The sequence below is a fragment of the Tubulanus polymorphus genome, chromosome 10 (assembly GCF_964204645.1).
Source record: "Tubulanus polymorphus chromosome 10, tnTubPoly1.2, whole genome shotgun sequence".
Lineage (NCBI taxonomy): Eukaryota > Metazoa > Nemertea > Palaeonemertea > Tubulaniformes > Tubulanidae > Tubulanus > Tubulanus polymorphus.
This window is the reverse complement of record NC_134034.1, coordinates 9,373,368-9,504,336: the sequence shown is the minus strand read 5'-3', so window position 1 is coordinate 9,504,336 and position 130,969 is coordinate 9,373,368. Positions and strand designations below refer to the sequence as shown.

Sequence of the window (130,969 nt, the reverse complement as noted above, 5' to 3'; positions counted from 1 at the left end):
GTGGAATGCCACCTAGCGGCGAGCTCGTCACACAACCATCTACTTGTTGGTATTCTTTACTACTCAACACGTATAAATCCAAGTTTTTAACAACCTAAGTCAATAAAGAACAAACATTAATTCAATCGTTACAACGGATGGACAGTCTACCACCGTATTCTAAAGAAGGAATGTGGCAGATTCTTAGGTCAATTCCCTAAGAAGTAGACTGTGTCTACTAGGGCAGGGTTTGTACTGTGTCAGAGTCTCATGATGTCATCAGGTTCAAATCCCTGCGAGGGAGGATGTGTCTACTAGGGCAGGGGTTTGAACTGTGACAGAGTCTCATGATGTCATCAGATTCAAATACCTGTGAGGGAGGATGTGTTCTATGGCAGAGTTTTGTGTGGGTTCAAATTCCGTACGGAGAAACGTGGTCTTGTGGTATCAGGTTCTGGGAAATGTAAATTCGAATCATTGCTCAAATAACTCGGGTGGAACTGCCTATAACTAACGCGATTATACATTTTACCTCGGAATATTCTGGAGGATCGGCCGAAGCGATTTCCCGGAATCTTCTCTCTTCGTCGGTCTCCGTTGAGTCTTCAGAATTTCTCCTTTCAGCTCGTCTCCGTTTGTAGTAAACCCAGCACAATCCGAGAAACGTCAGCAGTATCACTAATAACACCACAGCCCTGGCGAATTTCAAAGTTAAAAGTGTAATCATGAATGAATTCGAAATTCTCGTAGAATTAAGAACATGGAAGTGATTAAAGCAGAATGAGCAAAATGAACAAATAAATTTCGATCGCTGAAGCTTCTCAGGGGCGGATCTAGAGGCAGACAATGACATGAGCACAGAATTAAAAAAGGGCAATTCATAAGAAAAGGCACTATCCATGACAGGCGAGCGCCGAAGGCCCGAAGCGTTCGGGGGGGTCTGGGTTCTGAATTTCAACCCATTTTAATGCAATTTCCAGGCACCTGAGTCACAAAAATGACATTCTGCAACAATTCTTTAAGAGATGGGGATTTATTAATATGGAAACAATGTGATAATGAACTTTATAGAATGAAAAATTTTTTTCGCACTTTTTTCAAAAAGGGCACTCAGAATTTGCGACAGGAGCACGTGCTCCGCGTGCTCCCGTCTAGATCCGCCCCTGCTTCTTCACGCAGTTTCACATGTGTAGGTTAGTTTCTCTCTATGCAATACGGTGGCTGATTTCGGCCGCGTAAAAAAATCAGACACATTGCACATAACGTTTTAGCCCGTAGATATCAAAATATAAATTCTATTTCTCCATTATATAAACACACGAAACAGTGGGCCCAGAGCGTAGAACTAGGTCCAGTGTAAACCCACACAACTGTGGAACTGGATCCTGAGTCAAATTGATCCTACACAACTTCGGAACTGGGATGTGAATTCAACAGCGTAGAACTAGGTCCAGTGTAAACCCACACAACTGTGGAACTGGGTCTAACGACAAATTAAATCAACACAACTGTGGAACTGAGTCCAGAGTCACATTAAACCAACACAACTGTGGAACTGAGTCCAGAGTCACATTAAACCCACACAACAGTGGAACTGAATTCAGAGTCAACTTGAACCTAGGTACACTACTGTGGAACTGAGTTCATAGATATATAAAATCCGAGACACAGTGAAACTGGATCAATAGACGAATTCAACCGACGCAACTTTGAAACTGAGTCAGGGCAAGAAACTTGGTGGTGGTGCATTGTAAATTAAAATGTATTTACACGGCTGTATACCAGAAATAGAGGGAATTCATTAGCTTTCACTCGCGGCGTTTAACATTCAAAACTGTATGAATTACCATTTTCCCATGGATCAATCTGAAAAATATCAACATCAGAAAAATCAAACCATTAAAAACTGCTCTGCATTGATGGATTGAGCCGTTCACTAAACCAGTTTTCCTTTCAGAAAATGTGATACCGGCACTCTACAGATGGTGCCAGAAACACTGGGTAATTCGTAGTGAAAATCAGTTCATTTTCAATGACCAGTCGGTGGACAAATATAATTTTTGAATTAGGTTCGTAAGCAAATACTACAAGATCTTTAGGTAATTGAATGATACATGACTGATTATATGACATTCGTTAAAGGGTGGCTCCAAACATGTTTAAACTGGGTGCAAAAAACTCTAGGGCTAGTGCTCTAACGTTTGTTCATATATTACTACTAAGTTAGCTTTAGCATTTTATGTTAACTACCTAAGGCCACGTTAAAAGGCGTATTTTGTTTCCCAATCGATTTTGATATCGTATATGTAAATATGATTTTTCCCCAGAAATGTATGAAGGCTATCTTCTCAAACTATGTTTTTGGTGTTTCTGAATGAGCCGGAGGAAAAACTTGTTTTCTCGAAAAAACTATAAGCATTTCTGCACGCTTACTTCATAATCATGCGTTCAGGACTTTAACTGAAAAATTTCGAATCAAATTTAAACTACAAACACCTTTCAAAAACTGATCGTCCACATTTCACATGTGTTCAGTGCTTCACTTGAGACATTTTCAATTGAAAATGAATTACAAACACCAGACATTAGACATTTTATCAGCTCACTTCATGAACTGATTTTCCACACTGATTATCCACTTCACATGTGTTCGGTACTTCACCTGAGACATTTTTAATTGAAAAGGTACTACTAACTGTAGACATTAAGACATTTCATTAGCTTACTTTCAAAAACTGATCGTCCACACTTCACATGTGTTCACAACCTCACCCAAGATATCATAGATTTAAAATGAACTATAAACACAAGACATTTGACATTTCATCAAGACTTTCTGAGACACTATCTATTGTGACATTTTGAAATACATGACATTCATTCAACTCGGATAAATCACTTTCAATTTGGACACATAAATTTTCGGCCCCAAAATATCGGATTTGAACGAAATCTACGTCAAACTGATATCCTAACAAGGCTTGTTTGGTCGACATTGAAAGCTTATTTTGTTTCTCTGCTTCTACATATTCTTGTTTGAGAAAAGATTGCGTATTATTTTTGTACGTTATTGTTTGCAATCAAGGAATAAACGTAACACGCCTTCGTCCGCGTGACTAAATGACGCTGCTGAAACTAAAGAGGACACGCCCAAACATAAAAACAAACGTTTTTTTCAGTATATGAAGGGAGACCCTAGACTCCAATCAATAAAAATTTACGTGATTTTATATAATTCTTAATATATATATATCATTACTATTCTATTATTCTCCTTTATTTATCGCAGTGACGTGTGCAACATGAATAAATACTACATTAGAAAACATCGTATTTTACTGGGGGTGATCAAAGATTCTGATATTTTACCATCTTGAAGCCGTAATAGCTGACTTGGGGAAGGGGGGCTTTAGGCGGCCTACCCGGAGAGAACCACCAAATCTAATTTACATATTCTGAGATTAGCATACGGAACAGTTTATGCATGTTGATAGGCAAATCGCTGGATTCGAAAAAGTACAATCTTCGTAAACAAACGAATGGGGCTGATTTTTCTCTAAAGCGGCCTCACTTCACGATTGCGTATAGTTATATTTGCAAGCGTTCGATTGAGTTGTATAGCGATATAAACGTGCGCCAATGTGCCGCAAGGGTTCTAAAGATTTTGCATCGATTGAGTTATAGGCGGTAAGTAATTTGACTTGAGGAGATTCCAGAGTTGAAGCATGAGATAGATTTAGCTTATAGATACAGGGACGGTGCAGAATGAGCAGGGGGGTCAAGCGCAATGTTTTCCCAGATATAATCTTTTCATATTTCAATGAAAAATACAATCATGAAAAATATGTGCATTACCTACGGTAATTTCTGGCAGACGCCGAAACAGCAATCGATCAAGATTGAACTTTTCGAACTCGCAGCGGGGGTCGAAACCCATCAACCCCCCGTGGGTCCCCCACTGAAATATAGGCTACATGCGTGTTGGTCTGTTACCTCTATTCTTGTATTAATAGTGTATTTTATCCTGAATGTCTTCTCACCATGTCTCATATGTTTTATGATTTGTCATCACTTTATTCATTTCTTTGTGTTGTTTAACTTTGTTGAAGTATTTCTAAAATGTTTTATTGTTAAATCTATCAAGGTCAATTTAGCGAACGGAAGTCTTTCTAGTGTTGTTTATTGCGCTGTAGTTTGAATCAAAATTGATATTTTTCTTTCAAACGAAATCATGCAATCGACGCATCATCTATGCATAGCACAGTACATTAGCCGATAATTCCGATTTTTCAGCTCGGAAATAGCTTTGAAATGCTGCAAAAATACAAACCACGCCTGCACTGACTCTTTGAACCCGGGTTTCGATGTACGTACGCGGGTTCCACGAAAACCCGCACGTAGCGTCTACTCTTAACTCGGCTTCGAAAGAGAAAATTTCAGAGTTTGACGCGAAAACCCGGGTTTTAGAAGCCTTTCTCGAAAAATAAAGGTACACTCGGCATTGACCCACGTTCGCCTCAAACTCTGCTTTCTCATAGTGTATACGGTTAGCCCTTAAGTCCGCTACCTCCGTTCCGGCTGGATCGGTTAATACAGCGTTCGGGTGCCTTGACCTTGAACTACAGATGTGGATTCGGGTATTAGCCCTCATCGAACAAAACCCGGGTTCAATGGGCTGGTGTATTGTAGACGTGGTAAAAAATACGTCGTACCTTATTTTGGAGTTCGTATAGTTCATATCATAAGTAAATAAATCATTCATTCATTCAGCTCTAATGAAACCCTGATATAACGCTCCTATGAGAGGAGCATTAACAATCGTATGAGACAATGTATGTATTCATTCTTACCTCTGCAAATTGAAATCGTTTATCAGAAATTTGAATGCGAGACATCAGATGATAAATCGACTGTTCCCATCGAGTGACACTGATATAGAATAGCTGCGGAAATTGCATCAACCGCACCCTTCCACGTCTGTTACATACTATTAGTATGGTTTCCACATATATATACAAATTACGAGTCTAAAATTGACGGTCTTTGAAATTAATCAATTTTACTTGTTTTGTTGTTGTGGTTATGTTTAGGGTTTTCTGCTTCTATTTTGCCAGTTCACCGAATACACGTTACTGGCGCCACTCATCACAACACGTTAAACAATGCGACACTCTAAGTTTCTATAACTCCCATCATTCATTTCGCGTGTTGTCACAGTTTTGTACGTAAAACCCGCAATCGCTGCTTTGCAGCTATATTGACTATAAGATTTGTGTTCTCAGTCTGTTACGAGAGGAATGTTTCCCGAAATGGTTTAGTCTGAAATCGTATGTAACAGTTTGTTTTGATGCCGTACAAACCGTTACAATGATATTTATATTATTATTCTTTATTAACGAATTAAATTACACTAGAAAATTACAACAAGATAATATAATAAAATAATGTAATTCAAGTCGATGGACACCAGGAGAAGTTACAAACTTATATCCATGAAACATGGCCCTGGCGCCCATAGAAATCAAACACACGCACGCACACACACACATGTACACAACCCTGCACCACAACACTCACGCATGCGCATACACACGCACGCACGCACGCACGCACGCACGCACGCACGCACGCACGCACGCACGCACACACATCCATAATGACAAGTTAAGTTCAGATCGACCTATAAACGCATATTAAACAAATGTTAAATTACTATTGACCCGTTAACAGATACTGCTTGAAATTCTTTTTAAATACATAAACATTCTTCGACTGCTTTAAAGTTGAATCGAGTGAAGTTTTGGACCAGAAACCTTTACCGAAAATTTATTTCTTCGAGTTTGAAATCGAGGGATTTCCATATTGTTTTGGTTACGAGTTTGATAATTGTGGATTTCATGTCGAAATTGAAAATAGTTATTAAAAGAATCAGGTAGCATGGATTTGTTATAATTAAACATGAAGCATCCTATGCAACATATACATTGATAACTACATGAACTATGCGTTATTTATGGGGTTCCGTGTGAGTAGATGCGTACTACGTCATCAATATTAGCGGTTCAAAATATCAACAATCATATACAATTGTGAATTCGGCATGCATTCCGTTGAATAAATTTGATAACTTTTTTTACTCCAATGAATTTTTCATGTCTTTTTGATCATGAATGTTTGAGTGTTTGTGTACTACGTCGTCACTATTGGCTAAGACAAGTTAGACTGGTTGCCGATCAGTTCACTTCATTGTCGATATATTCCAATTCAAAATATACTTTTTTGATCGTCAATATTAGATCATATTATTCATTGGCGATAACATTATGCAATATTTCTATTCTATTCTACTGGTTTGACCGGGTTACCGAACAGAGTGGTACATTTATCGTCGGGTGGTCCTCTAGCCTTTGCATCAAGCCGTAAATAATTTCACGGCCACGTCGCTCTCTTAATCCGCTGAGAACAGCCGATCCACTTACCATTCCCTGCATTATATCAGTTTGCTGGCCTTGAACTGAAAGTACCCACTAGTCAACGGCTATAGACAGTTCGAGATCCTTACTCAAACAGATAACTCAAACACACAACAACATGTAATCATGTAAAATGCAAGCTGAATCTATTTTTTTAATGATACAAAATATATAAATATCAAATTCATTCGCATTTAAACTTTTTAGAGACACAAATAATGCTTTTATTCAAGGCGGAATCTGATTCGGTACTGTAGAATTGACCGGTATATCATACCTGGAAGGTAGGACGGTATCACGGTATCACGTATGACGTGTATTTCTGTGACGTTTATTTGATCCAACTACGAACTACGTTACTGATTTCTAAAGATATGTTTGTTTATTTGTTTGTTTTGCTTCCAGTCGTTCAGATCTCTGTTTCCCGCGACTATTCGATTGTTCATTTGACCTTACGACGAAACCACGGCCTTTCAGGTGCCGTACATTGTTTACAGCAAGCAGGACTCGAAACCGTTTGTCACTCGGCGCTGTTAACCAATGTAACAGCATCACGTTTTATCTTACTGAGCTACTCGGGCCGCTTGTGGCGCCATCTGAAAGCTGGTGTGCCGATTCTCTAATAGGTGGAGTCGCTAAAGGTCCGTAGATTCTTCGAGTTCGAGTTTAACGGTTGATTTCGTTTCGTCGCTCGAGGAACTACGAGGTCGCGGACCGCGTAGTCCAGAGACGTTATCTAACGACGGCGCTGTTTGAGGAGGCACGTCGTCCTCGTGTCTTTGCGGCGGCTTAATTTCAGTCGCGCGTTTATAGAATTTCGCCGCCGTTTCGTAGTCGGTGCGCTCGTAGTGCAACACGGCCAGGTTGCGCAACGTTTCGGCGACGCGCGGGTGCGTCGCGCCCAGCGAGTCCTCGTACACACGCAGCGCCCGTTCGTACAGCGGCAACGCCTCCGTCTGCTGTTCCAACTGACAGCAGACGACGGCTAAATTCACCATCGCCGTCGCCACCGACGGATGATTCGGTCCGAAGACCTTCTCGCGGATTTCTATCGCCTCGCGATACAGCGGCTCCGCTCGCGATAGTTTGCCTTGCTTTTTGTATAACATCGACAGGTGTTTAACGATTGAGGCTATGCTCTGATGCGAAACCGGACTGTTCTTACGTCGTATCTCCAACGCCAATTCGTACAGTGGCGCCGCCTGATCGTACTGTTTCTGATCGTTGTACAACGCGGCCAGGTTATTCGCCGATTGCGCCACATCGGCGTGTTTATCGCCCAGCAACTTACGACGCATTTCGAACGAACGTTTGAAGAACGTTTCGGCCGTTTTCGCGTCGTTTTGCAGGTAGTAAAGAACTCCGAGCTCGTTGAGAGTTCTAGCGACGTCGATCGATTCCTCACCGACGAGAGTGAGCTCTTCTAGCTGTAACGCGCGTTGTTGCAGACTGCTCGATGGGGCGCGCGATGTCTTAGCCGCAACGGCCGCCGCGCGCGATTGGTTCAGTTTTTTGCGGATGGTCGCCGCCCGTCGCCGTAACGGTTCTACCAGTTCGTGTTTATCCTGACGCTGGTACAAAACCGATAGCGAATCGAGTTGCTTGGCGACGTTATAACTGTCGGGCCCGGTGGCGTTTTCGTAGATTTCCAGCGCTTGTTTGTAAAGCTGTTCGGCCGTGACGTATTTACCCCATTGGGCGTGTAGCCCGGCGAGTTGGTGCAGCGACTGAGCGACTTTCGGGTCGTCGGGATCGAGAGCCGATTCGCGCAGCTCTAACGCGTGCTGCAACGGTGCTGCCGCCTGGCTCAACAAACCGACATCGCATAGAAAGCGACCCAGAACCTCGCACAAATCAGCCACGCGAGGCAGAGTTACCGCTCCGTCGAATTCGTCCAGACGACCTTCGAGATGTTTGATACAACCGAAATATTCACGCGCCATCAGCGTTTTGTCGACGCCGATGAACTTCCAGTAGTCCAGCAACTCGCCGCAGCGCCCTCTGCAGTACAAACGCTGAAATATGCACAAAACGAGCAGACACTGGCGAAGTTCGTCTTTCGAGTCGAGCTGTTTGATATGCCAGGGCAGTTCGTCGACGACACGACAAGTAACGGCGCCCGGGCGCAGGAACCCGCGGTAATAATCGATCAGAGACCGGCGCACCGAGTCGATCAGCTTGGCGTCGGATCCACCCAGGTATAACTCGCGAATGGCTTGACGCGCCTGGCCGTGAGCGAGTACCAGCAAACCCGACCGATAGGCCAACACGTGCCGATCGGTCAGCGCGTCGACCAGCGGCGCCAGGAAATTCCACGTCACACACGGCAACAAACGCAACAATTCGTTTTCCGATAGTCCGTTACGCGCGACGTAAACGAAACGTAAAACGTCTGCGGCGACCGGGACGCCACCTGCCGGCGGCGTTTCGGTGTCGATCTCGAATTGCTGCGCGATCGTGGCGATCACTGTTTTGTACAACGAGACGCAATCGGTCGTCGAGAGCAGCAGTTTCAGACGTCGGTCAAGGTCGTAGTTATTACAGCGGCATATATCGCTGATCAGCACGGTTACGTAAAGCGGATTACAGGTGGCGCTAGTGCGACAATGAGTTAAAACGTAACTCTCCTGATCGGCGTTCAGACTCAAACCAAAACTGGATAATTCGATTCGCAGCAGCTCTTTGATGCTTCTGGTACCGAGGGGTTGAAGTCGTAGCGTCGGCCACGATCTCCATGACTGCGGACAGCTGTCATCGGCCGCAACGATAACCCGTGTGTCGACAGGCAGCGGATCGAGCAACCATTTCAGGTGTTTCTCTGGTTGGTCGCAACGATCGGCGCAGTCGAGAACTAGGAGAACGCCGCCGCGAGTTCGCGACGAGATTTTCTCCAGCCAGCGCGGGAACTCGTCGACGATGCGGTCGGGATCGGTCGACAAGGTCGGCGGGGGTGCTGTGATGCGGCGCGTTAACTGGACGGTCAGGCGGCGGATCATGGCGACGGCGTCTGCGCTCGTGCTGCACGTGTCGGCCACGAAATGATACAGCACGATCCCGCAGCTGGGTTTATAACGCTGAAATTGTATCCACTTGGCCAGTAACAGTGTGCGACCGGAGCCGGGCGCACCGCGGATCAACAGCGGCGGCAGTGGACCCGGCGATGACAGGTGGCCGTTCAGAGTCTCGTAATAACGCTCGAATTCCAATTCGCACGACGATATCAAAGCGCGCTGGAAGAATTCCAACTGTTCGCGATCGCAGTTCACGTCCCACACTTTACCACCGCACAACTGTTCGGGCATTTCCGCATCGTTATACTGCGTTCCGAATTCGTTATTTCGATTCGAATCGACGCACGAGAGTTCGATCTTTATCAGATTTTCGAGTTCTTTCGCGAACGATTCGACGTCGTCGCCTTCAACGATTTTACAATTGCCGCTATCGCGAACCTGGTCCTTCAGACTGTCCGATTCCTGGAGCCCACCGCTGCCGGTGTCATCCGCGATGAACCAGAATAAAACCTGCTTCGATCCGGGACTATCTAAATGCCCGACGCGGTATTCCATTTCGGTAAACCGGTCGACGTCGCTTCCCAAGATGCCGACGAAAATATTCGATTGCTGAATTTGACGAGTTTTCGACGCGGAATTTTGACGCAATAGCGAGTCGAAATCGCTTACGTCACGGGCAGACGACTCGTGATCGTCGGGCAAATAAACGACCAACAACTCGCGACCCTCTTCCGAACAGACCCGACCGAGACTATCGACGTAACTGTCGCAGACGATTTTGAAATATCGTTTCGCGGCGACTGGACACGCGATGTACACGCGAATGGTTTTACGCGTAGAAGTCGCCGGGGCGTCAGCAGACGGTAACCCGTCAGTCTGCGACGACAGATTGGCCGAAGCCGATAACCAATCCTCGCGCGTCACGTTCACGAACGGGCCGTCGATTTCTAGCTGACTGCAGGCGAACTCCGGACCGCGGAAAGCCGGGAAATGCAGCTGCGACGAGCTGCCCAGCGATTGGTCGCTGCTCAAAGTCGGCCACCAATCGCCGGCGTTCATGCTACCGACCGTACTATCGTCGGCGCCGCCGATTTTCGAACTGGTTTCTAGATCCTCGACGATCATCAGGCCGTTGTTTTTCTGCAGTATTTTGCCTTCAAGGTCGCGACGAGCGCGGAGGAAATTCTGAATTTCGCTCTCTTTCGTTTCGCGAAAGATCTTGAATTGGCGTTGGATTTTGTTCTTCTCGTTTTCGAAGGAAGCCGCGCGTATCAGCGCCTGTTGCTCGGCGTCTAAAGCCGCGTCCTTTTCGGCGCGTAGCTTGGCGCACGTTTTCTGCAGCGCTTGCAATTCAGATCGCATGCGTTTATTCTCCATGTGAAATTTGTGCTCTTGTTTTTCCAAATTCGCCATTTCGCTCTCCTTTTGCAAGCGGTACATTTCGAATTCGCGTTTGATTTTTTCGACCTCCGGACTTTCGAGATCGAGCGACAACGCCGAGCGTAGACTGCCGCCTTTTTGTTTTTTGCTGCCGAATGAACCGACCGATCGCAGACCGAGTTTCCCTCGGGGTTTGACCTCGATCGGAATACGTTTGATGACTCCATCTCCCAGGACGTCGTCTTCGTCGTTAGGGTGAACCAGTGAGCCGGTTGTACCCATTTCTTCCACTTGCTATAGCTTTAACTTTTGTGCCCGGTCGACAGTGCGGCCCCAGCTCGGGTTTCTTGAATTCTCAAGGCAGGCACAGCAATTGTTTTTCTAGGTCGTCTTATTTAGCTGGCTTCTTGGTAACTTGCAGTCATTATTGGTTGCTCGGCTTCCTTTGGTTGTACTGGCTTGGTAGCTTGGTGGCTGAGCTGCTAAATGTTAGTAGCCGGCGGGCTTTTTGTTTTTGAAACTTAGCCTCATACATACTCCTACTCGAGATGTCTGCGGACTTGTTGGAAGCTTGGTCGCCAACTTTGCGGCTTAGCCACCTATTTAGTATCGTAGCCTCCTTCTTGGTTGTTAACCAGCTCCGCCGCTTGGTCACCAGCCTGGTAGCTTAGCTGCCTACTTGGTAGCTTGTAGGGTTTCCTGGTTGCTTGAAGCAAGTGGCTTGCAGCCTAACCAAGTGGTAGTACAATGTAGGCTATACTGGCTTAGTAGCTTGGTCACCAGCTTGGTAGCTCAGCTGCCCAACTTGTTGCTAACTGGTTTTTGGTTTGGACACAAGGCGACCTACTTGTGGCTTAGCTTCCTAATTGCATGTTTGCCGGCTAAGTAGCTTGGTAACTAACTTGGTAGCTTAATTGCCTACTTGGTATTTTTCCTTTACCAAGCTTTTAGCTCAGTAACTCCTTCATCTGGGTAGATGTTTAAGTCTACACAGTGATGAACTGGGAAGCTGCACCATGGTAGCTTGGTCGCCTACCCAGCCACCCATTTGATAGTTCACCCATGGTACGTAAGCTTAGTCGTGTTGGTGAAAAATTGAAGAGGTTGACAGCTGGGTCGTCTACTCTTAAAAACTTGACAGCATCTGTCGGAAAAAGAGTCCTCACGACTGATTTTGACGTACTTTCTTCGGGTTAACTAAACAAAAAGTTAAACAAGTCAAAAGGCAAGCTCAGCTGGGCTTTTACTTAGTTCAGGATTCACTTCAGGTTGCACCGATAACTCTCTTCTTAAGTAGGGTATCAATAACATTTATAGATCGCCCTTTGGTTTGCGTTTAGATTATTATTTCCATGAATGATCTGTTTTTGTTCAATAAAATCAAAATAAAATAAATCTGAATAAATGCAATTCAATACAATATATTTTACACTCTTTTGCGTTTGTATTTAGCAACCGTATGAATTGAAAAATTAAGGATGTAGTTTAAAATCCAATTTTACTGTTTATCTCGATATCGAATTCATGGTCATAATTGTTGGATATTTTGGTTTTCCTTCGAAACATCTTAATCTAAGTCTGGCTCCGTGAGTTAGTGTTTACCTTCATGCAGCCGTCCTGTTTTGAGCTTTATCCCTGAAATTTAAATTCAAGTATTTTGTTCATTGTGTAAAGACTTCGTTCGTTCATAAATACCTAGATCTTACAGAATATTTTACATAGTTTAATCATTTTTATCCTTTTTAGAAAATGATCTGGATGCCATAATCTATAGATATCTTAAATTCTCGCGTGGCTTTAATATACCTATTATAAGTCCTAAACCTATGCCGGGAATTACGGATTACCTGTCAGCGGCTGTTCTATTTTGAGCGATGTCCCTGAAATTCTAATCACGCGCTGGATCATTTGTTGATATTATGAGTTTAATGTAGATATTCAGAAAGGATGAATCGTAATATTCAAGGAATAAGATTTGTAGATGATGAAGTTGAAGATAAGGATCAGATACCGAGCTGTCAACACGGTAAAACAATTAAATCATTAGGCCTTACTGGGACAGTCTGGGTTTAGTGTTAGGGTTTCGATCACAGGGGCTCGTATCAGAGTTGAAGGTAATGTAAAAACGATAATCTGTTAATCCAATGTATATAGTATATATAAAATAATATACTATATACATTGGATTAACACTAACAGATTATATTTTACATTACCTACAACTCTGATACGAGCCCCTGTGGTTTCGATAGGGTTAGGGTCTACTAATGTCTATTTCAACCAGCCCACATTCAACGCCTGTGATTTCAACCTGACTTGAGAGCATTCCGGGTGGCCTGGCTCGCTCATTTTTGGTAGTACATACCTGGTAAAGGTCTTAATGGGACCAGAAAGGACAAGCAGTCGACCTAAATCATCATTTTTTAATCCATTAGAAACTGTATTGAAGGATATCCAAAAAGTCTTCACTGAAAGGGGTTAAATGGAGAGATGTGACTCCATGATTTGAAAGTTTAACAATATTTTTCAATGCCTACGTAACGAACTTCAGTTGGTAGGCATGGTGACATATTCACTATCAGCCCATTGCTGAATTTGAGCTGAAATAGAGCTGAATTATGAGCGGAAAATGGACTGAAAATGAGCTGGAAATAAGCAGAAAATTGTGTGGCTGAAAACCAGCTGAAAAAAGGCAGAATTTATATATGTCTGAAAATTCAGCTAGATTTCAGCTCTATACGCCTGGCAACAAAAGGCTGAAAATCAGCAGTATTAATTGAAATATTTTCTGGCTGAAATTGAGCTGAAAAAGAGCTTAATTTGGTACCCCACAGCGTTCTATTTCAGCTGATTTTCCGCTCAATTTCAGTCTGAAATTCCTAATACTTTAGAGTTGCATTATCATTAACGAAAAAAACTTCATTGTTTAAAGTTATGTTTGATTGATCCTACTTCAAAGTTCATGGAAGAAAGGAGTCCAAGATTAATTAGGTATAGTGATACTCCAATATACTTTGTTGATTGCTGCAGGGGAGATCCAGGCTTGGAGAAAGGGGAATTGATTCTGCTCATGTGACAAGGGCACCTCATTATTCGTGGAGGGAGCTATAAAATACAGTCCCAATTGACAAGTTATTCGGCCATTTGCTCGGCCAAGCAAGGGCTTATGTTACGATTATGTTGATCCTGAAGTTATGCAGTCTGCTGTTACTAGTACAAGATTACAAATGTTGATTTTGAGAAGAAAGTTCTCCCTGTTAAGGTAAGAACCTTTTAAAGAAATTGCATTTTACATAGGCCTTTATATTCAATTGTCCTGGAAGATCATATTCATCAAATGTTACATTAATAGGAACTAGCTGTGAATGTGATATTTATTGCTGCACTTTTGTAGTGTAGATATTTTTCAGAGAAAATTTATCCTAATTCATGTTTGTCCAATATTGATTTTCAGGTCAAAGTTGGCTCTGCAACCAAAGTGGCAATAAAAGATGCTAAACTGAGTTTCTACAATGATTGTCAAGCTCTTCTATTGAGACTTTCTATGAAGATGAGTTAGTTAAATTCGCATCGAAAAAGAGACGCCTCGAAACGGACATTATTTCATTGAATTCAACTTCAGGGACACTCGCAGACCCTGCTGGGGAGAAAAGAGCGCTTTCCCTTCTTACACAATCGAAACATTACGAAGACGTGCAAAAGACAAAGCCAGTGAACTGTCTGTTGTGGAAGAAGAAATGACAACTCTGAACGAAATTTCACAGATTTGAGCATAGACATTCTAATCGTGAGGATTATCATTGTTACTTTTGTGAATATGAACACAGTGCAGAATAAATATGGGTTTTTGTTAATAGGCAGGAAGAGCACGCAAAAATTACGTCATAATAGGGATGCCGTGTCACCACAGACACTGTGGTGCGAAATCGAGCCAATAATGGCTTATGATGACAAGCAACGCGACGCCTACCGACACAACTGGGTTTATCGCCTACAAGAAGCCGCTAGTTGCTGCTCTATCGGTTCAACATAGACTGTAAGTTGGGCTGCGATCGCGGTTGCTCGGTAGGCTTCGTTGCTGTTGACATAAGCCAGCTTCTAAGGAAGCGGAATTCCAGAATAGTTCAGCCTCGATTTGAAAATGCTAATTAGTCCAAATCGAGGCTGAAAGAATTGTTGTTAATTTTCCGCTCAAAAACAGCTAAGGGAACTCAGCAGAAAATGAGCAGAAAATAAGCCGAAAGGGGGACACGTTCCGCTCAAATTCAGCTCATTTTCAGTACGCTACAAATGTTAAATTCCGCTCATTTTCAGTGAATTTCCGCTCAAATTCAGCTATTTTTCAGCACTGAATTTTCCGCTCATTTTCCGCACTCTCAATGGACTGATAGTGATTGTTAAACTTTCAAATCATGGAGTCTTTTTTCTCTCAGGAACCCCTCTCAATGCAGACTTTTTGGATAGTTTAAAGTGGATTAAAAAACAATATTTTAGGTCAGCTGCCAATGCATTCTGGTCCTAATAAGACTTTTATCAGGTATGTACTACCAAAACTGACTTGAGCTAGGCCACCCGGAATGCTCTCAAGTCAGGTTGAAATAGACATTAGAGGGTTGGGTGGGGTTTAGGGTCAGTTTTACCCCTTCTTGGGATAGGGTTAGGGTAAGGGGAGGCTATAGTAGGCCTAGTGAGAACTTACAGCTGGTTTCCAGTGAGCCCGGTGGTCTAGTAGGAAGATATTAGACTAGTGTAATCTGCTGGGCTGGGTTCGAATCCCGCTCTATGTTCCTATTTTCTCTAACTCTGTTCTCCACACTTTCCTTAAATAAGCGCATCTCAGTGCACATGCGCAGCGTCAATAAGCCAATCAGAACGTGCCATTGGGAAAATAGCATTAACACGAATAATACTGCATAGGCTAAAAATCACCTGCCTTTTAAAAAACGAATGCTGCTTTCGATCAGTAATTCTGAACCGATACTTATGCCTAAATGATTACGATTATTTCTGCCTAGAATTGATAATCCTATCCACAGGGGCGGGGCTGATATTGAAAATAACCGTGAGAACCATGTTATAATTGATAAACTTCGAAATGTTTCCCAGATTTTGGCGTGCATGTGGAACTCTCAACTTAGAGGCGCTCCTGTAAAAATATTTATCCATCCTGTTTTTAGGGCCTGGTTTATTGTTTGAAAGGTACGTACAGAGCGGCTCAGGGGAAACTCGGCGAAGAGTCGAAAGGTTTTACGCGTGCTCCGCTTGTCGAGACCGGTCGCGTTGCTCCCTCTACGTACCGTTTGGATCGAAGAAATTCACCAATAGAGGGCACTACACACTACCCTTTACTCATAAACAGTATTATCAAAGGTAGGCCTATGTGTATCATGCTTTGAATCATTTAAGTTCATTTTGGTTCTAACAACTTAAGACCAGAGTAAACTCATTTTGGTTCTATTACCAATCTAGCAACTGAAGACCAGTCTATGCTCATTTTAGTTCAATAACCAATTTAGCTTAAAACCAGTCTTAAACTCATTTTGGCCAATCTGACAACTTACGACCAATCTAAGCTCGTCATGGATCTTCAACTAATCTTAACTTAAAACCTATTGCAAGTGCTTGGTCCTGAAATTAACATTACATTGATTTCAGAATTATTTTGTATAATTGCAAAGATTTTACTGTTTTTAAACATCCAGATTTTCAGACAGTTTATGCAGAGCAGAATCTTATTACTGTCAAACTTGTGAAGAGTTGATTGCGTTAAAATCGAACTGTGATAAACATCATGAAGGTCATCGCATTATTAGTGGAGTCAGTGAGAATATGATGAGAAATCCAAGTGAAGCACTGTTAACGCCTTTAGATAATAATAAAACTAATGCTGTAAGTACTTTAAAACTGTACCATCCTCCCTCACAGGGATTTGAACCTAATGACATCGTGAGACTCTGTCACAGTACAAACCTCTGTCCTAGTAGACACATCCTCCCTCACAGGGATTTGAACCTGATGACATCATGAGACTCTGTCACAGTACAAATCCCTGTCCTAGTAGACACATCCTCCCTCACAGGGATTTGAATCTGATGACATCATGAGACTCAGTCACAATACAAACCCCTGTCCTAGTAGACACATCCTCCCTCACAGGGATTTGAACCTGATGACATCATGAGACTCTGTCACAGTACAAATCCCTGTCCTAGTAGACACATCGTCCCTCACAGGGATTACGCAAGTGACTACGCTTCGCATGCTACAAAACATCCACGTGAGACATAATGTATTTTAAATGTTATATGTTTTGTAGCAATATTTATTTACGTCAGAGACTGTGGGATTTCTCGTGCGAACGATTGTCGATAGATTGAAATATAAACGAGTATTATGTATTGGTTGCCCGAGGTGAGTACAGTACCAGTGTTCCTAGTCGTTCTCGGAAAAAGTTTAAAGCTCAATTCCATTTCTTGGGTGCATACGGTATTTTGTTAAGAAGTCTAATTTTGAATCACCTTGAATTTACTAAAAATGGGAGTTAGAATTCCATGTCGAACTGTCAGATCATCATCCAATTAATAGCAAATTAACTTTTTCAGGATTCATGAAGTTTTGCACCATCAATACAAATCCGTTTCTAGTTTGCTGTTAGATATGGATCACAGATTTGTAAGTAGCCGATTGGTTTGTTGATTAAGAATATCTCGCGTGAAGTCAGGTTTTTTCATGCGCCCTCCATCTTGAATTTATATAACTTTTTTGCAATTATCATAATTCAAAGATGGTACATATAGAAATGAGGTAAGGATGATAAAAGATTGTACGATTGCGATAAAATGTCTGAGAGGTGGGGGCTCCAGGTAGTACAGTCAAACTCGTTTAATCTGGATTGGCTTAACCCAGATTCGGGTCTATTCCGGACAATATTTGCAAGCCATTTTGTTCGACATCAGTAAAGAAGAAAATGACCTCCCATAAACCGGATGGATTTAGTTGGACTCTGTTTTCTATCTTTCAGCTGCAGTTTTTCCCACCTACTCAATTCTGTCGCTACAACGTTTTCAACGGGCATTTCTTCGACGGCGAGGACAGCGTCGCCACCTATCAACAGTTTTTGGCGGAAAAAGAATTGGTTGTGTTGATCGACCCGCCGTTCGGTGGTCGAATCGACGTGCTGTCGTCGACCGTACGCAAAATTGAAGCCGACTGGCGAAAACAAGGTACGTGAATTCCAAGCAAGTAGTCTTAATATTCGACATCAGTAATGTCTGGTATTTGTACATATTTTCTGGTTTATCTATTTGTCTCATTACGTATTTGTCTTTGAAGGCCTTTGATTATACTAGACTACAGCCGGCCCCTAGTATTTTGACCCCTGTACTTGTTTAGATTCAGGTTTAAGGTTCTTGGATACAAGTTTAGTTCATTAATTAGACTGCTAGAGTTAGAACATTGAAAATGAACTGATTCTAACTGTGGAGTTAACTCTAACTCACAACTGTGAAACTAGGTCCTGCTTATTTTCAAACCTTAATGTGCGGGCAATTTAAGCGTTTTGTGCGTATAGGGAGGAAAGTTGCTGACCATCCCCCGCGTGGTACGTGTGCACTTTAATCCAAGATCATGTTTGTTCGATTACAGCTCAATGCGATTCTGAGGTTCTGTCGTTGATGTTGTTTTGTCCGTATTTCATGGAGCCGAGAATTCTCGAATCGCTTCCCGCGATAAAAATGTTAGATTTTAAGGTATGTCGGTATTTTAACGAGAAACCGCTTGACTTCTACGGCATCCACATCCTGTTCATTCATAGATCGGTGAAACAGGGATGTTTTGGTTCGGAATATTTGGTGTGTTTTGAAGATGAAAATGATTTTTGCCCAGGAGTAGAAATGAATAAACAATGGAAGTCTGTTATAACGCCACCGTTCCGACCAAGAATAAATGGACGTCGTAAAGATGGTGGTTTCAGTTATGAAAATATGTATTTTCGTTGAATTTTAGTTGAATTTCACAAATTTGTTCGTGCAGAAAAGGTTTTAGCTTTAACATTGAAATTTGTGGCGTTGTAATAAATCTGGATGCGGTATCATCTCATTGAATTCGAGCTAAGAATTTAAATATTTTCAAAAAAAAATTCTTGCACGATTGAGGACTGGCATAATCAAAAATGCCTTATATAACGCATTGAAATGTAGTTTAGCAAAGTAGATACAATGTAATTCCCAATGCTGTGTCAACTCAAGGAATCAGGAGTTAAAAAAGCCAGCAGAGAAACCGGAGCCTTGTGTTTGCAATAAGAATCTCGCGTTTCAATATGAAAATGTTGTTTGTTTGTTTTCAGGTTGATTACACGAATCACGCCACGTTTCATCAGACCGGAAATAAAAACGGTTCCGTCGTTCGGGTATTCACAAATATTTCACCGAGGAAAATCGTCATCGACCTAGAAGGATATCGGTAACTACGCTCCTTTCGCGATCCACTTCTCATTAGATTTGACCAACTGGCAGTGCTTGAAACTCTTTTAATTCGAACAAAATGACCAAAACTCCTCTAAAAGCTTATAGCTTAATTGGATCATTAAAAAAAAAACTCACTACAGTAGAACTGGGTCCAGAACTGAGGAACTTGCTCAAAATTCATCTAAATTTTTTCAGACAAAGGTATTTATTTTCTGGTTCTTTAAATTTCAGATATTGCAAAAAATGCAAAAGATCAGTTTACGATGAAAACCAGCATTGTAACACCTGCAAAAGCTGCACTTCAAAGGTATACTACACAAACGCTCGGGTCAGACCATATGGATTGATGCGCTTATAATTTCTCAATATAATGAAATCTTGCGTACATCACTAAGTAAAACATTCTCATCACTTTTTAAAAGAGATTTTGATGCGAAACGGGTTTTAATCATGTTAGTTAAATAACCACACTGAAACGTGGTGAACAGATAATAAGATAAAATCCCACTACACAAATTTAAAGTATTTTAAAATGGAGAATTTATTTTATCAAAAAATTGAAAGAGTGAGGATATTTTGGAGATGAACCAACACAGTTTTTGATCTCGATTTCAGGACGGCGGTCGATACATACATTGTAAACGATGTAAACGCTGCGTTAAAGAGAAATTCATCCATTGTAACCAATGCGTGCAGTGTAAACCTATCGATCACAAGTGTGGCTCTAATACGACAAGTAAATGATATAGAACCACCGGACATTGGATATTTCACCTCGACACAAAGTGGTTTCACCCGCAGATATTTGTTTGTGAATTTTCAGGATGTTTCATTTGCGGAGAAAACGGCCATAAAGTGAAGGACTGCCCTTATCAAACGACTAGTAAATCAAATAATGAATCCATTAAGAGGCGAGTATTTAATTTTGACCCAGTTCCGCAGCAGTTGTGGGTTAAAGTTTCAATCATTCGTGGATAGACTAATTTCAGTCATTTTTGAATTCAACAAAGTTTGCAGAAGTAAATTTTAACCTTGAAAATGCTGATTTTAATCATGTACATGTATATCAGTTATGGTGAACAGATTTTCTGGTCCCCTTAAAGTTTGTTGTAACGAGGTTCTGTTGTACAAAACTGGGCCTTTTTATTTCCAAACGGAAAATGATGTTCTTTTGCTTTCTCTGCAGAGTGAAGAATTTCGATGAGCTGAAAAAACGAATGAAGGTCACCGCGTCAGCAGACGAACTAGAATCAATGGAATGCGGCCGAAAATTAAACAATTCCGCGAAAAGAAAAAAGAAACGATGAAATTGTGGATAAACTTGATTAAAATATTTTTCTTGAAATTTGATCTGACCTACATTTGTTTTGTGTCCAGGAAGGTGATATTAGGGTTTGATCGAGGAGCAGGTGAAATTCCGCAGTTGACTATGTTTAACCCTATCAGTTCATCTACTACACCGCAGTGCAGTGTATAAATCATTAATGGACTTAACTAGGACACTACATCGCGGTGCATTGATGGTATTCGTATTGCAAGACAGCAGAACCTGTCAGACAGTTGACTATTAGTAACTGATACACCGCACTGTGGTGTAGATGCACTAAAGCTGTATAATCGTTATACACCGCACTGGGTTGGAATTTTTAAGAATCATCTCCAGCACTTTAGGTTTTGATTAGTCATAACTGAAAGGTTTAAGTCTGATCTTTTTTGAACTTTAGAATTTTTTCTGATTTAAGATTGATATCCATCTTGAACAGACATCAGCGGTCGGAGTATGTTAAATGATTAGTTGGAACCTTGCTAGCACAAATTCTATGGCACCAGGAAATCTTTTTATAGGCCCATAGCCTGTTAAATCCAGTATGAAATTATTCAAATTTCTTGTCTCGGGGCAGGGGTGTGTCGGCGGTGGAAAAGAAAAAAATCTAACAAAAAACAATTAAACTCGAAGACTTTCCATTATAAATTTAACAATTTAATTCTGAAATTATTTTTAAACAATTCGTCGTTGTTGAGATTGAGACTAGACAAACCTTCAGGTGCGATTAGGAAAATAGAACCTCTGCAACGTACATTTAAACTTGAATAAGTCGCCTTTGAATAAGTTTTCACTATTCTTAAGTTCAATTTGTACTTTTAAGTTCAATTTGCGCTGGTAAGTCATCATTTGGATAAGTCCTAGACATAAGTTTCATCCGAGCTACACTTAAACAAGTTTAACTATATTTCATTCCCTCAGTTACATTGCGTTTATAAAACTGAAAATCTAAATTTTTCCCAGGCTAATATTTCGAATCCGTGTGTGGCGCTGATTTTGGTATCCGGGATAACAGTAAATTCCACGCTTTCTCGACTTGTTTTTGCGTTACGCCGCGTTCCCACAGCGTGCTCAGTATAACATTCGATTTTGAAACGCGCTCGTGGTTATCTAGTTGTGATTCTATTCGAGACAGAGCCGCCTGTTCCGATAGTGAATTACGTTCCACGATCCGTTTCACTGCCTAGAAATGTGAGAAAACGGAGATCAATTTCGGGAGGAACGTCGTGACAAAGGCAGGGTCAGATTCTGTGTGGGAGGAAAACCACAGTCTCATGATGTCATCAGGTTCAAATCCCTGTGAGGGAGGATGTGTCTACTAGGACAGGGGTTTGGACTGTGACAGAGTCTCATGATGTCGTCAGGTTCAAATCCCTGTGAGGGAGGATGTGTCTTCTAGGACAGGGGTTTGTACTGTGACAGAGTCTCATGATGTCGTCAGGTTCAAATCCCTGTGAGGGAGGATGTGCTACTAGGACAGGGGTTTGTACCGTGACAGAGTCTCATGATGTCGTCAGGTTCAAATCCCTGTGAGGGAGGATGTGTCTACTAGGACAAGGGTTTGTATTGTGACAGAGTCTCATGAAGTCATCAGGTTCAAATCCCTGCAAGGAAGGAACGCTACAGATAGAATCAGGTTTTGTGAGGGAGGAACCCCTTTAGTTGATAATACATCTCGGGTCTGGATACAAAACGTACCTCGTTTTTAGGAATGATTGTCGCCCAAACCTCGTGACACATAGAATCCCAACCGGCTTCCAGTAGAATAGCCGCGTCTAATATTACAACTATCTGACCTGAAAAAATCATTACACAATGGTTTAAGTTGGTTTTAAACTGATCTATTGACAGTACAAATTGCAAAAGAAACTTGTCACATTTTTGGCATACAACAGCAGTGGATAGATGACAACAAAATTGTTCATGGATAGGCCTGTGAGCTGGCGCACTAACACACTTGGCGGAGAACCGGCTGCAGTGGAGGCTGCTTGTGAAAGATGTTTGTGCTGCCCCCCAACAGTTGAAAGCTAGGGGATGATGACCAGTAATTCATAGTTAAATAGTTAATAGTTGTTTTGATAGTCCACTTGGGTAAAGTTGAATTGGGAAAAGAAATTCCAGTTCCTTAAAATTTGGAGTTTAGTTCAAAGAATTGAGGTCTTTTACGTGACAACATAGTTAGTTTGCCAGCCACCAGTGCTGACGAAAGACATAACAACATAATAGATGGATAAAACCCACAATAAAAAGAAACTAGGGGTCCAGGGACACCATGCCCACTTGGGAAATGGTTTCAAATGCTCAACAATCTAACAATTTCAATATTCAATGCCCCCTGGTGACCATTTACAAAAACCAATGACCTTGAAACTCACCAAAATCATAGAACATGTCAGCAGCTACGATTTTGTAATTGATTGTGATAACAAAATATGCCTCGTTACCAATTTAATATGGAAATACTAAGTCATTCTACTATTCAACGCCCCCTGGTGACCATATTCAAAACCCAATGACCTCGAAACTCACCACAATCATAGAACATGTCATGAACTACAACTTTGCAATTGATCATGGTAACAAAATATGCCTAGGTACCAATATAATAAGGAAATACTAAGTTATTCTACTATTCAACGCCCCCTGGTGACCATATAGAAAAACTAATGTCCTTAAAACTCGCAAAAATCATAGATGATGTCATGAGCTACAACTTTCCAATTGATTGTGGTTACAAAATATGCATAGGTACGAATATAATATAGAAATACTTGGATATTGTATTATTCAACGCCCCCTGGTGGCCATATACGAAATCCAATTACCTTGAAACTCACCACAATCATAGAACACGTTATGAGCTACAACTTTCTAATTCCCACTTACGAATGAGTACTGGTGAGACCAAGATGGCCGCCAATTGCGTCTTAATTGGCTGATGAAAAATACCTGTCTGAGGTATAAAACATCCCTTTCCAAAGAATACCCATCACAAATTGCAATGAGAAATGGTAAACCAGTAGGAAGCTACAGGACTCAGAATTCGGGCAAAAATTAACATTTTTGGGCACTAAAAAGGTCATAGGACGGCCATCTTGAGTCCGACCGACCCAATTTTTGTTTCGTTGATGGGCCCTGGGGGGATTCATATATATCCGAAAGATCAAGGTATTTGATCGAAGCGTCTTCAAAATTTCCCTCAAAAAGTTCAAAAATGTGTAAAAAGTGCTGATTTTGGCGAACAACAATGGCTGCCAGTCAGCCATCTTGATTCTGACAGGGCCAGTTTTTGGGCTGAAGATGTGTCTAGGGTAGATACACGTGTAACCCAAATATCAAGACGTTACCTTGAAGCGTCTTCAAAACTTCCCAAAATAACTGGATTCCATCTACGGACGGACGACGGACGAAAAGTGAACGCAATAGGCCGCTGGGACTAAAGTCCCAAGTGGGCTAAAAACTATCTTGTTAAGCTACAAGATAGTTTTTTCTTTTTATTGTGGGTTTTATCCATCTATTATGTTGTTACGTCTGTCGTCAGCACTGGTGGCTGGCAAACTAACTATGTTGTCACGTAAAAGACCTCAATTCTTTGAATTTTGTGTCGACTTGACGCGATGTATCGACATAAATATGGCGACTTGTCGAGTTGGAATGCGACAACTCGAGGCCCTTTATCGCTTCCGTTTGCGCGTGCGTGATGTCGTAGTTAGTTTGTCAACCAGCGCCGCAGACTTGCAATACATAACAACATAAGATTATCGTGGGATTTACAAAGTTCAAGGGTCTTGTCGTGAAAATCTCACACCGCGATGACCAGCAATATGGCGGAGTCACGCGATTCCTCTATAGTCCTTGGGTCTTTATGGCTGTAGGCTACGAACCTTACGAACCTTTTTGTTTATAATGAAGTAATTCAGTTTTGATTAGATCTTTGATCGCCGGCCAGACTATATCGTTCAACGCTTTCAATTGATCCTGAAAGTAGTAAAATCGATGACTTTAGGCGTACTGAATTCATCTTATCGAGCACATCGCTGTCCAACCCATCTCAGCTCAGAGGCGATAGGAAACTAAGGAATTACTCAGTTTGGAAATATTTGGGAATTTGATAAATCTTCCTCTGATCAGGGAAGCAACGGAGGATTTGGGAAATAAATTTCACATTGCTTAGAATTGGCGATGGCAATTTCTCTTGACAGTCACCTTTATCTGGGTGGCCAAATTTGCTGAGTTTGCTAGAGCACGCGTAGATATTCGAACAGTTACTTTTGTACCAACTGTGTTAAACGCTTGGATTCTTAGCAGATCAAATCAGGGAAAATAACTCGCATGTCAGCAAGTCAAATAAAAGTGGCGACCAGAGTTAACGTTAAAACGATGAAGTATCAGTGAGAACAATGGAAAATCATTTACTTTATTTGTGAACACGATCGACCCGAGGATTTTTCTATCAATTGTTTCATCGTCTGCAACGACCGACGAACCGAACTGTTCTATGATTTGTTGATAAGCTGCAGAGCCACGAGCGTAACTCTGGTGCCCTGGAAAAAAAGGAACTGGTGAAAAAGTTGCTGTTGTTGCATGAAGTTTGGACGATCAGTGCTAATAAAGAATCAAATTTCTGAGGGGTAAGGGTTGCAGACTGCCCATTGATATCCACATTTAACCCTTTCAGTGCATCTACACCGCAGTGCGGTGTATAAATCAGTGAGATTTTGCTAGTACACCGCAATGCGGTGTATTGATGTAATTAGTAATTATAACACATATAACACAGTGAAATATTAGCAACTAACAATACACCGCGCCGTGGTGTAGACGCATTATAGTGGTATTCCCGTTATTCAACATACTAGCGTGGAATTTTAAAAAATTTTCAAATTATCTTCAGCACTATAGGATATTAATTAGTCAGCACTGAAAGAAAGGGTTAAGGACTAATTACCGGAAAGTAAAATCGCGATAGGCCTCGGCTAAAGATCTAAAAATTTCAACTCACCGAGTTTATCGCAGTCGATAACGGCCGCTCCGAAACCGTGCAGTCGTTCAGCGATCGACGACTTACCGCTGGCGATACCGCCGGTAAGACCGATCACGTACGGCGACGAGCTAGGAATCTCGGACGATGTCGTCACGACCGGGTTAAACAACGTTCCGAGCAGACGTTTACGCAGCGAAGACGAACTGATTTTCGTCTCTTCTTCGACCGAGTGGTTTTCATCTTCGACTAAATCGATGCTGACCACTTCCAATATCTGCATTCCCTGCAAGAAAATGTTAAGCACGAAAATCAAATATTTTTTTATACATTTTCACGACTTTAACCCTTTCAGTGCTGACTAATCAATACCCTATAGTGCTGGAGATAATTTGAAAATTTTGAAAAATTCCGCCCTAGGGTGTTGAATAACGGGAGTATCACTATAGTGCGTATACACCGCGGCGCGGTGTATCGTTAGTTACCTATGTTTCACTATGTTTGACAGGTGCTGCCATCTTTCAATAGAGATAAAAACTAATTACTTATTACATCAATACACCGCAGTGCAGTGTACTAGCAAAGTCCATCACCGATTCATACACCGCACTGCGGTGTAGACGCACTGAAAGGGTTAACAAAACATTACGCAAAATCCCAAAAAAGTTTACCTTTTCACGTCTGGCCGTGTTGATCATAGCTGCGCCTTTTCTCGTTTCATCGCTGACGACGATGCAGGAGTATTCCGGACGAACGACGGTCGGTCCGAACGGATCGGTAATCGCGACGACGTCGTGCTCGATTCCCGGTTTTACGTCCTCCATGAACGATCGTAAAGCTTCGACACGCTCCGATATCGGTTGCATCAGCTCGTTTAACTTCTTCTCTGAAACGAAGTAACAATTTCAATAAACGCCACTCGAACTTTTTGTGGGTGGGAACTGATCTGGAGGCGGTGACCGTTCAGCTGACAAGTACGTCACACAACTTACTGGAGTTCATATCGCCGTCGGTAACGCCGACTGTTAGACTTTTTGAAGCGAGCATCAACCCGATCGATAACAGAATCTTGTGTCCGTTGTGTAAACGATCGAAGGTTCCTCCGCAAACGACGAACCGGTGAGACGTAAACAAACCTTCATCCGTCTGCTCGGAGGAATCCCCACCTGCCACAGCTGATCCGTTCATCTGCTCCGAGGAATCCCCGCCTGCCACAGCTGATGCGTCCGTCTGCCCCGAGGAATCCCCGCCTGCCACAACTGATGCGTCCGTCTGCCCTGGGGAGGAATTGATTATCTTGGCCGGAATTTTCGACAAATCTCCGACGCAAAGCGACGACAACGCACTACGAAAAACCGGTAAATCACGTTCGCGTTCCGCGAACAGAATCTCCGGTTTGAATTTCAAATTTTGAGCCGCGAACGATGTTTGGGGTGTATTGTCGATATTCGCGAGTAGAAATCTGATATCGAGGCTCGGATATCGGCCGCCGTGAGCGTAGGTCGTCGCGACCGCATCGCGAACCGATCGCGTGCATAAAACCGTCGACACGCATCGCTTTGGTCGCTCGTCCATAGGTGGCTCTAGACGGAAATAAAGGGTTCCGTGAACGTACATCGAGGCTGTTTTTATCACGCGCGATATGAACACAGGAGTGACCTCCGTCGCCGATGATAGGAACACGATACCCGTACGATAAAACATTGTTATTTGATCCGTTCAGCTGTAAAAAAGAAATAGAATAAAGAGTTCTGCAAAAAAAAAGATTTAAACCCTTTCAGTTCATTACACTTGAGTGTAGTCAGTAACCTGACTGTGGTTTAGTTTCACGATCGGATATTTTCACAAACCACAGTTGGTATAAGCCCATCCGATTATAAAAAGCTTACCACCAACGATTAGGTAACTAACTAACTTGAGTGCAGTGTGTAAATTGGAGGACTTTAGTGTCCTGAGTACACGGCATTGGCAGTGTATAGGCCTAGATAATTATGTTATCAGTAAATTAAAAGTCAAAGCTTACCACCAACGATTAGGTAACTAACTAAAGGGTAATCATTTTTAGAATCAAAGATATACCAATGCTAGATGGATGAAATGTCAAGCAATCGTGAACGATCGATCGTCATCGATATCGATCGAATTCCTGTGGACCTGATCGGATGACACATATATTTACCACGCGTAGCGTATCAACAACGTCAACAGCAGTTAATACTTCTAATGTCTATTTAACAGATTAGGTTAAAAAACAATACAAATATACCAGATAAAAACAAGAACATCTGTTAAACTGTGGTGCCAACTGTCAAATTCATTTCGGTAGATGTTAGATCCTATAACCGACTCGTCGCGCATGCGCATTGACTGCCTGGAATTCGAACACCAAAGAGAGCGTGAAAGCATAACATGTTCCAACAGCGGAACCACTGATTTTATGATTACTTGTAGCCTTACCCAAAGCTACATTATATTAATAAACCTAAAGCCTCGCCTAACGCTCGTCCTAAACTCTACCCTACCCCTAACCCTAAACCCTCGACTTGATACTACCCATCAGATAGTCAGACCTAGTATCATCGGTTGAAAAAGCCGCCATTAATCTAACATTTACCATGTCGGGTTGAAAGATGCTTGCGCCGGCTTTTGGGATTGGCTCGAACCGTAGCACCAGCCACTTTTCAAGTTAAAGTTAGCTACGTTGGCAGGCGCGGCCAATATTTGACGTCTTTTTGCTTTCGCTTTTAAATAAATAGAATCTGTTAATCGCTTCAGTTGTTCAAATTACTCTATTATCGGATCGATTGAATTCAAATTGATAGCCTAAATGGGCTGAAATGGTTCCTGCTTGGCGCGTATGTCCTTAATCTGTGAGCCACCCGCTTCTAGGAATATTTCTAGGAAAGTGTGTAGCCATTATACGAATCGAGGAGAGGTAAAGAGAAGTTAAAATTCTTCCATACTGCACGATGTCAGTTGTCGCAAATTGTCGGCTTTTGTAATAAATAAACTTCAAGTTATCGTGGTTTATATGAGGTTTTAAACTCGTGCAACTTCACTGCGAAATAAGCCCATTTTTATTATTTTTGGCCGCCGCGTGAGTTTGAAGAAGGTCCATCAATCATAAAATTCAATTCAATCTTTTTATTTCTTCATTGTTGGTGCCCAGCGTATTAGCCAATGAATGACATACCTTGCTCCCTTTTCAACTTGAACACCAGCTAATCTCCGCAAATTACCACCTCCAGGCACACACAGTGCCTCGTATCAGAGTTGTAGGTAGCCTGATGTAAAAACGATAACCTGTTAACAGTCCTATCCTATGTCTATAGCACTATAGACATAGGATTAACAGGTTATCGTTTTTACATCAGGCTACCTACAACTCTGATACGAGCCCCTGTGTATCAGACACTAATTAGGTTCTTGGTGAAGGTGGACCCAGGAGCAAGATCTGAGGGCACATTCCAAATTTCTGAGGCAAATTCATTAGAAAGTGAGGCTATTTGGCATTCCCTTCTGATAGAAAAACACTTTATACTGGTACACTTGTAGAATATTTTTTACCTAATTGTGCCTTTTTTCATATATAAAGTACCTTGAAATAAAAGGGGCAGGTCAGTGCTCTTCATTTTTGGAATTTTTAAGGTGCTGCATTCATTGTAGAAGTAGCATGGCATAAATTTTCTAAAACATAGGCCTACTGAATCATGAGCTTAGTCATATTTCTATCTCTTGAAGTGGCCGCAGGTATTTTACAAGGGTTGGCTGATTTTCAGAGGTTTAGATGTAAAAATGAAAGGGTTGCGCTTTCCCCCTTAAAACCTGTCGTGGAGATGGCTGCATTTGGAAGTTTAATAAGACCCCTTTGATCCGCTTGTCTCTAGTTAGTTACCTAATCGTTGGTGGTAAGCTTTTTATAGTCGGAAGGGCTTATATACTTATGTGGTTTGTGAAAATATCCGATCGTGAAACTAAACCACAGTCAGGTTACTGACTAGCTTGTCTCCAGATTGAAACTCTGACAGAATGCAATGTTTGACATCCCTGCAAGCCTTCCTGGTATTTTCATCCTGTCTTTCTATGAATCATCGATTGTGTTATTTTTTTTTGATTAGGAGGAAAATTGACCATGGAGTTGAAGATTATGCGAAGAGTCGCTCTGTTAGTGGGTCTGCCTACGCTGGCCTTCTGTCTTTACATGCTCTGGGCAAACAGAGAGGAAGGTATGTAGTCCGCTGGCCTACAACCCTCACATCGCTGCGCTTCCAGATTCGTAAACAAATTGAATTTTGAAGAAAAACCCACAATATGCAGAAAAAACTACAAAAGTCTTTAAAGTTTCGACTAAATTCAGGAATGGATCCAGGATTTTCAAAGTGGATGTGCTCTGCTGGTCGTCCCCCAGAAAATTGGTCTCATTTTTTTAGCCCACTTGGGACTTTAGTCCCAGCGGGCTATTGCGCTCACTTTTCATCCGTCGTTCGTTCGTCCGTCCGTCCGTCCGTAGACGGAATCCAGTTATTTTGGAAAGTTTTGAAGACGCTTCAAGGTAACGTGTTGATATTTGGGTTATACATGTATCTACCCTAGACACATCTTCAGCCCAAAAACTGGCCCTGTCAGAATCAAGATAGCCGACTAGCAGCCATTGTTGTTCGCCAAAATCAGCACTTTTTACACATTTTTGAACTTTTTGAGGGAAATTTTGAAGACGCTTTGATCAATTACCTTGATCTTTCGGATATATGTGAATCCCCCAGGGCCCATCAACATAACAAAAATTGGGTCGGTAGGACTCAAGATGGCCGTCCTATGACCTTTTTAGTGCCCAAAAATGTTAATTTTGGCCCGAATTCTGAGTCCTGTAGCTTCCTACTGGTTTGCCATTTCTTATTGCAATTTGTGATGGGTATTCTTTGGAAAGGGATGTTTTATACCTGAGACAGGTATTTTTCATCAGCCAATTATGACGCAATTGGCGGCCATCTTTGTGTCACCAGTACTCATTCATAAGTGGGAAAAAGTTTTTCCACATTATATTGATACCTTAGCGTATTTGGCTACCACAATCAATTAGAAAGTTGTAGCTCATAACGTGTTCTATGATTGTGGTGAGTTTCAAGGTAATTGGATTTCGTATATGGCCACCAGGGGGCGTTGAATAATACAATATCTAAGTATTTCTATATTATATTCGTACCTATGCATATTTTGTAACCACAATCAATTGGAAAGTTGTAGCTCATGACATCATCTATGATTTTTGCGAGTTTTAAGGACATTAGTTTTTCTATATGGTCACCAGGGGGCGTTGAATAGTAGAATAACTTAGTATTTCCTTATTATATTGGTACCTAGGCATATTTTGTTACCATGATCAATTGCAAAGTTGTAGTTCATGACATGTTCTATGATTGTGGTGAGTTTCGAGGTCATTGGGTTTTGAATATGGTCACCAGGGGGCGTTGAATAGTAGAATGACTTAGTATTTCCATATTAAATTGGTAACGAGGCATATTTTGTTATCACAATCAATCACAAAATCGTCACTGCTGACATGTTCTATGATTGTGGTGAGTTTCAAGGTCGTTGGTTTTTGTAAATGGTCACCAGGGGCGTTGAATATTGAAATTGTTAGATTGTTGAGCATTTGAAACCACTTCCCACGTGGGCATGGTGTCCCTGGACCCTTAGTCTTCTTAGTGTTTTTAGGAATTGTTTTATTAATCGTATCGTATAACTAAAGTGAACCTTGTACTTTGCAATTTAGCGTTGAAAAATGGAAAATGAATAGTGGGAGGGGGGATGTTCTTGTGTCCAAAGCCCCCTCTTGATCCGCGTCTGCAATTCGAATTCAGTTGTGAAAATAGAATCAAGTTAAACGTTCTCGTTGTTTTTTTCTTTACTTAACTTAAATTTACTTAAATCCCTTCGCTCTTCATAGAGCATAGGCCATCAACGGTCTTTTGCCATTTTCTCCTGTCACCTGCCATTCTCTCTAGCTGTTTCCACGAGTAGCCCATGCCCTTCTGGGGCCGGTTGCTCAAAAGTTGGTTAAAGATAACCAGCGGATAAATACCATAGTAACAATGAACTTTTAATTGTCACTATGTCAACTATCCACTCGTTAATTCTAACCAACTTTTGAGCAACTGACCCCTGGTCACTAACAAGATCTCCCCTCCAGCTATTTCTTGGTCAGGCATGGTTTTGCTTCCCTTGCGGATTCCATGTTAGCGCCTGCCTTTTTCTTTATATTGTGGGTTTTTCTTGAATTGAATGAGACAGGCTTCACTTGTCTATTGAAACAATACCAAATGAAACCGATTCGAAACCTTTGCTTTGTTTTGTATTTTCGCAGACAATGACGAATGTTTCGAAGAGCAGACGATCACTTCACGACAGACGTACATTAAAGTGGAGGTACCCTGTAAACTGGTCGGACAGATCATCGGACGCCAGGGCGAGAATCTTAAACGGGTATATTATAAAAATCCTCTCTCTGAAACCCTTCCCCACTCTGTCTTACCATTCCCTCCCTCCATACCATTCTTTCCTTCCATGCTCTGCCTCTGATCTCTCCATGTCTCCCTCGATTAAAAATCCCCATCTTCAAAGTAGGTAAAAATGGAGTGTAAGTAGATACAATCTTAAGGTCAATGAATTCGTATTATTGATGTATTCAATGTATTCATATTTTACTGTGGAACAACATAAGGATATCATGAGCGCACAAACTATAGTATATACTATTTGAATTAAAACGTATTAACAAATGAACAGTTCATTAATACTAAATTAGTATTTCAAGTTTATCACACAGCTTAATGAAAAGGTTCATTGCACATTTCAAATATATTACCCTAACTCGAATCTAGAATGTTTCAAATCAAAAGCTCATTATTTCTAACAAATGAAAAGATCATTTTTCTTATCAATTCTAACAATTTACTTAAGAATTATGTATTTCATTGCACAGATCAAATATATTTCAGTCTCATTGCAAATGAATAGAATTGGAAAATCATCTCTCTCGCTTTGAAATGTTCTTGAAAAATCATAAAGTGGGAATTTTTACCTACATTCGGTTCCCTCGGCCTCCGGATAGAAATATATTATACTCCGTTTCAGATCGAGAATGAATCGGGCGCGAAACTCGATTTCGATCGAGATACATCGTCGTCGAGTAACAGACGAGAAAACGCTGAAAAATTGATTCGAATCGCGACGATTCGAGGAAAACGAGAAAACGCTCAAAAAGCCGAAGAATTACTGCGCGAACTCATCGCCGAGCAACCGGACATTGTTGAAGAGCATATCCACGTACCGCAGTACACGATTGGTCGAATTATAGGTCAGTTTTAAATCTTGGATATTGAAGGCGATGCCACGAAATTAAGATATGTGAAATCTATCTATTCCTTTGCTCACTAGCAACACCTGGTGGATTCTCGATTGCCATGAGTGGAATTCTCTTTTGCCGCAGTATTTGATGTCCTACTGCTCACTAGCGACATCTGGTGGATCCTCACTTGCCGCTAGTGGAATCCTATATTACCGTAGTAGTTGATATCCTACTGCTCACTAGTTACACCTGGTGAATCCTCACTTGCCATAGTGCGGGAGTCCTCATAAGCAACAAAGTTCGAATAAAGGATTCTAAATTTTTCATTTGATTCACTTCGATTTGAACAGGTAGAAACGGCGAAACCGTGAACGGAATTCGACAAACGACAAAAACTCGATTGAACATAGAGAAACACAGCGACCGCAGGGATCGCAACAGACCGGTTAAAATCACCATCGTAGGATCTCGCGACAATATCGATTTAGCCAAGGTTCGTCGTTTTGTTTTTTTTCTCAGCGGAAATGGAATACTCTAAAGCTGGTGAAGTTGGGATCATTAGAATTTTCCATCTCCGTTGAGCAAGTAAACAGGGGGCGGATCTAGAGGCAGACAATGACAGGAGCACAGAATTAAAAAGAGGGCAATTCATAAGAAAAGGCACTAATCCATGACAGGCGAACGCCGAAGGCGTGAAGTGTTCGCGGGGGGGTCTTTTTGAATTTCAACCCATTTTAATGCTATTTCCAGGCACCTGAGACACAAAAATGACATTCTGCAACAATGATGGGAATTATTAATATGGAAACAATGTGGAAAATTAAATTGATATGGAAAAAATTCTTTTCGCACTTTTTTCAAAAAGGGTACTCAGAATTTGCGACAGGAGCGCGTGCTCCCGTCTAGATCCGCCCCTGGTAATGGAGCTCTAAATGGTTTTATAATGGGGATTGTTACCGCTTTGGTACCGGTATGATGGCTATTTAGGGGTGTTACATATCCATCGGTGATTTTGATTTTCAGGTCATGATCAATGATATAACTGCTGAAGAGAATGAGATGAACGCGCAAGTGAACGCCAGTTTAGCGAACAGGCAACAACGAGGTCGCTCTAAACATCTTAACCGATCAGGTGAGTGAACGTTCAAATAGGTATCATTCAGCAGCTGCAGTTTCTCAATTATTACTTAACCAGTGGATAGTTGACATACTGACTATCGGAATGGCCTTGTGACCGTAGTATTTGTCCATCAGTTAACTCTAACCATCTTTTGAGGTACTGGCTCATGGTTCCATACGCCTTAAACCTCGAGCTATCCGTTCTGAGCATCCTCCTTAAGACTGGAACCATCCCCTTTCAGCCTGGAACCATCTCAAAAGTGTGCTGATAAAACATCTAATGTCTCGTCTGTACGGTAGTTCATTTTCAATCAAAAATGTCTCAAGTGAATTTCTGAACAGAAGTAAAGTTTTGACGATCAGCTTTCTAAAGTGTGCTGATAAAATTTCTAATATCTGGTATTGGTAATTTGTAATCCTGATGCCAAGTTGAAGGCCAGATGGCCAAAATTCAAAAGTTTCTTGGGAGGGTGCTTGGTCTAAGACTGTCGCCATACCTGCATAGATATGTGCTTATTTCAGTTGAACTCAGAATTTCGTAAATTCTCAAATGATTTATTTTAGAAAAAGCGCCTGAATCGACCGACCAGTTGAAGCTAACGCCCCCTGGTAGTGACTATATACAACTGTGCGTGACAGCGATCGTCAGCCCAGATCGATTTTGGATACAAATGGTGTCGCTATCTTGCGAAAAACTCGACTGCCTCGTGCAGGAGATGACGACGTTGTACAGCGTGTCGAATACGTCCGAAGTGAGTACCCGATTATTTACTCCTCTAAACGAGGACGCCACGTGCAACCAGCTATCTCGCTGGACGGCTTTGTATCAATACAACACCTTGATCAAAATTTAGTTTGTTTTCAAATACACCGTGCCTACAGTTACAAAACCCTATACCTCCATCTAACCCTTTAGACCCTAACCCTCTGGACCCAATTCTCAGCCTCTAGACTCTAGAACCTAATTTTCTGTGGTTGAAAAAGCATCGAAAAAGCTGCCATTTGGTTTTACCATTTTGTTTTTTTGTCTGAGTATTGGTACTGTTGTAGACACTTTGCTTCGGATAACTTTCAAGATTCTTAGCCTCCCGCATAAAACATAAGGAAAACTTATGGCTTGATTTACTCGGGTTTATTCTTCCGGGTTTTAAGTGTATCGCACGATTTTTATTCATCATTTGTAGAATTTGAGAAAAAATTGTGGATGGATTTCAATTGAATCTGAGAAGGAATCTAGCATTGTCGCTCGCTACAAGCGGATTCTCGCTTGAATCTACGTAATCCAGAAATCATTGTTGATTAATGCGCACAAGCGATACCTAGTGTCTATTTATTTTCATCTGACAGCAATCTCTTTGGGATATTTCACTTAATTTTTTGAGTACATGCCTCTATTTCGTCTCATTACGACCAGTAAATCTGTGCAGTCCAGATATATCATTGTTTCACGATGTTTGATCTGGACTACACGAGAAATATCCCAAATAGATCAATGTCAGATGAAAATAAATAGACACTAGTGGAACCTCGCTTGCCAAAATCGGAATCCTCTGTATTGCCTCTACTTGGACGTAGGGTCCTGGAGTAAAAAATGGAAATTTTTCTCTAGCGTTGAGTAAAATGTCGGTTAATTCGCTGTTATTTCAGGCGTTATCGATTGAATCAATACAAGTCGGGGATATCGTCGCAGCACCGTTCCAGTACGATGACTCATGGTACCGCGCTGAAGTGAAATCCATCGACGATGACCTACTAGATTTATACTACGTAGATTACGGCGATTCGGGTGATATCAACTTCAAAAACGTCCGGCCTTTGAGGTGAATATCTTTAATGTGGTCCATAGGCAGAATATGTTCTTCAAATAAAGTGCTCTAACAGGGTAGCCACTGATTAAGAAAACTCGAGAATTTAACAAATCTTACCAAAACTGGGAATTCAGATATTGACCACATGTCTGCACTTCAAAAACTAGTTAACCAATGAAATACTATTTGTCTTGTATTTATTTTACACCAGATTAACACAGTTCCTCTGCAAATCATCTCATTATGTTAATTGTTTTGGTTATGATGAAGTTTAGTAATAAATTCTCAAATCGATATTTCCGTAATGTACCGGCACGTCCACTCTGAACCAGTCCAGTGCTGGCAATCTGTCTCTACATCGTGACCGTCTTAAAACGTTCACAGACGTTGCTTCCAATCTATTATCTCATCTTTGTTTAACTCTTAGGATTAATTGATTCGAAAAATCAATGATCTATGGGCTGTAAAAAATTACAGATTAATTATTATCATTAAATCATCTACTGTGAGTTTTGTTAGTTAACTTTGAAATACTGAAATTTTTATCTGTTTACTGGTCATGTATTGAAATTTGTTTTTATTTTTTCTTATCCGCAATTTTTACGCAGGAGCGATTTCTTCGCGCTTCCATTTCAAGCGATCGAATGTCGTCTGGCCGATGTTTCACCGGCAGACGGAGCCGCGGGGTGGACCGACGAAGCGATCTCGACATTCGAAGAACTGTCTCACTGCGCGAAATGGAAACCTCTCATGGGTCGTACTGTACACTACGCAGAAACCGAATCAGGAACATCAGTACCGTGTTTACAGCTAGTGGATACATCTACTACTGAGGTATTTATTACAAATCATTCTGCGGTCTGGAACCCTACCCCTTCAGACTATACCAGTCTGGATGATGACTGAAAGTCAGCTGATAAAATGTCTAATGTCTGGTGTTTGTTGTTCATTTTCAATTAAAGATGTCTCAGATGAAGTTCTGGATACATGTGAAATGTGGATGATCAATATTTGCAAGGCGATGAAAAAGTCTTGTTTTGTAATTTCAGGATGTTTATCTCGCCGAGGAACTCATAACTCGCGGACTCGCCGCACGAATTCCGGGAACTCCCAGTAAATCTCACACGCAAACGACGCCCCCTAGTGATCAAATGCGTGGTTACCACAATAGTGACCAAACACCGAAGGTACGACATGAACTATGACACCTGGGTCAACGTCGCTACCTCTATTTTTTCAAATGAAACTCAGGTCTCGGTGTCCAACAAAGATTTTAGATTCGAAGACAATTAGTGTAACGGTGATCGGACAGGTGGCGGTAACGCTTGTTTTAAACATTTTTAACAAGACTGCGATTGTATTTTCATTGCTTGCATGGGTGCCGGCACTGTTAAATTTGACACATATTTTTATTGGTTACCTATTTTCAAGGCTAGCATGTGTGCTACAACAACACTGCAGGTTCTAATTCCGCCGCGGTAGTGAGTTGAATTTGTCAAGTATTTTCACGTGTATTTTATTTTTGTAACTCGCTCTGACTGTAGGGCCACAGTTACCAGTTACATTTTATACGTACTATTTACAACGTATTTTCGTGAGTTAGTACCGGTAATTTCCGTGGCTTGCACTTGTTCTGTGACACTGTTGGGCCTGTTTCACCAGATGAGTTTTTGCATTAAATTAAATTCTATTCATTTAATTTTCAATTACAGTCAAATTCTATTACGTTGTCATCGGATAACTCGTGAGATTACTTAACTTAGCCGTCAACATAGTTGTGGTTATTCCAACTAAGATGACTCCAGCAAGTTTGACCAAACTCAAACGAAACAGTTTTTGACAAACTGTGAGGCTTCTCTTATTTTTTCGATGAAGTTTCAAGGTCTTCTTTAACACGTTTGCTGCCGCTGACGAGATAAATCGTCATGGTGGGTGCACCGCAGTTTGCCATGACGAGTTATATCGTCATCGATTCAATGTCATTTCATAGCGTTATGAATGACCTGGCAAAGGCGAGAAACCAGCTAACAATTGTCTGGCAGTATGGAGAGACTAAGATACAATCTATGTGGGTAACTCAAGTCTGGTGCACACTAGTCAAGGACCTAGCCGTCGTTCTACAAACAACGTTGTAGGGAAGGGTTAGGAGTAAGTTGTAAGTTGTAGGGAACCAGTAACAACGACAGGTATTCAGACTAGGTGCACACGTGAAGTTTTCAGAAAGCAAATAATTTGGCAATGGCGACCAGACCTTAACCACTAGGTGGCAGCGAGCGTGTTAATATCTTTGTACATAATTCTTTTTTTCCATGAAGCCAACTTCAACCTTGAACTTGAACTGAAACTCGATCTAGGACCCAGTTCCACAGACGTGAGATGAAATACTCATAACTGCCGAACTGGGTCCTGGTCCTGTAACTGATGTAACTGATAAAGGTCCATCCGTTAAAATCACTTGTGGATAGACACGAATTTTCACACTAAATATCTTTAGAATTGTAAATACTAGTATATATATAGTGACTTTTACCTCTGGTATCCGGTTGTTTGATACTTTAGATGTATAAGTCGCGATACGCGTCTGTCTTTTTAGGTGAATTACCACGATCGGTTATCGATTCATCAGATTCTTGATCTTGGAAAACTTGAACCATAAGATACTGCGATATTGAGGTGCGGTTGAAGTTTTAGATGAATTACACCTAGCAGCTGATGTAAATGGTTAAAGTTTTAGGCTGTTATACGAATTGCTTTAGTTTTTTTCAGGTGCAAAATAGATTTCAATATAATTTTTTATCTCTGCGTTTGTTTGAATTATCTTTGAAATCAGCGGTTTTAATCCTCTCTTTGAACTGATTTAGATGGAGCTGTCTGGTGAATATAGGATGAAAATCGGTGTCTCTGGTTCAAATCTATTATCAATGTAAATGTAAAAGTGAGCTGGATGCTGCATAATAGAGGATATATAAACAGGGTATATAGTCTGAATACCAGTCGACACTCGTCGGGTTGTTAAGGGAACGATGGCTAGGTATTAGACTGATAAACAGAGGCGTCAAGGTTCGAATTCTGCAAATCGACAACAGCAAGGGCCAAATTCGGTTTTCATATCTAGTCGACTAGTGGTCGGACTTAATAACCGAATGCGCTTGATTTTCGAACTATTTCCGGAATATAGTTCCGACTTTTGGACATATGGTTTCGTTTAGTTCGACTATAGTCGACTAAGAAAACCGAAGGTGGCCAAGGATTTGCGATAAACCGTAATTCACAAGCGCCATCTATCAAAAATATATAGAACTAATGGCTAATCTACGGCGTTCCTGAAGTGTAGGGAATAAGGGGTGTCCCAGATTCGAACCTGGACTACCCCGATTCTGTGGGGTCCACTCAACCAATCTGGACCATGTCTCCTTACCAAAAATCTTTACAATAGCTCCATTGTGATTTTAGGTCAGTGAAAATCAGACAAATGGCACAAAACATCGAAATAACCTTTTTGGATCAAGAGAAAGCTGCAACCTGTTCCCCAAATGATGGAAGATAGTTCTTAAAACGAAGTGGCTATTTATACTGCGTCGTAAATTTAACTTTAACGACTGTTTAGACTGAATTTAGGATTGCGGTCTAGAGGGTTAGGGTAAGGTGAAGGTGTACTCAAACATTCTCAGCGAGCGCGGTGGTCTAGTAGTATGATGCTGTGCTAGTAATTCTCTTACCCGGGTTCGAGTCTCGCTCTCTCCGAGACGAACACGTCTTCGTATTCTACGTCGCAACATGCTAGGGTTAGGGTAAGCCAATCAGGATGGGATGGGTTAGGGTCAGGTTAGCTAAAAGCAAAGCCAGCTGATGAAGCTGGATGTCTATCATCCGTCCACGACGTCTTAATAATATCCTGATAACATCATGGTGAAACAAAATGAATAAAATTTTATTATTTCTTTTACATCTGATACATTTAATTCCTTATATCATCACTTAACATAGAGGCTGTGAGTAAAAATAAACCACCCAGACACTTCACATGTGTTCAGTAATTCACCCATTAGACATTTCTGATTGAAAATGAACTACTAACACACTTTCAAAAATTGATCATCAAAACTACACAAGTGTTCAGAACTTCACCTTACAAACACCAGACATTAGACATTTTATCGACACACTGATCAAAAACTGATCGGCCATGCAATACAATACAAAAGTGAATGTCTCCAGGTTACAGATTGGTACCTGTATGATATTAACAAGTTTGTGACACCAGGTCAGGGACGGAATATCGCCAGAAACGATAATTTTCTTGTTCACAGGAACAATAAATAATCTCATTAAGTAAAAAATCTCATTAAGGCTATGTTTAAGTAAATTTCAAGGCATAAAATTGAAAAATATTCCTATATACAAATAAATAATACATCTATAGAAAATATATCATAGAAATCTATAACATTGAAATCATTTTACATAAATTTTTAGCCGCAGGTTTTGGCTTATCCAGACCAGCGCTAAATCCCAGTTTCTTAATCTCTATTTTCGACTAGCAAGTGCGTAAAGTTTTTCGCGCCGCGCGGAGACAGCGCTCAGTTCGAGATTATCCCATCAGGTGGCGCAGTTTAGCGTTCAGATCTCGCTCTTTTTGTATCAGTGAATTCGTGTGTTTCTTGTAAGCGTTGTACTCCTGTTAATCAGAAGGAAATGAGACATCTGATAAATTACGTCCAGTAAACCATTTTCAGAGACTGTTCCTGACAATCAGGGGACAGTAAACCATTTTCAGAGACTGTTCCTGACAATCAGGGGACAGTAAACCATTTTCAGAGACTGTTCCTGACAATCAGGAGACAGTAAACCATTTTCAGAGACTGTTCCTGACTATCAGGGGACAGTAAACCATTTTCAGAGACTGTCCCTGACAATCAGGGGACAGTAATTCATTTTCAGGGACTGCCTCTGACAATCAGGGGACGCAAAACCATTTTGCAGGGACTGCCTCTGACAATCGGGGGATGGTAAACCATTTTCAGAGACCTCCTCCGACAATCAGAGGAATTGTCCGAACTTTTTCTGCATTCTTGATTAGTCTTTGGAAAATAAAGCAGCCTGAGATGCATTTCTAAAGACCAAATACAAGATTATCTAAACTTCTCTCCAGAAACTTTTTCGTCCACTTTTTTCCCGGGGATTTTTCCACTAAAAATTTCCACCAAAAACTCACTTGCACGATGCTGTTGTACTTTTTCTCCGCCTCTTCAACATCTTGTCTCATCTTTCTTACCGCCACATTCGAATTCACAGCAGCCGCTTCACGCCTGAAACAACAATTTCTTTTTTCAGAATCAACAGGAAAAAAGTTTTGAGCAAAATTAAAAAAGAGACAAATTCCATGAGAAAAATTCATTCGAAATGGAATCTATTTTTTCTATATTCCATTTATTAATGGATGAGAGCTGTTTTTCAAGTACACTTTTCCCCATTGAAATTAGTCCCAAACTTCGTTGAACTTACTCGAATTTCAGCTCCATCTCTTTCACTAATTTTTCCATCTCTTCGATTTTGCTCAACAGTTTCTTATTCTCCGTTTGTTTATCCTGGAAAAAATGTGAGATTTTTGTTCTAAAAATCCCGGTTCTATGAACAGAGCAGTTCTATGAACCAGTCCACCCCGAAAAATCTGCCGACCTGAATTATTTTGCCGCGATTCATACATAAGTCTAATAATTCATCTTTTTCGCGCGTAATTTGTTGCAATTTTTTCGCCGAGTCGTCGTCCATCGATTGCTTGTTCGTTCGTTCCGCCTCGAGTCGGTTACGAGTTACTAGAAATTACAATTCAAACAAAAGTGAAAATGCTTTTAGAGAATGGCCTATCCACGGTGAACTTTAGTTGTCAGCGTACACAGGATTCAACTTGTGGCAAGTGAGGATCCACTAGGTGTCACTAGTGTGCAGTAGGACCTTCTGCCACAAGTGGGTCCACACTCCAGAGTCACCAGAATCCTAGATCTGTTCTCAGTAACTACCTTTCAGTTCTTGCTCTGCAGTTTTTAGTTGCTTTCGTAAATCAGAAACTGATTTTTCGTGATTTTTTTCCTGCTGTTTCCATTTCCCATCGAAAACTGCTTTCGTAGTGCTGTATTCCGCTTCTATTTTCCTGCCGAGAAAAGTAATATTTCAATTTAAAGCAATGGCAATAAGTGAGGGCAAATTGTCACCATTCTCCCAATTTTGTTCAGTGCTTCACCTGAGACATTATCAATGAAGTACAAATACCAGAGACATTAGATATTTTATCAGCGCACTTCATAAAACTGATTTTCCCCACTTAACATGTGTTCAGTGCTTCACCGGAGACATTTTCAATTCAATATAAACTACGATTACCATCATTGAGGCTCACATAAATCAAACTACTCACTTATATTGCGAGTCGAGATCAGCATATCGAGTTTTCAAACGGCTAAGCTCCGTCTGCAACGCGCCTATCTTCTCGTCCCTCTCGACGATCGCCTCACTGAACAAACCCTCATTGTCGCTTTTCAATTTCTCGTTCCGTCGACGCAGCTCTTCGTTCAGACGTTTATACTCGTCCTTGATTCGTATCATCTCTTCGTGATTCTCGGCGAGCACGCCGAAACGATCTTCTAACATCCGGAATTTCATCGTTTCCAATGCGAGCGCGTCGGTCGCTTCGCGCAGCTGCCGCTCTTGGTCGGCGTTCAGTTTTTCGAGGGCTTGCGAACGCACGATGTTCTCGTCCGATCGATTCTTTAATATCATGATCAGTTCGGATTGTTCGTCGATACGACCTCGCAGCATCGCGTTCTCCGTTTTATCATCCGACGCAAGGTTTCGCAGTTTTTCTAAATTTGCCTGCATTTCGTTAACGTCCTAGAAATATTCGAAATTGAGGAAAAAAGAGAATTCATCAGAATCAAGATGGTCGACCGCGGTGGCCATCGTTCTTATTTGCCAAAATCAGCACTTTTTAGTTAACAAAATTAAAAATTTAACGCATTTTTGAAGTTTTGAAAAACTTCAAAATTGAATTCCACGGAACTTTCGAAGCATCTTACCCATCTTTAAACATTTATCTTGATCTTTAAATTCACGATAAGCTTAAATCTTGCTAAATCTTAGTTTATTTGAATGACAAAGATAATATTTGTTGAAATTGTGGTCATTGAATTTCGTTTTTCACTCACGTTGTGACTGTTTTCAACCATTTGTCTCAGTTCTCTCGGGTTACGTTGACTCGACGCCATTTTCGGCTCTCTTCGATTTCATATTTGAATAAAAAACGACGGAAAGAAAACAGAGGCAATAAAATAAATTGAATTATTTATTTACATGAATTGAAGGTAAATTGCGGATTTTGGAATCGGACCTATGATACGGTCAAGCGCGCTAAAAATGCGGATGTCGGCAGTGGCTCCGTGCACGGACGTTTTGCAGTATTGCACTCACTGGCGACTGTTGGCGACTCTTGTCGAACATTATGAGAGATACTAATTACATTCTGTCATGCACTGATATCCCATGGGGGTGGGGTTCGCCGACCCAGAGGGTCCACAGTTAAGGGACGGTGGGCTGTCGTGCCGAAGGCGGCCCTGTTAGAGATTTATGTAAAGTCCACAGTGCCCGCAAATTCTGATCTGGACTAGTTATCAGTCGAGAGATTGGTCTCTGCGGGAAGGGATTCTGGAATTCTCTTCTTGCGTCTTCGTTTCGACCCCAGCCGGCACCCAGAATACGCGGGCCACGAAAGTCAGAATATGTAAACCCGACCGGGGAGTTATGCAGCAGCCAGTGTGTATCCGGTGTCATTCTGCGCAGACCGAAATTCCCTTCAGTCAATCGAAACTGGCGTAAACAATTTCATTCGAATGTTTCCAATCCAAGAACTTTAAAAGACTGATAATCTGTGCACTTCATGTTCCTCCGCCGTAGTTTGTTTGGGACACCGGCGATCTTACAGTCTAAGCCGTCTCAAAAGAACAAAAAGAAAATGAAATCAAAATGCATCGTATTCGATATTTATTACACGAAGAATATTTGAGATAATACAGAAATATTGACAAGAAGACAACCATGATATTTAGGTGTTTTTTCACAAATTTGAGAAAATTAGAAATTCTTATAAATGTCGCCTTAGTCATTCATTAGAATCGAAGAATACAACTCCAATTTATCTAACTGAGGAATTTAACTTTGAAAAATTACAAACATCAGTTTAGAAATGTGTCAGCTATTTTCACCAACGGAATATAGAAATATTCCATTCTCTATTTCCCGAACTTGTAAACTGCATTTGATAAAATGCATGGAAGTTTAAAGAAGTTTTCCTTCGATGAAATATTTAAGATTTAACACTATTACGATTCGAGGCTGTCTACGCTAAAAAACAATGTTCAACAACTAATGTGTACGTATCGATGAAGTAAAGACGCTCCGAGAAGGGGAGGAATCACAGAAAATAGATAGTAATACTACTTAATTAAGACCAGCCTGACCTAATTTTTAATCATACAATTCAAGTCTGGTCTAAAGATCTCTTTTGGACTTAAAGACAAGACAAACAACCAGCCCCTGAATTTGGCAGACACAGTCAATAAAAACGCGGCCTCAAATCGTATAAAAGCTCTGCGTTTCTCTAACGACCGCCTTTTTGCTCGATAGCACCGCTGACGCATTTCTCGTTGAAGACGTTATAACGGAACAAACCTCCGCAGCATTTGTGGCTGGAACTCTTCGGGTAAACTGCCATTCCGCAGCAGACGTGTGTCTTCGTGCTGTACGTGAACTTACCGCAACAACTTCGTATGTTAAAAAAGAGATGATATAAAAACTAAATACTCTTTATGTTTTGCAAGTTTGTTTTATTTGCTTTATGTTTTGCAATTTTTAAGTGTTGCATTCCCGACGTTTCTTGAAGTGGGATGCCCGTTTTCGTTTTCACTTTTGTATTTGGCAGGTTTCCGGCAGTGGCGACCCAAGACAAAAAATCAGACGGTCAAATATTATCAGCAATATGAAAAAAAGACAATGAGTTTATACTTACGCTCTAGAATGTCCATGAGGGAATCTCGGTTGAACGCGACCGTTACAACAAATATGAGTGTTGCCGTTATATACCTCAGACACGCAACACTTCCACCACGGAGGTCTAACACGTGGTTTACGTTTCACCTGGTTACAACAGCAGTAATGGGTCTTGGTGTTGTACGGCAGTAGCCCGTAATAGTTACCGCAACAAGCTAGAAATAAATCATCGACTTTTTTTATAACAAATGGATTCCATTGCCAATGGTACAAATGGGAATCGGTAGTAAGTAATTTTGGACAAAAACTCGAGTTTATATATTTAGGTAATTGTGACGTGTGTACGTACGCTCCATACATGGGTCGGTGGAATGTTGTGGCGTGTTTTCCGTCATCTGTGTAGTATGTGCGTATTAATGTATCGCGATTATTTGTCATAAATTGACAATAAAGTTGATTTAAACCGTAGCTATTTTACCGTAATGTTTGCTTTTTCGTCTATAGATATGACATCCGCAGCAGATGTGAGTTTTCCTGTTGTACGGCATTTGTTGACAACATCTCGTATTTTTACCGTAGCGTTTTCCGTGCAGTATATCCTGACAACAGATGAAACTACCCGGAGGACCCTGCGTGCGCTGATAGGTCGAACCGCAGCACACGTGACCGGTTTTCTTTATGTAAATCAGTCGGCCTCCGCAACAGACGTGCGTGTTGTGATTGTACCAACGTCGACCGCAACATGACCAGCTCTAATCACGCAGTGAAATTTAGAAAAAGAGGATAGCTAGATGTTTTTTGTGACTAAGAATTAAGATGAAAGTTGTCCTTTTGATAAGAAAGCCTTCTATCGTGGGTCCTCATTTCAGGGGCGGATCTAGGTTTTCAGTTAAAGCAACCATGTCACAGGCATGTCACAGGTACCCACTTTCGGTATAAGATACACTTATTAAAAGGGAAAAAGTTTAGCACTTCAGTCATGTTGCTGTAATAGATTAGGCCTTGATTATTTATTACTTGAAGACATTGACTCAACGAAATGATACATACCGGAACTTGGCTTCCAGTCAAGGTACCCATGTAATGGTGCACGACTCCCTTACAGCAAAGATATCTGACGGTTTTTGGATAAAGTCGTGCGGTTTTCTTGTCACGGTTGCGACAACAGCCTTTTTCGTTAGGATTGTAAAGTTTACCGCGACAACATCGTCTAGAGTCGGTTCGTTTGAAAAGTAGCTTTTTGCAACAGCGCGTTTTCGAACCGTAGATTCTTTCTTTCACGCGTTTTCCGCAACAAATCTGTTTCAAGTGATTATAGCTGAAACGCGCAATAAAGAATAGATTGGAAAGTTATGACATTCTAGTAAGGGTAGATAGTACTTAATTAGAAGATTTAATTAGAATAATTTTTACTAGAATGCTCTTGCAACTGGGGGCCTACTTTGGCTTCTATTTTCGCATAAATGAACGTAAGTCAGCCTAATTTGTAATTCGCGAAATTCATTGGTTTCGTGAAAATTCTACACGAAAAATGAGTCAGGTCATATCGCATTTTTTGAGAGACAATGAGAGAATCTCCAAAAGTCTCATTTTTCAGATGAAACGACTTTTCGTAGTTGATTCTTGTACCCCACAATTTGGGAAAAAAAACTATGAGAATAATAGACAGCCTTTTAGCTATCTAAAAGACAATAAAATAACTGACGTTGATGAATACGGCAATTTCTAATTATGTAATCGTTTGGGCTTCTATTGGTTGACTTACAATTTATGTCGACCACAGCAACGATCGAAAGTGCTCTTCTTCCTAAAGACGTTACCCTTACAGCACAAGTGAGTTTTACTGTCGTACAACCTCTGACGACGTTCGTTTTTGTGGCAACACTTCAGGAATGGGCTCGACCTCAGGTGAACGCGACCGCCGCAGCAGATATGCGTACAAGTGCGATACGGCTTCTTACCACAACAACTGTCGTACTTCTGTCGCAGATGCAGACGATCCTCGCAACAGATATATTTCCAAGGTTTTCTCGTGTGATAATGGCTCCCGCACCGTAACGCCGGCATGTACCACACGGGTCCCTGATTTTTCCAGTAGTAATCTTTGCCGATCGTAATTTTGGGGATCTTATACAACCTAAACATTATAAAATAATTATAATAACAACTATTGATGAAACATTCTGTCCACGCGTTGTAATGATATCATACCGCATTTAGCGGATTCTACTCTAGTTGAAACGTTGCAATAAACATCAAGGAAACTGGATATTTTTCTTTCTTGGAATGGGATTTTTTTATCATTTAAATCATCTTTATCTAATTGATTATGGGCTAGTGAGAATAAACAAAATCGACATAGTATTTTGAACAGGCTTGCCTTATCGCTGAGATTTACTCAAAACGATCTTTTGCAGCTATTTGCGAGGCAAGATACATACAACTTTTCGATAAAAACCCAGACAGCGAAGTCCATCATTTTGAATCTATATATTTTGCCTCCGACAAATCTTAATTAATTTTTGTCGTTAAAGAATTCAAAATAAACAAGCTTTGCGTAGGCCAGATATGGAGTATTTTTTCTAAATTATTTTCATTTCCAACTTTGAAACTAGGTCCAGAAAAATATGATTGTAAAACCTTTTCCGACACCTTTCACCTAATCAACAAAGTTCAACAAGGCTGGAGGAAACCTAAACTGTGTCTAATCAAAACAATATCATAAAAAAATATCATACGAATGAAATCTTCGAAAAACTGCTTCTGATAAGAGTCTGAATACAAGACAGTAAATTGGTACAGTTACGCGTAATTTGGGAAATTTCCCGAATTTCAACAACAAAGCTACGGAAATGCTTAATTTCCGCTAATGGACGAAACTTGGTAAACGCTTTCGAATCTATGTCCTTGAATTATTCAGATTGTAAATACGTTTTCTCCATTTGAATATGGATTTTGTTTGTATTTTCCTTTTTTCTCTCTTCTTTTTTGTACGGAATAAAGACCTACGATTCTACGTACCCCTTGTCGCCGGCATGTGTCGTCTGCATCGTCAGCCAGCAGCCGACAATCAACAACGACACCAAATTTACAAAACGAATCATCTCTCCTTGGACCTTCAAGACGCAAAAACCGCAATGAAAAACGCGCCCGTTACGATTCAACTTTTATAGATGTCGACATTTGATTAATTAGATGTTCGTTTGACGGGTAATCTATCAATTAGTTTCAATTACCAATGAAAAAATCGATCGGTCATATCGTACAGATGTAATATCTGGTGCCACGTGGACCGACATCGCTTTTTCTTGTCAAATTCGACAAAAGAAAATTGTATCGCGAAAAGACATCGATCAAGAGACATTATTATTTTTTCAACTTTCTGCACTTTTTGTATCGAAAATAGGGTAGAGTTTTCTTGCGCAATATTCAAGTAAGATATGCATGCTGATATAACTGATATCTTGAATAAATGCCTGTGGTCTCTAACACAATATTTTCTTAAAGAGTTTATCGTTGATTGTGAGATTGTCCCGAATACTGAATATGTTCTCCTCTCTCTAAATTACGTATCACTTCTTCTCTGCTCTCATAACACTCTTATTTCTGCTGTATCATTCACGGGGTTTTGTTGCGTTAGAATATTTCGTTAAACGAACCCAATCACGCTTCTAATATGTTCTTAAAACAACGAAATTATTTTGTCCTTTGTATAAAGATTGTCTCATAAGAATAGAAAATGACAATTTTTCCAAAAATCATCTTAAAGCTTTTTATACCGGTGACGTTGTGTGATGGAAAATATATGCATCGTTGCTAGATACGTGTGTATCGCTCAAAATACAAACCTGTATAAAATGTTTTGATTTTGAATTATCCTTTCTAGTTCACAAGCAATTTGTAAATTCTAATTTCTGTTCTGACAGTTTACCGATGTCCGAATTCAGATTTGCACCACAGAAACGTCTGACCAAGAAAATAGATTTTGAAAAAAAATGTGGCCGGTCGTATTTAGAAAGATGGCCGACTTTTTTATGACATAATTTCCATAAGTTGGGCCACGTCAGGCAGTTCTATTTATCGCAAAAACAGACATTAATTTTGCCACGGCTGAAATCATCACCTTTTGATGGCAATTAATCTTTTAACTGGCGCGTCAACGAAACCTGCTGATCTGCTCTCCCCGGGCCCTAGTTCATCTTCGCTTTCCGGAAATCGATATGGCAACAATGGCGGAACATATTGAACCGATTGGTTTGTTGTTAACTCCAGGCACCAGGCGCCTTGAAGGCCGAGGATTGTTTGGTGATGAATGATGAAATATGGCGTGCTCGTGTTTAGAGACACGCAGAATATGAACGGGTTAGGGTTAGTTTAGGCATTATAATAGGGTAGGTTAAGGTAAGGCTATAAGTAGATTAACAGAAGCGATTCCAGCAGTTCGGCTTCGTGGCTCAGTTTGTAGAGCGTTATGATGCCCGCACTCTCCGTTGTTTTTGAGGTCGAATCCCAATTGTAATCCTTCATTGGTTCAAATCGGTTTGGGAGGAATTTTCTAAGTTTGATATTCAGGTCATCCTGAGCCCTGCGAAATAGTCAGACCCGCATAATAGCTGGAATAGAACAGGCACTTGAACCGGAAATCTATAGTACCGATAGACTTGTCGGTGAAATTTAGTTTTTATTAAGTCAAAGCCAGTTTCGGTTTCATCTTCCATCCAACCAGAACGGGCCCAAAACTCAACAGAAGACTCGGCACAGTTCCGACCTTATCAATTTGCTATGATTCCCATCTCAGCGAAGTACAGCAATACAGTCAGTCTCAACACGCTACCGAGTTCCCTGATTCTCAACTCAACTGAAATATTTACAGCAGTCTCAACACGCTACCGAGTTCCCTGATTCTCAACTCGGTGAAATATGTGCAGCAGTCTGAACGCTACGAGTTCCCTGACTCTCAACTCAGTGAAATATTTACAGCAGTCACAACACACTAACCGAGTTCCCTGATTCTCAACTCGGTGAAATATTTACAGCAGTCTCAACTCTACCGAGTTCCCTGATTCTCAACTCGATGAAATATTTACAGCAGTCCCAACACGCTACCGAGTTCCCTGATTCTGACCTCGGTGAAATATGTTTAGTTCCAACGCTGCCGATTAAGGCGGGAACTGTGGCAGTTGTATCCAAAATCCGATTTTGTGAAACTCATCGAAAGAAATCCACTCGTTATAATCTGCAAGTCGTCCGATCCAGATCCGAAGTTCACACAAATGAAATCGAGAAACTACCACAACATATGGATGAAAACAACAATTTTCCGTTTTAAATATCTGTAAGAAATTTATCATTCTCATTTATTTATTCGTTTTATTTTAGAGATTTGTCACACACGAATTGAGCACGAATAGACTTGTTGCATATGTATACACGATGTACTAGGAAACGCGTCACGTTTTTCTATCAACCCCCCAAACACGGGTATCAATATTCATGTAAACTACATCGTATATATATCTTCTAGATTATTCGTTGAACGGCATGACACAGTTACAATGGCGGCCATATTGAATATATCACATCACGTGACGTCGGAGAGCAGCCGATTCAATTAAGAAAATTCTTTATTGTTCAACGTTGAGTACGGAATTCAGGCGCGGATCCAAGGTGTGCATTGGACACCCCCCCCATCGTTCGTAAAATTCCCTTCGTATTCAATCTAAAAATCAGTTTTTCATCAGTTTTTCAACGCTTACATTTGTAAGAACATGCTACGATTAGATACAAGATACAACATAATTTATTAGCAGTGCCAAAAAACGCCCAGAATGCGTGACAATTTGACCAATTCTAAAGATTTTCTGGGCGACGACCAACAGAACATCCCCGGATCCGACCCTGCCACCAATGACCGATCGATTTGCTGCTCAATAATTGGACTAAAAGTATTCGCAGTTTCAGCAATCAGTTAACCCAGCAAACTGCAGAATCAATTAGTTTAATCGAGGGGTTGTATGTACATGCATTAATTAGAACGAGCGAACTTGAAATGGCCACCAATTCTGAAACCTAAGATTTACAACCAGAATAAAACAATACTTAATTGATTAATCTTAATTTTTTTTCAAATCCCATTACTAATTTTTTCGCTTATAAATCTTTTAATCTTATCACAAAATCGTCATTGGAAAATAATGAACTTAAGTTTAAACGGTAGACCCTGTCTTACTGTGGGCATGCATGCGGGCTCGACCCTAACCTGTGCACTAACTCGAACATTTTCTTGGAATGATTTTTGAGTTCTCCGATTCTCAAACTCAACTCAGTGAGATATTTACACCAGTCCAAACGCTACCGAGTTCCCTGATTCTGAGCACAGTAGTATATATAATATTTACAGCAGTCTCATTGGTTCCAAGTATTTATGGTCCCAGCATTACCGGAGCAAAACGGAGTCTACCGCCACTCGGAATTTGACAGAAATACAAAATAAAAACGTGTCTATAACATTCATGTTTGTATTTTCCGAATGACGATTGGAATCGTTGAGGGAATGAATGAAACATACATCATATTAGTGTTGATTGGTCCACGAGAGGAATAATGTACCGGGTATAACAAGTGAGTGTGAGCAGGAACTGTTTACAAGACATTATATATAAACGTAGTAGCCTAGCGCTACTGTTGGATCCAGTTCGGCGTAACGTCGAAAATGAACCCAACGACTGCGAGAACTGGACCCTGAGCTCTAACCATTCAGTGAAAAAGTTGTCATGTTAAAATATTTGCACCAGATTCAGCACCGTTCTAATAAAAAAAACAACAACAAAAAACACCACCATTCAATACAAGCGCCGCCGGGACTCGGAATATTCTTCCAATTTATATCTATCTCGACATAATTCCTCAAATTAATGACCCAAAACCATAAGTTTTATAAGCAACCATAAGATTCATTCCGTTTCGACTAAACTTCATAATCTCTCAGTAGAAAAAAGAGAAATTAAAATCTCTGATGCTGAAGATAAGTGAAAACTTAGAAACTATTGGAATAAATGATTGGTTTTGCACATTAACTCTGAAATACTGATGAGGAGTTTTTTCGATGTTTCATATCATTTAGTTTTTATATCACGGGTTTGACAGTCTATATTTCGAGATGGAGTTGATGTCTGAATAAATACGAAAAATATTTTTTTTTTCATGTCTCTCGTTCCAGGGACGCTTCCATCGCTATTCTTTTTATAACACCGAGACACACGTTTTCATCTTGTATGATCGGTTTCTAGTTTACAGACCGACGACCAGTTCAACTGGCGAAATATTAAATACATTTCTTCTATCTTTTTACAATTCTGTTCAATTCGCACGAAACCACATCGGAAAACTAACTACATGTATAGAGTATCCCGTCCAGAATAGAAATGACTGCTTTCAATAACTCACAAATATAATTATCAAATAGTAAACCTCCACTGCTACTACTGTGGCAATCGAAGATTCCACCTGCGGAAAGTGAGGATCTACCAGGTGTCCAGCAGGATATCCACTAAGGTGGCAATAGAGGGTTCCACATATGACAAGAGAGGATCCACTAGTGTCAACTAATGTGGAAATGGAGGATGATTCCACCAAAGCAGTATTCCACAGACTAGGGTGGAATCGTAGGCATTTTTTTGGAAGCAGCTTTTCTTTACTGGACGTGTACGACAAGCCAAGCGAACCTAACCCTTACGCAATGCAGCTGTACACTACAGCAACAATCTAAAATTGGAGCTATAGTTCTTTTAACTAAATCTAAACAAATCTCGCGTTCTTCGTTTTTCGGCAAAAATAAATTATTATATCCATCGACGAAATCTGGAATCTTGATTTACAAAATCATGACTAAATTTCTATTTACAAATCATCTTTATCTCTGTATATATATATATATATATATATAATATGTATGTATAGATTTATAATACAATAAGAGAAGGGCCAGACTCAGTATAAACCGGGCCCAGGCTGGGTGGGTTGGTGCAGGGTCCGTTGACCAGGACTGGGTATACATATATATCGCGTAATACTTAACCCACAGTTTTGCCTTTAACACGTTCGCTGTCGGCTTGATAATACGGTGCTGCCCCCTATTGCCGCTACGAATATACTTGTAGGTTGGCACCAAATTTGTTACAGGCAACCTTCATTCGAAATTGACCAATGAGCATACAGTGTGTAAGAGTTTGTTCATATCGCCAGCCAATCATCAGGAACTGTGTCATTCCTGCGTGACGGATTGCTAATATCTAACTGTAAAGAATCTCTACGAATATATTTGTAGCCGACAGAGAACGTGTTTAATGTCCGTAAACAACACGAAAAACATAGCTCACAATGTAAAACATTCGTTCGGAACGTTTCGAGGAATTTTACGAAAACCGTTTCCTTGACAACGTAAATAAGTTCATACTAGTATACAACTATGTACATAAGGCATGTAACACGGGTTCACTGTCGTACAGTCAGTCACTCTAATCATCGAATCTCTAATCAATTCAGTTTTTCATTCCATGTTGTAATGAATAGATAAGTCTCAATTGCTACAACTACCGGATATCACATAACCACCAGCCATTGTTCAGAATTGACCAATGAGAGCAAATTTGTTTCGTCATCCAATCAGACACAATTGTGCCATTCAGATTACCCGAGTTCGAATATCAAACACTCAATGAGAATATTATAGAGGCTTGTGACTATCAGGGGAGATTTTCAGAAGATTTACAAACTTCGAAGGTCTGTCACGCGAATCATTTATCGGATTTGACCACAAAAATGGCAAAGTCAAGTGAAGATGAAGTTTAATAAAAACTTCATTTCCGAAGCACATGGTAGCGAGACCTACATATATCCCCTAGTGACAATAATGATAGCAGAAGCAGAATTACGAAATGTCTCGTACAAGTACGGTAGTAGCAATCGTAGCAGAACTGGATTTACGATAACAGGATGAAGTGTTTTTTTTTTTGGTGGTATTTCTAACTTTAGATTAAAATCGAAATTTTCTTATCGCAGAAAATTTCATTCTAAATATTCTTTTCGTACCTAACATGGAAAAGGTACGCGCATGCATATGGACTGTATAAATATCGATGGTTATTGCTCTAGAACTTTTTCACAGCCTTGGCAAAAACTTTATCATTCATTGAACAATAGATTAATAGGCAGCAGACCTCGTTATAACAAACGGCTTTAACTACTGACTGTTTATTAATGAGTGCTGTAATTTGACTGAAACCTACAGTTGATTTTCGAAGTTGAGACTTAACTCCACCAACCGAAATACATGTAACATAATAATGACTAGCCTCGAAAACATTATTACCGGTACTTATTTCCATCATTTTCCCCAGATTTTCAGCGCCAGTACGCACCATGTAACGGTTATAATTTTCTGGGGCCCTGAAGTTTGTCCTAACGAGGTCCAACCGTGTATGTACCGAACTATCGGTTGTAACGTACAGATTTTCTGGTCCCCGAAATCCGCCGTACGTAAAATTCTTATTTCTATCTTATTTCACATTATTGCAGCAGATTAGAAAAAAGATCGACGAGTATTTTAGATAAAGACACTGACATTCACACTCAGACGATGTAAACATCGTTTACAAATACATAATATTGCTACCTTTAAACTGTCGTCAGTAGTTATTCGATTATTTCTTATTTTGAAATATATTACTATGACATATTGCGGTCGACTTGGTTTATACTAAGAACCTCCGACCAGTTCCACAGTTTTTTGACTGCCCTGACTCATGACTCCCGTCCCACAGGTGGACTACAACATGGGTAAAAACCAAAATGTTTTCGAAATGTTTTTCGTGCTATGATTGATTTTGAACTGACAACTGAACCGATGATACTGCATAACCTTTCTGTTGACCCACAACTGATTTTAATCATCTACGATGAACTCGGTCTGAAGAATATTCACATTGATACAAACTGTGACTGAAGAGTGATGACTTTCAAACATAAATAGTATGGCCTCATACAATCAAAAAGATGGTCTTTATCTTTGAGGATCAATTTTGACTTGGACGTAAGGAACTAGGTTCAGAATCCTGGGTTCAGAGTCAAATTAAACCCACACAACTGTTTGAACTGGATCCAGAGACAAATTAAACCCTCACAACTGTGGAACTGGTTCAGAGTCAAATTAAACCCAAACAACTGTGGAACAGGGTTCAGAATCATGGATCCAGAGACAAATTAAACCCAAACAACTGTTTGAACTGGATCCAGAGACAACTGTGGAACTGGGATGAACTTCTCTGTGAACAGGTCACATAGAAATATTTGGTATTCAAGTTATTATTTACGCTGAAAAATTTTTGACGGTTATTTCGATAATTTTCGTAGTCGGATTACGAATGAACGCACGCAGACAGCAGACGGACACACACCACCGCGCGTCGGACAGAGACGGACAGCGCCGGCTACACGATGAATATATTCTCGTATTCGAGAAGTAGGAATTCAACGATAGTGTTTTGAAATACAGAGCGTATATGCATCGATTGATTGAATTCTTCGTCTTTCTGCCAGAGTAACGTTGGGCCGAACACAATTGCGATATTCTGCGGCTCCATTCGATTCTCCTTACTGAATGACGTTACCCTGAAAATACATAAATTCACATTATTGATCAATTGGTACATCTAGAAAAGATGTTTGCCTCATAAATCCCCCTACAACATCATATTGTTTATCTATTGGTACATCTAGAGATGTCTGTTCTATAAATGCCCCTATGACATCATCAGATTCACCAACAAACATGGTATGGTTACTGCTATTCCCCTATGAAGGGAAGTGATCTAATAAATATGTTTATCCCGATAAAACCCCTTATGGCCTCATCAAATCCATCAAGGAAGATTAATCTTCCCCCCTCCCCCCGAGACATGTGAATTGATCTATAAAAGATAGCTACCATCATAGAATTACCCTATGATACCATCCAACAACAAAGTGAATTGAGCCTACGTTACTCCTTTATAATCCCCTAGCAGTCCAATAGACCCTTCTAGAGCGACCCCAGAAAAAGTAATTTTCGGGCGACTTACTTCCTTAGATGAGTGAACAGAACGTTTAAAGTGTCGTAATTATTTTTCGGCAAAACTCGCACTAAATCTTTCACGATCTGAAGCTTCTTGTGCCTTTCCATCACAGCTAAAAAATCACAAACACAATACAATGAATGAAACAAGTTAATAATCCCTGAATTATAAATATATTGTACTCAACGGAATATCTTTTGATGAATAATACATTTTTAGGGGACAGATTAATGAACTCAGGAATTTTCACTTCTCTCTCAAAACTTTCAGGGCGCCTACAAATCGGTCATTCCTCCAGGATTTTTTAAGGAGTTTTAAAAGTCGAAAATTTCAAAGTTCCTGCATCACTTTCATATCCCAATTACAGTAGACTTCTCCTTAAATCGGTACTGTTTATCTCGGTGAACCGTTAATTTGGTTGTTTTGTAAGCTAATTCTTATCCTCTACATTACCTAAACTCAGTTTCCTACTCAGACACTGCCTAATTGGGTAAAAACAACCCTGGTCCCGACTGTACCATTTTAGGCATAATTTTCTGCACAACTACAAATATTCTTAATTGCCATTTCTCAAAATTGAAGGAATTTTTGGTGTTTTTGCCCAAATTAAAGGAGTTTCAAGTACCTTTCAAAGCATTTTCTGTTTAGAACCAATCAAAGCATTTTTTCCCTTTAGATCTAAGGAATAAAGAAGTCGTAGGGACCCTTGACCCCGCGATCAAAAATTATTCGGATTTCGTCAAGATTTTCTTCAAAATCGAAAATTTCTTTTTTTTTCCACTGGGGGGATGAATACGTACTCATAGCAACTCGGAATTTGTCGTAGAAATCGTACGGAATTATCGGCTCTTTCAACTCGCGAAAAAATAACTTCAACGCCCCGGTTAAAACGTGCACGTCCCACTGAGCCTCGCATAAATCATAATCATTTTCTGAAATGTAGAATTCAAGATAAAGAAAAATGAATACAAATGTCGATTATCGGACATTTTTGTACACGTGTGATCGGTCGGTAAAAAACATAGCAGCAGACTTTACCGGAATGGACTAAGAAAACTAAAGAACTTTACCTGAATTGACTAGAATGTGAACTTAACAGGATTGACTAAGAAGTGAACTTTATCCCGAATCGACTAGAATGTGAACTTTACCTGAACCGACAAGAATGTGAACTTTACCTGAACCGACTAGAAGATGAACTTTACCTGAACCGACTAGAATGTGAACTTTACAGGATTGACTAGGAAGTGAACTTTATCCCAAATCGACTAGAATGTGAACTTTACCTGAATCGACTAGGAAGCGAACTTTCTGAACTTGAGCTAAATTTCCGCTAAGTCGATAAATACCATCTACTGAAAGACCTACAAAATAAAGATATCAATATCTTCAATTTGGCAGTTCACAGCTATAGCCAATCAGCTTATCGATTTATGCAAGAACAGATTTCTTTCTTATCTTACGAAAAAGCTACCAAGTAATTGACTAAATGATAGCGAGCTTGCTTATATTGATGAAAGTTCGAGTAACCTAGACGAACTGTGTAACTTAAGTTATTGCGAGTAAAAATCACACAACCAATGAATCCATCTAAAATGTTATTTTCAAAAAATTAGAAATATTTCAGGTGGCCACGCTTCTTCAGCCTAAAAGGCCTTGGTAACTACCACCGAAATATTTCTAATTTTCTAAATAAACTTTTGACATAAATTCATTTATCGCGGGAGTTTTACTCATCACTTTATAGCGGATATCATGACCCTCGACTAATTCTTAAGTTATCGCCTTTCCTGGCTAAGGTCTTTAACCCATTAACAACCGAACCAGAACGTACCTTTGGTTTCTATAGCGGTGATACAGGCGTGTATAAAACGTGGAACGGTCGTCGACTCGTGGTTGCACACCTCGTTGATGTGCGAGCCAAACACGGCTGATTTCAGAATACCTTGCGCCCGTAGCACCTCGGCCGTCGGGCGTCGCGTGAAAAAATTCAACAGACGCTCGCGAATTTTAGTCTTGTTTACCGGTGATTCATCGGTCGAGCCTTTAGCACCTGATCGGAAAAATAAACATACAATTCGTATCAGGCCGTAATATTCCACATCTAATCAGACTTAATTTGTTATTCAACAAATTGATTTGTTAATAATTTTGAATCAATTTGTTGATAATTTTGGATAAATTTGTTAATTTATTTCTTATAAATTTGATGCTAAATTAGAATCAATTTGTCGCTATTTTGGAACAAATCTGTCGCTAAATATGGATACCAGGTAAATATTTTGTTCATGCGGCCAAAATTTGTCATTAAAACCAGACTAAGTTTGTTGCAATGAAACCAATTTGTTGTAAATTTGTGCTTAAATTTAATTTATTGCGAAAAATGGACTCAGTATTTTGTAAATCTTTTGATAATAATTTGTTCAGATTTTAATGAATTTGTTGTAAAACTTGTTAAATTAAAAGCATTTATAAAATTCAAATTCTCGAACATCAACGTAATACTTACCTTTTTTACTAGAACTACGCTTTATTTTGCTACTACTAGTACTGCCACTAGAGGGCGTATCGTCGGCTGGGGGTGATAATAGATTCTCAGCCGATTTACTCGCACCCTGCGCCGATAACTCCACCTATAATCGAAAAACAAAACCACACTGTCATCGCGCTAGTTACGAAATTAACAAACACGCCTTAATTTGCGGATGATTTTAAAATAAGTGAAATTAATTGGATGAATGAGTAATCCATATCTCAACATTAGTCGCATTCACACAAGTATTTCTGACCGGACCTAATTGTCGTCTGCACGCGATTGTGCGGCTATCATTCTACCTAAAGATGGATCCAAAAATATAATCCAGCATCTTGATTAACCAGGCTAAAAGACTTCTCGAAAAAAAAACTAGAATCTTCATAGAATTCTCAGAAAAAAAGCCATATTTTAATTTTCACCGTAATATGGAAGTTGAAATTTGGTTGAATTATTCTCGGCCCAATCAAACACACAACCAGATATCATACGTCAAAAGCCAAGCAGAGAAATCTATAATTCATGCACATGTAGGAATATACGTTATCAATGACATGTACATGTTATAACAATTGAATGTACATGTTATCAATGACATGTACATGTTATATAAACTAAATGTACATGTTATATAGATCAAATGTACACGTTATAAAGATTAAATGAACATGTTACCAATTAACAGGGTGGCCACTTTTCCCCTGACTATTCTCAGACATGTTAGTTGTTTTCCCTGACTTGACTTGCTAAGAATCCAATCTGTTACAGATTATGTGAGATCCAATCTAAAAATTTAAACTAATTTCCCAGACTTTCCCTGATTTTAACCCTATCAGTGCGTCTACACCGCAGTGCGGGGTAAAAATCAGTGATGGATTTTGCTAGTACACCGCACTGTGGTGCATTGATGTAATTAGTAATTAGTTTTTATCTCTATTGAAAGATGGCAGCACCTGTCAAACATAGTGAAATGTAAGTAACTAAAGATATACCGCGCCGCGGTGTAGACGCACTATAGTGGTATTCCAGTTATTCAACGCACTAGGGTGGAATTTTTTAAAATTTTCAAAATCATCTCCAGCACTATAGGGTATCAATTAGTTAGCACGGAAAGGGTTAAACTTCTTTTTTTTAAACAAAATTCCCGGACATTTTTCCTTAAGAAAAGAAAATTCCCAGACTTTTCCCTGATTTCCAGGTTAGTGGCCACTCTGATTAAATGTACATGTTGTACAATATACTATGTACTACGATGTACTATCAGTCACATGTACATGTTATCAATTACATGTGCATGTTTCCGATTTACGCAGGAGAGCTTTAACACGGCTGAAAAAGTCAGGATTTGTCAATGATAAAATATTTTGTGAAGAAAAAGCATAAATATCATTAGAATATAACGATATATCGATATATGATAGAAAAAACAAAATCATCAATTCATACTATGAAAGGTATTTGAACCTGATGACATCATGAGACTCTGTCACAGTACAAACCCCTGTCCTAGTAGACACATCCTCCCTCACAGGGATTTGAACCTGATGACATCATGAGACTCTGTCACAGTACAAACCCCTGCCCTAGTAGACACATCCTCCCTCACAGGGATTTGAACCTGATGACATTGTGAGACTCTGTCACAGTACAAACCCCTGCCCTAGTAGACACATCCTCCCTCACAGGGATTTGAACCTGATGACATCATGAGACTCTGTCATAGGACAAACCCCTGTCATAGTAGACACATCCTCCCTCACAGGGATTTGAACCTGATGACATCGTGAGACTCAGTCACAGTACAAACCCCTGTCATAGTAGACACATCCTCCTTCACAGGGATTTGAACCTGATGACATCGTGAGACTCTGTCATAGTACAAACCCCTGTCATAGTAGACACATCCTCCCGCACAGGGATTTGAACCTGATGACATCGTGAGACTCAGTCACAGTACAAACCCCTGTCCTAGTAGACACATCCTCCCTCACAGGGATTTGAACCTGATGACATCATGAGACTCTGTCACAGTACAAACCCCTGCCCTAGTAGACACATCCTCCCTCAAAGGGATTTGAACCTGATGACATCATGAGACTCTGTCATAGGACAAACCCCTGTCATAGTAGACACATCCTCCCTCACAGGGATTTGGACCTGATGACATCGTGAGACTCAGTCACAGTACAAACCCCTGTCATAGTAGACACATCCTCCTTCACAGGGATTTGAACCTGATGACATCATGAGACTCTGTCATAGGACAAACCCCTGTCATAGTAGACACATCCTCCCTCACAGGGATTTGAACCTGATGACATCATGAGACTCTGTCATAGGACAAACCCCTGTCATAGTAGACACATCCTCCCTCACAGGGATTTGAACCTGATGACATCATGAGACTCTGTCATAGGACAAACCCCTGTCATAGTAGACACATCCTCCCTCACAGGGATTTGAACCTGATGACATCGTGAGACTCTTCAACATTCATTTCTTAGCAGGTAATCATGGCTCATGGCTACCAGGTTTAAATCCTGTGAATCAAATGTGGTTTGTTATTGCGATTGAAAAATGTATCTCAACTATTTCAAATTGTCTTAAATAAATAGTTACTGAAGCATCTGATCAGAATAGGGTGGTCCTTCCTGCGCTAAATCATAATCTGACCACTAGGAGAGCTACGATTATAACGACGCGCACGACTTACGCTGCGATTTGAACATTTCCATGCGAACTGCGTTGAAAAAAAAACAAATTCGCACAAAAAATATTAATTTCGAAAACATCCTTTATAGAAATAGTGAAGACATGATATGTTTTTATGATATACATGCTCGTAAAACTGAGTAGAGCGAAAAATCACATGCTTAAATAGAATAGAAATTATTTGGTAAAAAAATACACGCCTGGAACCCAGTTACACAGTTTTGGTTAACTAATTATCAACCCTATCAGTTCTGAGAAAAGTACACCAAACACAGAGAGTAGAACATTTTCAGGAGTTTAAAGATCCAGACTTCGAATTTTAAAAATGTTCACTACGTACATAAAACCGACTGTTATCGCCATTTAGTGGCATAGTTGGTAATTTCAGTGTGGAACTGGGCACCAAGATCGGTGGCTCACTGTAGAAGGAATAATTCGTCATCCGTCCACCTTTGATGTCGGAACAAACACTCCACTGAAAGGGGGTAGGGAGGGGGGTTAAAGAGGGGGGTACAAAAATGCATTCACAAATTCTCGCATAAAACCAATTCCGTTTCATTCTCAAGGCACCAGTATTTGACGCGGTCAGTGATGATGACACAGACAGAACCTTGTCTTACGAAACAAACCAACATTCAGTGGAAATCAGTCGGTTTTGACTGGAGAGTTAACCCATTAGTCCTCGAGCAGCCTGAATCCATCCTGCCTATTACTCCTCGAGCCGCCAATTGCCAGGTAAGTGGCTGCCCTGTCAACTCTAACTTCAACTCTTAGTATCTTACTAGAAATTGAAATGCATTCCGCACCAACTAATGCCCTGTAAAATTTCACCGTCAAAGTATAAAGAATTCAGCGTGATCGTAAACAGAAATCGTGTTGTTTGTTTTAAAACGAGGTTTCATCGCGTCGTCAAATCGATATAAAACATGCCGTTATATATATAATGATCGTACCACTTGAGGAATGTCTAATACTCGCGGAGCCGCATCTCCCAGTTTACGCTGCAAAAATATACAACGCAGTATTTCATCGAAACAGATTTCGGCGCCGACTCATAAACAGGCGAGACGTTTTCACAGTTCTGAGATTGAGTTAACTCTAACTAAAAAGTGTTACACTCTGTCGCGGGAGTTAACTTACAAACCATCCTCCCCGGCAGGGATTCGAACATGATGGCATCGAGACTCGCCACGGTACAAAACCTTGCCACACTAGACTGAGTGCGCAGCTACACGTGCAGCTTTGATGATGTCATTAATAGCCAATCAGATATCCTGTTTTATTTAACCCCCGGTTTTCCCATTTATAGTTTATCCGTGAAATTTGTCTCAGGCAATCTGATTGGTGCACTGCACAGTCTAGTGTGGCAGGGCTTTGTGCCTTGGCTGAGTGTAGAAGGATCAGGATCAGCTATGACTCATAGTGGCAGAACCTGATGTATCAGGACTGCAGGACTTTTATTGATTGACCCAGTTCCTGAGTTCTCGAAAGCCAATGACTCTGCAGTTAAAATTACAGTCAAACTCACTTAGGTCTACGTTGATGACTTATCCAAATGATGACTTACACTTAGTAAATTGAATTGGAAATACACTAATTAGAACTAAAAAGTAGTGGGACTAAATAGCAATGACTTTAGGAATGAGATGACTTACAAATGACGACTTTGGAAATTGAAATGGAAATACAAATTAAGTCTGAAAAATGGAGATGACTTCAGTAATTTTCTAAACGACTACTTACACATAGTAAATTGAACTGTTAATGCATAAATTGGGACTGGACAATGGAGCTGGATCTTTAGTTAATGGCATAACTACATAGATGTTAGTAACCAGGGTCCAGTTCCACAGTTCTGAGTTAAGATTTGACCCTGGGTTAAAACATCGAAAATAAACTAACTTTAACTCAGAGTTAACTCTAACTCACAACTGTGGAACTGGGTCCCGAGATTTAATCAATTGAAATTAGTTTTTAAGGCCGAGCTATGAAATAGTTTTCTGAAAAAGCACCCGCATCCAGGTCATACCTGAATATAAATAAAACATGTTGAACCAGTTCCACCACGGGAGTGAGTTCACAGCCTTCTGGATCCAGGTTCACAGATGAGTTAACTCTCGAGTTGACATTAGTTCATTTTCGATGAGTTAACTCTCGAGTTGACATTAGTTCATTTTCGATGAGTTAAATCTCGAGTTGACATTAGTTCATTTTCGATGAGTTAACTCTTGAGTTGAAATTAGTTCATTTTCGATGAGTTAACTCTCGAGTTGAAATTAGTTCATTTTCGATGAGTTAACTCTAGAGTTGAAATTAGTTCATTTTCGATGAGTTAATTCTCAAGTTGAAATTAGTTGATTTTTGATGAGTTAACTCTCTAGTTCAATCCAAACTCACAACTGTAGAACTGGATCCCAATTCAAACTCCTTTCAACCCGAGACAGTGGAGCTGGGTCGGTCGGTCGTCGTACGGGTGTTTTTTCTGGGGCGTACTTACTGCAAGTTCCTGAGCGTATTTCAACGCCGTGTACCATTCATGCATCATTAATCCATCGTCGAATTGTAATAAATATACAGCACCATTATACGATATCTGAAATTCAGATCATTTCATAAAATTAATCGCCCATAGGCACAAAGTCTGGTTTACCTTCAAAACTGGAGTTTGTTCGGAGTAAAGGCATCTTTTTCTTGACTTCAAAGTTCTATGTCATAATGTATTTCATCTTTTTCAAAGAATTAATTCGTAGTCAAATAAGGTCAAAAATATACATTTTTTTTGTGGTCCACGCTTAAACCAGGCCTTATCTGATGTAAAGAGTTTACTCTGACTCAAAACTGTGGAACCCGAGTTGTAAACACCTCTCCGAGTTGAGCTGTTTGAATTATTGAATACATTTCGAGCAAAAGCTAACAATATCGTCGACTTACTTGTAAAACATTTTTCTTACTCGTGACGTCTTTATTTCCCCAACTCAATTCAACGGAGCCAAGGTCGATCACAGTTTCCGGTTTACCAATTGGAGAACTAGCTTTCTGTCAACGGAAAATAAAAATAAATACAATTGAAGTTTGATATCGAGGCAGCGGAGAGAAAATTCAGACGTATGCACCAAGGTTTATGGGAAATCTGGTCTGAAATTTATTTTCCTGTATATTAATGATCAAATCGATTGAAAATATTGTCCGCATTGAGCGGGTTTGACTGTATTTTGATAGACATTAATCATTAATTTTTCAGACATTTTCACGATTTTTTCTCAGTATTCTTTTCAGCAGATTTCTCATTTCAATCTGTCTGGTATTTGAACGAGGGTTGATTGAGGGTGGCGAGGAACTACCAGTTGCTCGCTGACAGTTGTTGTACTCACTGCTTGAGCCGATTTTTGGTCTTTATACAACACTAGCTGCGACCCGGTTAAAACTACGTAACTCACGGACCAGTTTTTCCTAAAAGAAAATAATCAAGGAAAATAAGATGCATAAATCTTGAAAAAGTTTTTAGAAACTAACTAATGACAGGAAAGAATTCAAGAGCAGTCAGTGTTCTGTATGATTAGGTGTCAAACAATTGGCAAAAAGACTTACTTGACTTTTTTGCCGCCATCTTGGATTTTTGTTTTATTCAATAAAGCTCTTTTGTCAGATGGCTGAAAATAAAAATTTCAAATTTCTTGCTAGTCGATAAAAATCATATATTTCACAACTAAAAACATAATTCAAAAGATTTATTCGGTGAAATTGATCGGAAATTCGCTTTGGTTTTCATAAAAAAACCCACAAAAAACTAAAGATTCCCTTAATTTACTCTGAATGCTTAAATGCTCTATTGTAAATCTTTTCATTCTCAAAATTGAACTAAAAATAAACATTTCGGAATTTCACCTTAATAATATACGCAACGCCATCACTGCCAGGAATTTGCATCACATCACGTAGATCTTTAGACATTGACTGTAAATGAAAATGACTTGATCTAGACTTTTGACAGACAGTCACTTTGGAAACATAAAATCTTTTTGTTTTTCAAAAATATTGAGAAAAGGGTTTGTGTATACCATAAAACGGTCTTCATCTATAGGAGAAATAGGGGAAGTAGGTCCAACACCGGTATTAACAACACTTCCCGCAGTGGAACCACAACCAACTACTGATGAAGAGTCCTGAAATTCCATACAGAAAAAACATGAAAATGAACAAGACTAATAATAATAATAATAATAATAATGATAAGATATAAATCAAGGTAATTAGCATGTTCACTGTCACTGTGGTAATACAGTGTAGCACCCAGTTGCTAGTAACTATGAGTTATCTTATAGCCATTAAATAGTCTGCCATCGTTCAAAATTCATTGATGAGCAATTAAAACTTGAAGCCGAGTAAGTTCACATTGCCAGCTAATCATTGAACTGTGTCTGAAGAATAAAAATATCTAACAGTCAATAAAAACAATCAGCAATGAAATAACTCATAGTGGCAATGATGGCAGAACTGGACCTATGAGATAACTCATAGTGGCAATGATGGCAGAACTGGACCTATGAGATAACTCATAGTGGCAACATGATAGTGACACATAGTGAGCAGAGAATCTATCAAGATTCAATCTAGGTTATTAATTGGATGCAACATTGCTCCAGTTCCGCAGTTGAATGAGTATTAAAATTCCGTAATGGGAAAACAATTTTTCACCTATTCGTCCAGTTTCATCGAATAACTTTCACCTTTTTTATTCAACTGCGAGACCAGGGCCGTATAATCACCCCTTTACCCTTTCAGTGCGTCTACACCGCAGTGCGGTGTACGAATCAGTGATGGATTTTGCTAGTACACCACACTGTGGTGTATTGATTTAATTAGTAATTACTAATCATCTCTCTTGAAAAATGGCAGCACCTGTCAAACATAGTGAAATATTAGTAACTAATGATATACCGCCCCAGGGTGTAGACACACTACAGTGCTATTCCCGTTATTCAACACACTAGGGTGAAATTTTTCAGAATTTTCAAATTATCTTCAGCACTATAGGGATTAATTAGCCAGCACTGAAAGGGCTAACCGTTTTAAACAAGCTATTTCATGAGTCCATCTTTCATTGTTATTTCATTGTTGCAGTGCAGCCTCACTGGGGCAGACATCAGGAAAATTAGCACATTCCGATTATGAACAGTTAAGAGGTTGAAACCTATTGAACTGGCTCTTGGTGCTTCGTTGTACTCATGCGATGGATAGAGTTTTCTACCTAATCTAGCAAAGTTGTTGCGAAAAGTAAACACTTTTAAGGGCCTTATTTAACTGTTTTCAAAAGTAAGGACTTTAAAGCAATGAGGAGACTTGCTATGAGCCCTGTTATTATTACCAGTGTGGAGAATTAGTCCTGAAAGTAAGGGAGGAATTTAGAAGGGATGATTAAGGCAGGATTGTCCTGTTTTGGGTAGGGGTGTTTGATGTGTACAAAATGCAACAAGAAACGCCACGGTGTTTCTATCAAGTGTACATATTGTGGTTTTCGGTAGATCCCAGTCTAATTCCAAGTGATAAAATTACAATTCAGCGCTCTTACCATAAACTGAGCTATCAAGGTCAACTGCCGGAACATGAAATAAACCTTACCCTAACCTCCTAGAACCTTAACAGGGTGGCCACATTCATTCAACTCATTTACAAGTCCCCTGAGATTTCCCTGATATATCCATGTGCCTCGACAAAATTCACTGAATGAATCAGAGAAATTTCTATATTCAAAATGTTACAATTCATTCATTTTTTATTGAATGACGTATTGATAAAGAACGCGTGGTCAAGTATACCACAAGTTTTCCAGGTTTTTGGTAAAATTTGTCAAACTCCTGAGAATTTGTTCAGGTTATTCGGGTGAGTGGCCACCTCGTTGAACCCTACCCTCTAGACTCTAATCCTTATTTTCTACAGTTGAAAAAGCCGCCATTTTCAGCGATATCTCGACGGAGATCTACCAAAAACCGTGCGTATCATTAACAATCGGCGGCACCAATCACCTACGTGTTCGATAGGTCCTCGTAAATCACGGGGTAAGCTGCATGCTTTACTGGCCACGGACCGCGGCACGTTCGGTTTAAATGATGCCATGAGAGATTGCGCGCGCGCGGCCCGATCTAGATTACGTAATGACGTGGTTACCCGACGTGCAGACGACACCGACGACGAGTCCATCTCGTTCATCGCGCTGTCCATCGAATTGTGACGCGAAACCTTGAAAGCGAGAGAAGAAAAACATGTTTTTTTACGATCTTTACTGTTTTCATGGTTTATCGGACTTCGCTCAGTAATCATGGAACAGTAGACATTGCAACAGTTCAAGCGTTCTAAAAACATCGCTATCAACAACTTTAACTAGGGGAAAACAACTACATTTAGTATCATTCATCAGCCCAGCAACGGCAAACATCAGTTTTCGTAGTACTAATAACCGAAGGCACTATAATTCGGTCATAACGTATTTCAGTGTCGGCCATCTTGGAAATGGGTTGGCACTACAGGGACCCCGCTCAACCATTTCTAGACCATAGTTCCGACTAATTGACATTCGGTTTCGTTTAGTCGACTATAGTTGACTGCGACACAATGGTCAGCGACATTGTTCAACTAGTCTCGTATTGACTGTTGCTACTCTAGCGAGTGAAAGGATTATTACTATTTCATTGATAAAACGTACGTACGTACCTCTGGTAATTGCCAAACCGATTCGCCGCCATTTTCTTTGTAATAATACGTTCTACCGGTCGGATCAACGGAACTCAACCACTACAAAAAAACACCAACAAAGATCATTTCGTAATAAGTAAACAGATACCGTCATACTACAGGGACGTAAACATTTTAACGGTGACCGGTGGTTGACATAGCTGAAAATAGCTGAAGGAAGTTGCCTTCAAGTAAATTGATTTGCCAAAACAAAATGTGTTTCCCAAATATTTCCCCGATTAGAAGGAAATTGTATCATTTTGAAAATCAAAATTATTCCTGGTATGGTGGGAACCATGAATAACTGTGGTTCACAATTTGAAGGATGTTCAACTATGATGAACCAGTCAGGAATGCCGGGCCTGACCCGATAATGAAGTTCGATCGAAAATCAGAACTGAGGGACGCTTAAAGGTGCAACTGACCTTTTCGAATGTAATACTATTCGTGTAAACGGAATCGCCGCAATCGTTCGTTTCGATTTTATATCCTTTCGGTAAGTTTGGAGTGTTCGGCGCGACGTGGTCGTCGTCGGATACCGATATCGTATCGATCGATACCGGTACTTTATCGGCAGACGGTGTATCGGGCGACAGGAAGACGTCACCGCTGCTGCGTGATTTCGCGTCGGAATTATCGTCCAGTGAATCGGTGCTGCTAGCCAACTGAAAATAATAAATAAATGAAGTAGACAAGCAAGAACGATTCTCGGTCTCGAACTCTGAAATTACCACGCGTTAGTTCCCAACGCATTTCGGATATGTCGTTTCTAGGGCCAGTAAATAAATTTTGTCGAGAAACTTTTCGAATTTCTACCCCGTTCCTAAGTTATGAGGTCATCTTCGCAGGAATTTGAACCTGGTGGCATCGAGATTTAGATCTTTGGCCAGTGAGGATGGAGAGTAAATACATAAAAAAGTTTTCACCAATCTATCAAGGATTACGTAGTCAAGAGGTAAAGGGTTAAAGCCACTACAGCAGAATTAGCTTTAAAAGGCCATCATTAACTACCCGAGTTACGATAGCAGACAGCCTGACAACGGCCGGGCAGACGGACGGATCAATATTTTCAATTATATACCGATATAACTACTCTAGTCGACGACAGACAGACAGTTGTGTTGTGTGTATCAATCAGGCAACCGTCAACTACGATCTGGTTAATGGTAAACCATGCATGGAAACAGCAGAGCGAATAGAAATAGAGCAATTCAGTTCAAGATAAAATTAACTCAGCCATGTTTCTCATGTTTCGTCATCGACAAAGAAATGAACCCACAAATCACTCAGTTCATGATAGATGGAAACTGATCCAGCTTTTTACAAAGTTCCCCGACTATTTCTCGACTTTTTTAAAAGAAAAGAAAATTCTGTGACTCTCCCTGATTTCCAGGTAAGATGAAACCAGACAATAGACTCTTTTCGGGTCAGGGTCAGACTTACCCCGTCGCTGGACCCCGTGTCCGATATAAAGGCCGATTTCGTCGCGATCGTTTCCAGTTTCGCGTCCGCGATCACAACCGGTTTCGCCAGTTTAACCGGTTTCGCCGGTCGCGGCGGTTTCCACGACGATTCGTCCGTTCGACTGTTGTAATAGTACGGCCGACCCGATATGATGTCGATGTACATCCCCCACGCGTCGGGCAACGCTCTCACGGGCGGCGTCGTCGCTGTGTCCGGTTTCGGCGGGTCTTTCTTCGATTGTCGGATCATCGTCGCGTTGTAGAATTCGAAATCTTCCTCAGACTGAAATTCGCGCGAAAAAAAATTAATTTCGATTATTTTGGGAATTTTACAAAAATTCATAAATTCTATCTAAAAAGAACAGTTCACAAGAATGATATCTTCAACTTCGAATGCTTAGATACGGTTTAACAAACCTGGAGCTACCCACTTGTGTAAGGGATGGCTCCCAATGCTGTGATTTGCACATTCTTGGAGATTCTCCCAAAAAAGCACAGGTATCCGCAATGGACATTTTTAGCCGATGCCAAAACCAAGTCGAACAAAACCTAATTCACCCATATCGTTTAAAATCTCTGATTGATCTGGATATTATCGGAGCCACTCCTATTGGATACATGACACGTGAAAACTGATACATTTCTTTGCGCTATTATTGACAATTGAACCGTTGATACCGCATTACTTTCTCGTGTTTAAACACGACTGATTCTACGATAAACTCGGTCTGAAGAATATTCACATTGATACAAACCGCGACCGAAGATTGACGACTTTCATCTCGCTCTATGATTGATTTTGAACCGACATATTGGTCCGTTGATATTGCGTAATTATCTTGTTTCTCACAATCACTAATAAAACATGGCACTGAATCATAACGACAGATACCTGTGACGATCTGATAACCTTTCGAAATTCCGGATCATTTAGATAAGATGGAATTCACAGGGGCTCGTGTAGGTACTATAACAATCATAATGGGATCAATCATTTATTACTTACACGCGTACAATTTTAATTCTTTAACCCCCTCCCCCCATGTACGCAAAATCGGCCAATTTTTCATGTACATTAAGCATTACAGTAGGCAATTGCACTGACCCCTCCCCCTCCCCTAATGAGTACGTAATAAATGAATAAAATAACTAAGACACAGGATTATCAGATTATAATTTCTACAGTTCCTAAAACTCTGTGACCACGCTCAAACATAGTTTACTGTCCGAATATTCAAAGTCGTACGTCATGCTATTGAAAAACGATCGATGAAGGCAAAGTGAATATAATTAGAATCGACTAATCGCGAGAGTAATTAATTACCGATTAAACCCGGGACGCATCCACCCGAACCTAATTAATCCGTACATCATTAGTAAATCACTAACAGAGTTCGGCTGATTACAGAAATCCGAATACTTCGCTGTGAGATTTAATCTGACCACGCGCGCTTCGTTGACTCAGGCACCAGACTCATGCGAGTTGAACGGAAATGACAGTAGGACGTAGGAAGCAAAGGGTTAATCGGTAACCTTTGATCCTGATCACTGAGTTTAGTCCGATTGTTTTTTTAATAATAATCAATTAATTATAATAATAATGATAATCAAAATAATAATAATTTATTCAACCTAAAATCAAAAATACATAGACGATGTATTTTTGCTAAAATCCATAGAAAATGTGCTACTTGCTTTTAAATCATAAATAAAAAGAGAATATAGAAACTTAAAAATGAAATTCATTATACTCTTATCCGAGAAGTGAAGTGAACTTTATATCGCTCTAACTACAACAGTAGCACTACATAGAGGAATACGGATATAAACACAATCATAAAAATATGAATTAGAAAAAAAAACCAAGTATTAGTCGCGCCCTAAAGTGGCATAACTGGTATATAATACCTGGTGCCCACGAGTATGACGCATAATTGGTACTGGTCATAAATTTCTACTACAAAACGTAAAACACATTTCCCAACGATAACGACCCAAATTATATTGACCCCATTTGAGCGATGAAAACCAGTTGAAATATAGATTAATTAACTGTAATGGACATTAACTGTATGACAGCCAGTGTAGCTAGGTATTTTAGTATCTAGGTTCATGTGTTGTATCAATGAGATTAATACAAGCATGCAGCAACCTCCACCTTCATTATCATTCTCCAGTTCCACGGTTCCACGCCGATCAGATCAATCTGATTAGAGAGATTCGATCAGAAATATATATTCAAAAAACCTTTACAGGTCGGGGACTAGCCAACCAATTTCTAGGGTTTTATCCTTGGTCATAATAGGTTTCATCCCTGATATCGATTGGGCAACCCATTTTCAGGGTTTCAAGCAAACCATTTTTAGGGACTGTAAAATTATTGATAGTAAACCATTTTCAGGGTTTCATCCTTAGTAGTGGAATTGAGGGATAACGAATGGTTTTCAGGGTATTGTAGAAAAACCTCTCCGAGGACTGGCAGCCGACCACAATCGAGGATAACAAACCATCTTAAAGGAGGGACAGATGACAGATAAGCCTAATCATTCTAAATCAACTGTTAATTCAAACCCACTGTGGAACCGTGGAACTGGAACGGAAAATTCCACCTTTCACCGCTTATGCATTAAAAAACGCTAAACTCAAACCACAGCGAAATGATATCAAGGCTTAATATGCAGTTACATGAGACGAAATGTTGGGGCTTTTTACAAGAGTTGATGTTAATTATGAACATTCATGCCAATAGAGAAATTAGTTTTTTATGAAGTTTATCGTTAGTGTTTTGAAATTTCAGATTCAAGAAAAATGAAACATCAAGATTTTGTTTCGACGTTTGCGTTCAATTTGAGGGATGATTTAAAGCTGAGGGAGATTGCGCTAGGTGGAAGGTAAGTGGACTATAGAGGGGGTTAGTGTCCGGTAGGGTTTAAAGGGGTCATCGGGTATTCCGAATTTAGATAGAGCGTCACCTTGTTATTACAAACTCGGGGATACTACAAACTATCGGTTATAACAAACAGATTTTTTGATGCCCTGAAGTTTGTTGTAACTAGGTTCCGCTGTATATAGAACTATCAGTTGTAACGAACAGATTTTCTGGTGGCCCGAATGAGGAGTTAATGGAAAGTGAAGGAAAATGAACATAGTATATTAAAATATTGATGAGTTAGTTCACAAAACTTACAATAGGTGGGGGGCCTTTCAGTTGTCTCTGAAACACAATCAGTTCATTACAAAAAAAAAACGAAACCAAAATAATCATAAAGATACAGTAACGACTTAATGATATAAACACTGAACAGCAGTAAATGAAAGTTACTTAATAGTAAAAACATGAAAAGCACATCGAACTTTTACTTTATAAAGAAAAATCAATTTTGGGCCCAGTCGTGCAGTCAAACGGTTACTCTCGATATAAGCCTTATAACTCCATATAATTAATCTAACGCCAACCGTCTAATGATAGGATAACTGCACAACTGGGTCCCCGTTTAATCTGATAGGATAACTGCACAACTGGGTCCCCGTTTAATCTGATAGGATGACTGTACAACTAGGTCCCCGTTTAATCTGATAGGATGACTGTACAACTGGGTCCCCGTTTAATCTGATAGGATGACTGTACAACTGGGTCCCCGTTTAATCTGATAGGATGACTGCACAACTAGGTCCCCGTTTAATCTGATAGGATGACTGCACAACTGGGTCCCCGTTTAATCTGATAGGATGACTGTACAACTGGGTCCCCGTTTAATCTGATAGGATGACTGTACAACTGGGTCTCCATTTAATCTGGTATGTCAAAAAAAAACGACGAATTGAAATTCAAATATTCACCTTCTCTTTATTCTTAATGGCTGCCGCGATGCGTATAACCTCGAGATTGGCGTATGTGGGCGCCTCGTTGTAATCGCTGTTGCTACGACGATATGTCGGCCGAGTCGGAGTCATCACCACGGCGACCGGTGATACCTCGCCGCCCGACGATGACGATGGCGACGCAGGCGGCGCGTCGACGACAACCACCGGTTTCGTCGGTTGTTTAACCGCTGCGGTCGACGTCGAGCTGCTCTTTTGCGGCGCCAGCTGCGCGGACGACGAGGTCTTCGTGACGGAGATCGCGCCGTGAGTCGAGGCTGGCCGCGTTTTATCTACACCCGCTGCGACCGCCTCCGAGGGATTCGCGAACGTAGCCGAAGTCGGGATCGTTACCGGCTGCGGTTTTTTACGCGTTTTCGGGGGCAACGCCGGCGGTTCGGGCGGTTTACACTGGGGCGCTTCATCCTCGTGTAACACCTCCTCATTCGCCTCTAATGTCTTATCATCGCCGTTATGATATTCCGCTATATCATCTCTTATTTCATCATCATCGTAGACCGGTGAAATATATTCCACGTAGTTTTTCGGAACGTAAAACGGCCGTCGACTCTTCAGTTCGGCTTCAGTGGCGCCTTTTATCAACTGGACTTGCCACCAGTCTTCGTTCGCCTTATTCAACAGGAAATATTCGTCATTTTCGCGAATCTCGACCGTCACGCCGTAATCGTCTTTATACGTGTAGTCGAACAGCGCGCGTAACCGCGGTAATGAATCATCAGCGGCCATTTTGTCGCGGCGTGTAGCGCGTGGAAAAGTTCCCTTATCAATGCAACTCTCTGCGTTGCCAATTCACGAATTCAAACGACATTGTTTCAATCGCTGAAAAAAAGAAAAAGACAAAATTAAATTTCTAGCTTTGACGAAGTCGATGAACACGAATCGGTGCCAGTACCACTCGCTAGATGGCGCACGTATTCACGACAATCAAATGAAAATTTTCATTCAACGAGGAGGCCAACATTGCCGATTAACAAAACCAGAGTTTTCCATGTGACTAGGCTACAAAAAATCTATCGGTTTAGACCGTTACGATTCATTCATTTTTCTTCCCGCACCGATTTAAAGAAAATCACACGCGCAATAAAATCATAAGGTCAGGGTAGGGAGTTAATTTATTGAAATCAGATGAGTAATTACCGAGTACTGAATGGTTTCAATGCTGAATGTTGCCCAGATCAATGCGGTTGGTTCACAATCGCTCTTAGACTTAGTACATGCAGTAGGCCTATACGGAGCTCCGCGAACTGGGTGAATACGCAATGTAGTACGAGTTGAGTTGGATGGGAAGGAGTTGACCTGGGTACAAGTTAGCATGGGACGGGTACCAGTTGACCGAAATTCTTATTTTAGGCCTACCGGGCTAGGCCTATCTATCTGATAGCGCCGTAAAAAGGAAGGTTCACATATTTTTGCTCCGGTCAAACAGAAACAGGAATCATTTCCTTGATTCAAATGGCCAAAATAAGTTTGCGAAATAGGGGAGGTAAATAGCGTGTGAAATACACTGAGGGATCACGATTGAATAGGATAACCCGAGTTGAGTTGACCTGCTGCTGCAATATACATTTCCCACAACACAGCAGAAAGAAACAAAAAAAGACAAAAACTGATCTATTCTATCTTAACAACGGTTTAACATTCAGGCAATATTCACGATTCGATCGCCGATAAAAGTTAAACAAGACAAACCTGTCATTTAAACCTGTGTTCGCCGGAAATTCGAGCATTTTAACGCGATTTTATTCCACTTTTTGACAACTTCCTGGTTCAGGATCAACAACACACCCCGATCAACCTGAACGTCGTATGTGTCGACGCGCGCGATTGGTGGATTCAGCGGGGATTCCCGAATTCTACAAACACACGCCAGATGGCAGCTGCAGCGCGATTCAATTTAATTCACACTTTATTGTCCAAGGGCTAAAAATGATACATTCTCCGCTATGGCGGGCCGGCGGATCATTTAAATCACTCGGTGATAATGAGGTAGAATCAAATAAGCTAAAGAATTTTAGAAACGAGCCTGTGGTTCAGATTTTATGATACAAAAAATCATCGGTTTCATAACGGGTGCCAAAGTATGGTGGGTCACGACGACGGACTAGCCGGGCATGCGCCCAAAACGACAAAACGTGAACAAACTAATTCGTTAATAGACTGCCGAAATTTATCAAGTAATTTATTTTGGCGAGCCTGAGGTCGAGGGCCGTTTATTATTGTCACATACGGCGCTGTGCGAGTGGGGAAGTCAGTGTGGCTTTCGTGTCAGGTTCTACGTTGGCCTAGTGTGCGTACGTATGTGACGAGTTTCCAGGGCCGTTGGAACAGGGGCGGCCAAAGCCAGTACAAAGAATTTTTCAGTGGAATTTTTTTTGGTCAAACGTCGTGAGTTTTACTCTGTAGTGGAACAACGGCGTAGGCTTGTGAGATATGTATTTGTGGCCTGACGTTCTGGGTATCGTCGTTGAGTGAGCAGCAAACCGAGGCTCTGGCCTGGCGTTTTGGTCAAACGCCGTGAGTTTGCCTGACTAGCAAACTGGAGCCTAGAATCTGGCGTTTTGGTCAAACGTCGATAAGAAGGCAAATTACAGTTCGATACGAAAGCGCAGGGGAACATGTTCTTTCTGAATTTTAGGCAGCCCGTAGATATATGGTAGAGAGGGAAGACGAGATTGGAATTTCAAAAGAATGTGTTTATGAATGGTGCTTGCATACGATAAAGAGGATTGAATTTCAATTGTGGGTTGTAAACATTAGAATCACCAAGTTTATCCCCGCCTTATAAACACTCTGGTTTCGGACTAAATGACTAGGTGACTGGATGACTGGGTTACATTATCATTATCCCTGGCCTCTCCACCACCACCAGCATCACCCGCTAACACTTTCACCACCAACACCTTCCCCAGCATCACCATTCCTTCTCAAGTGTATCTCCACCACCACCACCACCACCACCGCCTCCGCCTCCGCCACCGCCACCACCACCACCACCATCACCATCAACACCACCACCACCACCACCACCACCAGAGAAAAGAGACACCATTTTCTTAACCCTTTATCAAGTTTAACAATATGTTTTTTCACATTCTTTTGAATCAGTAAAAATGATGGTTCGCAAGCATGAATACACCTTGTAGTTAGAAGGCATTACATGTATTATACACACCCGTTGGGAGTCCCCCCGAGAAGATTTTGAAAATTAGGAGCGATTCAAAGCGTTTTCACGCCACCTTGAGTGATTACGTTGTGGAAAACACACGAGAACCGCGAAGAGAAACAAATTACAACAATTGCATGTTTGTTTTATTGGAGCCTTATTCGTATTCGTATATCGCGATCATCATCCGTTTTACTGCCGTGCTTTGAACCGTGTTTAAACGACACTTAGAGTTCCAGCGTGATAGAATAAAATCGAATTCGCATCCGCAAAAATGTATAAACCTGACACAGGATCGAATTGGTCAAATGAACAATGTCTTGCTATACTTCGAATCTGGAAGCAAGACTTCATCCAGGCGCATTTAGCAGATGGCGACATCTTGTGGGCCCGGTGACTTTATCACCGCGTGTCAAAACGCCGTGTGAACGCTCTTAAGTGTCGTTTAAACACGGTTCAAAGCACGGCAGTAAAACGGATGATGATCACGATATACGAATACGAATTACGCTCCAAACATTTCCATAGTATAGGGAGGAAAAACAGTTCTTAAGAATAATTACATAAACGGTAATAAAAGCATTAAGAACTTAATAAACTGGACTCACACTCTGCCGCAGAGGTCGCGACATCTATACCGCAGAGATTCAGAATTACGATTTAGACCGGACCTGGTACCAGTTTATGTCCACACACACATATTTAGACCGGTCCAAAATTTTGTCCGGACCTGGTTCGCTTTTTTAGACCGTGCCAAATCAGACCGGTTTAAACTAGACCGGTCTAATTTGGAACGGTATTTTTGCATTTTTGCCCGTGTGAACGCTTGGTCCGGTCTAAATTGGACCGGACCAAATTTAGACCGGTCTAAATTTCGTCGTGTAACGCGCCTATAGTAAATAACTACAAGACAGTAAACCCATCTTTCTTGCAGCAAGGTCAATAAAATGTGTCTAGAAAATGTAAAAACCGAAACGAGAATGAATAGGCAGATATAGCTGAACCGGAAATCACATTACGCTATTGAGATTATAGCCGCGTTCAAACGACAACTAGTTAGATCGGTCTAAATGGGTCCGTACGTGGTCCGGTTCAAATTCACGACGAAATTTAGACCGGTCTAAATTTGCAGGTCCGGTCTAAATTTCGTCGTGTGAACGCGTCTTGTAACTATGGCTTATACAAGATCGCGTATAGCGTCGAGGACAAAATGAGTTGAGAGCTATTTATAGTACAAAATACGTCATCGGGCCAATTCATTGTCATATGCTGTGACCCGTCACGTATTTAAGCATGTGGAAAATCCTGTTTGTTTTTCAGTATTAATTCAACATTGCACGTATATACGTATAGGAAATCTACACGAGGAAAACGCTATTTATTTGACTGTTATATATTTTGTTGCGCGTAGTTTAAATACTCTCTCTGATGGCTTTTATTAACATCAGTAACACTTTGATATTCGTTGCGGTTGCTGTTTTGTATAACTGCGATATTGCGACAGGAAAAACGAGTGAGTAGATCATATGATTATATATGTCAGGAATATGACGTCAATGTGGTGCGTCATGTTCAGGATTGATTTTCTTGAGAAGTAAGATTGCAATCAAAGTCCATTTAGAATGCGGCTATCGTTTAAGACAAAAATTTTGGCCTTCAGTATTCAGAAAAAAGACTCGTTCGTAACATTTAAATATTTTGCTGAAGAAATTGCATAAAACCTTAATCAATCTAGATTAGAAAGATACCGTTATTTTTTCGATTTAGTTCTTGTTGCTGATTGTGAAGAGTCCTGGCCGCTTTGCAGTGGTTGGTCACTGCTTCCGAAATCGTCCTGGGAACAAGAATACGTGAGTAAATAGAGAAACATTCATAAACCAATCACGTTGAGATTTTGTTTGATCAGACATATACAGATAAACCGAGTTGAGGATCAGGCAACCTGATCACGATCGCACTGTAAATATCTCTCCGAGTTGAGAATCGGGGAACTCTTGCTAGCGTTGGGCTGATTATTGTACCGACTTAAGAAACAGGAAACTTTCTAGATTCTCCTATTATTTAGAATCAAGGAACTTGGGTATCGTTGAGACTGCTGTAAATATTTCACCGTTAAGAATCAGAGATCTCGGTAGCGTTGGGACTGCTGTAAATATTTCACTGATTTGAGAATCAGAGAACTCAGTTGAAACGATATGAGTGTGGTCGTCAATTTCGCTACGATAACTCTGATTTAGACTATCGTGCCTAGCTCTAGAATCCGGGATATAAAAGTATACTTAACTCAGTAGTTTGCCTTTATCTTGTATAATATGAGTGTATGTTTATTCCATCATCCGATATATAATGTCTTCTATAATGTGTAGTTACAATCCAGCGTAAATCCTATAGTCAACCCGTCTGATCCAGATCCAATCCCTCGGCTATTCTCCCGTAGGTTCCCGATCTGATATCTCGGTACTCCTGACTAGCTTTTCTCTGGACTTGACTTAGCTCTCACTCCCGTCTAGTTCTCTAGTTCCCGTTCTCTAGTTCTCGTTCTCTCGTTCCCGTTCTCTAGTTCTCCCGAATCTACTGAACTAACCCTTTTTATCCTCAGAATCTCATCCCAAGTCTCAATCCCTTTCCATTGGTTAATTACTAAATAAACTCCCCAACATTCTATACAATAATATAACTAAAATACTCTACAAGTAGCGAGATCGCCACTCAAGACCATGGTTTAACCAATGTTTATATAATAATAAGCCTACTGGATACTAACTAATAATTGGAACAATGAAGCCTAAAGATGCCAGTGGAAGGGTCTTGAATGTCGATCTACGCGCGCTCAATGTTATAAAAACCGCAGATGTTCTGCCCAAAAATTACATAAAAATACTTTACAAACAGCATTACTATTAAGCCAAAATAGCTAAATCGTAACACTGTAGCGTTGGAGTGCTCTAAATACTTCACCGAGTTAAGAATCAGGGAACTCGGTAGCGTGTTGGGATTCAACTTAATTTCGAATCAAGGGAACTCGTTGGGACTACTGTAGATATTTGAGAATTATAAAGATTGAAAGTTTCTGAGGTGATCAACGGTGCGTGGATTCGGCTTAAACCCGAGTCGCTGCTGATTGGGCCTATATCATGGCAGGGTCTGAAACTCGGCCCCGGCCGCGGCCGCGGCCACACGTCTGAAACACGGTCCCGGCCCCGGTCCCGGCCGCGGCCGCTCTTTTTTTTTCGCTTAAATGGTCAAATGAAAGAAAAAAGAGATTTTCTACTATCTATCTCTCTCTATATAGACTATTTCACTTTTGGACGGTTAAGCTTCAATCGACTCTGTCATTTTGGCCCAAACCAGATGCCTATCTATCTACCCTTTTGCTTTGCGAGGAGCTATAATCAAATTTTGATGAAATAATACATTTAGTTAGTATGAGTTTTTTTTATGTAGTGGCTATAACATCAGTGGGAAGGCAGGAATCTGGGCCCCAAGACCACCCCCTAAACCTGCCACTGGAAAAAAGGTTTCATGGAGAATCAGATGACACTATAGACAAGAGGCTATATATTGACATAACATGCTAAACCTAAGATCCATAAACTTAAGATCCCCAAATATGGCCTATAGTTATTTTATCATACTTGAATGAATCCTTAATATTACGTTTGCCAGACTGGCGGAGATGTTTTGCAGTCTTTTGGGGTTGTTTGCGTGAAAGTAAGATTTTAGCAAAATCACCCTAAAAGGTATGAAATGTTTCATAGTTTACAAATTAGCAAGTCGCCTTAAAATCAAGATTGTTGATTTCCTCTAAAGTTAGTTTTAATCGAATAAAAGAGACAACAGTCTCTTTTATTCGATTTTATTCAACTAAGAAACCCCTGAGATAACGCTCCGCGTTATAGCATTACAAGTTCCACACGTAATTTACAGGCTCCTTTCATCAATTTTTCAAATTTCTTATGCATACATGCAGTATTTATGTTAATCTGACCATGGTAGTTGACAGACCGCACGAAGAAGCGGCTCAATATTTCAGGGTCCTTAGGCTTTTTTTGGTTCTTAGGTTAAGTAAAGACCTGCATTGAGAGTGCATTACTTTGTGCCAACAAATCAACTTTTCTACCTTAAATGTATCACCCACACAATACCCGAAAAGCTCGTATGGATAATTTACTTTGGGGAAACTGAGTTATTTACCTCCTTCGACTGGTGATTCTAATTTGGGTGAGATTATGTTTTGTTGCCTGTTTTTTGTTGATGTTGAATATTATGTATTGATCACTAGTTGATCATTGTGGGATAAAATGAACACTATTGTTTGTTTGTCCATTTTCTGAAAATCATAGCAGATAGGCATCTTGTTTGGGGCAAAATGACAGAGTCGATTGAAGCTTAAACCGTTCAAAGTTGAAATAGTCTATATTTGGACTTTTGATAGATAGTAGAAAATCTCTTTTTTCTTTCATTTGACCATCTAAATGAAAACAAAGAGCGGCCGCGGCCGTGTTTAAGACGTGTGCGGCCGCGGCCGGGACCGGGGCCGGGACCGTGTTTCAGACGTGTGGCCCCTATATCATCACTATCGCGTTCATACAATGAATATATTTCTGGCAATTATTTTCTTTTTCAGGATAAAAACTTAGGACGATACGTGATTTTTAATGGGAACTCGAGCGGAAAGATCGAATCGACCAGCACGAGACTCATCCGAAAAATAGAATGTTTGTCTGTAACGTACGCTGTAAACGGAACGCAGGCCTACAGATTGTCGTTCACCTTCGATTTTTTCAAATTTGGAACAATTGAAAGTATGTACTATAGGACGATTTACAAATACGAAGCCTTCTCGACGAAGATGCAGGATAGCTGGTCGGTAGTGGAAAGCGTTATATTTCCCAGTAGTATTTCTTATCATTTCGACGGCACGTCTGCTGAGGTGAGTGTCCCGGATGTAGGCACGTAACGTAGCGTGGCAGGCCTGTGAAATCTGCAAGTCCATTCGCTAGATCGATGAAGTCTTGACTACTATCAGTTTTCGAAATTATGCTGATAAAATGTCTAATATCTGGTGTTTGTAGTTCATTTCCACTCAACTATGTTCTGAACACATGTGAAGTGTGTTTGATCACTTTCTGAAAGTGTGTTGATAAAATGTTTAATATCTGGTGTTTGTAGTTCATTTATGATTAAAAGTCCCTATCTCAAGTGAAGTCCTGAACACATGTGAAATGTGGACGATGATCAGTTTATAAGTGTGCTGATCAAGTGCAGGCCGGTACCCAGTGGTGCGTAGCGAGCGAACCCCGCGCAATCCCCAAATTCTTCAAAGAAAGTTTTTAGATCCCATTTTCCATCACAAATTGACCCGTGCAGACCGGCGTTTGATTTCCGCTATCTCGCTAAGGAGTATCTTTTTTAAGTATGCCTAAAACGCTTCAAATTTTCAGGATGAAATTGCAGGGGAGCACTGCAAAACCTCAAGCAGAACGCTTCATATACGCTTTATATCATTTGCATCCCCCAAAACGAGAGGGCTCCCTGAAATTTCTAATATCTGGTGTTGGTCGTACTTCACATCTTCATGTGGAAATTGGGATTTTATCTTGGTATCGAATGCCGCATTATACATTCCCGCATCATTCAGTATAAATGTATCGAATAATAGAATTTTCACGTTATTTTTCAGTATTTAAGATTGACAATAAGATGGCTGAAACGATCTGCCGATTCACGACTCCTGATCGCGAAAATTGTAGCATCAGATGATGAGAAATGTGGTAAGTAGGATTACATAAAATATCCAGATACTCCTCTCAGTTGATAAACTCTCGGACAAACACCAGTTGTCAGACTTGAGCGGAGTCTACTGTATCATCCAACTCAGATATCACTCTCAAGTCAAAAGATCCGACTTGAGCGGAGTCTACTGTACCATCCAACTCAGATATCACTCTCAAATCAAAAGATCAGACTTGAGCGGAGTCTACTGTACCATCCAACTCAGATATCACTCTCAAGTCAAGATCCGACTTGAGCGGAGTTTACTATCCAACCAAACCGGACGTTCTCAAGTTGGACAATATTTCTGTACACATAAAATAAATTCGTTTGGAAGGATGTCTCGGTCCACGAACTTTAATGTCTATCTGTAACGGTTGCTTTTCATAAAAAGATTCCGAGGGCGCGTCGAACTTGAAATATTTGGGATTCATTGGTAAGTACTTAAGCGAAATTAGAACCCCATCAATAAATTAAAAGAAAGGTTTCAGATTGGACTGAATGAAGGGCACTTTATGGCACCCGAATGGGCTTTCGCGCCCCGACTTTCAAGAAAGTATGTCTATTCTGGATGCCCATACGCACAGGCCCTATAACAGCATGTATCATCTCTCGGGCCACGTTAAAAACAAAATGTTACATGCAATGATATTTACAGTTTTAGCAATGATTAATCAGCCGACTGAAAATGAAACCACTACCGATATCAGGATGATTCGAAATATTTTACTATCTCTTTTAATATCTCTTTTTTTCAGCATGTCTTGTCGTTTTCTTCCTTTGTTGCTGCATGTGCGGAACACGTAAGAAATCATTGCAGCCGACCACGACGAACCTGTCGGCGACGCGCTGTACTACGACAGCAACCGCCGCCAGCGGCACTATTCAACAACCACCACCACCGGCAGCAGTTCCACCGGCGCCTTTTACATATCAACTCCGTTCTTTGGCCCCGCTCGAACCTCTAGCTCCACCCCAGCCCCAGTTATACCCACCCCCTCCTCAATATTCCGAGTTCGCTCAACCACCACCACCGGCAGCAGTTCCACCGGCGCCTTCTACATATCAACCCCGGCCTTTAGCCCCGCTCGAACCCCTAGCTCCACCCCAGCCCCAGTTATACCCACCCCCTCCTCAATATTCCGAGTTCGCTCAACCACCACCGACTTACTCGGAGGCTATCAACATGCCTGCCGTTGCAAAACCTAGTTAGAACAACCATATCGTAATTTATAGACAATAATTCAATTTTATGGGTTCATTTTCTTCCGAATTCCACACATATTTGCAAAAAGGGGTTTGTTTCATTCGAGTTGTTCGTAAAAGATTTTCCAAGATAAAATGGAGCAGGCCTCCAGAGAATCCCTCGTGTTGGACCCAAAGCACTATATTTAGCCAATCATTAACAGCCTTTCAATTATGAAACTAACTATCGACCAATCGCTGATCCGGCGCCCCCAAGCGGTTACAAAGAAACTGCAACCATCCTCTCAATTATTATAACGATTACGATTACGACGTCTGACCACAGCACAGCGCGCCCGAGTGGGTGAAAATGAAACCTTTCAAGATACTGTATCGTATATAACGTAACATTTATTTATTATAACATTTATTTAATTGTGTTTGATTATCAAATATCAGTGATATCAAACAAATACAACATATGATTCCTATCGATTAATCAATGTCATAATTTAGGATTCCCAAAACCGAAATAATCTAGACCCAGATCCGGGGATTATATTACAGTGCTATAGTAAAATAGTGAACACATGAAGAGTACAATATTTGAGTTATCAATTGAAGCCGAACGTCGCACACAATGCAGGGAAACACAGAATGAAACATGTTTGATCTTCTAGGAAACATTGTCTGCCAAAAGCATGTTTCTTGTTTCTCTGAGTCGTTACTCTGAGGCTTGACGAACTGAGTTCTGGGTGGGTAATATCATTGAGATGCAAAATGACTAGATTAAACTCCACCAAATATATACAAACAAATTAGCTCCAGTTCCGCATTTATTCGGAAAAGATTCGACCAAAAAATGTACAACAGGGCCATTAACGGTTAACGCCGAGTGCCCAAAGGTGGTCGTACCGTCATACCTGAGATTGTTCGCATGTGCAAAAAAGTGAGAAATTTTTTCGAAAGATTGTGAATACAGTTACACAGTTTTGAATTAGAGTCAGATTTTCGATTACTTTAACTCTCAAATTAGTTCTTTTTTCGATTACTCGAACTCTCGAAGAATCAAAATTAGTATAGATCATTTTTACTTTTTAAAACTCTAGAAATGAGTTCATTTCTATCCGTTCAAACTTGTCGAAATCGTCTAATTTTCAATAACTCGAACTCTTAGAGACAAGAAAGTTCATTTTTAATATCTTAACCCTTTTAGTGCGGTGTATGGTAATTAGTTTTTATCTCTAATGAAAGATGGCAGCACCTGCCAAACAGTTTAGTAACTAACTTTTTGAAATTTGTCAAATCATCTCCGGCAAGCACTGAAAGGGTTTAACTCTTTACCATACTTTCTACAAAGTATCATCTAATCACCACCACCCACTGTGGAAATGGGTCCAGAATGAAGTTCTTTCGGAAATCAATGGATGAAATAATCAGATTCTATTACATTCTAACGGTCATGATCGGATCGTTGTTTTTTTTACAGTATATCGGTAATCTTTAAAAAAATAGATTTATAACATTTATCATAATCAGTTTAACATGCATTCATAGCAGAACAGTTAAATATTTACTTGGCACTAATTGTTCAGTTTAAAACACTTTGAGTGAGTGAGATTCAGTGAATGCAATGTATTTTATAAGTTTGTTTTATCATTCATGTTTGGTTTTAGTACATGTAGCCTCATACAACAAACTCTCTGATGGCACCGATGTTGACCCAAGTGTAAAGATGTGATTTAAATCCTATACTGGATATGCATGATGTTGACCCAGATGTAAAGATGTGATTAATCCTATATTGGATACAGATTTTCTGGTAATGAGGTTCCACTGTATATAGAACTATCGGTTATAACGAACCGATTTTCTGGTCTCCTGAAGTTCCTTGTTACGAGGTTCCACTGTATATAGAACTATCGGTTAAAGCAAACAGATCTTTTTTTGTGCGTTGAAGTTTTTTCAACATGAGGTCCCACTGTTTAGCCAAATTCACTTAATTCGTTATTGGATAAGTCCTCACAGTACAGTATTGAGAGTCCTTACTTGTATTTCTAATACAATTCACTTAGTGTACACTTGGATAAGTCATAATGATGGCCCTCCAACTATGACGACTTTAAGCGAGTTTGACGAGTTTCAACGATCATATATTTTCTATTTTCCGGTGCCCTGAAATTCGGAGGGTTAATCGTGTTTTTGCGTCGTCGTTCGAACCGGTTTAAATTCGATTCTCCATCGCGATTAACAGGTTATCGACGTGTTGTATAACTGTGTCAATGAACGGTCGTTGCTCCAGATCGACGACCAACATACATCTGATTAAATTAATCAATTCCTCCGAATAGCTGGAAAAAATCAACAAGAAAATATGTTTGTTACATACGTTTTTACCATTTGTTATTAAAGCAGGTATCAAATTGCAGCCTGGAACCTGAACCTCTCACACAATCAATACTTTATCACTATTTCCTCCAATTTGGTTATGTTGTACACTTGTTCAGGATTTCATCAGACCGTTTTAATTGAAAATGAGCTACAAACACCAGACATCAGACATTTTATCAGCACTTTCAAGAACTGAACAATCCGCACTTCACATTATACTTAATTAAAGTGAACTGATTATCTGGAGGGAATGATCCAGGCTACTGAATGATTGATACCTGTAAATCCCAGTATTGACCAAGAGATAATTGTTCTTAAATTTGATTAGGGTTAACATGGGAGGGGGTTTGGTTATGTCTTTTTCTTTGTTATACTAATGTCATACCGAGTATCAAAAGATATATTTTTTCAAATAAATGTTCCTGAAAGTATTATTCTGAAAAAATATGGTTTTTCAAGACTTTTAAGGTTTTTTTGCGGAGGCAGGCTTGAATTCCGGGAACAGATGAACCTGCATCACAATCAGGTTAGAATCTAGAAGCGAAGAAGAACGTAATTCAGTTACTGTCTGTCACACATGCTTTTCGTGCGACGTTTTGGTCCGTAATTTCGTTACTAATCGGTTGATCTGTAAATATTATGCTTCAATTTGTTCAGTAAGGAATTTGCATTCAGAAATAAATCATGAACTGGCAGAAATTTGTTTGTGTTTTCTTCTATCAGCGATAGTTTACCTAGCATACGCTCGCGTAATGCTGAAAAACGGCTTTTATGGCCCGTCACGTGGCGCCACCTACTGTATTTTGATATGCTAATGAGCAGGTGATGACGTCACTGTAACGTTTCCGAGCGTCCGCGGAGCGGATTTTTCAGCATTACGCGAGCGTATGCTGAGTAAACTATCGCGCATAAATGAAAACAAAAACAACTTAAGTGAAAATTGTTGTTTATTTCTGAATGCAAATTCCTCACTGAACAAATTGATGCATAATAAAGGTAGATAAACCGATTATTAACGAAATTACGGACCAAAACGTCGCACGGAGAGCATGTGTGACAGACAGTAGGCTTTTTTCATAACTGGACGGACGAAAAGTGAACGCAATAGCTGCTAGAACTCAAGTCCAAAGTGGGCTGGAAAAAGAAAAGTCTTTTTCTATTACCGGCATTTCTGCTTGACAATCTGATAATCAACACCCTCCGGAATATAACTACCGTTAATCGACTCATCACTGTCATAGAGCAGCAACTTTGCAATCTATAGAGGTTACAAAAAATGCATAAGTACCAGTACCCTGGTATATATGGAAATACAAAATTCCCTTGAAAACTTCAAAAACAAGTAAAAGAGCGGATTTCAGCAAACAACCAGACAGCCATTTTGATTTTATCACACAAGCAGATACACATGTATAAACCAAATATCAAGACCCTCCAATGCAGCATTTTCAAAACTTTCCAAAAAAATTCGATTCTATCGACGGATCGACAGAAAAATGAACAGTAAACAGATTTTTACCCACTGGGACTTAAGTTCCACGAGGGTTAAAAGACTTCATGAAATACATACATGTGAGAGTTAGGGTACTTAATATTTCCTCCGATCGCAGCCAGCGCCAGGCTGTCACCTCTTTGATAAACTTGCTCGAACGGTGATTCTAGAAATGCTAAACTGTAAAGCGTACAACCCAATGACTGAAAAAAATAATGAAATTCAGTTTCAGATTTGATTAAAGTTCGTCTAGGGGTGATAGAATAAAATCGAATTCGCATCCGCAAAAATGTATAAACCTGACACAGGATCGAATTGGTCAAATGAATAATGTCTTGCTATACTTCGAATCTGGAAGCAAGACTTCATCCAGGCGCATTTAGCAGATGGCGACATCTTGTGGGCCCGGTGACTTTATCACCGCGTGTCAAAACGCCGTGTGAACGCTCTTAAGTGTCGTTTAAACACGGTTCAAAGCACGGCAGTAAAACGGATGATGATCACGATATACGAATACGAATTACGCTCCAAACATTTCCATAGTATAGGGAGGAAAAACAGTTCTTAAGAATAATTACATAAACGGTAATAAAAGCATTAAGAACTTAATAAACTGGACTCACACTCTGCCGCAGAGGTCGCGACATCTATACCGCAGAGATTCAGAATTACGATTTAGACCGGACCTGGTACCAGTTTATGTCCACACACACATATTTAGACCGGTCCAAAATTTTGTCCGGACCTGGTTCGCTTTTTTAGACCGTGCCAAATCAGACCGGTTTAAACTAGACCGGTCTAATTTGGAACGGTATTTTTGCCCGTGTGAACGCTTGGTCCGGTCTAAATTGGACCGGACCAAATTTAGACCGGTCTAAATTTCGTCGTGTAACGCGCCTATAGTAATTAACTACAAGACAGTAAACCCATCTTTCTTGCAGAAAGGTCAATAAAATGTGTCTAGAAAATGTAAAAACCGAAACGAGAATGAATAGGCAGATATAGCTGAACCGGAAATCACATTACGCTATTGAGATTATAGCCGCGTTCAAACGACAACTAGTTAGATCGGTCTAAATGGGTCCGTACGTGGTCCGGTTCAAATTTAGACCGGACCTGCAAATTTAGGCCGGTCTAAATTTCGTCGTGTGAACGCGTCTTGTAACTATGGCTTATACAAGATCGCGTATAGCGTCGAGGACAAAATGAGTTGAGAGCTATTTATAGTACAAAATACGTCATCGGGCCAATTCATTGTCATATGCTGTGACCCGTCGCGTATTTAAGCATGTGGAAAATCCTATTTGTTTTTCAGTATTAATTCAACATTGCACGTATATACGTATAGGAAATCTACACGAGGAAAACGCTATTTATTTGACTGTTATATATTTTGTTGCGCGTAGTTTAAATACTCTCTCTGATGGCTTTTATTAACATCAGTAACACTTTGATATTCGTTGCGGTTGCTGTTTTGTATAACTGCGATATTGCGACAGGAAAAACGAGTGAGTAGATTATATGATTATATGATTATATATGTCAGGAATATGACGTCAATGTGGTGCGTCATGTTCAGGATTGATTTTCTCGAGAAGTAAGATTGCAATCAAAGTCCATTTAGAATGCGGCTATCGTTTAAGACAAAAATTTTGGCCTTCAGTATTCAGAAAAAAGACTCGTTCGTAACATTTAAATTTTTTGCTGAAGAAATTGCATCAAACCTTAATCAATCTAGATTAGAAAGATACCGTTATTTTTTCGATTTAGTTCTTGTTGCTGATTGTGAAGAGTCCTGGCCGCTTTGCAGTGGTTGGTCACTGCTTCCGAAATCGTCCTGGGAACAAGAATACGTGAGTAAATAGAGAAACATTCATAAACCAATCACGTTGAGATTTTGTTTGATCAGACATATACAGATAAACCGAGTTGAGGATCAGGCAACCTGATCACGATCGCACTGTAAATATCTCTCCGAGTTGAGAATCGGGGAACGCTTGCTAGCGTTGGGCTGATTATTGTACCGACTTAAGAAACAGGAAACTTTCTAGATTCTCCTATTATTTAGAATCAAGGAACTTGGGTATCGTTGAGACTGCTGTAAATATTTCACCGTTAAGAATCAGAGATCTCGGTAGCGTTGGGACTGCTGTAAATATTTCACTGATTTGAGAATCAGAGAACTCAGTTGAAACGATATGAGTGTGGTCGTCGATTTCGCTACGATAACTCTGATTTAGACTATCGTGCCTAGCTCTAGAATCCGGGATATAAAAGTATACTTAACTCAGTAGTTTGCCTTTATCTTGTATAATATGAGTGTATGTTTATTCCATCATCCGATACATAATGTCTTCTATAATGTGTAGTTACAATCCAGCGTAAATCCTATAGTCAACCCGTCTGATCCAGATCCAATCCCTCGGCTATTCTCCCGTAGGTTCCCGATCTGATATCTCGGTACTCCTGACTAGCTTTTCTCTGGACTTGACTTAGCTCTCACTCCCGTCTAGTTCTCTAGTTCCCGTTCTCTAGTTCTCCCGAATCTACTGAACTAACCCTTTTTATCCTCAGAATCTCATCCCAAGTCTCAATCCCTTTCCATTGGTTAATTACTAAATAAACTCCCCAACATTCTATAGAATAATATAACTAAAATACTCTACAAGTAGCGAGATCGCCACTCAAGACCATGGTTTAACCAATGTTTATATAATAATAAGCCTACTGGATACTAACTAATAATTGGAACAATGAAGCCTAAAGATGCCAGTGGAAGGGTCTTGAATGTCGATCTACGCGCGCTCAATGTTATAAAAACCGCAGATGTTCTGCTAAAAAATTACATAAAAATACTTTACAAACAGCATTACTATTAAGCCAAAATAGCTAAATCGTAACACTGTAGCGTTGGAGTGCTGTAAATACTTCACCGAGTTAAGAATCAGGGAACTCGGTAGCGTGTTGGGATTCAACTTAATTTCGAATCAAGGGAACTCGTTGGGACTACTGTAGATATTTGAGAATCATAAAGATTGAAAGTTTCTGAGGTGACCAACGGTGCGTGGATTCGGCCAAACCGGAGTCGCTGCTGATTGGGCCTATATCATCACTATCGCCATCATACAATGAATATATTTCTGGCAATTTTTTTCTTTTTCAGGATAAAAACTTAGGACGATACGTGATTTTTAATGGGAACTCGAGCGGAAAGATCGAATCGACCAGCACGAGATCCATCCGAAAAATAAAATGTTTGTCTGTAACGTACGCTGTAAACGGAACGCAGGCCTACAGATTGTCGTTCACCGTCGATTTTTTCAAATTTGGAACAATTGAAAGGATGTACTATAGGACGATTTACAAAAACGAAGCCTTCTCGACGAAGATGCAGGATAGCTGGTCGGTAATGGAAAGCGTTATAAATCCCAGTAGTATTTCTGATCATTTCGACGGCACGTCTGCTGAGGTGAGTGTCCCGGATGTAGGCACGTAACGTAGCGTGGCAGGCCTGTGAAATCTGCAAGTCCATTCGCTAGATCGATGAAGTCTTGACTACTATCAGTTTTCGAAATTATTCTGATAAAATGTCTAACATCTGGTGTTTGTAGTTCATTTCCACTCAACTATGTTCTGAACACATGTGAAGTGTGTTTGATCACTTTCTGAAAGTGTGTTGATAAAATGTTTAATATCTGGTGTTTGTAGTTCATTTATGATTAAAAGTCCCTATCTCAAGTGAAGTCCTGAACACATGTGAAATGTGGACGATGATCAGTTTATAAGTGTGCTGATCAAGTGCAGGCCGGTACCCAGTGGTGCGTAGCGAGCGAACCCCGCGCAATCCCCAAATTCTTCAAAGAAAGTTTTCAGATTCCATTTTTCCATCACAAATTGACCCGTGCAGACCGGCGTTTGATTTCCGCTATCTCGCTTAGGAGTATCTTTTTTAAGTATGCCTAAAACGCTTCAAATTTTCAGGATGAAATTGCAGGGGAGCACTGCAAAACCTCAAGCAGAACGCTTCATATACGCTTTATATCATTTGCATCCCCCAAAACGAGAGGGCTCCCTGAAATTTCTAATATCTGGTGTTGGTCGTACTTCACATCTTCATGTGGAAATTGGGATTTTATCTTGGTATCGAATGCCGCATTATACATTCCCGCATCATTCAGTATAAATGTATCGAATAATAGAATTTTCACGTTATTTTTCAGTATTTAAGATTGACAATAAGATGGCTGAAACGATCTGCCGATTCACGACTCCTGATCGCGAAAATTGTAGCATCAGATGATGAGAAATGTGGTAAGTAGGATTACATAAAATATCCAGATACTCCTCTCAGTTGATAAACTCTCGGACAAACACCAGTTGTCAGACTTGAGCGGAGTCTACTGTATCATCCAACTCAGATATCACTCTCAAAAGATCAGACTTGAGTGGAGTCTACTGTACCACCCAACTCAGATATCACTCTCAAATCAAAAGATCCGACTTGAGCGGAGTCTACTGTATCATCCAACTCAGATATCACTCTCAAGTCAAAAGATCCGACTTGAGCGGAGTCTACTGTATCATCCAACTCAGATATCACTCTCAAATCAAAAGATCCGACTTGAGCGGAGTCTACTGTACCATCCAACTCAGATATCACTCTCAAGTCAAGATCCGACTTGAGCGGAGTTTACTATCCAAACCGGACGTTCTCAAGTTGGACAATATTTCTGTACACATAAAATAAATTCGTTTGGAAGGATGTCTCGGTCCACGAACTTTAACGTCTATCTGTAACGGTTGCTTTTCAGAAAAAGATTCCGAGGGCGCGTCGAACTTGAAATATTTGGGATTCATTGGTAAGTACTTAAGCGAAATTAGAACCCCATCAATAAATTAAAAGAAAGTTTCAGATTGGACTGAATGAAGGGCACTTTATGGCACCCGAATGGGCTTTCGCGCCCCGACTTTCAAGAAAGTATGTCTATTCTGGATGCCCATACGCACAGGCCCTATAACAGCATGTATCATCTCTCGGGCCACGTTAAAAACAAAATGTTACATGCAATGATATTTACAGTTTTAGCAATGATTAATCAGCCGACTGAAAATGAAACCACTACCGATATCAGGATGATTCGAAATATTTTACTATCTATTTTAATATCTCTTTATTTCAGCATTTCCTGTCGTTTTCTTCCTTTATTGCTGCATGTGCCGCGGAAAACGTGCGAAATCATTGCAGCCGACCACGACGAACCTGTCGGCGACGCGCTGTACTACGACAGCAACCGCCGCCAGCGGCACTATTCAACAACCACCACCACCGGCAGCAGTTCCACCGGCGCCTTCTACATATCAACCCCGGCCTTTGGCCCCGCTCGAACCTCTAGCTCCACCCCAGCCCCAGTTATACCCACCCCCTCCTCAATATTCCGAGTTCGCTCAACCACCACCGACTTACTCGGAGGCTATCAACATGCCTGCCGTTGCAAAACCTAGTTAGAACAACCATATCGTAATTTATAGACAATAATTCAATTTTATGGGTTCATTTTCTTCCGAATTCCACACATATTTGCAAAAAGGGGTTTGTTTCATTCGAGTTGTTCGTAAAAGATTTTCCGAGATAAAATGGAGCAGGCCTCCAGAGAATCCCTCGTGTTGGACCCAAAGCACTATATATAGCCAATCATTAACAGCCTTTCAATTATGAAACTAACTATCGACCAATCGCTGATCCGGCGCCCCCAAGCGGTTACAAAGAAACTGCAACCATCCTCTCAATTATTATAACGATTACAATTACGACGTCTGACCACAGCACAGCGCGCCCGAGTGGGTGAAAATGAAACCTTTCAAGATACTGTTATCGTATATAATGTAACATTTATTTATTATAACATTTATTTAATTGTGTTTGATTATCAAATATCAGTGATATCAAACAAATACAACATATGATTCCTATCGATTAATCAATGTCATAATTTAGGATTCCCAAAACCGAAATAATCTAGACCCAGATCCGGGGATTATATTACAGTGCTATAGTAAAATAGTGAACACATGAAGAGTACAATATTTGAGTCATCAATTGAAGCCGAACGTCGCACACAATGCAGGGAAACACAGAATGAAACATGTTTGATCTTCTAGGAAACATTGTCTGCCAAAAGCATGTTTCTTGTTTCTCTGAGTCGTTACTCTGAGGCTTGACGAACTGAGTTCTGGGTGGGTAATATCATTGAGGTGCAAAATGACTAGATTTAACTCCACCAAATATATACAAACAAATTAGCTCCAGTTCCGCATTTATTCGGAAAAGATTCGACCAAAAAATGTACAACAGGGCCATTAACGGTTAACGCAGAGTGCCAAGCGTTCTACCCAAAGGTGGTCGTACCGTCATACCTGAGATCGTTCGCATGTGCAAAAAAGTGAGAAATTTTTTCGAAAGATTGTGAATACAGTTACACAGTTTTGAATTAGAGTCAGATTTTCGATTACTTTAACTCTCAAATTAGTTCATTTTTCGATTATTCGAACTCTCGAAGAATCAAAATTAGTATAGATCATTTTTACTTTTTAAAACTCTAGAAATGAGTTCATTTCTATCATTTCTATCCGTTCAAACTTGTCGAAATCGTCTGATTTTCAATAACTCGAACTCTTAGAGACAAGAAAGTTCATTTTTAATATCTTAACCCTTTTAGTGCGGTGTATGGTAATTAGTTTTTATCTCTAATGTAAGATGGCAGCACCTGCCAAACAGTTTAGTAACTAACTTTTTGAAATTTGTCAAATCATCTCCGGCAAGCACTGAAAGGGTTTAACTCTTTACCATACTTTCTACAAAGTATCATCTAACCACCACCACCCACTGTGGAAATGGGTCCAGAATGAAGTTCTTTCGGGAATCAATGGATGAAATAATCAGATTCTATTACATTCTAACGGTCATGATCGGATCGTTGTATTTTTTACAGTATATCGGTAATCTTTAAAAAAATAGATTTATAACATTTATCATAATCAGTTTAACATGCATTCATAGCAGAACAGTAAAATATTGACTTGGCACTAATTGTTCAGTTTAAAACACTTTGAGTGAGTGAGATTCAGTGAATGCAATGTATTTTATAAGTTTGTTTTATCATTCATGTTTGGTTTTAGTACATGTAGCCTCATACAACAAACTCTCTGATGGCACCGATGTTGACCCAAGTGTAAAGATGTGATTTAAATCCTATACTGGATATGCATGATGTTGACCCAGATGTAAAGATGTGATTAATCCTATATTGGATACAGATTTTCTGGTAATGAGGTTCCACTGTATATAGAACTATCGGTTATAACGAACAGATTTTCTGGTCTCCTGAAGTTCGCTGTAATGAGCTGTATATAGAACTATCGGTTATAACGAACAGATTTTCTGGTCTCCTGAAGTTCCTTGTTACGAGGTTCCACTGTATATAGAACTATCGGTTAAAGCAAACAGATCTTTTTTTGTGCGTTGAAGTTTTTTCAACATGAGGTCCCACTGTTTAGCCAAATTCACTTAATTCGTTATTGGATAAGTCCTCACAGTACATTATTGAGAGTCCTTACTTGTATTTCTAATACAATTCACTTAGTGTACACTTGGATAAGTCATAATGATGGCCCTCCAACTATGACGACTTTAAGCGAGTTTGACGAGTTTCAACGATCATATATTTTCTATTTTCCGGTGCCCTGAAATTCGGAGGGTTAATCGTGTTTTTGCGTCGTCGTTCGAACCGGTTTAAATTCGATTCTCCATCGCGATTAACAGGTTATCGACGTGTTGTATAACTGTGTCAATGAACGGTCGTTGCTCCAGATCGACGACCAACATACATCTGATTAAATTAATCAATTCCTCCGAATAGCTGGAAAAAATCAACAAGAAAATATGTTTGTTACATACGTTTTTACCATTTGTTATTAAAGCAGGTATCAAATTGCAGCCTGGAACCTGAACCTCTCACACAATCAATACCTTATCACTATTTCCTCCAATTTGTTAATGTTGTACACTTGTTCAGGATTTCATCAGACCGTTTTAATTGAAAATGAGCTACAAACACCAGACATCAGACATTTTATCAGCACTTTCAAGAACTGAACAATCCGCACTTCACATTATACTTAATTTAAGGGAACTGATTATTTGGAGGGAATGATCCAGGCTACTGAATTATTGATACCTGTAAATCCCAGTATTGACCTAGAGATAATTGTTCTTAAATTTGATTAGGGTTAACATGGGAGGGGGTTTGGTTATGTCTTTTTCTTTGTTATACTAATGTTATACCGAGTATCAAAAGATATATTTTTTCAAATAAATGTTCCTGAAAGTATTATTCTGAAAAAATATGGTTTTTCAAGACTTTTAAGGTTTTTTTGCGGAGGCAGGCTTGAATTCCGGGAACAGATGAACCTGCATCACAATCAGGTTAGAATCTAGAAGCGAAGAAGAACGTAATTCAGTTAGGCTTTTTTCATAACTGGACGGGCGAAAAGTAAACGCAATAGCTGCTAGAACTCAAGTCCAAAGTGGGCTGGAAAAAGAAAAGTCTTTTTCTATTACCGGCATTTCTGCTTGACAATCTGATAATCAACACCCTCCGGAATATAACTACAATTAATCGACTCATCACTGTCATAGAGCAGCAACTTTGCAATCTATAGAGGTTACAAAATATGCATAAGTACCAGTACCCTGGTATATATGGAAATACAAAATTCCCTTGAAAACTTCAAAAACAAGTAAAAGAGCGGATTTCAGCAAACAACCAGACAGCCATTTTGATTTTATCACACAAGCAGATACACATGTATAAACCAAATATCAAGACCCTCCAATGCAGCATTTTCAAAACTTTCCAAAAAAATTCGATTCTATCGACGGATCGACAGAAAAATGAACAGTAAACAGATTTTTACCCACTGGGACTTAAGTTCCACGAGGGTTAAAAGACTTCATGAAATACATACATGTGAGAGTTAGGGTACTTAATATTTCCTCCGATCGCAGCCAGCGCCAGACTATCACCTCTTTGATAAACTTGCTCGAACGGCGATTCTAGAAATGCTAAACTGTAAAGCGTACAACCCAATGACTGAAAAAAATAATGAAATTCCGTTTCAGATTTGATTACAGTTCGTCTCAGGGTTAAAACTGGATAACGTCATCGAACTGTATAAATCCACACCCCGTTAGACATTCACTGGTGTCAAGTGAAGTGATCAGATTTTGACAGTTAGTAGTTAATTTTCCAATTAAAAATGTCTCAGGTGAAGTTGTGAACACAAGTTGCGAAGTGGAGACGATCAGCTTTTGAAAGTGTGTTGATTCAATAATTGGGAAGTACAGTCCACCCCCGATAAACCGCACCAACATCGGTGCAGAATGATTTTGGCGGTATAGAGAGTACGGCGGTATATCGGGGTGTTTCACTGTGTATTTGTAGAGAGATGTACATTGAGTAAACCTGGTGTTTGAGGTAAATGGGAGGGCAGTATATCTGGGCTGACTGTATGTCTGTCCTATCGAGTTTCTGAAGGGGTTTACCGAATCTAGACGCCGGGTGAATACCTGCATAAGGCCAGCAACCATTTCAAGAATTTTTTTTCGAACCCTTACCCAGATGTCGACCCTTTCATCGATTTTCGTGAATGATTGAACTTGGAATAATTCGGGCGGTCGAAACGGCATCGTACATTTCTCGGCCGCGATATCCTGAATAAACAGATGTGAGAAAGTCAGAAAATTTCTTATTGAATATCAGTCATCAAATTGAATTACAGTCAACCCCCGATATATCACGGGCCCACATCGGTGCAGAACGTTTTTGGCGGTATAGAGAGTATGGCGGTATATCGTACTATGTATTTATATAGCGATGTACATTGAGTAAACCTAGAGGTAGGCGGGGGTGGCGGTATGTGGGAGAGCGGTATATATCTGAGGTTGACTGTAGTTCTGAGCTCCACACACAAACTGGGATCAATATATTTTGACAGAGCATTTTCTTGAATTATTCACAAATTCTCACAATTTGACACAAATTTTTCATATTTTTTCATAAAGACAACCATTTTTCACGTCAATCGAACCCCAGAATCTATCTGTACGCAGCCACTTCAACAACAGCACCATCTATATCATCTAGAAGCTAACCTGCAGTTTTCGTGCGTCCGCGGAGGTTTTGATTTCGACTCTTGCTTTCGCAGCGGAACCGAAATCCATCAGAACCGGCTGATCGGTGTCGTCTAGTAGAACATTCGCCGGTTTCATATCACTGCAGTTCAAATAATAATATTGTTTCTTAAACTTCTCAGTGTGTTTACACCGCAGTGCGGTGTATAAATTGGTGATGGACCTTGCTAGTACATCGCATCACAAGTGTACTGGTGTTATTAGTAATTAGTTCATATTTCTATTGAAAGATGGCAGCATCAGTCGAACGCAGTGAAATGTTAGTGACTACTGATACACCGCACCGCGGTGTAGATGCAATATAGCAGTATGTCCATTATTCAAAACACTAGGGTGGAATTTTCAAACATTTTCAAATTATCTCCAGCACTTTAGGGTATTGATTAGTTAACCATGAAGGGGTCAATAAGAGTTCGAACTTTTTCATGAACTGGGAGCGTGAAGTTATTTGTGGTTGTTACCGATGAGCATAAGGTGGGTCGAAATGATGCATCTCTCGTAAACCTTCGCAGATTCCTCGTAACAAACGTAGAATTCGATCTTCTCGAATGTGTTCGTATTTCTTGCACATCAGATCGATTTCATCTTGTAACGTTCCTTTCTGAAACACATATATATCTTAGAAAACTTGGCCCGAAAAAAGAGTGGGAATCAAAAGCGGGGATTATTTTGCCGCACATTTGCTCCCAGTGGAATCCCAATCGAGCAAGCTTACCCTATAAAACGGCATGACGATGAGGACTTCGCTGATAATCGATTTAGCGTAATCGTTTACGGCGACGAGAGACGATACTTCGCACGCGCACAGATTCGGATGATCGAATGTTCTCATGATTTCCACCTCTTGCATCGAGACGCGTTCGTCCTCTTTAGAATGACACGCCACACGTTTCAACGCGTACAATTTATGGCTGTGTTTGTCTTCGACGAGGTCTACAAAACTGAAACCTCTGAAATGGAAAATCATCAAAATTCATGAATTTACAAAACGATATGTTTCCATGCCTACTAACTGAAGTTTGATACCTATGTAGGCATGCAAACGTTTGAGTCAGTTTTCTCTTTTCAACCCTTTTCAATGAAAACTTTTGGATATCCTTCAATACAGTTGAAAATGGATTAAAAATCAATGTTTTTGGTCAACTGCCAGGTTAGTCAGTAACCTGACTGTGGTTTAGTTTCACGATCTGATATTTTCACAAACCACATAAGTATATAAGCCCTTCCGACTATAAAAAGCTTACCACCAACGATTAGGTAACTAACTACTGCCAGGTACCATCAAAACTGACTGAGCTAGCCTCTAGGGCAAGGACACCCGGTATGCTCTCAAATCAGGTTGAAATAGAAATTAGTCGAGATTTACAACGAAAACCGAAGTTCATCTTGTGACTGATACAGACTTATGACATGACAGTTCGTTGTATTTAGTAAATCAATTTGATTTTTAGGAATTTAGTTGACAGATTGTTTACCCTTCTCCGAGTCTTGATCTGACGTAGAATTTACGGTTACCGACCGTAATCGACTCCTTAGCGCACACGCAACCCATCCTCAACAACAGGCTGACACTAAACGAGTTCATTTACGGAGAATTTAACGCCGAAACATTGCAATTTGGGTCTAATGTTTTAGAGCATCCACGAAACGGAAGTACCGAAATGGTATACATTATATTTGCTACATCGTATGGTAAATAATTTTGCTTTTTTAGCCCGACTAAGCGCGACGACCTTCGGAACTTTGTGAAAAACAAAATTATTTAGCATACGATGTAGTGAGTTTAATATTTGGGTAAAACAATAAGAAGAGTAAATAATGGCATGGTATTTATTGCTTGTTTAGTTTAGAACGAAAATACCAATTAAAAACTGATTTTCTTTTTACGGAGTTGTTCATTCACCGCGGATCTGATGTGTTTGGTAGCAACAACAAGATGGCGGCTGAAGTGTCGAAGCGATCGTTTCGCAAAGAAGAAAAAGTCATCCAGAAATACATCAACGCTATCGACGATGGATTCAGTAGCGACGATAATCCCTGGAAGTAAGTAATATTTGGTTTAACTTTACCTCCACCGCGCAGCGATGCGTTCAAATAGCTCTAAAACGGTGTAGAATCGATACGTCGTTTCTGTAGGCCTATTTTCTCGCTAGATGGCGAATGAGTCGACTGAGAACTGTCAAACCAATGTCAAAATTTAACTCTCAGCAGTGTTTACAGGTTTAGTTTATTGAGCCACGAGGGCAGCGTCGAAGTTGTTCTCGCCTTTCAGTAATGAATAACAGGTCGAACAAACCCGTCCCTTGCTCTAGTAATATAGACCAATTCAATCTATGATTCTGATTCGAACACAGATTTGGGACTTTTTTATTTGGTCCATGGTCACATGCTTGCACTCTGTACAGATCAGTGCATGTACCATGCAAATCAAGTACATTTACCCTAAAATTATGTTCTCAAAATCTCGTTGGAACAATTTTCAAAGAATTTAAAAAAAAATGATTGTATCAAAACATTTTTTTTACGCAGACCGTCACTGGCTGAACAGGTTAAGATCGGTTTCTTCAGTCAGGACCGTTTGACTCAGACGGACGACACAGAAATTCTACTGATCAAAGACCTAACAGAGAACGTACAGAATTTACTACAAGACGTCGACAAACTGAAAAAAGACATCGACTTCACGAGAAACGCTTTAACGTCCGATTACGACAGCAAAGTTCAACAGAAAGGAATCGAATTGTAATTTTTATCGTACAACTTGAATAATTTAGTTTTAAAATAGGCATCCATGAAATACCAACCATGCAAAATATCACCTATTTTAATCAGGTCCTACCTACTGTAGGTAAATAGTCAGTCGGTATCCCGTCTGTGGTTTAGTTTTTCGATCGGTTTTTTCACAAACCACATAAAATCATCCTCCCCGGCAGGGATTCAAACCTGATGGCATCGAGATTGCCACGGCACGAAACCCTGCCATAATCGACCGTGTGCGCAGATACATGCGCAGTTCAGATGATGTGATTTTTAGCCAATCAGAAATCCCGTTTTATTTTAGCCCGGGTTTTCCCATTTATAGTTCTTCCTTGAAATTTGCCTCAACGATTATACAACGAGCAATCTGATTGGTGCCGCCAGTTTTCGTTTGGAAAGCTGCGCATGTAGCTGCGCACCCGGTCTACTGATGCAGGGGTTCGTGCCGTGGCTGAGTGTAGCGATGCCATCAGGTTCGAGTCCCTGCAGAGGGAGGATGCATAAAATTGGCATAAGCCCATGCGATGATAAAAGCTTACAGCTTTTAGTTTCATGATCATATAATTTAGACTTTTGGTCTATTATTTTCTGAGTTGAGGTTCCAGTTTATTTTTTGATGATACATGTATCTATTTGTAGGTATTGTCGTATTAATGGAAAAATTTCGAATCTTGAAAAAATCCACGAAGATGTAAGTGTGTTCAAGTTACTCATAATTTCAAATATTGTGTTTGTATTAGAAAACTATGATGGCTGATTCTTAAAATGATAATTTGTTTTCTTGCCCGACTGGATATTTCTTTTCTCGTGGTAACATTTCGTTTGTTTTCACACGTCGAAATTTGTTTTCTCATCTTTCGTAAATCTGCACACAGAAAAATGACGAATCGGCGAAAATAACAGGGGAAGGAAGAGCGAACTCGTATTGAAAGATTTTAAACGTCTTTCTCTACGATATTTCTTCTATTTACAGAGAATGAACGTTGTTCGGAGAGCGTTTCAAACTCAGTTAACAGACGCACTGGCGAAAGCCGGACAAGAATACATGGTAGGTCGAAACATTTCTCCTCCTGCAAATCGAAATAGTTATGAAAATAAATCTATTTCGAAGGAGAAACATATTTTATATGATCTCTTCAGAAATTAAAAGAACTTCAACTCACTAAGGTATATTTTGAGTCGTCCTCGAAAATTATGGTTTTTCCGTTTTCGTAGTTCCATTCAAGTACTGTTCTTTTTTTACGTTGATCTTTGATGTTTATTTGAAGCTCTTAAAAATTAAAAGCAGTCAAAATCGTAAAGTCCGACATTTTATGTTCAAAGTTGTATGCGATTTTGAAGGCCATTCGCTCCTAAAGTTGGTTAGTTAACCAGTGGGTACAGGGTCCCGTAAAACTCCTTTTGAACGGAAAATGCTTTTAAAGTTGCTTGAAACTCCCTTAATTTGAGCAGTGTCTGAAATTCCTGTTTTTGAAAGATATACTATTCCCATTTGTTTTTCGTATAAATAAGTCACCTAGTTAGTTAAATAGTTGACGAAAAATTGCTGGAAAGATTCGAGAATCTTTGTCTTCTGAGTTAAATTCAGCCAAAATAAATTTCCATAGGATCAACTCAAAAAACGACAAAGGATCTCAAGAAGTAAGTTCATAAACCGTGGGGTTGGCTCAACGGTTCTATCCCCGACACCAGGGGGCAACGTTCGTTGGTCATCAGGGGGCGACACTGCGTCCGGCGCTGGGTCGACAACGGTTCTGTCTCGACTATCAACAAACATGAATGTTGGTGTGTTACTGACGGTTTCACCACCAGGGGGAAGTGCTGTGTCACCACTAAGTGGCGATACTGAAATTGGTTCACCTATAGGTGGCAATGCAGAAGTCGGTTCACCAATAGAGGGCGACACTGAATCGTCAGAGGAAGAGGTGAAATAGATCTTGTACTATATTCGGAAGTTGGTGCTTTTTGGTGTATGGATTTTGCTTTGATAATCGAGGACTTTACTGTAGGCCTATATGTAAAACCTTTTATTCATTGGGTTATAACGGTTTATTCAGCCTCTTCAGGGGCGGATCCAAGGAGTGATGTTTCAGTACTTTGAATGAATACCATTTCTTATAGCCCCCCTTTTTGGATCCATCCCTGCACAATTTTCTCCATCTATATTTTTATAAATACTCATGTATTTAAAATGCTTCTGGTTTAGGTAAATGCTTTTGTAGAGAATAGTACCAGTAAATAATATTGATAATGAAAACAGTCACCAACTACTATGGTGTACATAACCCCCTTTTCTAGAAGGATCATGGATGGTACTGGAGTATTAAAGGTTTGATCTGAATTAATCGGGTTTGACAATGTACAACCAGAACCCAGTTCCACAGTTTAAAATACTGGAAATGAACTGATTTTAGGTTTACCTCTCAGAAATGTTGAACTGGGTCTAGATGAGAACAATGTATAGATGAAATTTGTGAAAAGAACTAGTATAGAAGTCTAATAAATCAGTATGAATTCCTAAATAAAGCTGCAAAGCAGCAATAATGGATTTTTAGCTGCATCAAAAGGGAGATATAGAAATTATTGATGTCAGTTACAATCTATGATCCATGTTTCTATCATTCAATTCTGATTCAGGATTCGTACTATCGTCAGTTGCGCTCGGCGAAAAAGAAAGATGACCAACAGAAAGGAGGAATGGCCACCAGGTGTCGCCAGTTAGAGTTACAGATCTCTCAACAAGAGGCTCTCATACAGAATTTACAAACTCAACTACAAGAATACTCACAACTAGTAAGTGATGTCTTCTGCTATCTTTACACTACACACACCTATCTTTGACTGGCATTTATTGTGTCCAATAACAATATGAGAAAGCATCCTGGAACTTACCCTCTACCTTGAACAGACCCCTTTGGACAGACATTCAACTTTAGTACTGTGAAGTGTGGATGATCACTTTTCGAAGGTGTGTTGATAAAATGTTGAATTGTCGGTGTTTATAGTTCATTTTCAAATAAGAATGTCTCAGTTTTCGAAAGTGCACTGATAAAAATGTCTAATTTCTAATGTTTGTTGTTAATTTTCAATTAAAAATGTCTTAGGTCAAATTCCGAACACATTTGAAGTGTGAATGATCAAAAAGTGTGCCGATAAAATGTAAAGCTGTGAAGGCTTCAGGCAGCAGATTGATACCCCCTTCAATCAGTGATAAATAAGTGAATTATGTATTTCTCATTGATAGTCGGAGAAACTCGCTGCTGATAACACGGCTGTAGCGACTGCTGAAGCCAAACTCGAGGAAGCGAACGACTTAAATCAGAAATTGAAGAAACGAATTGGACGTTTAGAAGATGCATTTGAAACAAAAGAGGAACAAGTTCAGGCTCTAAGTATGTCTTTCACTTGTAGGGGTGAGGGAAAGTGGAGCCTTTCTTTTTATCTATCTATTTTGCTTTGCTAAGTCTCCTTGAAACTACTCAGCCTCTCCTCATGTTTATGGAACAGAGAGAGTTTTAAAGATTTTCTTTGAAAGTGGCCAGTTTTGTAGTAGAACACATCTGGAGGTTAACAAATTAACCGCTGGATTAAAGGATTAAAGTTTGGTTCGTAAAATGATTTGGTGTTTTGTGTTCCAGTAAATATTAGAATATAAGATATATGTTGAAAAATTTTTTTTTTGGGGGTGGGACTTTTTGTACGATATACAATCAGACCAGGACATGAAGAGATGAGAGATTTTGGAAAGCGGTTTTTATCCTAAAAATCTTCTTTCAAAATATTTTCTCTGTAGATACTGAGATCGGTGTTCTGAGGGAACAAGTGAACAAACGTAATTTGACGATCGACGATTTGAAACATGAAAACAAACTGATGAAGGAATCGATCGAAAAGGATAAAATGTCATCGAAAAATGCCGTATGTAGAAAACATATCATTACATATTAAACAGTGTTTAAAGTGACGTGTGTGACACACCGAATTCTATTTGAGAGTAGTTTCGACTTTTAACTTTCAAAATCAGACCATTGACCCTTTCAGTGCTGACAAAGTACCAGAAAATGCTGATATTTTGAAGATTTTTGCTAAATTCCACCCCATTGTGTTCAATAAAGGGCATTCAGCTTTAATGTGTGAAAACTTGCGATGTCATGTAGCCTGAACTGGTGACATCACATGTTACACCTCAACATGCATTTCATCTGAAAGTCATTGTAAAGATTATTACCCCCCAATCATGAAAGCGATTACGTTTCACAGGAACCTGTGAATGTGTATATGTTAGATTTGCTGTATGATGTTAATGTGGTCAATGTTTTCAAATGAAAAATTCTTTATCTTTTAAATTGCTGTCAATAAATCTACATGAATTAAGTATCTGGAAAAAATGTAAGATACAAATGTTCACATTCAAATTCACGTATAACACACCAACTACATTAAGCTAGGGACACACAAGCGTATTTTTTCACCCGATCGCGACGATTCGCCAGCGATTTCGCCGACGAATTTATACGCCCGATACGAGCGGGCACACATAGCGATCAAACCGAAATTCGGTCAGCGACTGGCACTTAGTGGGAGAGAGTTAACGAATCACATGATATCAACAATGCATCCTATTGGTTGATAAAAGTGGATCGCTCTGCGAAATTCGCTGAGTGCGGGCAGACGAGCGAATTTGCGGGCGATCCGATCGCCAGCGTAAATAATCGGCCGAAAATATCAAACATGTTTGATACGGGCGATTCGCCGGGCGATCGAGTCGGCCGACGAAATCTTCGTCGCCGTAAGTGGCCACACGAGGGAATTTTTCGGGCGATTTATAAATTTGCCGCGATCGGGCGAAAAAATACGCTCGTGTGCCCCTATCTTTAGGGGAGGGGTTGCAGCGCAGCCTGTGCCATACACATATGTACACATTGAACACAGAAATGTCATGTCATCTTTTACGAATGATTTAAGCCACTTTTTAAAAATTAACTGCAGAATATATTTTCAATTAGATTAAAGATTTATTTTCACAGAATCGAAATGAACACAACTCTTTTCTTGATTTTCTGCCGTGTTTCACAGATTCACACAATCACTTTCTTCCATAAAAAGTTGTAAGGGCAAAATAATATACACGCGAATTTTGATAAAAATATTTCAGCTTGAACAAGAACGACAGAAACACGAAGGGGAGCTACAGGCTAGATTAGACAGTATGAAAGCAGAGGTAAGTCCGTGTCACTAGCAGCCAAAACTTGGGAGATGTACTGTAGACTACCCCTGGTACTTCTTAATCAACTCAGTGAAATATTGACAGCTATTCCAATGCCGCAAAGTTCTCAGATGCATTATCAACCCTATGCAATATTTACAGTAAAAAAGCTACCAAGTTCTTGGCCTGAGGGCTATCGGGTCTCCAAATTCCCAACTGGGTAATTGGTGAAAATATTTGAATGTGATAGATTGATGATGTGCCTCTATTTCTCTCCCGTTCAGATGTTGGAACAAGCTAAACTGGAGGCGCAAGCGTTGATGAACGCGGAGAGCGCGAAATATGACCGAATACTCGAACAGAAGAATAAACTGGAGGAACAGTTAGCTAAGGAGAAACTAAAGAATATGAAGAACGCCATCGAACAGGCAGACGCGGACAAAATACGTAAAAATGAAATGAGATTACAAGCAGAAGTAAATCGGTAAGAAAAAAGATCTTCCCTTGAAAAGATTTTAAATTTTGCCCTTGAAGGCTCTGATTTTTGCAGATCTGTGGCCCAGAAGCCAACAACCTCACACAGTCCATGAAATAGATATCTGGTGTTTGTAGTTCATTTTCAATTAAAAATGTTTCAGGTGAATTCCAGTAAAGTGTGGACGATCAGTTTTGAAAGTGCGGATATGATTGTCTAACGTATTGATGTTTATTTTATTATTACTTAAAAATCTTTTTTTTCCAAAGGTTGAATAAAGAGTTGGAAAAAATCAACAAAATTTGGGAGAAAAAGTTCGCAATTCTTCAACAAAGGTTTGGATCATAAAACAAGATGCAGAAAAAGTTTTCTTCTGAACAAGATAGATGAGAGACTTTTGAAATGATTGATTATTCTTTCAGTTTGCACGCTCTGAAAGATGAGGCATTCTTACGTCAAACGTTGCAGAGACAAGCTGCACAGCTTCACCAAGCTTCTATCAGTTATGCTGTAAGTATTTGCAAAAAATTCCAGCATACTTGTCTGTCTGGTCAGGGTTTGGTTTATCCTAAATCTTCCAAAAGTGAGCACTTTTCAGACTCTGCCAGACTTGCTACAAATCCTGCAGGTGAACTTGAATTTAATCCTGATCTGATGTTGGATAAAGTTGGTTTGTCCAGTTTGTAAACATATCATTATCTTATTTTCAGACTGATACGCCGATGGGAATCATGCCGATGGTTAAATTAAAATCTCCACCGCCATCGCAACCTCTTGTAAGTCAGTCAAAATGTAAACTTTCAATACTCGTGATCCTATTCATGGAGGCCCTATTTTCATTAAGAATCGAAGAAACTTCAGTTACAGCTTCGTTAAAACAATTCCATTGTTTAAAGTTCAAATGATTTCATTGTAGCCCGATATACCCCCGAAGAATAGATCGAGCCCAGTTCGCCACGCCACTCCGACTGCCGTGCCTCGAGATGAGAATAATAAACAGGATAAAGATTACATGTCCTACACAGTATCAGCTCCCAGTGGACGCGGCACTGGTTTATTTTCATTAGACGGTATGTACCTTTCACAACTGTAGAATTTTCTATCATGGAAGAGTGAAGAAGGAACATGACAGACAAGGTCTTTTTATCTCTGCAATGGGAATTTGTCTACTAGGACAGGGGTTTGTACTGTGACAGAGTCTCACGATGTCATCAGGTTCAAATCCCTGTGAGGGAGGATGTGTCTACTAGGACAGGGGTTTGTACTGTGACAGAGTCTCATGATGATATCAGGTTCAAATACCTGCGAGGGAGGATGTGTCTACTAGGGCAGGGGTTTGTACTGTGACAGAGTCTCATGATGACATCAGGTTCAAATACCTGCGAGGGAGGATGTGTCTACTAGGGCAGGGGTTTGTACTGTGACAGAGTCTCATGATGACATCAGGTTCAAATACCTGCGAGGGAGGATGTGTCTACTAGGACAGGGGTTCGTACTGTGACAGAGTCTCATGATGACATCAGGTTCAAATCCCTGTGAGGGAGGATGTGTCTACTAGGACAGGGGTTTGTACTGTGACAGAGTCTCATGATGACATCAGGTTCAAATCCCTGTGAGGGAGGATGTGTCTACTAGGGCAGGGGTTTGTACTGTGACACTGTCTCATGATGTCATTGGATTTGAATACTGGTCGAGGGAGGATGTCCCAGTGCATGTCGATATATAAGTTTTGATTGTTATCATAGTTTTTTCTTGTGTTTATTTTTCGTAGAAAATCAAGTAATGTCTGATACGGATCCAGATATGCCAGAAGATGTAACAGTGATTCCCGAACCACCGAATAGGTACGAAAAAATCCACTTGAACAAAAATCAAGTCCAGTCGAGTTAGATTTATCTTTGATGATCTATGCTTATTTTATTCAATTTCAGGGCAACGACTGAAGGCAGTGAAATGAGTCATAATTCGTCCAGTTCTAAATCGCACGTCGTTGTTTTACCGTCTGCTACATAAAGAGATTACGATTAATCAATATTTTATGCTGTATCTGTGATCAAATATATATATATATATATATATATATTTCATTTAAAATGGATGGAAAAAAAACTATAAATATGCCGTTTAGATTTCGAAAAATTTGTAGGCGATAGATTTCATTAGCATTCATTTCATAACTTCATAACGGTATTTCTGATAGCACAATCGCGTTATTTTTGGCAAGTACACCGAAATTGGTTCATTTTAGGATTTTTTAAGGGGTTAGGGTTCAGAGGATTAGAGGGTTCAGTATATTACGTAGTATTTCCTTGCACATTGAAACTATCACCGGTATAAGAGTATTTATTCCGGTTACTCTTATCCCGGTGATGGCGAAAAGGCTGACATTTCGATCTCATTTCTCATTTCAAGAACTTACTCATAGGATTTCTTGCCGTAATAGGTTCCAAACGCAAATATAAATAATTGAAAAATATATTCGCGGTTCACATCACAGGATATTACATGCAGTAGGCTACAGTGGTAATTTTATATTTCAATTTTTACTTTATCATACTATAATTGGCGTAGTGTCGAAATGTTAGTCACGAAACTCTTCCTCCTAAATTACGATATTTTACGTCTTTGTATTCACAGCGATTGTGCTAGTCATATTTTTTGTAAACATTTGCGAAGGGCGTCGATTAAACGAGAAGAAGATAGCTGAAATCTCCTAAACAACGGGAGCAAATCTATGATGACAAACGTGCCACTCAGCATCACACGGGTTCGAATACCGGAGAATCCTCACAGACATTGGGCTCAACCAAACTGAATCAGTGGTAAACAGCGAACTTACTAAAATTTTCAAAGTCACTGTCAAAAAAATTGGGTCAATATTTTTCGAAATTAAGTTGCAATTTTCATGTTTTTTAGAAAATGAAAATTAATCCATTCTCAAATTATTTATTCAGGTACCCAAACACTTCATATCTAAGATCTGTCCCCTTCTAATAGGAAGATGCCCCTTTTCACAGTGAAAAAGGGTCAATTTTTTAATAGAAGAACTGCCTCTCAAAATAGCTCTACCGCGATACAGGGCGATTTAAACAACGATTTCGTTGAATCGCCTAGAATGGTGTCCCCGACACGCGTGCACCAGTCAATTCCAGGCTTAAAAAAACCATGTTTTCACGGGGTTTTCACTTGGTGCCCTTTCTTCAATTATTACTAAATTAGATGATAGAAAGACAAATATTTTGTTCCTATGTTTCTCTACAGAGCGACATCGTACAAATCACAATGGATACATTTTCTGATGACAAGAATTTCAACTAAAAAATTATATATTGATTATTTATCTTGGTGATATTGTTGCTATCACCACATTGGAGGTGTGTTAACTTTCACTGGGATAGCTGATTTTATCCTGATGATAAAGTAAACACGAGTTTGAAAAACACACTATCCCAGTGATAAAATACCGCTTTGAAAAAACGCAGCCCTGGCCGGACTGAATGATGTCTGTCTACCCTAATACATTTACATATTTACAAAAATTCATGTTCAATTTTTCAACAAATCAAAATAAAAACCTTGCCTGCTCTGCACTAGTATAACTACGTTTAATTAACGCAGAAACCCTCGTTTTGACCTGGCAAATAAACGCAGAACCGCCTCTATTTTCCAGGCCAACGCTACGGTTTCTGCGTTTATTCGCCAGGCCAACCCTAGGGTTTCTGCGTTTATTTTCCAGGCCAACACTAGGGTTTCTGCGTTTATTCGCCAGGCCAACACTAAGGTTTCTGCGTTTATTCACCAGGCCAACCCTAGGGTTTCTGCGTTTATTTTCCAGGCCAACACTAGGGTTTCTGCGTTTATTCGCCAGGCCAACCCTAGGGTTTCTGCGTTTATTTTCCAGGCCAACACTAGGGTTTCTGCGTTTATTAGCCAGGCCAACCCTAGGGTTTTTGTTTATTAAACATGCCAACACTTGGGTTTCTGCGTTTATTCGCCAGGCCAACACTAAGGTTTCTGCGTTTATTCACCAGGCCAACACTAGGGTTTCTGCGTTTATTCGCCAGGCCAACCCTAGGGTTTCTGCGTTTATTTTCCAGGCCAACACTAGGGTTTCTGCGTTTATTCGCCAGGCCAACCCTAGGGTTTCTGCGTTTATTTTCCAGGCCAACACTAGTGTTTCTGTGTTTATTAAACGGGCCAACACTGCAATTTTACCCCTGGGTTACAGAAAATTGTCGGCTATGTATTGTGTATTTGTGGAAAATAATTCCTATCCGCGCAAAATTGATTTTAATGCCATGTAGGCCTATTAAAATTATTAACTTTATCTATATTCAATTACGTGTTAATTAGTTGTTAAATCGATGGAAATTATTTGCTTCATACGGGATTCGAACCTAAACTGCAACTGTTAGTTATTGCAGTGACCGCACGGTGCCGCTCGGAAGCAGGAAGTAAAAGATGGAGTTTTCAAGTGAAGTTTTAGAGAATTTATCGATAGCCGGCGACAGCGCTCACGTCCCTGACAAATGTTTCCGTCGACTGATCGTGAAATTAGGCGAGACTATTTTGAATTCGAGTTCGCCGCCAGATATATCAGGTAAAACCCGAGGACTCAATTAAATCCAAAATTTTATTGCGGAGTGACAACAAATGGGTCAGTGCTAGTCTGAATACCAGTCGTTGTTACGGTTCCCTACAACGAACAATGGCTAGGTACTAGACTAGGTCAGTGCCAGTGTTTGAGGACGTTTAGGGCTATTCTTTATGAAAGGGAGGGCAGGGGAGAGGAGAAAGAGAGAGCTTTGATTTTTCGAAGACGTATGACCCGTTGACCTTGTCATTCTTCTCTTGACTTATCTGTAGGAGATACTGGTTTATTGCGGAGTGACAACAAATGGGTCAGTGCTAGTCTGAATACCAGTCGTTGTTACGGTTCCCTACAACGAACAACGGCTAGGTACTAGACTAGGTCAGTGCCAGTGTTTGAGGACGTTTAGGGCTATTCTTTATGAAAGGGAGGGCAGGGGAGAGGAGAAAGAGAGAGCTTTGATTTTTCGAAGACGTATGACCCGTTGACCTTCTTGTCATTCTTCTCTTGACTTATCTGTAGGAGATACTGGTTTGGGTGAAATAGATGCTGCTGTCAGGAAACAGGTCGTACACGGGTTACTGACGTTGATTCTCGAATCGGTGAAACACGACGCCAACGAATCGAACATCAGCCCGATTCTTGAGGATTGTAAATTCACTCAACAACGAATTGAAATATTCAACGAGCTTTACGTGGTAGGTTTTGTCATTCAAGTGTACAGTTCCTGTGCGCCGAGGTGCCACCCACTCACGGGGCGAGGTGCCACCCACACGCGGGGCGAGGTGCACCCACACGCGGGGCGAGGTGACACCCACACGCGGGGCGAGGTGACACCCACACGCGGGGCGAGGTGACACCCACACACGGGGTGAGGGCCAGTTGTTTATAAGTGGGTGAATAAACACTGAGGTTGGGCGAAGAGTAATGATACCCTGTTTCTCCTAATCGTGGCGGGCCATCACTTTCTAAACTGCAACAAAATTTGTAATCGGTTCATTTCTATAACTGTCTGTTAAGCCATATAAAATGAATTATTGAATGATTCTAGAAATTCTGTTCACGTTGCAGAAAATGAAAGATGATGTAAGAGCTGAATTGAGCAAGTAAGTTTCATCGGAGAAATTATCAAAACAGTTGCGAATCTAAACGATATTTGGTCAGGCTCAGTACTCCTGACTGCAAACTACATCCCTCATTGTGACCCTCAGTTTAGAAATGGACACCTCACTACTAGATCAGACCCGATACTCACAACTGGTTCATGGAAGTCTAACATCCCTCAAGTTTTGAACCTCACTACGACAGAAACTAGGCCGATACTGGTTTATATTGTTGTATTTACAGTATTGGTAACAACCCGGCACACATAGTCGACGTCGATTGGCGTCTTGATTTCTACATCAAAAATAATTACATGGAGAAGGTTTGTCGACCGACGTATCTGATCAACCTGAAAACGGAACAATGCGGAAATTCTGAACAGTCAAATTATCAATTTGAATGTTCCCTAGAACAACTGCAGGTAGGCTATGATTATACATTAGTTTATCGCAGGTTTTGATCTGCAGCCCTAAACCACCACTAAAACTATTGTGTGCGTGAAGTGTGAACGATCAGTTTCTGAAAGTCTAACTTCTGGTGTTTTTAGTTCATTTTCACTTAGAAAATGTCTCTGGTAAAGTCCTGAACACACGTGAAGTGTGGATGATCAGTTTTTAGAAGTTTGCTCATAAAAAATCTAGTCTGGTGTTTTTAGTTCATTTTCAATCAAAAATATAGTGTATTTCGCAATATTAATTCTTATCTCTGATCTTTAGGATATGGTCGGAAAATTGAAGGAAGCTACGAAAACAATTGAAAAGGCAGCGGCTCAAAGTTAAAACTTGAGTGTGTAATTATGTACCTAGTCTCGATGTTAACCTGTGAAATACTTATTTATACAACAAATACTGTAAATAAAATCAAACATATTTAGAAATTTAAATATAAAATAAGTTTTTATTGAGTTTCTTTCTAAATTTTGAAGAGACAGCAGCCATATTGTGCTAGAGATGTATATTTCAAGTAAATGCGAGAATCTTTCTTCTAAAAGGGTGTAATGAGGACCTGACAAGTGAGGATCAACAATGCGGCAAAATCAAGTAGACCGAGGCATTACTAGTGGACAGTAGGATACCAACTACTGCAGCATTAGAGGATTCCACTTGTGGCAAGTGAGAATTCACCAGGTGTGCTAGTATGCAGTAGAACATCAACTACTGCGGCAATAGAGGATTCCACTTGTGGCAAGTGATGATTCATCAGGTGTGCTAGTGTGCAGTAGGACATCAACTACTGCAGCAAAGTGCAATCCCCTAGTGCTGCAGTAGTTGATGTCCTACTGCACACAAGTGACACCTGGTGGATCCTCACTTGCAACAAGTGGAATCCCCTAGTAAAAATACGACCACCATCAAACTGGATGCTGATTTCTTGTCAGATTCAATCAAAATCTATGGATAAATATTTTTCAAAGCCAATTCCTTTGCAGGGCGCACTAGGTAGGTAAAAAAATTTAAAATCTTAAAATAATTTGAGACAATTATGAAATAAGTTTGTAACATAGTTGGACCCAAAATCACATAGATGTTTCTTTGAAATTACCAACCAGGACCTACATATTAATTTTCCCGAAATCAGGTCTTTGTGCTGGATAATCTCTAATAGATCTATAGATACCCATCACCACCTCTATCAGATGGTTTTCCATCCAGATATTAGGTTCAATTGTTCATGGTCCACATGTACAGTAGACTCTGCCAAAACCGGTTATGGTCTATCTGTTAATCCGTTCAATTCGGTGAATCCTTTGATCCAGATGAACGTTGTTCAGAGGATGTTTAATCGTTTTAATTGATTGACGGTGTCTCGGGCCACAGCCTCCCGCGTCTGATTTGCGTCTATTTCAATACAATGAGGATTCTCCATCCTACGATAGGCTGCAACCAGTCTGAAATAGAAAAATTGATAAAACTGATAAAAGATTATATTTATTACAAATTTACTTGCTTCTGACTACTGTACTGTGACAGAGAATCACGATGTTATCAGATTCAGAGAGTAAAAGTAACTCCCTAAATCGCTAGTCCATAGAAAGCCTATTTCCGATACTATTAACTCTTACAGTGCATCTACACCACAGTGCGGTGTATAAATCAGTGATGGACTTAGCTAGTACACTGCATCGTGGTGCATCGATGTATTCAGTAATTAGTTTTTATCTCCAATGAAAGATAAATGGCAGCACTTTTTATTCTAAAAGTAGTGAAATATAAGTAACTAATAATACACTGCACTGCGGTGTAGATGCATTGTAACGGTATGCCCTTAATGCAACACAATGGATTCTTGGAATATTCTAAACTATCATCAGCACATGGGTAATTATTATTGATCACTGAAAGGTCAATGATGATTCTATTTACCGTTGTCTGAACAGTCGACTGGCGCCGAGTTTATTTTCCTCCCACGTTTTCTCAAGTCGTCGCTCGTTGATTCTCGACTCGCGCGTTTCCTCGGTGACCGTCAACAATACGACCGCGTGCGGTTTAATCAGGTCGCTCGGCCACCGATAGATGGCGTGTCCGGCGGGCGGAATGAACGCGGCGCCCCCTATAGCGCAATCGTTTGTTATCGCGTACGCCGTCGTGCTGTGCCAGAATCTGAATTAGAAACATGTCTTGTGTCAAATTCGATAAAAGGATTCATGAAGAATCCAGATATTGATGTATGGTATATAATAAAACCACCATTTGAACTCCAGCAATAACTATTTGCCTTCCTTCTTGTCCATGTAAACAGAACTAGATCTAGGAAAATTAGAAGGCGAGGGTCCAAAGGAAGAAGCATTTCTACGATAAAGCAGTGAGAAGGTCCGAACTCCTTTAATCCATCCCTGAAAAACAATTTTCTAAAAACCTACCGATCCATAATAACCGGTGTCGTTTTACAAGTGTCGACGATATCTTTAGCGACGATGTAGTTACTGATAGCGTAATACGCCCTGCGTACGATCTCCGGCAGCGCGTCGAACTGTTTGCGTACGTGATGCATGTAAACGGCCGGCGTTTGCATTTTATTCGCCTTCAGTAAATTCGCCAAATACTCTGTCAACGTGCTCTTACCTGAAATCAACGATCAGTGAATTCAATGGAGATACATTCATTTGTTATAACGCCAAATTTCAGGTCCCAACAGTGGAAGAACTGTCACTTCGATTACATGAAGGCTAAGATAATTGATACTTTGTTTCTATTACGATATGATAGTTAGTCTGGCTGAATGTTTGTTTGTGCTCGCTCATGAGATACTGTGAGTTATTTTCAGTATTGGAGACAAATAATGAACTTTGTAAACTCAAATACCGACGTTGAAAAACATCAACTGCCTTTACATACCATAGAAGGCTTATTCACACAGTACATGTAGACTATTTTACCCATGTTTACCAATTTATTGCTCCCTATTTCTCTGCAACCACCCACCCAACATGCTACCTACAGCCCTGTTTGCAGAATACCTGAAGCGTCGAGGCCCTCGATAACGATGAAAGGATGTTTCATTTCGGACTGTAGTTTGTTCGCCTCAAATGTCATCGCACTGCGTTCCTCGCATATTCTCAATAATTCAGCCACCTCCGGTCGGTCTTTACACTAAAATCAAAATTTGCCTATAGCCTATTGGAAATATTCATATTCAAATTCCAATTTCCCGACATTCTAAATTCAGTTACTAATATTTCGCTGTTTTACAGATTCATACACCGCACTGAATGAGTTACGTCTGCATTGGAATTCACGCATATCCCAAAAATCCATAAGGAATTGACATTTGGCCCCAATTTTCAATACATTCTTAAAATCCAGATTCAAATTTGTGATAGCGATTATAATATTCATATTCTACCTTTTCGAGGATGTCCAAAGCTTCGCTGTAACTGTGATAGATGGCGTTAGCGTAGCTGAAATCGAATATCGGATTATAAGTCGGAACTTCCGCTGCATCGTTGACGGGAACGCAATATTTTCCGCTCAGGAAATTCTTCGAGTAAGATTCCACAACCGCGAAACCAGCTTCAGGCGAGTTGGCATCGCGCTTTATTTTCATCCAAATCGAGACGTCGTCAGTGATGACATTGTCGTCGGTTTCAGCGACGCCGACGACGATTCCTTCGAGAAAATTTAATAAATTTCCATCCGTATTTTTACGATTCGTTGCGAACGATTTTTCACACGACCGCGAAGACCGAGCGCAAGAAATTTGTTGCCGCTGAATTTTCGTCTCCAAGTCGCGCGTCGCGATGACGTTTTCAACGTTCGTGTTCTCACGTCGGAACGCACTCAAGAACAAAATGATTTCTTCGTCGGCCCCGAATAGATTCTTCGTTTTCGAGTTTTGAGGTTTTTCACAGATTTTCCAATGTTTCACGACCCCCGTCGTCTCGGTCGAGTGCGAAAATACGAAATCGTCGAAATCAATAATTTCAGTATTCGTCGTCGCCATATTTATTCCTCGTAAACGGAAATTTAAAGGAGAGCGATTCTTCTGCAGTCGACTATTGATTGCTATGATTGCTAAGTTGCAGCGTCCATGGTTTAAAAGTACTCGTTGTAGAGTCATAAACATTCGAATTGTTTGAGTTTGAAATCCATGCATCTGAAAAGGACAATAAAACTAAAGGAAACTAATGTCTAGGCCTACTTCGACTTGACTTGAGAACACATCATGTGGCCTAGCTCGGTCGGTTTTGAAGCTACATAGCCTACCTGATAGAATTCTTATTAGGACCAGAAAGGACCTTGGCAGTTTACCTAAAATATTGATTATTAATCCATTTAAACTGTATTGATGGGTATCCAAAAAGTCTTCATTGAAAAGGGTTGAAAGAGAAAAGTGATGAGTCTCTTTTCAAACCCTTTCAACTGACATTTTGGATATGGTATCCTTCAATACAGCGAAGAATGGATTAGAAAACAATAGGTCAACTGCGGTAAAAGTGCAGATCCGCACCTCTCGTGATTGACAATCTGCAGAATGACAGAATCCAGGCTAAAATCTTTCCAGTGAAGATATATTAAAATTAACCAATGGAAATGTACCAAATTGCTGACGACATTTTGAATCTGGAACAATGATATTTAATGTAGGCCTAATTGATTGAACCGTTTACGCGGAGAGGTGCGGATCTGCACTTTTACCGTCAACTGCCAGTCCTTTCACACAGGTCCTAATAAGAGTTTTATCAGTTGGACTACCAAAAATGACTAAGTTAATTTAGGCCACCTGATGTGCTCTCAAGTTAAGTTGAAATAGACATTAACTCCCACAAGGTATTTATATCTATTTTCAAAGAATTTCCAGTAGGCCTAGAAAATAAAATTTTACTTTCTCTTTCATTTTCTAACTTATTTTTATCCGTGCGGGTTGGGGTTGCATCTGACTCTCACTCACTTTTTTGCCTCTTTGATAATCAAACATTTACATCGGTAACGATTCATTCATTGGCTATTGAAAACTCATGAGGAGATGTAGATAAGTTCATTCAAATTAAAAGCAAAACAAACCTATGTCCGATTTTCCCCAAATGACGTCATTATTCTGAACGGAGATTCCGAGTCGATCGATTGAGTACTACAGGATGCCCTGAGAGGCGAATGGTTTTGAGGCAGTAGAACATGAAAACCCTTTAACTAGATTGAGCTGAAACGGTGGCAAGTCAAGATGATCAGGAAAAATCAAAACGAACAGAAGTTATCATTTGGAATGCCTATCATCCAACAACTTTATTTTATATATAAGAAAACCGAAGACTCTATATGGTATTTTACAGAAAGAAATTTAAGAAAAATTCAAATACATTTCATCAAGTAAAGACATGAAATGAGTAAAAAATCCCACAATGTGTGAAGAATCTAAAAAGTTTATTTAAAAATTAGAAATATTTCTGGTGGTTGTATATGAATACAATGCATTTTAGACTGTAGCAATCACCCGAAATATTATTATATTCACGGATATTGTGATTCTTTAACCGATTCAAAGACATGGAATTTAATTCCAGGGACAATTTTCATCAAAAACATATTCATTAAGAATTTCATCTACTACTTTTGAAAGTTCATCGATAAACACCTCTCACAATTATGAATAATATTATATGAAAAAATTCTACAAAAATTATTTTACAATCTTAATTTGGCTGAAACTAGGTTGTACGATACATTGATGCAGGGCTAGCTTAATTGTCGTAGTGTGACCACAGCCTCTCCAGGCCGGGTGTACTGGCCGAGGTGTGATCCGTCAAACTACTCCGACAACCATGTTGTTTTATAATAATTAGATTATAAAGATAATCCTTTTATTCATTTTCGTTAATTCACGATTAAACAAAATGAACAAAATGATTAATCACTTGTGTTGAATAAACACAGCCAATGCAAAAGCTAAATTCGACTCTCAGGGCAGGTAGTTCGTTATCGTTTCGGAAAACAATAACATCTGACAACGGTTCCTCTGTTTGGTTAATTCATGCGACTATTCTATTCTACATGTTAAGAACGATCTGATTCGAAAATAAAGATGGCTGCTATACGACTTTATATCCAGCTTTATCCACAATAGGAGACATTTCTAATGATAGTTTAAACGCAGAAGAGGTTTAGGAAGAAGTGAATCATGGCTTTAAAATAGTATTTATAGAAATAATCTTTTATTTACACGTCTCTCCACGATCAGTTATTTGATGCTGGTATATGAAGGTTTAACGCAGATGGGCCCGATCATTTGGGTAATGATTCATGATTTTAATTGATAATCAAATACCCTGTTAAGAAATAATCTATAGTTTCTTATTTACACGTCCTTTGTAGTATGTACTTATTCAGCTGATGCCTGTTTTGTCTGATACGGGGAAAACCAATGGTTTGTCTCATTGTACACGAAAGGGGTGTCCTGTCTATCGCGCAAAGGATTTAAGTGGAGTTAATCCGTTAACACTATGAATTAAAATGTTTTTTTTTTCATATTTTGATAATTTGTTCTTTTTACTTTTCAAAGATTATTTTTCTTTTAATAATTTTTTCCTACTCAGGTAACGGTGATCCTTGATCCTTAATGTTCTGTTCTGGCCTCCTTCCTAACCTCCCCCTCAGAGCAAAATAAACTAGCAAATCTAAAATTTGAAAGTTTAAACTTCCTTTAAAATGATTTATTTGAAAATCAAAAGGAAGTTAATCGCATAGATATGTGAGCGATATCATACTGTGTCATTCAGAAAAACAAAATGTACCGTGAAAGAAACATTTTTCGTTCTTTGCTGTTGTTCATTCTGTGTTTAGTCATCACTAACACATCAGGTGAGTTAATCAAAAGCCTACTCAGGAGTGGAGAGCTCTAGAGAAGAACTACAGAAAGAAACTCTGTCACTGTCTGGATTCAAACTATCAATTGTCGGGGATAGAGAGCTCAGAGAATAACTACAGAAAGAAACAGTCACTGTCAGAATTGTTCTGGTAAAATAATCTTGTTCTTGTAATTTCAGCAAAATGTTTTGGGAAGAGTTGTACAGGTTGGGAGTGTCATTGCAGTAATACAGCCGTGGACGAATGTCCCATAAAGGATCAGAATATAGATGGCACTTTAACGTGTCCAAATCCTAATACTGCATGCGAGTCTACAATAAAAACTCCATATCCCTGGACACCACCAGGATGGACCCGACCAGCTTGTCAAATCGGTAAAAGTTTTCTGTATCAACTGTTTCTGTTCCAGTAAACCGGGGTCAGGTCAAATATCACTGAACCTCGGATTTATATCAGATTTACGGATTAACTCCGTAAAAGCCTTTACAAAAATAAATCTAAAAGAAATACGAATTAATGATGTAAATTTCATTACATTTATCTCAGATTAACGGAATAACACTAACACTAATCCGTATACGGATTAACGTCACTAATCCGTAAGCGGGAAGGAAATCTTTTGGTAGAAATATCATAGATTTATGAAACATCCGGGAACTGTCAACGAACTGAGATCAACTCCAATTATTTCATAGCGCAAAGAAAAAATTGTTAGTTTTGTTTGATAGTTTTTAGTTGAAATCGTGAAATAACTTTGAATCAATTTGTTTTTGTTTGTTTTGAAAATTCGTGAAATAATTCAAATCTATCATTCACAAAATGTGTTTTGTAGGAAACGTGGCTCGTGGTAAAACAGTTACAATGTCATCCATTCTCAGTATTCTCTTACCCGCTAGTGAATGTACAGATGGGAGGACGGTAGCTTCTCATTATGATCTGTGTCACACTGGTAAGGATCAAGACGCCTGGATTAGAATTAATCTCGGAACTCAATACGTCGTACATGAAGTTACTCTTTGGGATAGAGCACAAGCGACTGATTGCAATGAACCCGGTGCCCCTCAGTGGAGTGAGTTTAAATTATTAATGATTATTGATCATCTGGGCCAAATCTGATAGAAAAAAATATATAACTTCAGCTCGAAAAGCCTGGTTGAATAAAAACCACGTTTAGATGAGTGATTTTTTCAGAAAAGTTCGACCCGAGATAAGTTTAAAACTTAAAACTCTACCGAAATATCGAACTCAAAGTCAACAATAACCATCCGTAAATAAAATCAAACAGTTCGACAACAATGTGTCTGTGGTATCCATGGATGACAACTTTGTAAAAATACGTTAGGATCAAGCATAGTATATGTTCACCCAGCACTGGCAGTGGTTGTCTCCACCAGTGATCTCCTCCGTCGCTCTACGATCCTAGTGTAACCAACCCACCCAGACGTGGTACATCAGACACTAAGATTCTTGGTGAAAGTATATGGGATTGTAGTTCCTTCATTGTATGATTATATAGAAACGGAAGTTGTGATTTGGCTTCTCAGACGCAATGCTAAGATATCATACAGTGAGAAGTGCCGTCAATTGGATGTCGGTTAGTTTTACTTACCGACATCGCCGACACCGCCGACATTGGGAAAGAGATATCTATTGTAGGTTAGTTTTAGGCCTACTTGCCGACATTGCCGACATTGGGATCGACGGATCCCAGCCACTTTATATAAGGGTAATCCACGCGCACACCCAGCCCCTCGATCCCAGCCACTTTATATAAGGGTAATCCACGCACACAACCAGCCCCTCGATCCCAGCCACTTTATATAAGGGTAATCCACGCACACAACCAGCCCCTCGATCCAAGCCACATTATATAAGGGTAATTCACGCACACACCCAGCCCTCGATCCCAGCCACTTAATATAAGGGTAATCCACGCACACAACCAGCCCTCGATCCCAGCCACTTTATATAAGGGTAATCCACGCACACAACCAGCCCCTCGATCCAAGCCACTTTACATAAGGGTAATTCACGCACACACCCAGCCCTCGATCCCAGCCACATTATATAAGGGTAATTCACGCACACACCCAGCCCTCGATCCAAGCCACTTTATATAAGGGTAATCCACGCACACAACCAGCCCCTCGATCCAAGCCACTTTACATTAGGGATAATCTACCCACACACCCAGCCCCTCGATCTAAGCCACTGTATATAAGGGAAATCCACGCACACACCCAGTCCATCGATCCCAATGTCGGCGATGTCGGCAAGTAAAACTAACTTTACATTAAGAATATCTTTTCCAATGTGGGCAATGTCGGCGATGTCAGCAAGTAAAACTAACTTACATTAAATTTTCTTCCCAATGTTGGCAATGTCGGCAAGTTAAACTAACCTACATTGAAAATCTCTTTCCCAATGTCAGCAATGTCGGCGATGTCGGCAAGTAAAACTAACCTACACTGGTCTCTGGCGCATTGATTTTTTTCTTGTGATAAATCTTTCGTTCTATTTTTCCGTATACTATACTTGAGCCATACGTTATTGGAAAATTTGAATCAACTTTTCCAACGTGTCAACATTTTCAGTCGATAACTATAAATTTGTGTTAGGGGCCGTGCACCTGTCGAAAACAATGAATTTATTTTTATATATCTGTTTCAAAAGAACTTGAACAGAATCGCTTTGCACCCAAAGCAATCTTCAGCTTCCCTGATTTCGTGCATGATTTTCTATTTACATGGAATTAACTGTCATATTTCGAAGCTTCTTAATTCTTTTCTCAGAAAAACGTGCGCGCAATTTGGAAATTCGAGTCGGAAATAGCCCGAGTATTTCTAACCAGAAATGTGCTAAACAGGGTCCCCCTCTGTGTGGTACACATAAAACATTAGCATGCAGCCCGGGTCCTATAGTTGGACGATACGTCACTGTTCAACACAAGAACATTGGTAAGGCAGAGTTTCTCGGCCTGGTAGAAATAGAAGTTATCGGGTTCAAATATATCGGTAAGTTTTACATGACTATATATATGTGTAAACTTTAAAGAGTATGGAAATGGATTTTGCTTTTCTCGAAAATATTCAGTGACTTGTATATAGAATTAACCCCGAACGAAAAATTTTGAAATGAAAAGAAGTCTCCCTTTATTTCCAAAATTTTGTTTTAAGCACCCATTCATTTATGGATTATATTATTGTTAAAATTAGATCGATTAATAAAAATATTCAGTAACTTGTAATGAAAATATATTTCCGAAAGATCGAACGATTCATATTTTTCGTATCAAATTTGAATTTCTGTTAAGCACCCAGTGATTGTAGTAAGGGATCGAGCACATTTGGATGTATGATTGGATGTTATCCATGCTTCAACAGTGAAAGTTGTAACTATTTGAGTGGTATCTGTCAATCTGGCTGTTCACAAAATTACATCGGAAAGTGGTGCGAGTCAGGTATATATTACAAACTGAATCATAGACTCCTAAGAATCTCACTCCCTATTCCCTGAATATAGTAACCAATATGAATCGAAAATGATACCAAGTAAAAAAAAAACCGAAAGTAAAAGATCCTTACCCTTTATTTTATTTGATTCGCCTGAAATCAACATCGATTTCTTTTTCAGAATTGAAGTTGTTTTCTCAATTAACAAAATCTGCGCTGACAGTTAACAGTGTTAAAGTCAGTTGGACAGCTTACTCGGGTTCTGTAATAGATTCAGGACGTGATACTGTCAGCGTTCAGTATCAAGTCGTTTATCGTAAGATATCAGAAAACACTTGGACTAATCAGGAAACTGCAGGAGTCCTTACATATCACACAATTAATGGTTTAACTCCTAATACCAGGTATAAAATAGCCGTTAGACTACAGAAATTAGTGAACGGTCAACTTATATCAACTGCGAGTCTGACTAGTCCAATACTAACTATACAGACTTTGTGTGCAGGTAAAAATCCTTCATTCTAATAAACTCTTAATCATCAATTCAAACACAGAATTGTTTGTTTTACTGTAGATCCATTAAACAGATAAAAATGCTGTTAGTTGTCATCAAGTAGATGTCAATTCGTATTTTATAAGTAATCGGTCTGTGGTGTTTATTTCAGTACCAGGACCTCCCGCTTCTCTCGACTACTCATTCACAAGGGATACATTAAAAACAACATTGACATGGACAAACAGTCCAAATTGTGATGTCATAAATTATCGGGTAGGAATTAACCTGTCCTGACCAGTAGAGGGCACCACCTGCTAATTGCTAACAGTGTTAATGGAAACAATTTCAATGTGGTCAAAAATATGTATAACTCCATAAAATCATGTGTTAAATTAAATGGTTGCACGTCACAATACTTTGCAGCTGATAGAGGCTTAAGACAAGGCGAAAATCTCTCACCTATCCTCTTTTCGTTATTCTTAAACGACATTGAAGAATTTTTCATTGATCGTGGAAAACCGACTTTGTCATTTATAGAAAAACTAAATTTGAATCGTGATCAGGATATTGATACTTTACTGAATTTATTCATAATACTATACGCAGATGATACAGTTATTCTTGCTGAGGATGAGAAATCTCTTCAGCTACACTTAGATACCTTATTTGAATATTGCGCGACTAATGGTATCACTGTTAACTCAGAGAGAACTAAAGTACTAGTATTTGCGCGAAGTAAATCCCGGATAAAAACGATTTCGAAATTTATGTTTGGTGATCAAGAGTTAGAGGTAGTTGATTATGAGATTATGTTTATCTCGGAGTAAAATTCAATTGGAATGGTAACTTTGCTAAGGCAAAAAAGTATCTTTACGATAAAGCTATGAGAGCTATGTTTTCGATCGTTCAAAAAGGCAGACGTTTGAAATTGCCCATAGATTTTATATTTAAATTATTTGATACGTGTGTTGCTCCAATAGCAATGTATGGGTGTGAGATCTGGGGATACGAAAATCTTGATTTATTAGAAAATATTCATTGCTTCTTCTGTAAAATCTTAATGAAAGTGACGAAATATTCTCGCAACTTACAGGTGATGCAAGATGGCGAGGATCATCACTTCGCTTCTAAAGGCGCCACTATGATTTGTGACCTGTTGGGAGAGACCTTAATGAAGACTTCTGATGAGTGGAAGAATATGCATGAAGAATTTCAGGTAGAATTGTAGGGAGGTTGGAGGGAGGTTGGGAGTGCGCGTTGGTTCTGTTTATATATTTTGGATCTATTTTTTCTTTAGAATGTTCTCAAATTTAGACGAGGAATGAGTGCCTGCGCTGAGAAAGTGGAAAATCTTGAGAAAAATAAGTTTCCAAACATATTGGCCTGTACGTATTACCTGGTCATCATATAGACATGGGTTCTGTCGTAAATACAAGAGTTGCCTTGTGAAACATCTCTATTGACTTGCATTGACTTTGAGTGGTTTTTTTCTAGATGATTCGACTAGAGTTGTTCTGGAACAAATCGGCGAAGATCCAACATCAGATTAAATCAATGCCAATTACATTCGGGTAAGGAATCAATCCTTCTATGCTCTTGCAAAGGTTTTCCTGTCCTATTGTGTATAAACCGAAATTCTGAATTTAATTTTCAGGGATTAACTGGTCATGTGATATGTATAGCTTGCCAGGGTAAGTCTCATGATTCAATTGTTTCGTGTTACTGGTGCGCTCACTCATCTAACTTGCTCTTTCAGCTCCATTGCTATCTACAATCAATGACCATTGGCGGATGATTTGGCAAGAGAAATGTCCAGCTATTATTGTACTCACTGATCTGACTGAAGGACGAGGCAAAGATGAGAAGGTTGCAAAAATACTCTAAGATGCTGATGCGTAAACAGGCAAAATGTAGAAAAATAAGTACTTGTCTTTTGATTTTTAACTTGCAGGTGAAGTGTCATTTATATTGGCCAACAAAACTGAACACCAAAGGTCGATATGGAGATATAACAGTAAAAGTTGCAAAGAAAATGGAAAAACACACTGAACCTCCGGCTGTCGTACATTTCTTGTCCATTACAAAGGTAATGATCATGCCATTGCTTTACCCTGAGTGGCCTAAGGTGTTGGTATTTCTGCTATCTATATACGCTTGGTTCAGATATCGATTTTGACAACATGCTGACGAGGCTTTATTTTAATACCTTGTATCACATCAGTATTACAAATGATTAATCTCTCCCGATGAGTAACGTTTCATTTATTTTATAGCGTGGCCACAAAGAAGCACATAATCTATTAGTGTTTCACTATCGAGGATGGCCGGATCATGGTGTACCGTTCCCGGCTTTATCTATAGTTCGCATGCAACAGTTCATCAAACAGCGTCTTACCGACCCGGATCAGGGACTTGTGCTGATTCATTGCAGGTAAATTAATTCGAAATCTTCCAGTCCTTTACCGTTAAGGAGACGTTAAGGAATATTACGGCTTGTTTTGTGTTCTCAGTGCTGGTGCTGGAAGGACAGGTTGTTATATCGCAACGGAGCAGCTTCTTGAAAAAGCTAAGAAAAATGGACTCGTTAACGAGTTCGACATGTTTAGGAAATTACGTCAACAAAGACCAGAAATGATCCAGAATATGGTAAACTTCAGTGTAGTAACTGTCTCTCATTTCAAAATGTCCAAAATCCAAAACTTCTCCAACCAACGTGTTGTTTTATCAATATTCACTGCAGAAACAGTGCATTTTCGTGCACCAGATTCTACTGGAGGAACTGGTACTGGGACCGGTGGCGTACCCGACCACGAGTTTCACAGAATCATACGAGGAAAGAAAGGCAACGCGTCCTGTATCTAAAAACGTGTCTGATAAAATAGAGGAACAATTTCTAGTACGTATTGAGTTTGGCCACGATGAGAAATGAAGGGTTTTTAAAGTCATTGACAATAATTAAGATGGCAGCAATGTAGTCATTCACCCAGTTAAACTAGAGGCAAATGGTGCACCTTGGTTTGGTTTTAAGGAAACAATCTTCTCAATGAGTTGTTTTCTAATGCAGGTGTTGAAGGCATCGACTTCGATTCAAGACGAGGAATCACTAGCAGTGGCCATACTACTCAACAATGTTAACAAGTCTCGATACAAAGACATCCTTCCCGAGGCACAGAATCAACCGCAACTCTCACATAAAGGGTTCATTAATGCTTCATTTGTGCACGTGAGTTTGATTCTGATTTAATAGGCATCCGTAGAATATCCGGGCAGATCTGGTGGAGGGACATTAAGCCTCGATAATCTTCTGTTGAGATATTGATGAGTTGTAAGAATCTGATAGAAATACTTTCCTTTTAACAGACGATCGCAGATGACAACGTGTTTATAGCTACACAAAGTCCACTACAAAGGACAATTATTGATTTCTGGCAAATGATCTTTGACTTTAACTGTGAACTTATCGTAATGATGCATCAAGAACGTCCACAAGATCCGGTAAGGCTTATTCTTAGTCTAGCACTCCCTCATATAGATATCTGCTAAAAGTATGAAGGTCTGGTTCGCGGGAATCCTTTTCCAGAATACATCTTCTGATTTCAGACGTATGCAAACCATAGGCCTGCAGCTGAAAGTATCAAATTTGGTCCTTTTACTGTCACTTGGAGGAAGTTTCATTGCCGTTTAAGACCATCGTTCGTCGGAATTTGATCCTCCAAAATCGGAATGTATGTTGAGTTTAATATTCTCGATAGCATCCTTTCAGAGAAAGATGGCTGTATTTTTCTAAATTTCCTTCGACATTGCTATTTACTATGACCTAATCAGATCAATTGTATTTCTTTGATTTCACAGGAATCGCATCAGATTCGTCAGATCCAGTTTTTAGGATGGCCTGAGGATGAGTCAGTTCCTGATGTACAATATGTATGCGAGTTTGTGAATCTAGTTACAAGAGAACACGTCACCAGTCCTATTGTTGTACATTGCATGTTCGTATCTTAGTAACATCAGTCAATTATTCAAAACACCATCACATATTTATCGATTATGCAAATTTTACAGGGACAGCACAACGAGAACGGATGTTATTTTGTGCGGCATTTGAACTGACCACCAAAATGCCATCTAGCGAACAAATCGACATTTATCACTGTATACAAAAACTACGAATGACTCGACCTCAATTCATTCCAAATTTGGTAAGAAATTAATCGATTTTCTTTGTATTTTCACGAGTAATTTTATTGATGTATTTTTCTTGTTTTCGTATTTATAGGAACAATACAAGTTTCTGCATGATATGATATTTTATTTACAAGGAAGGATTCGACACTTATGTGAACCTCAGTTAGAATTATGACTAGAAATGCTGAAGAAAAGCAAACAATAAAAAAAGGGAAGCTGAAAGACGGCACCTGAAGTGCTACTTTACACCTGGCACCCGGAACTTGAAAGGGTGCATTAACCGAGTGATGGCACCACTAGCTGGAACACGAAGTAACGAAATTCACTTACTAGTTTAATCATATATCTTTTTAAATTGTTTTATTCAAAATATTGATTGGACTCTTGGACATAAAGACTAACGTAGCTTTCGTATTGAGAAACCTTAGGTCTACTCCAGAAACTTTCCGGTTTTATTTTGTACATGTTCACGATTACATTTTTGTTCATGAATATATAATTTATATATAACTATTTAATTATGTATCTATAAAACTGAGTGTTGTTATAATTTCAATGTAAATAAAGATCAATATATAAGATATTTTAGATTATAATATAAAGATGATTTATGTAATTATCACTCTTAATTAGATATTCTTAATTTATCTCTTCACTCATAATCCTTGTGTCCTTTAACAACTTCGGCCCTTCTTTGATTCGAAACGTATAAATGTGGAAATTTGAAGTGCATAAAAACTAAACACATTTTGTATTTTACTATGACGGGAATAATTTTTATTTTTCAATCTAAGCTAATCAAAATGAGAAAGGTCCGTCACTGGTCCACGTGAAGATTAATTTCTTTTACAACATGTGGTAATTCGTTTTGGCCGATGAATACACTTGTGCCATCCACTGTCGCAGCCAACCTTGTAGAATAACGTACCACTGTGATCAGGTGGCGCTTTATCGGTTTCGCATCGACACCGGACTCCTCTTCTATATCTCTCTTGAACTAATTCTGGAATAATAATAATACGTGAGAAATTAGGCGGTTGGATTTATACCGCACGACGTAGGTTGGCTCTGTAGCTGTATACACGTAGTCAGAAAGCTAGAAATTGGCCAATAAGCATTGAGAATGAAGCTGAGTTTGTCACGCTGTCAGCCAAACAAGAAACTGTGTCATTTCCGTGTGCAGGAGTGCAAACTCTAAACAGGAAGAGATCAGATTCGTAGCCGGCAGCGACAGGCATTCATCATTTGTTGCTCCGCGACTTCGCCATTCTAAAAGGGCTATGACCGTCTGAGAGTTGCAGGGCCGTATTTAGGGGGGGGGGGGGGTGGGTGCGAACGCACCTATCCACAAAAGTTCGAGTTCCGCTTAATGTCCTGTCCTCGAAAGATTTTACTTCATATTTTCCATGCGTTATGTGATGTTTATTTGTCTTACACTTTATGTGGTTGGTATCCTGTGGTTTTGTCAATAAACAATTTTAAAAAGCAGGCATGTTATCCCAGGATCTATCAGTCAATAGATCATGATAGCACGGAACTTATTGCATAGAATGATTCTTTGCAATGTTTCACCATGGGATGTTATTCCTCAAATGGCAAATGATTTGAAAAAATAAGCGTTACATTAGTCGCGAATTTTCTACATGAGTCGATCTTAGGTTTTTTAATTGCATAGATAAGTTTTCTGTGGGTTCGAAGCATCAATGATTACATTGCTATGAGGTGATGTGATCATTAAATCAAATCTTTTGATTATATAACATTATTTAGATTCTGCCGTATTCATGATGGAAAATGTCGGAAAAGAAGGATAGCCAGTAAGCCCTCAGAGTACCTAAGAAAAACAGATTTTCTGGGGGAGGACCCCCACACCCCCTCAATGGTTTCGCGGCGTTCACGGGATGCTGTGAATTTAGTTCCACTTTGCTACAAATTCGCACCTTCCCATAAAAAGGGCTGCATACGGCCCTGAGTTGGGGGAGGGGGGTTACAGTATAGGCAGCACATTGACGACTGCACGAAGGGATGCGATATTTCGGAAAACCTCGCTTACCTTCGATGTCGCCCTTTGCTGCCACGGTGGCAATGACTACAGCGACTATCAAAATAAAAATCTGTAATAAAAAGAATATAATGTATATACGGCAACCATTCGCGAGTCCAGCATTGCGCCAATTACAGGAAACAAGCAGGGGTCTGTTCGCGGGGGTCTGGGAATTTCAACGCATTCTAATGCAATTTCCAGGCACCTGAGACACAAAAATGATATTCTGCAACAATTCTTTAAGAGATGGGATTTTTCAAAAAGGGCACTCAGAATTTGCGACAGGAGCACGTGCTCCGCGTGCTCCCGTCTAGATCCGCCCCTGACAAGTTCCATATTTTGAGAGCTTTGAGAAGTTTGACTTCCATAGATCGAATTTCAACTAGTCTCAATCTACAATAAACTGCTTCTGTTGAACCTACCTTCATTTTGAATTCTGTTTAAAGCTTTTCGGCAAACTTGAAACTTAAAGCAGACACACCTGAATGCTGTTGTTTATATACGTAGTTGTTTCTAGTCATCATTCATACTAATCTATAGACGAGACAACTTTAATCCATCGCTCCGACAGTCACTATTAATATATACCTGAATTAATTTTTACCTGACTAAAAGAATAACATCAATCAATGTAATTATATTTTCGAGTGTACATATATATATACATAGTGTAATCGATTGAAATTCTTCGCTTGGTACAAATTTCTTTTTCAATCAATATTTAAGGCGTACCTCTGTCGTATCGAACTCGGGCAAAATTAGATCGTGTTATTCTGAAACGAACCCAATTCCAAGAATTTTGGCTGGGGCGAAGTTTTTGAAGGTTGTCGGATATTTGATGGCCCTATAATTGTACAATGGTACAATGGGATATACAAGTAAACACACGTAATACAATACAATGTTAATCAGGGCGGATCCAGGGTAATTACTGTAGCACTAACCCCGGGCGCACTAACATATGCATAGTAGAGGGTATTTCTAATCGATGCGTGGCGAGTGCTATCAGTCAGAAGCAAAAGAGCATAATCTCACAAAAATTTTCGAGATATTCAGTGTCGTGTCAGTAATGCAATTTCCAGACACTTGAGTGAGTCCATCACCATCATATCGACCAGTATGTTGCCGTTTATGAACAATTCAATTGACAAAAGTGCCTTTTCGTCAGACTAATCGCTCATTCCGCAGGTGCGACATCCTGTATCCGCGCCTGATTAATCATCCACACAAACACGACTGTTCAAATCGTTAAAAGATTATCCTCTGCTTTTTGCCACGTTTACAATTTATTTCATATATACAACGAAAATCTGCTGCCAACAAATATTAGAAAGCCATTGTATTTTCTCTTTTTTTTCAAAACAAGTCTCGATATCTGCGTCATAACAATTCCATTAACCCTTAATGCGATGAATATTAAAATGGCGTTCATCTCATATCGCTGTAGCTATGATCGGGTGATTTGAGGTTCAGCTAAGGTCAACCCACTGCGTGACGACGGAAACTATCCTCGCTTGCCAGGGTTTGGTTACATCCCGGCGGTTCGAAACGATCAGTTTTCAGGAATTATCATTTCAAAATTCCCAAGTTTTCCCAATTTTCCTGTTCTGTGGGAACCATGTACCTGCTTAAGCCAGGTTGCGAAAATGTTATCTTGGCAAAAATGGGGAGGGGACGCTAAAGCTCCGTCCCTGTTTGTCCGGTTTTTGAAATAAAGTTTCTATAAAATCTTATATGAATCGACCGATG

General features: G+C 39.9%; 16 protein-coding genes across 28 annotated transcripts; 8 read left to right on the top strand and 8 right to left on the bottom strand.

The window, feature by feature from the left end:
* Window positions 1–6,646: 6,646 nt before the first annotated feature.
* Window positions 6,647–11,897, bottom strand: LOC141912099 (nephrocystin-3-like). The gene has a single exon (XM_074803315.1). The coding sequence runs from the start codon at window positions 11,123–11,125 to the stop codon at window positions 7,088–7,090; it is 4,038 nt and encodes a 1,345-aa protein (XP_074659416.1). The 5' UTR covers window positions 11,126–11,897; the 3' UTR covers window positions 6,647–7,087.
* An 827-nt stretch (window positions 11,898–12,724) lies between these two features.
* LOC141911974 (rRNA N(6)-adenosine-methyltransferase ZCCHC4-like) lies at window positions 12,725–20,633 on the top strand. Its single transcript, XM_074803106.1, has 12 exons — window positions 12,725–12,869; window positions 16,021–16,213; window positions 16,546–16,732; window positions 17,160–17,254; window positions 17,446–17,515; window positions 17,865–18,066; window positions 18,488–18,591; window positions 19,188–19,303; window positions 19,540–19,615; window positions 19,924–20,044; window positions 20,132–20,219; window positions 20,495–20,633. Exons 1-12 carry the CDS (start codon window positions 12,791–12,793, stop codon window positions 20,613–20,615), a joined length of 1,452 nt encoding a protein of 483 aa, XP_074659207.1. The 5' UTR covers window positions 12,725–12,790; the 3' UTR covers window positions 20,616–20,633.
* A 668-nt stretch (window positions 20,634–21,301) lies between these two features.
* On the bottom strand, window positions 21,302–27,953 carry LOC141911840 (bifunctional coenzyme A synthase-like). Of its 2 annotated transcripts, none has more exons than XM_074802905.1 (8): window positions 27,880–27,953; window positions 26,606–27,336; window positions 26,285–26,499; window positions 25,635–25,899; window positions 25,049–25,176; window positions 24,526–24,610; window positions 22,331–22,428; window positions 21,302–21,815 (listed from the first exon to the last, which is right to left on the bottom strand). In XM_074802905.1, exons 2-8 carry the CDS (start codon window positions 27,315–27,317, stop codon window positions 21,597–21,599), a joined length of 1,722 nt encoding a protein of 573 aa, XP_074659006.1. In that variant the 5' UTR covers window positions 27,318–27,336; window positions 27,880–27,953; the 3' UTR covers window positions 21,302–21,596. The 2 variants fall into 2 exon arrangements, with proteins under 2 accessions (XP_074659006.1, XP_074659007.1); XM_074802906.1 differs by lacking the exon at window positions 27,880–27,953 and adding an exon at window positions 27,693–27,762.
* A 446-nt stretch (window positions 27,954–28,399) lies between these two features.
* LOC141911813 (tudor and KH domain-containing protein-like) lies at window positions 28,400–38,653 on the top strand. 3 transcript variants are annotated; one of them, XM_074802867.1, is made up of 11 exons: window positions 28,400–28,548; window positions 29,732–29,839; window positions 31,978–32,096; window positions 32,748–32,970; window positions 33,312–33,454; window positions 33,985–34,093; window positions 34,645–34,832; window positions 35,728–35,900; window positions 36,497–36,722; window positions 36,938–37,075; window positions 38,482–38,653. In XM_074802867.1, the coding sequence occupies exons 2-11, from the start codon at window positions 29,746–29,748 to the stop codon at window positions 38,542–38,544; spliced, it is 1,476 nt and encodes a 491-aa protein (XP_074658968.1). In that variant the 5' UTR covers window positions 28,400–28,548; window positions 29,732–29,745; the 3' UTR covers window positions 38,545–38,653. The 3 variants fall into 3 exon arrangements, with proteins under 3 accessions (XP_074658968.1, XP_074658969.1, XP_074658970.1); XM_074802868.1 differs by lacking the exon at window positions 28,400–28,548 and adding an exon at window positions 28,576–28,649; XM_074802869.1 differs by lacking the exon at window positions 28,400–28,548 and adding an exon at window positions 28,592–28,611.
* Window positions 38,654–39,834: 1,181 nt separating this feature from the next.
* LOC141911967 (coiled-coil domain-containing protein 89-like) lies at window positions 39,835–43,216 on the bottom strand. Its single transcript, XM_074803098.1, has 7 exons — window positions 43,091–43,216; window positions 42,304–42,776; window positions 41,909–42,039; window positions 41,568–41,704; window positions 41,394–41,476; window positions 41,104–41,197; window positions 39,835–40,566 (listed from the first exon to the last, which is right to left on the bottom strand). The coding sequence occupies exons 1-7, from the start codon at window positions 43,148–43,150 to the stop codon at window positions 40,480–40,482; spliced, it is 1,065 nt and encodes a 354-aa protein (XP_074659199.1). The 5' UTR covers window positions 43,151–43,216; the 3' UTR covers window positions 39,835–40,479.
* Window positions 43,217–53,945: 10,729 nt separating this feature from the next.
* Window positions 53,946–75,136, bottom strand: LOC141911687 (rho GTPase-activating protein 12-like). 5 transcript variants are annotated; one of them, XM_074802688.1, is made up of 20 exons: window positions 75,047–75,136; window positions 73,316–74,176; window positions 72,663–72,689; window positions 69,456–69,758; window positions 68,438–68,677; window positions 67,992–68,072; window positions 67,311–67,520; window positions 65,342–65,446; window positions 65,169–65,237; window positions 64,872–64,933; window positions 64,655–64,733; window positions 64,215–64,319; window positions 63,781–63,876; window positions 62,237–62,284; window positions 58,548–58,671; window positions 57,873–58,091; window positions 57,325–57,402; window positions 56,839–56,970; window positions 56,045–56,150; window positions 53,946–55,595 (listed from the first exon to the last, which is right to left on the bottom strand). In XM_074802688.1, the coding sequence occupies exons 2-20, from the start codon at window positions 74,081–74,083 to the stop codon at window positions 55,415–55,417; spliced, it is 3,033 nt and encodes a 1,010-aa protein (XP_074658789.1). In that variant the 5' UTR covers window positions 74,084–74,176; window positions 75,047–75,136; the 3' UTR covers window positions 53,946–55,414. The 5 variants fall into 5 exon arrangements, with proteins under 5 accessions (XP_074658789.1, XP_074658790.1, XP_074658793.1 ...); XM_074802689.1 differs by lacking the exon at window positions 62,237–62,284 and adding an exon at window positions 61,285–61,311; XM_074802692.1 differs by having other exon boundaries at window positions 67,449–67,520.
* Window positions 75,137–77,860: 2,724 nt separating this feature from the next.
* LOC141912115 (uncharacterized) lies at window positions 77,861–85,402 on the top strand. Its single transcript, XM_074803334.1, has 6 exons — window positions 77,861–78,033; window positions 78,288–78,370; window positions 81,148–81,453; window positions 82,204–82,294; window positions 82,690–82,731; window positions 83,054–85,402. The coding sequence occupies exons 1-6, from the start codon at window positions 77,949–77,951 to the stop codon at window positions 83,506–83,508; spliced, it is 1,062 nt and encodes a 353-aa protein (XP_074659435.1). The 5' UTR covers window positions 77,861–77,948; the 3' UTR covers window positions 83,509–85,402.
* A 302-nt stretch (window positions 85,403–85,704) lies between these two features.
* On the bottom strand, window positions 85,705–88,010 carry LOC141911579 (serine/threonine-protein kinase 16-like). The gene is made up of 3 exons (XM_074802564.1): window positions 87,987–88,010; window positions 87,442–87,566; window positions 85,705–85,831 (listed from the first exon to the last, which is right to left on the bottom strand). Exons 1-3 carry the CDS (start codon window positions 88,008–88,010, stop codon window positions 85,705–85,707), a joined length of 276 nt encoding a protein of 91 aa, XP_074658665.1.
* Window positions 88,011–88,691: 681 nt separating this feature from the next.
* On the top strand, window positions 88,692–92,869 carry LOC141911578 (uncharacterized). The gene is made up of 6 exons (XM_074802563.1): window positions 88,692–88,871; window positions 89,134–89,216; window positions 90,527–90,832; window positions 91,584–91,674; window positions 92,175–92,222; window positions 92,544–92,869. The coding sequence occupies exons 1-6, from the start codon at window positions 88,787–88,789 to the stop codon at window positions 92,867–92,869; spliced, it is 939 nt and encodes a 312-aa protein (XP_074658664.1). The 5' UTR covers window positions 88,692–88,786.
* Window positions 92,870–93,256: 387 nt separating this feature from the next.
* Window positions 93,257–99,255, bottom strand: LOC141912067 (serine/threonine-protein kinase 16-like). Its single transcript, XM_074803248.1, has 7 exons — window positions 99,088–99,255; window positions 98,328–98,562; window positions 98,074–98,213; window positions 97,574–97,694; window positions 97,037–97,132; window positions 96,388–96,512; window positions 93,257–95,279 (listed from the first exon to the last, which is right to left on the bottom strand). The coding sequence occupies exons 1-7, from the start codon at window positions 99,195–99,197 to the stop codon at window positions 95,153–95,155; spliced, it is 954 nt and encodes a 317-aa protein (XP_074659349.1). The 5' UTR covers window positions 99,198–99,255; the 3' UTR covers window positions 93,257–95,152.
* Window positions 99,256–99,547: 292 nt separating this feature from the next.
* Window positions 99,548–108,115, top strand: LOC141911899 (uncharacterized). 3 transcript variants are annotated; one of them, XM_074802993.1, is made up of 17 exons: window positions 99,548–99,655; window positions 100,142–100,354; window positions 101,009–101,060; window positions 101,343–101,417; window positions 101,977–102,294; window positions 103,007–103,162; window positions 103,614–103,761; window positions 104,163–104,287; window positions 105,525–105,590; window positions 105,860–106,059; window positions 106,320–106,385; window positions 106,473–106,560; window positions 106,761–106,826; window positions 106,967–106,999; window positions 107,051–107,120; window positions 107,822–107,894; window positions 107,982–108,115. In XM_074802993.1, exons 1-17 carry the CDS (start codon window positions 99,549–99,551, stop codon window positions 108,061–108,063), a joined length of 1,938 nt encoding a protein of 645 aa, XP_074659094.1. In that variant the 5' UTR covers window position 99,548; the 3' UTR covers window positions 108,064–108,115. The 3 variants fall into 3 exon arrangements, with proteins under 3 accessions (XP_074659094.1, XP_074659093.1, XP_074659095.1); XM_074802992.1 differs by having other exon boundaries at window positions 106,967–107,120; XM_074802994.1 differs by lacking the exon at window positions 101,977–102,294 and having other exon boundaries at window positions 106,967–107,120.
* Window positions 108,116–108,370: 255 nt separating this feature from the next.
* LOC141911987 (COMM domain-containing protein 3-like) lies at window positions 108,371–112,605 on the top strand. Its single transcript, XM_074803127.1, has 7 exons — window positions 108,371–108,573; window positions 108,688–108,872; window positions 110,466–110,650; window positions 111,164–111,339; window positions 111,713–111,747; window positions 111,989–112,166; window positions 112,462–112,605. The coding sequence occupies exons 3-7, from the start codon at window positions 110,512–110,514 to the stop codon at window positions 112,522–112,524; spliced, it is 591 nt and encodes a 196-aa protein (XP_074659228.1). The 5' UTR covers window positions 108,371–108,573; window positions 108,688–108,872; window positions 110,466–110,511; the 3' UTR covers window positions 112,525–112,605.
* A 51-nt stretch (window positions 112,606–112,656) lies between these two features.
* LOC141911887 (UMP-CMP kinase 2, mitochondrial-like) lies at window positions 112,657–117,267 on the bottom strand. Of its 3 annotated transcripts, none has more exons than XM_074802977.1 (6): window positions 117,247–117,267; window positions 115,589–116,338; window positions 115,203–115,335; window positions 114,606–114,807; window positions 114,109–114,345; window positions 112,657–113,633 (listed from the first exon to the last, which is right to left on the bottom strand). In XM_074802977.1, the coding sequence occupies exons 2-6, from the start codon at window positions 116,336–116,338 to the stop codon at window positions 113,513–113,515; spliced, it is 1,443 nt and encodes a 480-aa protein (XP_074659078.1). In that variant the 5' UTR covers window positions 117,247–117,267; the 3' UTR covers window positions 112,657–113,512. The 3 variants fall into 3 exon arrangements, with proteins under 3 accessions (XP_074659078.1, XP_074659077.1, XP_074659079.1); XM_074802976.1 differs by having other exon boundaries at window positions 117,134–117,255; XM_074802978.1 differs by lacking the exon at window positions 117,247–117,267 and adding an exon at window positions 117,088–117,134.
* Window positions 117,268–118,899: 1,632 nt separating this feature from the next.
* Window positions 118,900–123,200, top strand: LOC141912118 (uncharacterized). The gene is made up of 8 exons (XM_074803340.1): window positions 118,900–119,037; window positions 119,223–119,417; window positions 119,876–120,112; window positions 121,836–122,057; window positions 122,357–122,503; window positions 122,677–122,811; window positions 122,900–123,000; window positions 123,161–123,200. The coding sequence occupies exons 1-7, from the start codon at window positions 118,965–118,967 to the stop codon at window positions 122,908–122,910; spliced, it is 1,020 nt and encodes a 339-aa protein (XP_074659441.1). The 5' UTR covers window positions 118,900–118,964; the 3' UTR covers window positions 122,911–123,000; window positions 123,161–123,200.
* Window positions 123,201–124,485: 1,285 nt separating this feature from the next.
* On the top strand, window positions 124,486–127,740 carry LOC141912117 (receptor-type tyrosine-protein phosphatase U-like). 2 transcript variants are annotated; one of them, XM_074803339.1, is made up of 13 exons: window positions 124,486–124,562; window positions 124,646–124,682; window positions 124,748–124,857; window positions 124,943–125,077; window positions 125,265–125,422; window positions 125,502–125,637; window positions 125,732–125,887; window positions 126,056–126,214; window positions 126,352–126,486; window positions 126,592–126,716; window positions 126,844–126,980; window positions 127,054–127,190; window positions 127,268–127,740. In XM_074803339.1, the coding sequence occupies exons 3-10, from the start codon at window positions 124,783–124,785 to the stop codon at window positions 126,697–126,699; spliced, it is 1,062 nt and encodes a 353-aa protein (XP_074659440.1). In that variant the 5' UTR covers window positions 124,486–124,562; window positions 124,646–124,682; window positions 124,748–124,782; the 3' UTR covers window positions 126,700–126,716; window positions 126,844–126,980; window positions 127,054–127,190; window positions 127,268–127,740. The 2 variants fall into 2 exon arrangements, with proteins under 2 accessions (XP_074659440.1, XP_074659439.1); XM_074803338.1 differs by lacking the exon at window positions 124,486–124,562 and having other exon boundaries at window positions 124,748–125,077; window positions 127,268–127,739.
* A 190-nt stretch (window positions 127,741–127,930) lies between these two features.
* LOC141912119 (toxin AnmTx Cj 1c-1-like) lies at window positions 127,931–129,757 on the bottom strand. Its single transcript, XM_074803341.1, has 3 exons — window positions 129,643–129,757; window positions 129,230–129,290; window positions 127,931–128,179 (listed from the first exon to the last, which is right to left on the bottom strand). The coding sequence occupies exons 1-3, from the start codon at window positions 129,646–129,648 to the stop codon at window positions 128,013–128,015; spliced, it is 234 nt and encodes a 77-aa protein (XP_074659442.1). The 5' UTR covers window positions 129,649–129,757; the 3' UTR covers window positions 127,931–128,012.
* Window positions 129,758–130,969: the final 1,212 nt, after the last annotated feature.

What these genes read in the sequence shown, in the direction of transcription:
- LOC141912099 (XM_074803315.1), bottom strand. Translation starts at nt 11,125, where the DNA reads ATGGGTACAACCGGCTCACTGGTTCACCCTAACGACGAAGACGACGTC.
- LOC141911974 (XM_074803106.1), top strand. Translation starts at nt 12,791, where the DNA reads ATGAATCGTAATATTCAAGGAATAAGATTTGTAGATGATGAAGTTGAA. An exon ending in ATAATAATAAAACTAATGCT is followed by an intron (nt 16,733 to 17,159) that starts GTAAGTACTTTA and finishes TATGTTTTGTAG; the next exon opens with CAATATTTATTTACGTCAGA. An exon ending in TAAAAATGTTAGATTTTAAG is followed by an intron (nt 18,592 to 19,187) that starts GTATGTCGGTAT and finishes GTTTGTTTTCAG; the next exon opens with GTTGATTACACGAATCACGC.
- LOC141911840 (XM_074802905.1), bottom strand. Translation starts at nt 27,317, where the DNA reads ATGTTTTATCGTACGGGTATCGTGTTCCTATCATCGGCGACGGAGGTC. An exon ending in ACTTCATTATAAACAAAAAG is followed by an intron (nt 22,429 to 24,525) that starts GTTCGTAAGGTT and finishes TGATTTTTTCAG; the next exon opens with GTCAGATAGTTGTAATATTA. An exon ending in CAATCATTCCTAAAAACGAG is followed by an intron (nt 21,816 to 22,330) that starts GTACGTTTTGTA and finishes TCACATTTCTAG; the next exon opens with GCAGTGAAACGGATCGTGGA.
- LOC141911813 (XM_074802867.1), top strand. Translation starts at nt 29,746, where the DNA reads ATGGAGTTGAAGATTATGCGAAGAGTCGCTCTGTTAGTGGGTCTGCCT. An exon ending in CTGGGCAAACAGAGAGGAAG is followed by an intron (nt 29,840 to 31,977) that starts GTATGTAGTCCG and finishes GTATTTTCGCAG; the next exon opens with ACAATGACGAATGTTTCGAA. An exon ending in AGGGCGAGAATCTTAAACGG is followed by an intron (nt 32,097 to 32,747) that starts GTATATTATAAA and finishes ACTCCGTTTCAG; the next exon opens with ATCGAGAATGAATCGGGCGC.
- LOC141911967 (XM_074803098.1), bottom strand. Translation starts at nt 43,150, where the DNA reads ATGGCGTCGAGTCAACGTAACCCGAGAGAACTGAGACAAATGGTTGAA. An exon ending in GAGATGGAGCTGAAATTCGA is followed by an intron (nt 41,198 to 41,393) that starts GTAAGTTCAACG and finishes TTGTTGTTTCAG; the next exon opens with GCGTGAAGCGGCTGCTGTGA. An exon ending in AGTACAACAGCATCGTGCAA is followed by an intron (nt 40,567 to 41,103) that starts GTGAGTTTTTGG and finishes TCTGATTAACAG; the next exon opens with GAGTACAACGCTTACAAGAA.
- LOC141911687 (XM_074802688.1), bottom strand. Translation starts at nt 74,083, where the DNA reads ATGGCCGCTGATGATTCATTACCGCGGTTACGCGCGCTGTTCGACTAC. An exon ending in CCATTAAGAATAAAGAGAAG is followed by an intron (nt 72,690 to 73,315) that starts GTGAATATTTGA and finishes ATTGTGTTTCAG; the next exon opens with AGACAACTGAAAGGCCCCCC. An exon ending in GCGTAGTTCTAGTAAAAAAG is followed by an intron (nt 58,092 to 58,547) that starts GTAAGTATTACG and finishes TTTTCCGATCAG; the next exon opens with GTGCTAAAGGCTCGACCGAT.
- LOC141912115 (XM_074803334.1), top strand. Translation starts at nt 77,949, where the DNA reads ATGGCTTTTATTAACATCAGTAACACTTTGATATTCGTTGCGGTTGCT. An exon ending in TCGACGGCACGTCTGCTGAG is followed by an intron (nt 81,454 to 82,203) that starts GTGAGTGTCCCG and finishes GTTATTTTTCAG; the next exon opens with TATTTAAGATTGACAATAAG. An exon ending in ATCAGATGATGAGAAATGTG is followed by an intron (nt 82,295 to 82,689) that starts GTAAGTAGGATT and finishes TTTCATAAAAAG; the next exon opens with ATTCCGAGGGCGCGTCGAAC.
- LOC141911579 (XM_074802564.1), bottom strand. Translation starts at nt 88,010, where the DNA reads ATGTCGCGACCTCTGCGGCAGAGT. An exon ending in CGCGACCTCTGCGGCAGAGT is followed by an intron (nt 87,567 to 87,986) that starts GTGAGTCCAGTT and finishes TATTTTTTTCAG; the next exon opens with TCATTGGGTTGTACGCTTTA. An exon ending in AAGTACCCTAACTCTCACAT is followed by an intron (nt 85,832 to 87,441) that starts GTATGTATTTCA and finishes GATTTTTTCCAG; the next exon opens with CTATTCGGAGGAATTGATTA.
- LOC141911578 (XM_074802563.1), top strand. Translation starts at nt 88,787, where the DNA reads ATGGCTTTTATTAACATCAGTAACACTTTGATATTCGTTGCGGTTGCT. An exon ending in TATTGCGACAGGAAAAACGA is followed by an intron (nt 88,872 to 89,133) that starts GTGAGTAGATTA and finishes TTTTCGATTTAG; the next exon opens with TTCTTGTTGCTGATTGTGAA. An exon ending in TCGACGGCACGTCTGCTGAG is followed by an intron (nt 90,833 to 91,583) that starts GTGAGTGTCCCG and finishes GTTATTTTTCAG; the next exon opens with TATTTAAGATTGACAATAAG.
- LOC141912067 (XM_074803248.1), bottom strand. Translation starts at nt 99,197, where the DNA reads ATGAACTCGTTTAGTGTCAGCCTGTTGTTGAGGATGGGTTGCGTGTGC. An exon ending in TCGTCATGCCGTTTTATAGG is followed by an intron (nt 98,214 to 98,327) that starts GTAAGCTTGCTC and finishes TATGTGTTTCAG; the next exon opens with AAAGGAACGTTACAAGATGA. An exon ending in GACCCACCTTATGCTCATCG is followed by an intron (nt 97,695 to 98,073) that starts GTAACAACCACA and finishes TTTGAACTGCAG; the next exon opens with TGATATGAAACCGGCGAATG.
- LOC141911899 (XM_074802992.1), top strand. Translation starts at nt 99,549, where the DNA reads ATGGCGGCTGAAGTGTCGAAGCGATCGTTTCGCAAAGAAGAAAAAGTC. An exon ending in CAACAGAAAGGAATCGAATT is followed by an intron (nt 100,355 to 101,008) that starts GTAATTTTTATC and finishes ATCTATTTGTAG; the next exon opens with GTATTGTCGTATTAATGGAA. An exon ending in CTGAATCGTCAGAGGAAGAG is followed by an intron (nt 102,295 to 103,006) that starts GTGAAATAGATC and finishes ATTCTGATTCAG; the next exon opens with GATTCGTACTATCGTCAGTT.
- LOC141911987 (XM_074803127.1), top strand. Translation starts at nt 110,512, where the DNA reads ATGGAGTTTTCAAGTGAAGTTTTAGAGAATTTATCGATAGCCGGCGAC. An exon ending in TATTCAACGAGCTTTACGTG is followed by an intron (nt 111,340 to 111,712) that starts GTAGGTTTTGTC and finishes TTCACGTTGCAG; the next exon opens with AAAATGAAAGATGATGTAAG. An exon ending in GTTCCCTAGAACAACTGCAG is followed by an intron (nt 112,167 to 112,461) that starts GTAGGCTATGAT and finishes TCTGATCTTTAG; the next exon opens with GATATGGTCGGAAAATTGAA.
- LOC141911887 (XM_074802976.1), bottom strand. Translation starts at nt 117,160, where the DNA reads ATGTTTGATTATCAAAGAGGCAAAAAA. An exon ending in CTTTGGACATCCTCGAAAAG is followed by an intron (nt 115,336 to 115,588) that starts GTAGAATATGAA and finishes TTTTGATTTTAG; the next exon opens with TGTAAAGACCGACCGGAGGT. An exon ending in AGTCGACTGTTCAGACAACG is followed by an intron (nt 113,634 to 114,108) that starts GTAAATAGAATC and finishes TTTCTATTTCAG; the next exon opens with ACTGGTTGCAGCCTATCGTA.
- LOC141912118 (XM_074803340.1), top strand. Translation starts at nt 118,965, where the DNA reads ATGTACCGTGAAAGAAACATTTTTCGTTCTTTGCTGTTGTTCATTCTG. An exon ending in CCGACCAGCTTGTCAAATCG is followed by an intron (nt 119,418 to 119,875) that starts GTAAAAGTTTTC and finishes TGTGTTTTGTAG; the next exon opens with GAAACGTGGCTCGTGGTAAA. An exon ending in CGGAAAGTGGTGCGAGTCAG is followed by an intron (nt 122,504 to 122,676) that starts GTATATATTACA and finishes TTTCTTTTTCAG; the next exon opens with AATTGAAGTTGTTTTCTCAA.
- LOC141912117 (XM_074803338.1), top strand. Translation starts at nt 124,850, where the DNA reads ATGAGAAGGTTGCAAAAATACTCTAAGATGCTGATGCGTAAACAGGCA. An exon ending in TTAATGCTTCATTTGTGCAC is followed by an intron (nt 126,215 to 126,351) that starts GTGAGTTTGATT and finishes TCCTTTTAACAG; the next exon opens with ACGATCGCAGATGACAACGT. An exon ending in AAGAACGTCCACAAGATCCG is followed by an intron (nt 126,487 to 126,591) that starts GTAAGGCTTATT and finishes TTCTGATTTCAG; the next exon opens with ACGTATGCAAACCATAGGCC.
- LOC141912119 (XM_074803341.1), bottom strand. An exon ending in AGCAAAGGGCGACATCGAAG is followed by an intron (nt 128,180 to 129,229) that starts GTAAGCGAGGTT and finishes TTATTATTCCAG; the next exon opens with AATTAGTTCAAGAGAGATAT.